The sequence below is a fragment of the Rutidosis leptorrhynchoides genome, chromosome 2, assembly GCF_046630445.1.
Source record: "Rutidosis leptorrhynchoides isolate AG116_Rl617_1_P2 chromosome 2, CSIRO_AGI_Rlap_v1, whole genome shotgun sequence".
Classification (NCBI taxonomy): Eukaryota; Viridiplantae; Streptophyta; class Magnoliopsida; order Asterales; family Asteraceae; genus Rutidosis; species Rutidosis leptorrhynchoides.
Window position 1 is genome coordinate 144,269,275 of NC_092334.1, and position 144,179 is coordinate 144,413,453.

General features: G+C 31.9%; 1 protein-coding gene across 1 annotated transcript; it reads right to left on the bottom strand.

Moving 5' to 3' along the window:
* Positions 1 to 137,644: 137,644 nt before the first annotated feature.
* Positions 137,645 to 140,219, bottom strand: LOC139888325 (uncharacterized). Its single transcript, XM_071871336.1, has 6 exons — positions 139,208 to 140,219; positions 138,465 to 139,101; positions 138,352 to 138,425; positions 138,134 to 138,252; positions 137,994 to 138,039; positions 137,645 to 137,949 (listed from the first exon to the last, which is right to left on the bottom strand). Exons 1-6 carry the CDS (start codon positions 140,217 to 140,219, stop codon positions 137,645 to 137,647), a joined length of 2,193 nt encoding a protein of 730 aa, XP_071727437.1.
* Between the last annotated feature and the right edge of the window lie 3,960 nt (positions 140,220 to 144,179).

Genomic DNA, 144,179 nt, shown 5'->3' on the forward strand with positions numbered 1-144,179 from the left:
GTTTTTCCGGATATTTTCAAATTCCAATAGCACCCGAAGATCAAGAGAAAACCACGTTCACGTGCCCTTATGGTACTTTTGCTTACAAACGCATGCCATTTGGACTTTGCAACGCCCCTGCAACCTTTCAAAGGTGCATGATGGCGATTTTTCACGACATGATTGAAGAATGCATGGAAGTTTTCATGGATGACTTTTCAGTCTTCGGTGATATATTTGAATCATGTCTAGCTAATCCTGAACGAATGCTAATTAGATGCGAACAATCAAATCTAGTACTTAATTGGGAGAAATGCCATTTCATGGTTAAAGAAGGCATCGTTCTTGGTCATAAAATTTCAAAGGAAGGAATTGAAGTGGATAGAGCTAAAGTAGATGTAATTGATAAACTTCCACATCCCACCAATGTTAGAGGAGTTAGGAGTTTTCTAGGGCATGCCGGTTTTTACCGATGTTTCATAAAAAAAATTTCTAAAATTGCCACTCCTATGAATAAACTCCTAGAAAAAGATGCTCCATTCATCTTTTCAGATGAATGCATCAAATCTTTTAATATTCTTAAAGAGAAACTCACTAATGCGTCGATCATGATAACACCAAATTGAAATCTACCGTTTGAACTAATGTGCGATGCAAGTGATTGTGCAATGGGAGCCGTTTTAGGACAAAGGATTGAAAAACGATTTTAACCTATATATTATGCTAGTAAGACGTTACAAGGAGCACAAATGAATTACACAACTACTGAAAAAGAACTCCTTGCTATTGTCTTTGCTTTTGACAAATTTCGTTCATATCTCGTTCTAGCAAAAACGGTGGTCTATACCGACCATTCTGCTCTTAGATACCTATTTTCGAAACAAGATGCCAAACCAAGATTAATCCGTTGGATCTTACTCTTACAAGAGTTCGATATTGAAATTCGAGATAAAAGAGGAGCATAAAATCTCGCCGCTGATCATCTTTCTCGTCTTGAAAATCCCGAATTAGAAGTACTAAATGAATCGGCCATACAAGACAACTTTCCTGATGAATATCTATTGAAGATAGATTATAATAAAATTTCATGGTTTGCGGACTATGCAAACTACTTAGTATGTGGATTCCTTGAAAAAGGATTATCGTACCAAAAACGAAAGAAATTCTTCAGTGATATAAAACACTATTTCTGGGAAGATCCACATTTGTTTAAAAGTTGTCCCGATGGAATAATACGCCGATGTGTATTTGGAGATGAAGCTAGTAAAATTTTAAACCATTGTCACACAGGACCAACAGGAGGGCATTATGGGCCTCAACTAACAGCAAGAAAAGTTTATGATGCTGGATTCTATTGGCCTACAATTTACAAAGACGCACTCCTTCTTTGCAAATCCTGTGATGCTTGTCAAAGGGCCGGAAAAATAAGTTAACGTGATGAAATGCCACAAAATGTCATTCAAGTATGTGAGGTATTTGACATTTGGGGTATTGACTTTATGGGTCCATTTCCAAAATCTCATAATAATCTCTATATTCTCGTATCCATTGATTATGTATCTAAATGGGCGGAAGCACAAGCTCTTCCAACTAACGATGCACGAGTTGTAGTCAACTTTTTAAAACGTCTTTTTGCAAGGTTTGGAACACCGAAAGCTTTAATAAGTGATCGGGGTACTCATTTCTGTAATAATCAACTTGAGAAAGTTCTCAAAAGATATGGAGTGACTCATAAAATCTCCACTGCTTATCATCCACAAACAAGTGGACAAGTTGAAAATACCAACCGAGCTTTAAAATGTATTCTAGAAAAAACCGTAGGATCAAATCCGAAGGAATGGTCCATTAAATTGGAGGATGCACTCTGGGCTTTTAGAACAGCCTACAAAACTCCAATTGGAACCACACCTTTTAAACTCGTCTACGGAAAAGCATGTCATCTTCCAGTAGAAATTGAACACAAAGCATTTTGGGCTTTGAAGACATGTAATCTTGATTTACATGAAGCCGGACGTCTACAATTAAGTCAATTAAATGAATTAGAAGAATTAAGACATGAAGCATACGAAAATTCGTTAATCTATAAAGAAAGAACGAAGAAATGGCATGATAAAAGAATCAGAAGTTCAAAAGAATTTAAAGAAGGAGACAGAGTTCTTCTTTTCAATTCACGATTCAAGCTATTTCCTGGAAAATTGAAATCAAGATGGTCTGGACCATTCATATTCAAAAGAGTTTTCCCATACGGAACGATAGAATTAATAAATTCAAATGGAATTGAATTTAAAGTTAATGGTCACAGAGTTAAACATTACATAGATAATCCGATGGAAGTCGACAACGAAGTTAATCACAATTTCGATACCACAGCTAACTAAGTGTGGGGAGAATCAAGTCTTTTAAGGATTTTATGTATTTCTGTTAGAGTTAGATTGTCTGTTTTCTTGTAGTTCTCGAAAATGGAACCCGAATGGTCTTTCCCTAGCAGACCCTAAAGAACTAGTCTTCTCCCCCCATTCTGAATTTTTATTTTTTTTAGGTTTTTACGAAATGAAGACTTCCTGTGAACTAAACCATGGTCTAATGCTACACGCTTTGATCACTAAACGTAATAATGACACACTTCCGAGTGAAATAGTATTAGTAATCAGAGAAAGATTGGAAGGAGTAAGAAAAGAATCCAGATGCGAAGATAATAAGTTACAATTTGGTAAAGGAAAATCAAAATCTGCAGCGAAAAGAAGAGCACGACACCTAGAAAGATGTCACAAATGCGGAAAATGGTCACATGGAGGTAAATGTTCAAATAATCAAACCTATTCAAATACCGAATTTGTTACTTTATGCAGAGACGGACCGTTCATATGTTTAGAAGAAAAAACACTGAATGCTCGAGGTTACGCCTATATAGCTATGGAAAACCAATTAAACCGACTATCTTATGAATGGGATAGATCATATAACTAAGAATACTATCTCACAGGTAAGTCTGTACAGTTTTTATTTTTTATTTTTATTTTTAACCTTTTGATAATAAACGCTAATTTGTTCGCTATAAAGTATTAAATTGGTATTGAATAAAATTAGGTTTGACGGCCGAAATTATTGATATCATACAAAAATTTATTACATCACTACGAAATTTAACGTTTATTCTTAAGGTATAAATATCTTTAATCAATCAACCCAAAATATTTCAAAAATTCGTCATGAGTTAAATTAGGTCATGGAACCGAAATTACTTTACCGAAAAGAGGGGCGCATATTTTTGATAATATTTGATTGATTAAAGTGAGATAAAAGACCAAAAAGATTTTTAATTTTATTTTTACCATGTTTTTAAAATTAATATATAAATCTTAAATTAATATTGTAAACTTTTTAAATTAATATATTTAAAATTGTAAATATTTGAACAATTGATATTTTTAAGTTTGTATGTATAAAAACAAAAATATAATATAAGTTTGGTGTGAATTTTTAATTTTTAAAAAAATGTGAATTTTTAATTTTATGCATATTTTAAATTTAAGTTGTGTGAATTTAAAAACAAAAATTTACTTTATTTCGTTAAGTTAAAAATTTGATTTTTAAAATTCGTCGTGAGTTGAAGACTAGGTCATTGAACCGAAATTGCTTTACCCGAGGGAGGGACGAGAACTTTTATTATCATTATTTTTAATCTTATTGAACTAAAGTATGCCAAAAACATTAAAAAAGCCCAAAAATCTTTACTTTTAAAACCGCGCTTTGAGTTGACAAATTTTAAAAATTTTGTCGAGGGACGGACTAGGACAACGATCCGAAACGTCCTTATCCTAAAAATAAAAAATTTTTAAAATTTAATTAATTATAAGTTTTATAAAGTATAAGGTTTTATAAAAAAAAATCAGAAATCACTGTAGCCGGGTATCCATGCGATCGCATGGAATTTCCACTATCCCTCCATGCGATCGCATGGAGAGTAAAATCAGGCCTGATACATCAGTCGCCTGTTCTGTTCTTCATCCACAAAACACACAACACATATACGAACCAACCCCAAAATCACCTCTAAAATTCGCAATTTTCCACCGTAATTCGTCATTTTTCTTGCTCTAATCATGCCTAGATTCTCATTCTTCAGCAAAATGGTAAAAATTACACTCCTAAACTCATAAATTTGCTAGTTTTTGTGATAAATTCTAATTTTTTACCTAATGCAATTTTGTTAATTTCTAGTGTAACTAGTGTTAAATTGTTAGTATTTTATGCATGTATAACCTAGATTGATGCTATTTAACATGATTTGAAGCCAAAAACTTCAAAATTTTTAGAAATTTAGGGTTTGTGTTCTTGAGCAATTTGGGACTTTTTGATATAAACAGGTTATGGCCAATTTTTGTCATGAATTATTGCTAAATTGAGTAGTGTAACATGTTTAGATAGTTAAATGATCCAAACATTGATCCTAAACATGATTTTTAGAGATTAAAGTGGACTTTTTAAGTTCAAAATTCATGAACTTGATTAATTTGATATATTTGCCATTTGAGACTTGTTTATTTATTAGTAATGAATATTTTGACATGTTATTTGAGTTAAAAGCTTATGAACTTTGTATACATTTTCATATTTGCTTATTTGAAAAGTGTAGAATTGTGAAAAATTGTGAAAATGTGTATAAGTTTAATTTTGATTTAACATGTTATAGTGATTGTTACTAATAGTATTAAATGAGTATGTTTTTGGTATCTTTGGTTTTGGATGTATGCATGCTTGCTTGGTTGTTTGTACGTATGCACGTAGGTTCTTGTATGTTTGTATGTATGTATGCATGCATGTAGGTTTTGTAATGAAGGTGTGATGCAGTTACACACGTTTTTATATGTGAGTTTGTTTTTTATGTATGTATATTTGTAGGTTGGTATGTATGTATGCTTGTTTTTTACTTGTCTGCAGGTGAGGTATATTCACTCATGTATGTATGTTTTGCTAATAGGTTTATGTAGGACTGGGTGTTTATGCTATGTATGTATGGTTGTATGTGTGGCTTTATGCATGTATGTATGTACGTAGGTATGTTTCATACTTGTACGTAGGTATGTCTCATGTATTTACGTAGGTATGTCTGGTGTGTATGTAGGTTTAGGTATGTGTGTATGTATGTACGTATGTATGCATGTATGTATGATCAAGTGATTCGCATCGCTCGGTGCATCTTGAGACCATTATGGCTGAGGACGACTTCCCTTGCTCTAGAGCTTGGTTGGTTCCTTTTAGTTGGGTGGTTTCGGGGGTGTCTACCGTAAAGGTGCATGAGTGGTTTTTGGTTTGCTAAGGGTGGTTGGCTCTTTGCTTGCGCAACAACTTCCACCCGGCATGCCCTCGAGTTGCTGTCCACAAGGTCTTTTGGCTCTATTTATTAAGGCAACGACAAGCGTCGTTTTAGTGGCGTCTTGACTGCCGCTCAGAGCCTAAATTGATTCTTAGGCATGCTTTAAACCCCATGAAAATCTGATTCTACCATTTTCATGGCGTCCCCCCTATATTTTATTATTATTATTATTATTATTATTATTATTATTATTATTATTATTATTATTATTATTATTATTATTTTTATTATTATTTTTTATTTATCTTTGTATGTTTTAATTTATTTTTTAATTTCTATTTTCTAGTTTAAAAAAAAAAAAAAAAGTCTTTTTTTAGCCGGAGGTCCTCACGGAAGCAATCTCTCTACCCTGGAGTAGAGAGGGGGATGAATTTCCTTTACCGTGGGTGGAGAATTCTCTCGACTCGTGGTAACAGAAACGACTTCTCTTCTAGTTTAGGGTAGAGGAAGGAGAGTCTACACCTTACCTCCCCCATACCTCGCAGGCGCGGGATTGGGTATTGTTGTTGTTGTTGTTGTTGTTGTTGTTGTTGTGAGTGATTGTTTTAAGTTGTTATTTTGCTAACACTAATGCATATTTGGATGCACAAATTTTGTGTTTAATGTGTTTTGCAGAAAGCCGATACTGGAGGTTCAGGAGCATCATCATCTAGACGACCAGCACCAGAACCAGAAATGCAACACGAACAAGAACCACAACAAGAACCACAACAACAGCCTGATCAGCACATACCTTATTATGATCTGGTACAGTTTGTTGATGAATTCATAGTATTCCCAATGAGGCCGCCAGTAGAATTCCCAACGATTCCTGAGCACACTCTGCATCCTAATCTGAGATTTGATAGGAGATGGAGAGATTACGAGACATATCAAAGGAACAAATTCAAATTGGTAACAAAAAATGTAGAGGTGCCAAGGGTAATCGATTGGGCCCCTTTGGAAACGGTCCATCTAGCTGACCGTGTTAGACAGCTTTTAGTTCAAAGGTATGGCAGTTCTTCTTTTACAGATTGGGAACGTCTTTTCACCATTCGTAGACCTGTATATAAGGAATGGTGTGTTGAGTTGATGAGTACTGTATCACTTGATACAAATATAGTTAGAATAGATGATAGAAGATTTCTTAGGTTTATCCTTGGCGGTAGGATGTACAGAATGTCCATGCTGGACATGGCCAGGGCCATACAGATATATACTCCTGGTGAGTTGCTATTACCCGATTGTACAAATTTGATTCATTATGGTGAAAGGGTAGATAGTAACTTTGACGCTGACGCCATTTGGAGGCGTATGTCACATTTTGATGTTTTTACACGAGCAGGAGGACACTCCTATACACATATTGACAGAGCCGAGCTTCGTATTATTCATAGATTTTTGGCTAACTCGATTACACAGAGAGGTCACAATAAAGAAAAAATTACCTTACATGATTTATTCTACCTAAAGTGTATTCGGGATCCTAGAAGCTTTGTCAATATCCCTTACTGTGTTGCTTTTTATTTATCTAAAATGGTAGAAGGAATGCAGGACGGGAGTATAATAGGAGGAGGTATTTTTGTTACTCTCATTGGAGAGTATTTAGGTGTTGATAGGAACCAAGGGGTCCATTACAGCTTTGTAGAGAACAGGTTGAGCCCTTAGGATTGAAAGTTTATGTGGGTGCTAAGGTATTGAAAAGTTGACGTAACCAGGCAGTACCCTATGAGGGATCTCATCCTCAGGTAGAGAGAGGCTCAGATGAGGAAATGGAGGAGGCGGAAGACATTAGGGATGTCTTTCGAGATGCTATTCTTGACGTCCACATTCGTATAGATGAGGAAGCAATGACGAACGCGGCCAGACATAGTATGTACGAGCAGTGGAACTCCGAGCGAGTATACGAGGAATATAGGCGACGCCAACACGATAGCTGGGTAGTTCATTAGCACCAAATCATGAGCCAGCTATCATATCAGGTACCAAATAATTACGTGCCTACTCGACCTGCTCATTTTTCACCACACAGCCCCGATATCCGACCACCCTTTAACCGGTATGACTATAACCAAGCCTATCAAAACACCTATAACCAACAATGGAACCCACCTGATGAGATGAACTGGAACCCCTATCCAGACTAATTTGGTTCCATTTGGTTATTTATATGATTTTTATGTTTTTATCTTTTTACTTACTCATATTTAAACTTATGTTATTGAATATACTTATGTAATCTTTATCATTTTTATTATTATTGTGTACTAATATTTCACATTTAGGATTTGAAAGTGGGATATTAAGTCCCATTTCAAATTGCCATGCATGTTTATATTTGTATGTATGTATATTGTAAATTGTACAAAACAGGGTAAAACAGCGCAGACTGGCATTAAGTTCAGCAAAAGCTACTAATTTTGACGACAAGATGACAAATAAATGTGATGTAACAACAGACGGAATGAACAAATGATATGCACCATTTATCATTCAGCAAACAAACGCCAAAATGTTTGGAAACTTTGGTAAAATTTAATCATTTTTCTACGCTAATCACCCTCAATAATTTAAATTGTTACTGATTTCTTGCAAATGAGGGCATTGCAAGATCTTAAGTGTGGGAAGAGGTTAAATTCTTTCGGATTTTAAAATTTTTACTTTATACACTTGGTTACCATTAGAAATACTAGTAAAGTAGTAGTTGTATTAGAATCTAGTGCTCTCTGATAATAAAGAACAGCCCTAGTCTTATATACTGACTACCCAATTCTAGTAAAATTTTTCAAAATTTTCAATTAAATGAACTCAAAATCATGTTTATACATATTTATGAACGATAAAACTAGGTGTTAACACCGAAATTATTGTTACCTCGGAAAGGACATAAATTGAGAAACAAACCAAAATGTTAGAATTCATTTAAAATGGAATAGAGGACAATAAAAAAGAAAATAAAAGCCAAGTGTGGGAAATTTTCACCGAGTTATTCAAAATATATATCACATATTTTTGTACAAATAATTGAAAATACTTTTGTTTTGGACGATAATTAACTGTTTTACCCGATGAAAGAAAAGAAGAGATGGATCTACACGATGAATCAAACCATTCGTTAAAAGGAAGTAAAGTCTTTCGAAAAAGAAACGCGCTTCTTGATTTAGGTCATGAAGTTGTTGTCCAGACCAGCTGTAGGTTGATGAAAAATCTAGAAAAGTCATCTCTGAAATCAGCAGGAAATCCACGGACCTCAGCATAAAACAGGGTCACCAAGTGGTCAGATTTATCCTAACCATGAGAAGGATTTATCTCGTACAATGGGGGGCACCGTACAAATTAGCTTGATAAGACTAATGAATCAGATCCCCAGAAAGGATAATCTCCTTTAAAGATCAAAAATCAGCTTTTAAGACTGATATTACTCAATCCTAGAGATTGACCTTAAAGATTGAGAATTACAAACTCATGGAATTCAATGATATCTAAACTCGAGCTTGAACGAGAAACTATTTTGATCAAATTATAAACCGATTTGTTTTCTGAAAACCCATTTTCAATGCGTTCATTACCATTGAACGTAAAATCCTAGGAATTCACCTGGAATTCATTAGGTCACCTGAACCAAATCGGGTGTCAACCGTAAGAACGGTGGTTGCATAGCATGGTCGAAGACAGGACCTTGTGCCAGACCGAAAAATCATAAGGGTGAGCTTTACTATTGCTCCTACAAAGGATAGTAATTGCGTTCGACACGTTATAGACCATAATTAAAAGCATGTCAGGGGACATTGCCTTAACAGTTGCTTGTTCAACGCTTTCCTTTACAACCGGACGGTAGTTTACCGAAAGGTAATATACGGAGCAAGTATACTGGACGTGTTGCTTTTCTAATACAAGTTTAGCAAGTGGGTGACACAAAACCACAAGTTTTGAGCTAAAATTTTCAAATCTGAAACCCACCAAACCCACAAAAATATTTTGCAAACACCGGTGAAGGGTTATTCTGGAAAACTTATCTAGGGTAAAAACTAGATTTAATTTTCAAAAGATCAAATGTTTTCATAAAGATCCAATTTCCTTAATGGATCTAAATTTTATAGTCATGTGGGACTGTAAACCACATCGTTACTACCATTGTTTATACCACCGTAAAGAAATCACTTATGTACAAAGTGTGAAGAATAAAGAAGTGATTCTTGTATTTCAAGACTATATTGCTTGAGGACAAGCAACGCTCAAGTGTGGGAATATTTGATAATGCTAAAAACGAACATATATTTCATAGCATTATTCCTCAAGAAAGACAAGCTTTTAGTTTCAACTGTTCTATTTACAAGTGATATTCGTTTAAATAATAAAAGGTGAAGACAAAAGGCAGATTCGACGAATTGAAGACGCAAACGACCAAAAAGCTCAAAAGTACAAAAGACAATCAAAGAGGTTCCAATTATTGATAAGAAACGTCTCAAAATTACAAGAGTACAAGATTCTAAACGAAAATTACAAGATATTAAATTGTACGCAAGGACGTTCAAAAATCCGGAACCGGGACCAGAGTCAACTCTCAACGCTCGACGCAACGGACTAAAAATTACAAGTCAACTATGCATATGAATATAATATAATATATAATTAATTCTTAAAATTAATATATATATATTATATTATATTTAAATAAACGTCGGCAGAAGAAAACAACCAAAAGTGGCTCTCCCCAGCTGGCCATGCGATCGCATGGCCTGGAAGGCATAAATCCATGCGATCGCATGAACCCCTTTTCCAGATCACAGGCCTATAAAAATCGAGCTTTGGTGCATCATTTATCCATCCTTTAATCTCTCTCTCAATATATACGTAAATTATATATATATATATATATATATATATATATATATATATATATATATATATATATATATATATATATATATATATATTTATATTTTAATTTTAATTTTAATTTTAATTTCTAATAATAAGGGTGTGTTAGCGAATGTTGTAAGGGTGTAAGTCGAAATTTTGTCCGTGTAACGCTACGCTATTTTTAATCATTGTAAGTTATGTTCAACCTTTTTAATTTAATGTCTCGTAGCTAAGTTATTATTATGCTTATCTAATCCGAAGTAATCATGATGTTGGGCTAAAAATATTAAAATTGGGTAATTGGGATTTGTACCATAATTGGGGTTTGGACAAAAGAACGACACTTGTGGAAATTAGACTATGGGCTATAATGGGCTTTATATTTGTTTAACTAAATGATAGTTTGTTAATGTTAATATAAAGATTTACAATTGGGCGTCCCTATAAATAACCATTTACACTCGATCGGACACGATGGGCAGGGTATTTATATGTACGAATAATCGTTCATTTAACCGGACACGGGAATGGATTAATAGCCACTAGAATTATTAAAACAGGGGTGAAATTATGTACAAGGACACTTGGCATAATTGATAACAAAGTATTAAAACCTTGGGTTACACTCAGTCGACATCCCGGTGTAATTATTAAACAAAGTATTAAAATCTTGTTACAGTTTAAGTCCCCAATTAGTTGGAATATTTAACTTCGGGTATAAGGATAATTTGACGAGGACAATCGCACTTTATATTTATGACTGATGGACTGTTATGGACAAAAACCAGACGGACATATTAAATAATCCAGGACAAAGGACAATTAACCCAGGGGCATAAAACTAAAATCAACACGTCAAACATCATGATTACGGAAGTTTAAATAAGCATAATTCTTTTATTTCATATTTAATTTCCTTTATTTTATATTTAATTGCACTTCTAAATTATCGCACTTTTATTTTTTGTTATTGTATTTAATTGCACTTTTAATTATCGTACTTTTTAATTATCGCAAGTTTATTTTATCGCACTTTTATTATTCGAAATTTCATTATCGTTATTTACTTTACGCTTTAAATTAAGTCTTTTATTTATTTAATATTTTACATTTTGTTTTAACTGCAACTAAAGTTTTTAAAATCGACAAACCGGTCATTAAACGGTAAAAACTCCCCTTTATAATAATAATATTACTTATATATATTTGTATTTTTATAAATTTAAACTAATATAGCGTTAAGCTTTGTTTAAAGATTTTCCCTGTAGAACGAACCGGACTTACTAAAAACTACACTACTGTACGATTAGGTACACTGCCTATAAGTGTTGTAGCAAGGTTTAAGTATATCCATTCAATAAATAAATAAATATCTTGTGTAAATTTGTATCGTATTTAATAGTATTTCCTGCTAAATTTAATAGTATTTTATACCCCTTAGCTTTGACATCAATTTCTCCAAAATAGCAAAACCCTTGACTGCATTAACGCATAAAGGGAAGAAATTTGAATGGAAGGATGAACAAGAGAAGGCGTTTCAGTTATTGAAGAAAAAGCTAACTACTGCACCTATATTGTCATTGCCTGAAGGGAATGATGATTTTGTGATATATTGTGATGCCTCAAAGCAAGGTCTCGGTTGTGTATTAATGCAACGAACGAAGGTAATTGCTTATGCGTCTAGACAATTGAAGATTCACGAGCAAAATTATACGACGCATGATTTGGAATTAGGCGCGGTTGTTTTTGTATTAAAGACTTGGAGGCACTACTTATATAGGGTCAAAAGTATTATATATACCGACTACAAAAGTCTTCAACACATATTTAATCAGAAACAATTGAACATGAGGCAGCGTAGGTGGATTGAATTGTTGAATGATTACGACTTTGAGATTCGTTACCACCCGGGGAAGGCAAATGTGGTAGCCGACGCCTTGAGTAGAAAGGACAGAGAACCCATTCGAGTAAAATCTATGAATATAATGATTCACAATAACCTTACTACTCAAATAAAGGAGGCGCAACAAGGAGTTTTAAAAGAGGGAAATTTAAAGAATGAAATACCCAAAGGATCGGAGAAGCGTCTTAATATTCGGGAAGATGGAACCCGGTATAGGGCTGAAAGGATTTGGGTACCAAAATTTGGAGATATGAGAGAAATGGTACTTAGAGAAGCTCATAAAACCAGATACTCAATACATCCTGGAATGGGGAAGATGTACAAGGATCTCAAGAAACATTTTTGGTGGCCAGGTATGAAAGCCGATGTTGCTAAATACGTAGGGGAATGTTTGACGTGTTCTAAGGTCAAAGCGGAGCATCAGAAACCATCAGGTCTACTTCAACAACCCGAAATCCCGGAATGGAAAAGGGAAAACATTACCATGGATTTCATCACTAAATTGCCAAGGACTGCAAGTGGTTTTGATACTATTTGGGTAATAGTTGATCGTCTCACCAAATCAGCACACTTCCTGCCAATAATAGAAGATGACAAGATGGAGAAGTTAGTACGACTGTATTTGAAGGAAGTCGTCTCCAGACATGGAATACCAATTTCTGTTATCTCTGATAGGGATGGCAGATTTATTTCAAGATTCTGGCAGACATTACAGCAAGCATTAGGAACTCGTCTAGACATGAGTACTGCCTATCATCCACAAACTGATGGGCAAAGTGAAAGGACGATACAAACGCTTGAAGACATGCTACGAGCATGTGTTATTGATTTCGGAAATAGTTGGGATCGACATCTACCGTTAGCATAATTTTCCTACAACAATAGCTATCATTCAAGCATTGATATGGCTCCGTTTGAAGCACTTTATGGTAGAAAGCGCAGGTCTCCGATTTGTTGGAGTGAAGTGGGGGATAGACAGATTACGGGTCCGGAGATAATACAAGAAACTACTGAGAAGATCATCCAAATTCAACAACGGTTGAAAACCGCCCAAAGTCGACAAAAGAGCTACGCCGACATTAAAAGAAAAGATATAGAATTTGAAATTGGAGAGATGGTCATGCTTAAGGTTGCACCTTGGAAAGGTGTTGTTCGATTTGGTAATCGAGGAAAATTAAATCCAAGGTATATTGGACCATTCAAGATTATTGATAGTGTCGGACCAGTAGCTTACCGACTTGAGTTACCTCAATAACTCGCGGCTATACATAACACTTTCCACGTCTCGAATTTGAAGAAATGTTTTGCTAAAGAAGATCTCACTATTCCGTTGGACGAAATCCAAATCAATGAAAAACTTCAATTCATTGAAGAACCCGTTAAAATAATGGATCGTGAGGTTAAGAGACTTAAACAAAACAAGATACCGATTGTTAAGGTTTGATGGAATGCTCGTAGAGGACCCGAGTTCACCTGGGAATGAGAAGATCAGATGAAGAAGAAGTACCCGCACTTATTTTCAGAAGATGAGCCAACACCTCCAATCGCTTAAAATTTCGGGACAAATTTTATTTAACGGGTAGGTACTGTAGTGACCCGAACTTTTCCGAACCTTTCTATGATTATATGTTTAATGAAAACTATATTTACATGATTAAATGTTTCCAACATGTTAAGCAATCAAATTTGTTAAGACTTGGTTAATTGAAATGGAAATTTTGTAAAAGTCTGATTACCCAGTTTGACCAATGATTCACGAACGCTATAAGTTGTATATGACACGATGATACATAAATGAATAAATATATATGTTTAACATGATATAATGATCATCAAGTATCTCATTAAAAATAGTAACAATAAGTTATATACTTAAAAAGGAGACTATTGACATATGAAACTCGAAACGATACATATAACGATTATCGTTATAACCATGTCTTACTATATATATATGAAGCATATTAATACATTGTTATATTATATATAACATGATAATATGATAATTAAATATATCATTAAGTGTATTAACAATGAACTACATAAGTAAAAACAAGACTACTAACTTAAGGATTTCGAAACGAGACATATATGTAACGATTATCGTTGTAACGACATTTAAATGTATATATCATATTAAGATATATTAATATATAATAATATCATGATAATATAATAATTTATAATCTCATTTGATATTATAAACTTTGGGTTAACAACATTTAACAAGATCGTTAACCTAAAGGTCTCAAAACAACACTTACATGTAACGACTAACGATGACTTAACGACTCAGTTAAAATGTATATACATGTAGTGTTTTAATATGTATTCATACACTTTTGAAAGACTTCAAGACACTTATCAAAATACTTCTACTTAACAAAAATGCTTACAATTACATCCTCGTTCAGTTTCATCAACAATTCTACTCGTATGTACCCGTATTCGTACTCGTACAATACACAGCTTTTAGATGTATTTACTATTGGTATATACACTCCAATGATCAGCTCTTAGCAGCCCATGTGAGTCACCTAACACATGTGGGAACCATCATTTGGCAACTAGCATGAAATATCTCATAAAATTACAAAAATATGAGTAATCATTCATGACTTATTTACATGAAAACAAAATTACATATCCTTTATATCTAATCCATACACCAACGACCAAAAATACCTACAAACACTTTAATTCTTCAATTTTCTTCATCTAATTAATCTCTCTCAAGTTCTATCTTCAAGTTCTAAGTGTTCTTCATAAATTCTACAAGTTCTAGTTTCATAAAATCAAGAATACTTTCAAGTTTGCTAGCTTACTTCCAATCTTGTAGAGTGATCATCCAACCTCAAGAAATCTTTCTTATTTACAGTAAGATATCTTTTTAATACAAGGTAATACTCATATTCAAACTTTGATTCAATTTCTATAACTATAACAATCTTATTTCGAGTGAAAATCTTACTTGAACTGTTTTCGTGTCATGATTCTGCTTCAAGAACTTCGAGCCATCCAAGTATCCGTTGAAGCTAGATCCATTTTTCTATTTTCCAGTAGGTTTATCCAAGGAACTTAAGGTAGTAATGATGTTCATAACATCATTCGATTCATACATAAAAAGCTATCATATTCGAAATGGTAAACTAGTAATCACTAGAACATAGTTTAGTTAATTCTAAACTTGTTCGCAAATAAAGTTAATCCTTCTAACTACACTTTTAAAATCAACTAAACACATGTTCTATATCTATATGATATACTAACTTAATGATTTAAAACCTGGAAACACGAAAAACACCGTAAAACCGGATTTACGCCGTCGTAGTAACACCGCGGGCTGTTTTGGGTTAGTTATTTAAAAACTATGATAAACTTTGATTTAAAAGTTGTTCTTCTGGGAAAATGATTTTTCTTATGAACATGAAACTATATCCAAAAATCATGGTTAAACTCAAAGTGGAAGTATGTTTTCTAAAATGGTCATCTAGACGTCGTTCTTTCAACTGAAATGACTACTTTTACAAAAACGACTTGTAACTTATATTTCCGACTATAAACCTATACTTTTTCTGTTTAGATTCATAAAATAGAGTTCAATATGAAACCATAGCAATTTGATTCACTCAAAACGGATTTAAAATGAAGAAGTTATGGGTAAAACAAGATTGGATAATTTTTCTTGTTGTAGCAACGTGAAAATTGGTAACAAATCTATATTAATCATATCCTAGCTAACTTATATTGTATTATACATGTATTCTAATATATTATATAATCTTGGGATACTATAGACACGTATGCAAATGTTTTGACATATCATATCGACCCATGTGTATATATTATTTGGAACAACCATAGACACTCTATATGCAGTAATGTGGGAGTTAGCTATACAGGGTTGAGGTTGATTCCAAAAATATATATACTTTGAGTTGTGATCTAGCATGAGACGTGTATACACTGGGTCGTGGATTGATTCAAGATAATATATATCAATTTTTTCTGTACATCTAACGTTGGACAACTAGTTGTAGGTTACTAACGAGGACAGCTGACTTAATAAACTTAAAACATCAAAATGTATTAAAAGTGTTGTAAATATATTTTGAATATACTTTGATATATATGTACATATTTGTTATAGGTTCTTGAATCGACCAGTGGTCAAGTCTTACTTCCCGACGAAGTAAAAAATCTGTGAAAGTGAGTTATAGTCCCACTTTTAAAATCTAATATTTTTGGGATGAGAATACATGCAGGTTTTATAAATGATTTACAAAATAGACACAAGTACGTGAAACTACATTCTATGGTTGAATTATTGAAATCGAATATGCCCCTTTTTATTAAGTCTGGTAATCTAAGAATTAGGGAACATACACCCTAATTGACGCGAATCCTAAAGATAGATCTATTGGGCCTAACAAACCCCATCCAAAGTACCGGATGCTTTAGTACTTTGAAATTTATATCATATCCGAAGGGTGCCCCGGAATGATGGGGATATTCTTAAATATGCATCTTGTTAATGTCGGTTACCAGGTGTTCACCATATGAATGATTTTTATCTCTATGTATGGGATGTGTATTGAAATATGAAATCTTGTGGTCTATTATTATGATTTGATAATATATAGGTTAAACCTATAACTCACCAACATTTTTGTTGACATTTTAAGCATGTTTATTCTCAGGTGATTATTAAGAGCTTTCGCTGTCGCATACTTAAATAAGGACGAGATTTGGAGTCCATGCTTGTATGATATTGTGTAAAAACTGCATTCAAGAAACTTATTTCGTTGTAACATATTTGTATTGTAAACCATTATGTAATGGTCGCGTGTAAACAGGATATTTTAGATTATCATTATTTGATAATCTACGTAAAATTTTTAAACCTTTATTGATGAAATAAAGGTTATGGTTTGTTTTAAAATGAATGTAGTCTTTGAAAAACGTCTCATATAGGGGTCAAAATCTCGCAACGAAATCAATTAATATGGAACGTTTTTAATCAATAAGAACGGGACATTTCAATTGACCTGGTGGAACAACTTGGTTAGTAGTTTGGGAAATGATGTGGCTTATGGTTTGACCTGGAATAATTTCAAGGAAAGACTGATCACCCGTTATCGTCCCCGGGGTGAGCTTAAGAAATTAGAGGCTGAACTTAAGAACTTGAAAATGAAAGGCACCAAATTAGATGCTTATGAGCAGAGGTTCTTTGAGTTGACTTTGTTATGTCCTAATGCTTATGCAGATGAGGACCGCAAGATTGAAGCTTATATTGATGGGTTATCCGAGAAAATTGAGCAGGGGGTTGAGTCTAGTGAACCCCAGACTATTGAAGCTGCTATGTCTATGGCCCCTAAACTTAATGATAAGGTTTTGAGGAGAAGTAAGAGTGTTGTGACCGAGGCCAGTGAAGAAGTTGTTAAAAAGGCTGACAATGGGAAAAGGAAGTGCGATAATAACTGCAACCAGAACTAAGGTCAGCAGAAGAAACAAGATACTTCTGGTGCTAATAACGTTAATCAGCGTGTATGTCCTCGTTGTTATAAGGCTCATGAGGGTTATTGTACGGTTACTTGTAAGAGGTGTTCCAAGCAGGGACACATTGCTAAAGATTGTACGGTGCTTCTGTCGGGTTCTGCTACTCCTGCTGCGGGTGGTAATAACAATGCTGGTAACAATGGTGGGAATGGTAATGGTAATGGGAAGCCGAGAAATGGTGGTAATCAAAGAGTGTGTTATGAATACGGTAAGCCAGGGCATTTCCGTGATGCCTGCCATAACAAGAAGACTACTGAGAATGCACGTGGAAGGGCGTTCAACATTAACGCCAGGGATGCTGAGGAAGATCCTAAACTTGTTACGGGTACGTTCTCGGTCAACGATTTATCAGTTTATGTAGTATTTGATTCTGGGGCTGATTTGAGTTTTGTGTCGAGTAAATTAAGTCCAAAAATCAAAACACCGTTAACTCCTTTAGACAATACTTATGTTGTTGAGATAGCTAATGGTAAAGTGCTTACTGCTAAGACTGTGTATCGTAAATGTAACATTAATTTGGCTGGTAGAGATTTTGAGGTAGATTTGATACCGATTGACCTAGGCAGTTTTGACATTGTTATTGGTATGGATTGCTTGTCTGCGAATCGTGCTGAGTTTGTATGTTATGATAAAGCTATTCGTATTACGAATGTGGTTGATGGTTTTTGGAGATAAGAAATGCAGATAGTTAAATCTTATTAGCTGTTTGAAAGTTCATAAACATCTTCGCAAAGGCTGTCATGCTATTCTAGCCCATGTTGTTGATCCCGATAAAGAAACGAAGAGCGTTGGTGATGTTCATATTGTTAGTGATTTTCCCGAGGTCTTTCTCAAAGTTTTACCTGGCCTTCTGCCGCAACGCGCTGTAGAATTTCAAATTGATCTTGTTCCCGGTGCTGCTCTTGTAGCACGTGCTCCTTACCTACTTGTGCCCTCTGAACTTTAAGAATTGTCGAGTCAACTCCGTGAGTTGTTAGACAACGGTTTCATTTGTCCTAGTTCGTCCCCTTGGGGAGCTCCTGTTCTGTTTCTTAAGAAGAAGGATGGTTCTTTTTGTTTGTGCATTGATTATCGTGAGTTGAACAAGCTTACTGTTAAAAACCGTTACCCTCTTCCGAGAATTGATGATCTGTTCGATCAACTTCAGGGTTCATCTGTTTATTCTAAAATCGATCTTCTTTCCGGCTATCATCAGTTATGTGTTAAAGAATCTGATGTTTCGAAAACTGCTTTTCGCACCCGTTACGGTCACTTTGAATTTCTTGTTATGTCGTTCGGATTGACAAATGCACCTGCTGTGTTCATGGACCTCATGAACTATGTGTGTAGACCCTATCTGGACAAATTCGTTATTGTTTTCATTGACTACATCCTTATTTATTCTAAGAGTGATGAAGAGCACGAAGAACATTTGAGGTTAGTGCTTGATCTATTGAGAAAAGAAGAGTTGTACGCTAATTCTCTAAGTGTGCTTTCTGGTTAAGATAAGTTCAATTCCTTGGTCATATTGTTAGTAAACAGGGAATACAAGTTGATCCTGCTAAGATTGATGCGATTGAAAAGTGGGAAATTCCAAAAACTCCTACTCAGATTCGTCAGTTTCTAGGGTTGGCAGGTTACTATAGAAGGTTCATTCAAGATTTCTCTCGTATAGCGAAACCTCTGACTGCTTTAAGTGGAAGGATGAACAAGAGACTGCTTTTCAAAATTTGAAGAAGAAATTGACTACCGCTCCGATATTGTCACTACCGGAGGGTAATGATGACTTTGTTGTTTATTGTGATGCTTCGCGTCAAGGCTTTGGTTGCGTTTTGATTCAATGAAAGAAAGTTATTGCGTACGCGTCACGACAGTTGAAGATTCACGAGCAGAACTATACAACTCATGATTTAGAGTTGGGGGCTGTTGTGTTTGCGCTTAAGATTTGGAGACATTATCTCTATGGGGTTAAAAGTACAGTGTACACAGATCACAAAAGTCTTCAACATATCCTCGATCAGAAACAATTGAACATGAGACAACGAAGATGGATTGAGACGTTGAATGATTATGATTGTGAACTTTTATATCATCCGGGTAAGACCAATGTTGTGGCCGATGCATTAAGTCGTAAAGAAAGGGCTGAACCTCGCAGGTTTTGGGCCTTGAATATGACAATTAGAACAAACCTCACAAGGCAGATTCTTGAGGCACAACAAGAAGCCTTGAAGGAAGAGAATTTTGTGAAAGAGAACGTAAGAGGTATGGCTAAGAAGTTTGAGGTATGAGCAGATGGTACTAGATACTTTGCGAGATGTCTTTGGGTTCCGAAATTTGGTGATCTGCGACAACTTGTTTTAGATGAGGCTCATAAGTCTATGTACTCTATTCATCTTGGTTCAAGAGAGATGTATCATGACCTTAAGGAGCTATATTAGTGGCCTAATTTGAAAACTGACGTGGCTACGTATCTGGCTAAGTGTCTGACATGTGCTAAGGTTAAAGCTGAACATCAAAAACCGTCTGGACTTTTGGTTCAACCTGAGATTCCTGAGTGAAAGTGAGAAGGTATTACGATGGATTTTATTACTAAGTTACCAAGGGTAGCGGGTGGCTATGACACCATTTGGGTGATTGTAGATCAACTCACTAAGTCGGCTCACTTTTTTTCGATTAAGGAAACATTACTCATTTGTATTTGAAGGAGATTGTTTCTAGGTATGGTGTTCCTGTATCTATTATTTCAGACCGAGACAATCGATTTGTATCGAGGTTTTGGCGATCCTTACACGAAGCCTTGAGAACTAAGTTAGATATGAGCACCGCTTATCATCCTCAAACGGATGGTCAGAGTGAAAGGACCATTCAGATGTTGAAAGATATGCTACGAGCGTGTGTTATTGATTTTGGAAATGGGTGGGATAAATATTTGCCGCTAGCTGAGTTTTCTTATAACAACAGTTATCATGCAAGTATTAAAGCCGTACCGTTTGAAGCTCTGTATGGTAGGAAGTGTAGGTCTCCTGTCTGTTGGAATGAGGTTGGGGATGCTCAACTCACAGGTCCAGAAATTATTCATGAGACTACCGAGAAGATCGTACAGATTAAGGAAAGGTTGAGAACCGCTAGAAGTCGGCAAAAGAGTTATGCCGATAAGGGAAGGAAAGATGTAGAATTTCAAGTGGGCGACCGTGTTATGTTAAAGGTTTCACCTTGGAAAGGTGTGATACGTTTTGGTAAAAGAGGAAAGTTGAGTCCTCGTTTTGTTGGACCGTTTGAGATCATTGAGAGAGTTGGACCGGCGGCTTATCGATTGAAGTTGCCACAAGAACTCAGTGATATTCACGATGTCTTTCATGTATCGAATCTGAAGAAGTGTTTGGCCGAGGCCGATAAGACTATTCCGCTGGAGGAACTTCATGTGGATAAGCAACTACATTTTATTGAGGAACCTGTTGAAATTATGGACTGAGAGGTTAAGACTCTTAAGCAGAGCAGAATTCCTATTGTCCGGGTTAGATGGAACGCTAGACGCGGTCCCGAGTTCACTTGGGAGCGTGAAGATCCGATGAAGCAGAAGTACCCGCATTTGTTCCCGGATGCTGAGTCAACCCCTGCACCTGCTTAAATTTCGGGATGAAATTTCCGTAACGGGAAGATACTGTAACGACCATACTTTTTCCGTTATCTTTTCCGTTAATTATTTAACGATTGTTAACTGTTATTTGTACAACGTCATTTCTATGACATATATTATTATTTTAATAATAATATATTAATTATTATGTGTTAAATGAATATTTGTATTCATATTTCAATTTGTACGTTTATACGAATCGCGGATTTCTAACCGGCAAATCTTTTCGGTTTTCAGACCAACGGTCGAGCTTTTGGGATTTTCAAGTCCTATTTATTTTAAATATGATATTTTAATGTAATATATTTGTATATGGTATTTATATCTATTTAACGTCGCGTAGTTAATATCTTTCCGAATAATTAATCACGTAATCGTGTTTTCGCGTTTCGGGTTTCGTTCGAGCGTTCGGGCCACAAGGATTTTACCAACAAGCAAAATTTGGTCTATGGGACCCACCCCACAACCCCATTCGGCCGAAACCAAGGGGAGGGGGTATCCCCCTTTGTTTCCTATTTCATATTTATTTACATTCCATATATATACCACTTTTGATTTCCTAAAAACCTAGTTTCTATTTTTTTTGTTCTCTCCTCCCTGTAGCGACCCCGACAAATCGTCAAGTGACGGCGTCGTCTACGTAGGTCCCATTGCATGGTCATAAGTCTTTAAGACAAAGTTTGACCAAAATATGTCACCTTCATTTCAAAATAAAGATTGTTCCCAAAGTTTACAAGAATTGTTCAACCAAAAGTTAAGTTACAAGGTTATAAGTACAAAGGAAATCTAGGCGACACGGTTTAAAGTAAAGTCATAAGACGCTCCATGAAAAGCATGTATACTCGACATCCAATGCAAGTATCAAATAATGAGCGGAAGCATGTTTCACATATCGTGTAAGACCTGAGAAAAACATAGAAATCTGTCAACGAAAACGTTGGTGAAATCATAGGTTTAAGTAAGTATGTGAGTAAAAGTAAAGTAAGCCGAACCACAAGATTTGTAAAGTTGAAATAATAGTAATACATTCTAAAGTTAATATTCACGAGCACCCAATTATCAAAGCTTAACATTCCGTCCGTTGAATACCCCATAAATTAGTGCTAGAACAACACTGTTCCCGAAAATATATTTCATCCGTAGACGGTAGCGAACCGTCAAAGATGAGGGTTGTCAAACCCATATGGCCATACAACATAAGTTCACGCCTACACTTACACCCTGCAAATGTAACTAATGATAATTGAATTGAGGATTTTGTTCTAAACTCGTATGTAGAATGTTTGTTTTCCCGTTCTTATGTTCACTTAGTTCAAAAGAATCGTTTATGTTTTCTCATCCCAAAAGTAAGTTCAAAAGAGTAAAAAAATGGGACTATGATCTCACCTTGTATGCACGAACAAAAAGTACTTCAACAAGTAATGTGCGCAAAGGACAACGCTAGTCTCGACCTAAACAAATAGGTTGTATCAATAACGATAGTCACGAAGGGTCAAAGTTGTTCAATTAGTCCTATGGCTCGTTACAACTCGATTAATATAGCACGTGGATCAATTTGTCAAGTTTCATGCACGACACAAGTAGTTAAGCATGTTAGAACGATTGTATAATCGTTTGGTTAAGTTTGACTAAAAGTCAAACTTAGTCAAAGTCAACGGGGTCGGGTCGGGTGTCCGACAATTTTCTCATGATGAGAAGTCATATACGAGCATAATAGTCAAGTTTCATGGTAAACGGGGTTATAGTAAAGCGGGAAACATTTTTGTGACATGAAAAACAAAGACAAAATGAGCTGGGCAGTATGCGCGGCGCGCTATGGGTTGCGCGGCGTGCACCCAAGTGTAAATCCTGGTCAGAACTTAACCACGAAGGCAAACATCTGGGATTTCTAATTCTGCGCGGCGCGCGGGTATATGCGCGGCGCGCAATACCTGGGAAACATGCAGTTTGCAGAAAAATGGTCCAAGTCACGAACCAAAATACAATTTAACACATCTCATGCACCAAAAACACTTAAAACGCATATCATACATCGTTGGAAAGGTATTTTGACGAGGAATGCAACTAAACACATATCATTAATCAAACTTGCACTTAAAACAACCAAAAACCGCAATTAATGTTCCATAATCAATGCATACAAGTCAAAATTGCAATTTAATGATTTGGCAACCAAATTACATGAACGATATGCCGTTTCGAAGGTAATTAAGCATACAACACAACCTAACACTTACAAGTAACATTAACAAGCATTTAATGCATTAAAAATTCAATTTACTTCTATCAAACCCTAACCCAAAATCACAAATTCAACAATCTTGCATATGAAACTAATCCATGTCAACCTACATACCAATTTGAAGCTAGTGATGTTAGGAACACAATTAAAACATGAACTTTCATCATTCAACAACATATGAACACCTAAAACTCAAGATTAAGCAAGCATTCTTTCAATATGAACTAGTTACACCAAAATAGCAAGAACAAGCATACAAATCACATAATTATACTAGACTTGAGCCATAGACACTAATTAACAACCTTTTAACTCAAAAATCTCAAGAACACATAAAATTAGTGATTTTAGAAAGTTACCCAAATGAAATGAGATTGGTATGGAATCGAAGAGGAGATCACGAGGAGTTCGAATATGTAATTTGTTTGGCCCGAAGCTTGATCGTTTGAATATGGATGATGAATTGCTTTATGAAGAATTTGAGAAAAATATGAAAGTGTTAGATGAAAAGGAAAATGAAAATGAAGAAATGAGGTGGAAGTGTTGACTAGTCAAGTGGCTAGTCACCACTTTAGTGTTTTGGCAAAACAAGTCCCTCTACTTCCAATCGGGTGCGTTAAATTACCTAAACAAGATAAATCGAAACGCGTATTAACGGGAGATGTTATAAACATATAACGGAGTTTAAAATAGTTAAACGGAAAAGTTGACGGAAAAAGGCGGGATGTTACATTACCTACACCTTAAAAGAAATTTCGTCCCGAAATTTAGGTAGGCGTAGTAGTCGTTGTTTCTTCCTCGGAATCTGACGTTTCCGGAACCGGGAATAGGTGAGGGTGTTTCTTTTGCGTTTGATCTTCTCTTTCCCAAGTAAACTCGGGTCCCCTTTTGGCGTTCCAACGGACCTTAACAATCGGGATTCGGCTTTGTTTTAATTCCTTCTTGACATAGTCCACAATTTCAACCGGTTCCTCCACAAAATGGAGTTTGTCATTAATGGTAAGTTCCTCGAGAGGGACGACGATATCGGGCTCGGCAAGACATTTCTTCAAGTTAGATACATGAAATGTAGGATGGACGGAGCTTAGTTGAGGTGGAAGATCCAAATGATACGCAACGGTTCCAACACGCTCTAAGATTTCGAAAGGACCAACATACCGCGGATTTAGTTTCCCACGTTTCCCAAAACGGATGACACCCTTCCAAGGTGAGACTTTTAACATGACGCGGTCACCGACTTGAAATTCGAGGTCCTTGCGTCTTTTGTCGGTATAACATTTTTGACGACTCCGAGCCGTCCGAAGCTTATCTCGGATTTGAAGAATCTTCTCGGTTGTTTCGTGAATGAGGTCGGGCCCGGAAATTTGCACATCACCCACTTCGGCCCAACAAAGAGGAGAGCGACATTTTCGGCCATATAATGCTTCAAAAGGTGCGGCCTTAATACTCGCGTGATAACTATTGTTATAAGAGAACTCGGCGAGAGGTAAGTGCTTGTGCCAAGCGTTTCTAAAGTCAACAACGCAAGCTCGTAACATATCCTCCAAGGTTTGTATCGTACGTTCACTTTGCCCATCGATTTGAGGATGATATGCGGTACTCATGTCTAAACGCGTTCCCAATGCTTCTTGCAACGTACGCCAAAATCTAGAAACGAAACGGCCATCTCGGTCGGAGATAATCGATAAAGATACGCCATGTCGGGCTACAATCTCCTTAATGTAAAGTCGTGCAAGTTTCTCCATTTTGTCGGTCTCTTTCATGGCGAGAAAGTGTGCGGATTTGGTGAGGCGATCGACAATGACCCAAATAGTATCATAACCGCCCGACGTTTTTGGTAGTTTGGTGATAAAATCCATTGTGATCCTTTCCCACTTCCATTGCGGGATCTCAGGTTGTTGAAGTAACCCGGACGGTCTTTGGTGCTCGGCTTTGACTTTAGCACAAGTCAAACATTTGGCAACGTATCTAGCAACTTCCTTTTTGATGTTCGGCCACCAATATCGTTCTTTAAGGTCGTGGTACATCTTATTGGTGCCGGGGTGAATCGAGTACCGTGATTTGTGGGCTTCGTCTAGGATGAGGTCTCGTAAATCGCCATATCTAGGCACCCAAATTCTTCCGGCGTAATATCGAAGTCCGTTCTCCCTAACTTCGAATCGAGAGACGAGGATGTTTAAAAGTTCACGTCCGATGTGGTTGTCTTTAAGAGCCTCATCTTGAGCTACCCGAATTTGGCTATTAAGGTTGGAGTGGATGGTGATATTTAAAGCTCGGACACGGAGAGGCACCGCTCTTTCCTTTCGGCTTAAGGCATCGGCCACTACATTTGCCTTTCCGGGGTGATAACGAAGCTCGCAATTGTAATCGTTCAAGGTTTCAATCCACCTTCGTTGTCTCATGTTTAGTTGCTTTTGATCGAAGATGTGTTGGAGACTTTTGTGATCGGTAAAGATGGTACTTTTGGTACCAAGAAGATGATGTCTCCATAACTTAAGTGCAAAGATGACGGCACCGAGTTCAAGATCATGTGTCGTGTAGTTTCGTTCGTGAACCTTGAGTTGTCGAGAAGCGTAAGCAATGACTTTCTTTCGTTGCATTAGTACACACCCATAGCCGTTTTTCGAGGCATCGCAATATACAACAAAATCATCATTGCCTTCGGGAAGTGACAAGATAGGAGCGGTGGTTAGCTTAGTCTTCATGATTTGGAATGCGGTTTCTTGTTCGGATGACCAAACGAACTTTCGGTCCTTGTGAGTTAACGCGGTTTAAAAGTCGTGTAACACGAGAAAAGTCAGAAATGAATCTTCGGTAATAACAGATGAGACCTAAGATTTTACGAATACAACTCTGAGTTGGGAGAGTTTCCTGATTACATGTGGCTTGATTTCGAGATTGATTGTAATGCCTCGACCGTTAATATCATGGTTTAGAAAAATTAGACTTCGTTCAACAAAAATTCCCACTCGGAGAATTTGGTATAAAGTTGCTCTTTTCTCAAAAGTTCGAGCGTAAGCTGGTGATGTTGTTCGTTTTCCTTCTTTACTTGAATAAGTTAAGATGTCATCTATAAATACGATAACAGATTTGTCTAGATAAGTTTGCATACGTGGTTTAAGAGGTTTATGGATATGGACGAGCCTTGGATAAATCGAATGGTACTAAGAGAGATTTACAACTAACGTTGCGAGTTCGGAAAAGACTCAGGAGACATCGTCTCCCTTAACCCCCAATTGATGATAACCGGAACGGAGGTCGATTTGGAACATACGGGATTCATGCAAATAATCATGAGGTCATGGATGTGAGGGAGAGGGTATCGGTTTTCAACCAAAAATTTCTTAGTTCACAATAATCTATACAAGATGATGGGGAAACATTTTCTTTTTAACGAATAGGTTCCGAGCTCCCTAGTTCTATAGGTGTCAAGTCAAAAGTCTTAACGTATATCCTCCAATAAAATTTATAGGTACACAATATTTTCCGTTGGTCACTTAAATCGTCTAAGTAGTATCTAGGGGAAAAAGTGGAATGTAAAGAGTACAAGTGAAAGTCTCGGTTGTAAAACGTCTAGCGGTAATTGAATCGAATAAGTATGAAACATACGGTTTGTTGTGAAGAAACGTACCCGTGACTAGTCCATCGTCGTCTCGGGCATCCTAGGCGTTGATGTTGAAAGTTTAACGGCGTGCGTTGGGGTTGATTTTCTTATTTGGGCATGCACTCCTAAAATGACCCGGTTGGCCACATTCAAAGCAAACACCCGTCGTGGGCGCATTGGGCTCCTTTCGAGCGACGGTAGCGGTACTCTTACAGGCATGGGCCACATGGCCACTTCGGTGACACTTGATGCAAAATGGTTTGCCACACTCACCAAAATGATGTTTGCGACACTTGTTACAATAAGGTAGATTTCCGGCGTACCCCTTCTTGCGGCCGAGGGTGAAAGGTTTCTTGGAGATGTTATTATTGTTGTGGTTGCTTGGTTGCGAGGCTTCCCATTTCCTTTTGTTGTTACTCGGGTGGCTCTCGACCATTGGTGTCGGTGCTTTCATTTCATTCGTCGTTCCTAAAGTTTGGCGGGCCGTTGTTAAAGCCTCTTGTAGGTTAGGGGGTTGGGATATTATTACCCCGTGTTGAATGCTCTTAGGGAGGCCATCCATGTAAAGTTCGACCCTTAGGGATTCGGGAGTCGTGAGATTTGGACACATTGAGACTAGTTCGATAAACCGTTGATTATAAGCTTCGAGGTCATTTCCGACCGTTTTTAAATTCCTTAGACCCTGTTCGAGCCTTCGAGTCTCGTCGCGCGGGAAGTATTCGGTGATCATTCTTTCTCTTAATTTGGTCCAAGAGAGTGTGTGGGCTTCATCGCTTCCCACTAATCGTACATACGTGTTCCACCATGAGAGAGCAATACCGGTGAAAGTGAGGGTGGAAAACTTGACCTTATCTTGGTCTTGACAACCGCTTGTGTTAAAAACGGTCTCCATTTGTTCAAACCATCGGGTGAGAGTAACCGGTCCCCCGGTTCCATCGAAAGTGGGAGGATTGTACTTCATGAAGTTCTTGTAGGAGCAACCTTCGATTGAATTACCGGCTCCATGATTGTTGTTGTTAGAAAAGTGATCGGCCACGGCCGTACCCACGGCGGTGGTTATCATTCGTTGAAGAGCTTGTTCTAGGGTTTCGAGAGGAGTATTGTGTTGACCTTGGTGAGCCATTGTTCCTTCATGACACAAGAATATCGTTGGTTAGTATTTTCAACAATACTAACCGGAGTATGGAATAAGGATAGAGAGGAAATTTTTCCTTGACTCGCCTTAAATTCTTTACGTCATAATGTCGGAACGTCCATGTGAATCACCGTAATATAATCCCGGAAATTATATTACCCTGATTTACATGTGCATTTAACATTACTTTATAAAGTCAAGGTGGCGCGTCAACAAAATTTATCAACGTAAGATCAAGATCGAATACGAGTTAGATATGATAGAAGAGTTCGAGTATAAATGCACAAATAGTCAAGTAATTCCTACTTCAGTCTATATGCCGGTTGTAGTCTAGATTCACCTATGTACCCTATGACTCGGGGTGGACACAAATGAACTCTAAATCCCTACAACCAAGGCTCTGATATCACTTGTAGCGACCCCGACAAATCGTCAAGTGACGGCGTCGTCTACGTAGGTCCCATTGCATGTTCATAAGTCTTTAAGACAAAGTTTGACCAAAATATGTCGCCTTCATTTCAAAATAAAGATTGTTCCCAAAGTTTACAAGAATTGTTCAACCAAAAGTTAAGTTACAAGGTTATAAGTACAAAGGAAATCTAGGCGACACGGTTTAAAGTAAAGTCATAAGACGCTCCATGAAAAGCATGTATACTCGACATCCAATGCAAGTATCAAATAATGAGCGGAAGCATGTTTCACATATCGTGTAAGACCTGAGAAAAACATAGAAATCTGTCAACGAAAACGTTGGTGAAATCATAGGTTTAAGTAAGTATGTGAGTAAAAGTAAAGTAAGCCGAACCACAAGATTTGTAAAGTTGAAATAATAGTAATACATTCTAAAGTTAATATTCACGAGCACCCAATTATCAAAGCTTAACATTCCGTCCGTTGAATACCCCATAAATTAGTGCTAGAACAACACTGTTCCCGAAAATATATTTCATCCGTAGACGGTAGCGAACCGTCAAAGATGAGGGTTGTCAAACCCATATGGCCATACAACATAAGTTCACGCCTACACTTACACCCTGCAAATGTAACTAATGATAATTGAATTGAGGATTTTGTTCTAAACTCGTATGTAGAATGTTTGTTTTCCCGTTCTTGTGTTCACTTAGTTCAAAAGAATCGTTTATGTTTTCTCATCCCAAAAGTAAGTTCAAAAGAGTAAAAAAATGGGACTATGATCTCACCTTGTATGCACGAACAAAAAGTACTTCAACAAGTAATGTGCACAAAGGACAACGCTAGTCTCGACCTAAACAAATAGGTTGTATCAATAACGATAGTCACGAAGGGTCAAAGTTGTTCAATTAGTCCTATGGCTCGTTACGACTCGATTAATATAGCACGTGGATCAATTTGTCAAGTTTCATGCACGACACAAGTAGTTAAGCATGTTAGAACGATTGTATAATCGTTTGGTTAAGTTTGACTAAAAGTCAAACTTGGTCAAAGTCAACCGGGTCGGGTCGGGTGTCCGACAATTTTCTCATGATGAGAAGTCATATACGAGCATAATAGTCAAGTTTCATGGTAAACGGGGTTATAGTAAAGCGGGAAACATTTTTGTGACATGAAAAACAAAGACAAAATGAGCTGTGCAGTATGCGCGGCGCGCTATGGGTTGCGCGGCGCGCACCCAAGTGTAAATCCTGGTCAGAACTTAACCACGAAGGCAAACATCTGGGATTTCTAATTCTGCACGGCGCGCGGGTATATGCGCGGCGCGCAATACCTGGGAAACATGCAGTTTGCAGAAAAATGGTCCAAGTCACGAACCAAAATACAATTTAACACATCTCATGCACCAAAAACACTTAAAACGCATATCATACATCGTTAGAAAGGTATTTTGACGAGGAATGCAACTAAACACATATCATCAATCAAACTTGCACTTAAAACAACCAAAAACCGCAATTAATGTTCCATAATCAATGCATACAAGTCAAAATTGCAATTTAATGATTTGGCAACCAAATTACATGAACGATATGCCGTTTCGAAGGTAATTAAGCATACAACACAACCTAACACTTACAAGTAACATTAACAAGCATTTAATGCATCAAAAATTCAATTTACTTCTATCAAACCCTAACTCAAAATCACAAATTCAACAATCTTGCATATGAAACTAATCCATGTCAACCTACATACCAATTTGAAGCTAGTGATGTTAGGAACACAATTAAAACATGAACTTTCATCATTCAACAACATATGAACACCTAAAACTCAAGATTAAGCAAGCATTCTTTCAATATGAACTAGTTACACCAAAATAGCAAGAACAAGCATACAAATCACATAATTATACTAGACTTGAGCCATAGACACTAATTAACAACCTTTTAACTCAAAAATCTCAAGAACACATAAAATTAGTGATTTTAGAAAGTTACCCAAATGAAATGAGATTGGTATGGAATCGAAGAGGAGATCACGAGGAGTTCGAATATGTAATTTGTTTGGCCCGAAGCTTGATCGTTTGAATATGGATGATGAATTGCTTTATGAAGAATTTGAGAAAAATATGAAAGTGTTAGATGAAAAGGAAAATGAAAATGAAGAAATGAGGTGGAAGTGTTGACTAGTCAAGTGGCTAGTCACCACTTTAGTGTTTTGGCAAAACAAGTCCCTCTACTTCCAATCGGGTGCGTTAAATTACCTAAACAAGATAAATCGAAACGCGTATTAACGGGAGATGTTATAAACATATAACGGAGTTTAAAATAGTTAAACGGAAAAGTTGACGGAAAAAGGCGGGATGTTACACTCCCTTCCTTGCTCCTTTAGCCATCGCCAACCATCACACCATCATCATCATCTTCATCAAAAATTAAAGCTTGGATCATTCTATTGTTTGCATAAACGCGTTGCTCTCGTTCTCCTCTACACGTTCATACTCTTTGATTATCGATTAGGGTATAAACCCTAACCCTAGCTTTTCTATTTTTCATTTATTTTACTGATTTTATATGTTATTTTAGTAGTATGATGATTATATGTTATTGTATTGTTGATTATATGCGTAGAATTGCTCGTTAATTCATGTTTTCGGTTTGATTATTTTGGGACAGCGGTTTGTTTGTTATTTTCAGAAAATATAACTGATATAAAAGTGAAATTAAAGTGTTTAGATGAGTTCCTCTCATCAAGACATTAATTTTAGACTCTGGATTCATGTCGTTTCGATTCCCGGAGCCCTAGTTATGATTAAAGTGGTGATTAATTGGAATTAAAATATAAAAACATATTGAACCAGGTATGGTCCGACTTTTTGACCACTTTTAGAGTCTTTAGGGTGTACTAGTGTGTTAGGATTGATGATGGGATGAACATTCATGTTCGGGTCATCGAAATCCGAGCCACGGATCACCCGGTATGACTAAAACACGTTTTTGAGCGGATTAAAGATACAAATTGAGTAAGGGCTGTAAGTCACGACTTGCATGCTGTTCTTGTGGTGTTCTTGAGTACACTAAAGTGTCGGGTGGTTTGATTAGTCGGAGATATATATAAGGCTCGTCGAAAACCGATACCCGGGGCTCAAGATATGACCCGATGAACTTTTGATTAAAACTTGTGGTTAATTATTAAAACTTATGATATAAATAATGATTTTCATTATCATTAAATTACTTATGATATAAAAAGTAATTATTATAATTTAAGACTTATGATATATATTTATTATATCATTTAATTATTACTTATGATTTAATTAACATTTTAATTAAACTTATGATTAATAATACTTTTATTATTAATGCAAAATACTTATGATAAGTATTAAACTTATATTATAAGATTATTATTATAAGACTTATAATAAGGATTAATTAATTATTTAATTATTATAAGGCTTAGTTATTATTTAATTATAATTTAATTATTAAATACAACAACACAACAACAACAACAATACCTAATCCCATATGAGTGGGGTATGGGGGAGGTGGGATGTATACAATCCTTCCTCTATCCTAGAATAAAGAGAAATCATTTCTCCACCCCGAGTTAAACACTCACAAGAGCGGAGAAAGTTCTCCCTCTCTCTATTCGACGGGTAAAGAGATTGCTTTCAAGGGGACCTCCGGCCATAAAGAATAAAAAAAATGAAATAAATAGATATATATATATATATATATATATATATATATATATATATATATATATATATATATATAAATAAGAAAATAAAAAATAAATAAAATAAAATAAACAGATATAATAACAGATATAATTTAATTATTAAATACTTATGATTTAATGATTATAATTAGAAACTTATGATATGATTAATAATTCATTATTAATTAATAATACTTATGAGATGATTTAAAATTTATTATTAATTAATAATACTTATATTATGACTAATATTTAATTAATTAATTAAATACTTATGTTATATTAATTATATCATTTTAACTTATATTAACTTTAATAATTCATTTTAATTTAATTAAACTTATGTTATGACATTATTATACATATTTAACCTTAATTAACATTATAACTTATATTATTATTATAACTTACACTTTTAAAATTAATGTTGACTATGTTTGACCAAGGTTGACTTTTGAGTTGACTTTCGTTTGACTTTGACTTTCAGTTGACTTTTGTTGACTTTCTAATTAAGGAAACTTTCCTAACTTAAAAACTTTCTAAAAATAGAAACTTTCTAAATATGGAAACTTTCCAAAAATAGAAACTTTCCTAAAGTAGAAACATTCCTAAAATAGAAACTTTCTAAAAATGAAACCTGCTAAAAATAGAAACTTTCTAAAAATAGAAAGTGTGTGTCCGTATGCTGTTCCGATCAAACCGATGCATGCTGAGTATTGTTCTATGTCTACTTGCAATATGTACAATAGCTATCATACTAAGACTTGACCTAAGTTAGTTATTTATATCGACCTGCTTTATTTATAGGTCGATGTTGTGATCATTCCTGATCACTATCCTCCATTTGTTGATCGCTTATTTGTGTTGGTTACTATTAAGGTGAGTTATAGTCCCGTTTTTACATACTTTTCAAAGTATATTTTTGGGATGTGATTACATGCATTTTATTTTACGTTTAGACACAAGTGACAATTAAATTTAAATTATTCATTGTGAGTTGGACAAAAATATTCCCTAGTCTGGTAACTTTAATCACTGGTTTCTACTGGTGAACGCGAATCCTACAGATAGATCTATCGAGTTTGACAACCCCATTTCGAGCTAGTCGCGATAGCAATTTGTAATCGGAATGTTTAGTTCTTCATGTTTTGTTGTAGATACACTGTCCGGAGTATATCATTTATTGTGTTTGGCAAGGGTAAATAAAGGGTTAAGTGGTTACCAGGTGGCTCATTGATAATGGAATAATGTTTAATGTTTTCTAACATTTTAAATCTTGTGGTCTAAAGTTATTCAATTATTTAAACCTATAATTCACTCAACCTTTGTGTTGACAGTTTACTCGCATGTTTTCACAGGTACTTGAGTTTATGTGATGCTTCCGCTGTGTTTAGAAGAGTCTGCATGCATTTGGGTAGATTTTACTGAAACAATTATGAAACTTTGAGCTTGCATTCTGTTTTTTGATAATTTAAATTTGTGGGTTTTTTGGCAATGTTTCGTGTCATCTTTGGTTAATTAATATGTTGGGTTACTTTTAAACTACATATTTTGGTATGCTTTCCTTTTTGGGAAGCTTTTGAAATAAAAGAATGCAATGTCGTTTGTTAAATTCATTTAAGTTCGATCAAGCTGTGGGACCAAGTGACGGAGCCGTTAAGTGTTTTGACGGGGCCATCACATTCTTACTACAAAATATCGTATGGTGAGTTCATTTGCTCCCTTTTACTCTTTACATTTTTGGGACTGAGAATACATGCGCTGTTTTTATAACTGCTTTATTAAATGCTTTTGAAATATATTTTGAACTGTGAATACATGAAATGCTTTTATAAATGTTTGACGAGATAGACACAAGCAAAACATTCCTCGAATGAATTATTATACAGACAGAAGTTCTGTGGATTATTATTGAATTATTTGGACATGATAATTGCCACCAATTGATGTGAATATTTTCCCCTGATTATTATTTCTTGGTAACCTAAGAATTAGAATCGGGTATGGCCCTAATTCACACGAATCCTAAAGGTAGCTACCGGGTTTAACACCCCCACCCAAAATATTCACTAGACGGAAGGGCTAGTGGGCGTGGTGTTTAGTACTTCGAAGTTTATATATTATACAGACGAGATGTTCTGTTTTGGGGATATTATTGATGCGCATTATATGTTAAGGTCAGTTACCAAGCCAAGTTATGAATGAAAAGTGAATGTTATGTATCGAGAAAATGATTTTATACACATGTTATGTGTATGTTATTTTTGTGCACGAGATATGTGTACGGTTATTAAAAATCGCGAGGCAACCTACGGGGGAGAAAAGGATACGAACCTACTCTGCTAAGCATTATGAAAAAAATGGTTTTGTACACGAGATAGGTGTACTGTATTTAAATCTTGTGGTCTATCAAAATGATGAATTTTATTGCTTATGATAAACCTATGAACTCACCAACCTTTTGGTTGACACTTGAAAGCATGTTTATTCTCAGGTATGAAAGAAATCTTCCGCTGTGCATTTGCTCATATTAGAGATATTACTTGGAGTCATTAATGACATATTTCAAAAGACGTTGCATTCGAGTCGTCGAGTTCATCAAGATTATTACTAAGTCAACTATAGTTGGATATATTATGAAATGGTATGCATGCCGTCAACTGTTGATGTAATGAAAGTTTGTCTTTTAAAAATGAATGCAATGTTTGTAAAATGTATCATATAGAGGTCAAGTACCTAACGATGTAACCAAATGTAATTTATTCGTCCAGATGGATTAGGACGGATCATTTTAAGTGGTATCAGAGCGGTGGTCTTAGCGAACCAGGTCTTGCATTAGTGTGTCTAACTGATAGTTGTTTAGATGCATTAGTGAGTCTGGACTTCTCTAAGACCAACGCTCGGATACCAACTGAAATGTCCCGTTCTTATTGATTAAAAACGTTCCATATTAATTGATTTCGTTGCGAGGTTTTGACCTCTATATGAGACGTTTTTCAAAGACTGCATTCATTTTTAAAATAAACCATAACCTTTATTTCATAAATAAAGGTTTAAAAAGCTTTACGTAGATTATCAAATAATGATAATCTAAAATATCCTGTTTACACACGACCATTACATAATGGTTTACAATACAAATATGTTACATCGAAATCAGTTTCTTGAATGCAGTTTTTACACAATATCATACAAACATGGACTCCAAATCTTGTCCTTATTTTAGTATGCAACAGTGGAAGCTCTTAGTATTCACCTGAGAATAAACATGCTTTAAACGTCAACAAAAATGTTGGTGAGTTATAGGTTTAAACTATATATATCAAATCGTAACAATAGACCACAAGATTTCATATTTCAATACACATCCCATACATAGAGATAAAAATCATTCATATGGTGAACACCTGGTAACCGACATTAACAAGATGCATGTATAAGAATATCCCCATCATTCCGGGACACCCTTCGGATATGATATAAATTTCGAAGTACTAAAGCATCCGGTACTTTGGATGGGGTTTGTTAGGCCCAATAGATCTATCTTTAGGATTCGCGTCAATTAGGGTGTCTGTTCCCTAATTCTTAGATTACCAGACTTAATAAAAAGGGGCATATTCGATTTCGATAATTCAACCATAGAATGTAGTTTCACGTACTTGTGTCTATTTTGTAAATCATTTATAAAACCTGCATGTATTCTCATCCCAAAAATATTAGATTTTAAAAGTGGGACTATAACTCACTTTCACAGATTTTTACTTCGTCGGGAAGTAAGACTTGGCCACTGGTTGATTCACGAACCTATAACAATATATACATATATATCAAAGTATGTTCAAAATATATTTACAATACTTTTAATACATTTTGATGTTTTAAGTTTATTAAGTCAGCTGTCCTCGTTAGTAACCTACAACTAGTTGTCCACAGTTAGATGTACAGAAATAAATCGATAAATATTATCTTGAATCAATCCACGACCCAGTGTATACGTATCTCAGTATTGATCACAACTCAAACTATATATATATTTTGGAATCAACCTCAACCCTGTATAGCTAACTCCAACATTCACATATAGAGTGTCTATGGTTGTTCCGCAATATATATATATATAGATGGGTCGACATGATAGGTCGAATCATTGTATACGTGTCTATGGTATCTCAAGATTACATAATATACAATATAAGTTGATTAGGTTATGGTTGGAATAGATTTATTACTAACTTTCACGTAGGTAAAATGAGTAGTTTTTATCAATCTTGTTTTACTCGCCATTTCTTCGTTTCTAATCCGTTTTGAGTGATTCCAGTGGCCACGATTTCGTATTGAACTTAAATTTATGAATCTAAAAAGAAAAAGTATAAGTTTATAGTCGGAAATACAAGTTACAAGTCGTTTTTGAAAGAGGTAGTCATTTCCGTCGAAAGAACGACATCTTGATGACCATTTTGAAAAACATACTTTCACTTTGAGTTTAACCATGATTTTTGGATATAGTTTCATGTTCATAAGAAAAATCATTTTTCCAGAAGTATAGCTTTTAAATCAAAGTTCTTCTTAGATTTTAATTATCCCAACCAAAACAGCCCCCGGTTTTACTACAACGGCGTATATCCAGTTTTATGGTGTTTATCGTGTTTCCGGGTTTTAAATCATTAAGTTAGCATATCATATAGATATAGAACATGTGTTTAGTTGATTTTAAACATCTAGTTAGAAGGATTAACTTTATTTGCGAACAAGTTTAGAATTAACTAAACTATGTTCTAGTGATTACAAGTTTATAACGTTGAATAAGACAGCTTTTTATGTATGAATCGAATGATGTTATGAACATCATTACTACCTCAAGTTCTTTGGATAAACCTAATGGAAATGAGAAAAATGGATCTAGCTTCAAAGGATCCTTGGATGGCTTGAAAGTTCTTGAAGCATAATCATGACACGAAAACAATTTCAAGTAAGATTTCCACTCGAAATAAGATTGTTATAGTTATAGAAATTGAATTAAAGTTTGAATATGATTATTACCTTGTATTAGAAAGATAACCTACTGTAAGTAACAAAGGTTTCTTGATCTTGGATGATTACTTGGAATGAATTTAGAAAACTTGGAAGTAAACTTGCAATCTTGGAAGTATTCTTGATTTTATGAAACTAGAACTTTTGGAATTTATGAAGAACACTTAGAACTTGAAGATAGAACTTGAGAGAGATCAATTAGATGAAGAAAATTGAAGAATGAAAGTATTTGTAGGTGTTTTTGGTCGTTGGTGTATGGATTAGATATAAAGGATATGTAATTTTGTTTTCATGTAAATAAGTCATGAATGATTACTCATATTTTTGTAATTTTATGAGATATTTCATGCTAGTTGCCAAATGATGGTTCCCACATGTGTTAGATGACTCACATGGACTGCTAAGAGCTGATCATTGGAGTGTATATACCAATAGTACATACATCTAAAAGCTGTGTATTGTACGAGTACAAATACGGGTGCATACGAGTAGAATTGTTGATGAAACTGAACGAGGATGTAATTGTAAGCATTTTTGTTAAGTAGAAGTATTTTGATAAGTGTCTTGAAGTCTTTCAAAAGTGTATGAATACATATTAAAACACTACATGTATATACATTTTAACTGAGTCGTTAAGTCATCGTTAGTCGTTACATGTAAGTGTTGTTTTGAAACCTTTAGGTTAACGATCTTGTTAAGTGTTGTTAACCTAATGTTTATAATATCAAATGAGATTTTAAATTATTATATTATCATGATATTATGATGTATGAATATCTCTTAATATGATATATATACATTAAATTTCGTTACAACGATAATCGTTACATATATGTCTCGTTCAAAATCATTAAGTTAGTAGTCTTGTTTTTACATATGTAGTTCATTGTTAATATACTTAATGATATGTTTACTTATCATAATATCATGTTAACTATATATATATCCATATATATGTCATCATATAGTTTTTATAAGTTTTAACGTTCGTGAATCACCGGTCAACTTGGGTGGTCAATTGTCTATATGAAACCTATTTCAATTAATCAAGTCTTAACAAGTTTGATTGCTTAACATGTTGGAAACACTTAATCATGTAAATAACAATTTCATTTAATATATATATAAACATGGAAAAGTTCGGGTCACTACAGTACCTACCCGTTAAATAAATTTCGTCCCTAAATTTTAAGCAGTTGGAGGTGTTGACGTATCTTCTGGAAATAAATGCGGGTATTTCTTCTTCATCTAATCTTCTCATTCCCAGGTGAACTCGGGTCCTCTACGAGCATTCCATCGAACCTTAACAATTGGTATCTTGTTTTGCTTAAGTCTTTTAACCTCACGATCCATTATTTCGACGGGTTCTTCGATAAATTGAAGTTTTTCGTTGATTTGGATTTCATCTAACGGAATAGTGAGATCTTCTTTAGCAAAACATTTCTTCAAATTCGAGACTTGGAAAGTGTTATGTACAGCCACGAGTTGTTGAGGTAACTCAAGTCGGTAAGCTACTGGTCCGACACGATCAATAATCTTGAATGGTCCAATATACCTTGGATTTAATTTCCCTCGTTTACCAAATCGAACAACGCCTTTCCAAGGTGCAACTTTAAGCATGACCATCTCTCCAATTTCAAATTCTATATCTTTTCTTTTAATGTCAGCGTAGCTCTTTTGTCGACTTTGGGCGGTTTTCAACCGTTGTTGAATTTGGATGATCTTATCGGTAGTTTCTTGTATTATCTCCGGACCCGTAATCTGTCTATCCCCCACTTCACTCCAACAAATCGGAGACCTGCACTTTCTACCATAAAGTGCTTCAAACGGCGCCATCTCAATGCTTGAATGGTAGCTGTTGTTGTAGGAAAATTCTGCTAACGGTAGATGTCGATCCCAACTGTTTCCGAAATCAATAACACATGCTCGTAGCATGTCTTCAAGCGTTTGTATCATCCTTTAGCTCTGCCCATCAGTTTGTGGATGATAGGAAGTACTCATGTCTAAACGAGTTCCTAATGCTTGCTGTAATGTCTGCCAGAATCTTGAAATAAATCTGCCATCCCTATCAGAGATAATAGAGATTGGTATTCCATGTCTAGAGATGACTTCCTTCAAATACAGTCGTGCTAACTTATCCATCTTGTCATCTTCTCTTATTGGCAGGAAGTGTGCTGATTTGGTGAGACGATCAACTATTACCCAAATAGTATCAAAACCACTTGCAGTCCTTGGCAATTTAGTGATGAAATCCATGGTAATGTTTTCCCATTTCCATTCCGGGATTTCGGGTTATTGAAGTAGACCTGATGGTTTCTAATGCTCAGCTTTGACCTTAGAACACGTCAAACATTCTCCTATGTATTTAGCAACATCGGCTTTCATACCCGGCCACCAAAAATATTTCTTGAGTTCCTTGTACATCTTCCCCGTTCCAGGATGTATTGAGTATCTGGTTTTATGAGCTTCTCTAAGTACCATTTCTCTCATATCTCCAAATTTTGGTACGCAAATCCTTTCAGCCCTATACCGGGTTCCGTCTTCCCGAATATTAAGATGCTTCTCCGATCCTTTGGGTATTTCATCCTTTCAATTTCCCTCTTTTAAAACTCCTTGTTGTGCCTCCTTTATTTGAGTAGTAAGGTTATTGTGAATCATTATATTCATAGATTTTACTCGAATGGGTTCTCTGTCCTTCCTGCTCAAGGTGACGGCTACCACATTTGCCTTCCCCGGGTGGTAACGAATCTCAAAGTCGTAATCATTCAACAATTCAATCCACCTACGCTGCCTCATATTCAGTTGTTTCTGATTAAATATGTGTTGAAGACTTTTGTGGTCGGTATATATAATACTTTTGACCCCATATAAGTAGTGCCTCCAAGTCTTTAATGCAAAAACAACTGCGCCTAATTCCAAATCATGCGTCGTATAATTTTGTTCATGAATCTTCAATTGTCTAGACGCATAAGCAATCACCTTTGTTCGTTGCATTAATACACAACCGAGACCTTGCTTTGATGCATCACAATAAATCACAAAATCATCATTCCCTTCAGGCAATGACAATATAGGTGCCGTGGTTAGCTTTTTCTTCAATAACTGGAACGCTTTCTCTTGTTCATCCTTCCATTCAAATTTCTTCCCTTTATGCGTTAATGCAGTCAAGGGTTTTGCTATTCTGGAAAAGTCTTAGATGAACCTTCTGTAGTAACCAGCTAGTCCTAAAAACTGGCGTATGTGTTTCAGAGTTTTCGGGGTTTCCCACTTTTCAACAGTTTCTATCTTTGCCGGATCCACCTTAATACCTTCTTTGTTCACTATGTGACCGAGGAATTGAACTTCTTCCAACCAAAATGCACACTTTGAAAACTTAGCGTACAATTCTTCCTTCCTCAATACTTCTAACACCTTTCTCAAATGTTCACCGTGTTCTTGGTCATTCTTTGAGTAAATAAGTATGTCATCAATGAAAACAATGACAAACTTGTCAAGGTATGGTCCACACACTCAGTTCATAAGGTCTATGAACACAGCTGGTGCATTAGTTAAACCAAACGGCATGACCATAAACTCATAATGACCGTAACGTGTTCTGAAAGCAGTCTTTGGAATATCATCTTCTTTCACCCGCATTTGATGATACCTGGAACGTAAGTCAATCTTTGAATAAACAGACGAGCCTTGTAGTTGATCAAATAAGTCGTCGATTCTCGGTAGTGGGTAGCGGTTCTTGATGGTAAGTTTGTTCAACTCTTGACAGTCGATACACAACCTGAATGTACCATCTTTCTTCTTGACAAACAAAACAGGAGCTCCCCACGGTGATGTGCTTGGTCGAATGAAACCATGCTCTAAAAGTTCTTGTAATTGGCTTTGCAGTTCTTTCATCTCGCTGGGTGCGAGTCTGTAAGGAGCACGAGCTATTGGTGCAGCTCCTGGTACAAGATCTATTTGAAATTCAACGGATCGATGTGGGGGTAATCTCGGTAATTCTTTTGGAAATACATCGGGAAATTCTTTTACGACGGGAACATCATTGATGCTCTTTTCTTCAGTTTGTACTTTCTTGACGTGTGCTAGAACAGCATAGCAACCTTTTCTTATTAGTTTTTGTGCCTTCAAATTACTAATAAGATGTAGCTTCGTGTTGCCCTTTTCTCCGTACACCATTAAGGGTTTTCCTTTTTCTCGTATAATGCGAATTGTATTTTTGTAACAAACGATCTCTGCTTTCACTTCTCTCAACCAGTCCATACCGATTATCACATCAAAACTCCCTAACTCTACTGGTATCAAGTCAATCTTAAATGTTTCGCTAACCAGTTTAATTTCTCGATTCCGACATATATTATCTGCTGAAATTAATTTACCATTTGCTAATTCGAGTAAAAATTTACTATCCAAAGGCGTCAATGGGCATCTTAATTTAGCACAAAAATCTCTACTCATATAGCTTCTATCCGCACCCGAATCAAATAAAATGTAAGCAGATTTATTGTCAATAAGAAACGTACCCGTAACAAGCTCCGGGTCTTCCTGTGCCTCTGTCGCATTAATATTAAAAACTCTTCCGCGGCCTTGTCCATTCGTGTTCTCCTGGTTTGGGTAATTTCTAATAATGTGGCCCGGTTTTCCACATTTATAACAAACTACATTGGCATAACTTGCTCTGACACTACTTGCTCCGCCATTACTCGTTCCGACACCATTTGTTCCTTTCGTTCTGTTAACTCCTGGTCTGTAGACCTCACACTTCGCCGCGCTATGACCATTTCTTTTACACTTGTTGCAAAATTTGGTGCAGAACCTCGAGTGATACTTTTCACACCTTTGGCATAGCTGCTTCTAATTTTTGTTGTTGTTGCGGTTATTATTGTTGTTGGGATGATTGTTGTAGTTACTGCTGTTGTTGTTGTTGTTGTTGTTATTGTTGTTGTTGTTGGGCCGTTTGTTGTAGTTGCGATTGATGTTGCGATTGTTGGGATAGTTGTTGATATTATTGTTGTAATTGCTGTTGTTGTTGTATTGGTGATTCTTATCACTGTTTTCCTCCCACTTTCTTTTGACTTGCTTCACATTGGCCTCTTCAGCAGTCTGTTCTTTAATTCTTTCTTCAATCTGGTTCACTAGTTTGTGAGTCATTCTACATGCCTGTTGTATGGAGGCGGGCTCGTGTGAACTTATATCTTCTTGGATTCTTTCCGGTAATCCTTTCACAAACGCGTCGATCTTCTCTTCCTCATCTTCGAATGCTCCCGGACACAATAGAAATAATTCTGTGAATCGTCTTTCGTACGTGGTAATATCAAATCCTTGGGTTCGTAACCCTCTAAGTTCTGTCTTGAGCTTATTGACCTCGGTTCTGGGACGGTACTTCTCGTTCATCAAGTGCTTGAATGCTGACCACGGTAGTGCGTAAGCATCATCTTGTCCCACTTGCTCTAGATAGGTATTCCACCATGTTAACGCAGAACCTGTGAAGGTATGCGTAGCGTACTTCACTTTGTCCTCTTCAGTACACTTGCTTATGGCAAACACCGATTCAACCTTCTCGGTCCACCGTTTCAATCCGATCGGTCCTTCTGTTCCATCAAATTCCAAAGGTTTGCAGGCAGTGAATTCTTTGTAGGTGCATCCTACACGATTTCCTGTACTACTAGATCCAAGGTTATTGTTGGTATGTAGCGCGGCCTGTACTGCGGCTATGTTTGAAGCAAGAAAGGCACGAAATTCCTCTTCACTCATATTCAAGGTGTGTCGAGTAGTCGGTGCCATTTCCTTCAAAATAGTCAAATGAAACGAGTTAATCATATAGAATATCAAGAGTAGTCAATAGTATTTCGTAGCGTAATACGAACTTATTTATAAAAGCTCTTTCTTCATATTAGCGTTTTATACTCTTTAATTCGGGTAGTACCTACCCGTTAAGTTCATACTTAGTAGCTAACATACCATTTCAACTACTCCAATTCTATATGAAAAACTAATCACAAAAAAAATATATCATATTCAAACCTTTATACAATAACTTGCAAACTTACAATACTGCTATTTTACATATAGCATGAAATATAGCACATAAAACTTTGATACAAAGTGGTTGCGAAGATAATTCTAGTTAATAAATAAGGCGTTCAGCAAAGGCAACAAAGACACGTAATTCATACATCCAGAAACAAGTCATGCATTCTGGTTTTACTAATACTACTTCCCATCCTTGGTCTTGTGGAACGTAACCATTGTGACCGATAGTATGACAACGTGTTGTAACGTCATCAAAAGGATGAAGGTTATGTAATGTCCAACAGTCCCGTAACAATCTAAAAACCTCATTTCTTACCCCAATTACCGGCTCCGTCACTTGTGGGAACGTTTTGTTTAATAGTTGTAGCCCGATGTTCTTGTTCTCACTTTGGTGAGAAACGAATATTACTAACCCGTAAGCATGACATGCTTCTTTATGTTGCATGTTAGCCGCTTTTTCTAAATCATGAAGTCCTATATTCGGATATATTGAGTCAAAATAATTTCTTAACCCGTTGCGTAAAATAGCATTTGGGTTCCCCGCAATATATGCGTCAAAGTAAACACATCGTAACTTATGGATTTCCCAATGTGATATCCCCCATCTTTCGAACGCAAGCCTTTTATAAACCAAGGCATTCTTGGAACGTTCTTCGAATGTCTTACAAACTGATCTTGCCTTAAATAGTTGTGCCGAGGAATTCTGACCGACTCTAGACAAGATTTCATCAATCATGTCTCCGGGTAGGTCTCTTAAAATATTGGGTTGTCTATCCATTTTGTGTTTTTAAACTGTAAAATAGACAAGAGTTAGATTCATAAAAAAAATACTTATTAATACAAGCAATTTTTACATATATCATAAAGCATCAGCACACTATATTACATATATTACACCACACGAATACAACTATCTTATTCCGACTCGCTCGTTTCTTCTTCTTCTTCGGTTTTGGTTCGTTTTGCCAAGTTTCTAGAGATATATGATGTTCCCCTAATACTAGCTGTCGTTTTCCACAAAAGTTTAGAAAAACCTGGTGGTTTAGAGGTTCCCGGGTCATTGTTACAACTTAAGGACTTCGGGGGTTGACGATACATATAAAGTTCATCGGGGTTGGAATTAGATTTCTCTATTTTTATGCCCTTTCCCTTATTATTTTCTTTTGCCTTTTTAAATTTAATTGGGGTAATTTCTATGACATCATCGGAATTCTCGTCGGAATTCGATTCATCGGAGAATTGTTAATCCTCCCAATATGTTGCTTCCTTGGCGGAAACACCATTGACCATAATTAACCTTGGTCAGTTGGTTGAGGATTTTCTTTTACTTAACCATTTTATTATTTCCCCCACCGGTTCTATTTCCTCCTCCGGTTCCTCCTCTTCCGGTTCTGATTCTTCATCCGGTTCTGATTCTTCTTCCGGTTCCTCTTCGGGAACTTGTGAATCAGTCCAATATATATTCGACTCTTCGTTATTATTAGGTGAGTCAATGGGATTTGTGCTAGAGGTAGACATCTATCACACAATATCAAACATGTTAAGAGATTAATATATCACATAATATATACATGTTAATAATATATAGTTTCCAACAAAAATGTTAAGCAATCATTTTAAAAGAAAACACGATCGAAGTCCAGACTCACTAATGCATCCTAACAAACTCGATAAGACACACTAATGCAAATTTTCTGGTTCTCTAAGACCAACGCTCGGATACCAACTGAAATTTCCCGTTCTTATTGATTAAAAACGTTCCATATTAATTGATTTCGTTGCGAGGTTTTGACCTCTATATGAGACGTTTTTCAAAGACTGCATTCATTTTTAAAATAAACCATAACCTTTATTTCATAAATAAAGGTTTAAAAATCTTTACGTAGATTATAAAATAATGATAATCTAAAATATCCTGTTTACACACGACCATTACATAATGGTTTACAATACAAATATGTTACATCGAAATCAGTTTCTTGAATGCAGTTTTTACACAATATCATACAAACATGGACTCTAAATCTTGTCCTTATTTTAGTATGCAATAGTGGAAGCTCTTAGTATTCACCTGAGAATAAACATGCTTTAAACGTCAACAAAAATGTTGGTGAGTTATAGGTTTAACCTATATATATATCAAATCGTAACAATAGACCACAAGATTTCATATTTCAATACACATCCCATACATAGAGATAAAAATCATTCATATGGTGAACACCTGGTAACCGACATTAACAAGATGCATGTATAAGAATATCCCCATCATTCCGGGACACCCTTCGGATATGATATAAATTTCAAAGTACTAAAGCATCCGGTACTTTGGATGGGGTTTGTTAGGCCTAATAGATCTATCTTTAGGATTCGCGTCAATTAGGGTGTCTGTTCCCTAATTCTTAGATTACCAGACTTAATAAAAAGGGGCATATTCGATTTCGATAATTCAACCATAGAATGTAGTTTCACGTACTTGTGTCTATTTTGTAAATCATTTATAAAACCTGCATGTATTCTCATCCCAAAAATATTAGATTTTAAAAGTGGGACTATAACTCACTTTCACAGATTTTTACTTCATCAGGAAGTAAGACTTGGCCACTGGTTGATTCACGAACCTATAACAATATATACATATATATCAAAGTATGTTCAAAATATATTTACAATACTTTTAATACATTTTGATGTTTTAAGTTTATTAAGTCAGCTGTCCTCGTTAGTAACCTACAACTAGTTGTCCACAGTTAGATGTACAGAAATAAATCGATAAATATTATATTGAATCAATCCACGACCCAGTGTATACGTATCTCAGTATTGATCACAACTCAAACTATATATATATTTTGGAATCAACCTCAACCCTGTATAGCTAACTCCAACATTCACATATAAAGTGTCTTTGGTTGTTCCGCAAAATATATATATAGATGGGTCGACATGATAGGTCGAAACATTGTATACATGTCTATGGTATCTCAAGATTACATAATATACAATATAAGTTGATTAGGTTATGGTTGGAATAGATTTATTACTAACTTTCACGTAGGTAAAATAAGTAGTTTTTATCAATCTTGTTTTACTCGCCATTTCTTCGTTTCTAATCCGTTTTGAGTGATTCCAGTGGCCACGGTTTCGTATTGAACTTAACTTTATGAATCTAAACAGAAAAAGTATAAGTTTATAGTCAGAAATACAAGTTACAAGTCATTTTTGAAAGAGGTAGTCATTTCCGTCGAAAGAACGACATCTTGATGACCATTTTGAAAAACATACTTTCACTTTGAGTTTAACCATGATTTTTGGATATAGTTTCATGTTCATAAGAAAAATCATTTTTCCAGAAGTATAGCTTTTAAATCAAAGTTCTTCTTAGCTTTTAATTATCCCAACCAAAACAGCCCCCGGTTTTACTACGACGGCGTATATCCAGTTTTATGGTGTTTATCGTGTTTCCGGGTTTTAAATCATTAAGTTAGCATATCATATAGATATAGAACATGTGTTTAGTTGATTTTAAAAGTCTAGTTAGAAGGATTAACTTTATTTGCGAACAAGTTTAGAATTAACTAAACTATGTTCTAGTGATTACAAGTTTATAACGTTGAATAAGACAGCTTTTTATGTATGAATCGAATGATGTTATGAACATCATTACTACCTCAAGTTCCTTGGATAAACCTACTGGAAATGAGAAAAATGGATCTAACTTCAAAGGATCCTTGGATGGCTTGAAAGTTCTTGAAGCAGAATCATGACACGAAAACAATTTCAAGTAAGATTTCCACTCGAAATAAGATTGTTATAGTTATAGAAATTGAATTAAAGTTTGAATATGATTATTACCTTGTATTAGAAATATAACCTACTATAAGTAACAAAGGTTTCTTGATCTTGGATGATTACTTGGAATAGATTTAGAAAACTTGGAAGTAAACTTGCAATCTTAGAAGTATTCTTGATTTTATGAAACTAGAACTTTTGGAATTTATGAAGAACACTTAGAACTTGAAGATAGAACTTGAGAAAGATCAATTAGATGAAGAAAATTGAAGAATGAAAGTGTTTGTAGGTGTTTTTGGTCGTTGGTGTATGGATTAGATATAAAGGATATGTAATTTTGTTTTCATGTAAATAAGTAATGAATGATTACTCATATTTTTGTAATTTTATGAGATATTTCATGCTAGTTGCCAAATGATGGTTCCCACATGTGTTAGATGACTCACACTGATCATTGGAGTGTATATACCAATAGTACATACATCTAAAAGCTGTGTATTGTACGAGTACAAATACGGGTGCATACGAGTAGAATTGTTGATGAAACTGAACGAGGATGTAATTGTAAGCATTTTTGTTAAGTAGAATTATTTTGATAAGTGTCTTGAAGTCTTTCAAAAGTGTATGAATACATATTAAAACACTACATGTATATACATTTTAACTGAGTCGTTAAGTCATCGTTAGTCGTTACATGTAAGTGTTGTTTTGAAACCTTTAGGTTAACGATCTTGTTAAGTGTTGTTAACCCAATGTTTATAATATCAAATGAGATTTTAAATTATTATATTATCATGATATTATAATGTATGAATATCTCTTAATATGATATATATATACATTAAATGTCGTTACAACGATAATCGTTACATATATGTCTCGTTTCAAAATCATTAAGTTAGTAGTCTTGTTTTTACATATGTAGTTCATTGTTAATATACTTAATAATATGTTTACTTATCATAATATCATGTTAACTATATATATCCATATATATGTCATCATATAGTTTTTACAAGTTATAACGTTCGTGAATCACCGGTCAACTTGGGTGGTCAATTGTCTATATGAAACCTATTTCAATTAATCAAGTCTTAACAAGTTTGATTGCTTAACATGTTGGAAACACTTAATCATGTAAATAACAATTTCATTTAATATATATATAAACATGGAAAAGTTCGGGTCACTACATATTCCGAAATGGAATCCCACTCAAGCTCCGAAAGCAGCGTCACCGGAATGAATCAGTCAATCAGCCATCCCCAATTCATCTGACGGGTTCGTAGCCTCCTCAGTCATTGGAGACAAAAAGAAGGCGATCCTTTCCATCCACCACATTGTCCTTTCAACGATGAACCTGAAGCACTTACCAGCGAACCTATCCGAAACACCATTTTCAGCCTCATTTCCAGGGTATCTCGACACGATTATATTCTATCCACAATTCTAAACCTTATTCATCCACTTGTTCTGACCGAAAATCATCCCGGAGTAATATCAGAAGTCAACGAGCTTCGCGCCCGAGTTGTAGCCTTGGAAAATATGGTGCAAAACGTACCAGCTTCAGCAACATCACCGGCACCAACAGTACCACCAACAACCCAAGTTTCAACATCACATGCCTCAACATCTCATTCTATACCTCGAGTATAATCATCGTTCTACATGACGTTCTACATCATTTATCTTCGTTCGACATGGAGATTATGTAATCTCTAATGTTTTAGAGATTATATATTCTTGTTCTAACAGTAAATTAGATGAGTTAATATCATATTAACTCATTAAATCCATGATTACATCTGAGGAAAATATATATGTAAGTATATTTTCATAAAGGTTGTAATTAAAAATTCTTTTGTACAAACTGTTAATGGTGAAAATATTTTAATGGGTAGGTAATACCCTAGAAATATTTAGATTTCACATTAATAAGTTACACTGTACATTCTTTGAATCTGATTCAATAGTCATTTACTATCCTACTTACAACTGCAGAAGTACGAATCCGTTCGTCACAGAATAACCATTTTTATTCAATTCCATATTTAGATTTTAACCTATCAGAATCCAACAAGTGGCATAATGAAGAAAACATTGGACAAAATAAAATTTGTTAGAAACAAACAAATTAACTATGAGAAAAATTTTGTTAAGAATCCACGCTAACTGTTCCTAGCTAACTGTTCCTAGCTAACTGATTACATTTTATTTATCGCAATTTATTTATTGCAATTTATATTCTCGCTATTTTATTTATCGTCATTTAATTTCTGTTATTTATTTTACGCACTTTAAATATCGGGACACGTATACAAGGTTTTGACATATCATATCGACGCATCTATATATATTATTTGGAATAACCATAGACACTCTATATGCAGTAATGTTTGAGTTAGCTATACAGGGTTGATGTTGATTCTATAATAATATATATACTTTGAGTTGTGATCGAGTCTGAAACATGTATACAACGGGTCACGATACGTATTAATTAATTTGAATATTATATATTAAACTATATATGAATTATTGGACTGTTAACTGTGGACTATCGACTGTGGCCTAATAACATTGGACAATTAAAATGAATTAAAATATTGATTATAACATATGAAACTAAACAATTCTTCAAGTTTGCCACTTGATTTCATCTTAAACCTCATTTGTATCTTGACGATTATAATATGCGTTCAAACCTTTCATGATTCTTGAAAGCACCTCAATCGAGAGGATGAACCAACCACACTTCATCTATGTAAGAAGAGATTAATGCATATAGTTATGCACTTGAAAACACTCGGAACATGAGTAAACGTTTAACACATATCTTTCTTAGCTCCTTTGGAGTTGTTATTACCGAAAATCACTTTGCAATTCCTTTCCAAAGTAGCTAATTTTGTCACAGCTCCAGCAAATCAACTTCGACTTGTTGTTCGAAACAACCTTATTATAACTTTGATATATATATGCGTGCTCTTTATTGTTACCGGGGAACCTTTTATATTCCACCATATTACCATCAGCGTTTAATCATCTAAAAACACGATACTCTTGAAACCACCTCGGATTGATAACTGACGATTCAGATAAGGCTGCATTAAATGCAGAGGAAACAGTAAAATTGTAGATGGCCTAAATGGCCAAGAGTTTGATGATAAAGAATAGAGTGTTGGGAATGCTCGATAGAAAATTTGGATACTGAAAAAATGAATTGAGCAAACCATGAAGGAGACTCTGAACAAATCACGATGGACTAAAACTTGTACATAAAGAATCTTGATGATTCTGTATCTGATGAAATCTTTAACGAACACCTTACTTCTGAATCTAAACCCTTACGGATAAATCTTCTTCATCATCCTTCGATATTAGAAATTCCAAGATATCATCGTATATTTCATTATATATATCCTCAATATTTCTGAAGATATCTTCATTATTCTTGTCTGATATTAATTATCTCTCCGCGTTATCTGTATTACATCATAAAGGAAATAGTTTAGTTACTAAATTCTGAAACCTTCGAGTTTAAAGTATGAATGATTTTGAAGTAGTGTGGGAAATTGATGCATGAGTTAGTATAATATAATAACACTTGATCAATGTGATTATATTACAGTAAGTCATGATGAGTTTCTAATGAAACTTGATGATTCACAGACCATAACGTCATCATGTGCCATGTTACACGACTCTTACATTCTATCTAATCTATAAACAAACCATGAACATATTTTCTTGATAGTTCTATCTTTTCCATGATTCCAGCAGTTGCTAATTTCATCGTACTATTACAAATCATTTCTGCTAAGAATATTATTAGGTTCATTCGAAACTTCATACTTATGAATTCTGGACCATTATTCGCTTGGCTTAAAATCGAGAAGAGAAAACAAAAGTATGAATTGGGAAAGAAAGAATAGAAGATGTGAGCTGTGGAAATAAGGGGGTGAATTTATAGTGAAATATCCGACAGAACAATCGAAACAGATTATCGTATTTAATCAAAGAGGATCCTAATTTCCTTAATTATCGGAGAAACAAATCTTATTACAAAGATTTCCTCTAAATCTTTTGAATTCCAGAATTCAACCATGACTAGTGAAAAGTTATGATGAAACTTGTCTATCTCATTTCACTATTTAGTGATAGCTTCATTCGTACGCTTCAAGTAATCAAATCGTTTTATCTATATCATTCAATAGTGATAAAACTCTATTTATCAACACATTCGTCATGAAAACATATTTATTGTCAGCCATGATGATCCAAATCAAATTTTGGGACGAAATTTCTTTAACGGGTAGGTACTGTGACGACCCGGAAATTTTTGACCAAATTTAAACTTGATCTTTATAAGATTCTTACACGATAAGCAAAGTCTATTAAACCGAGTTCCAAAATGTTTGAACTATTATTCATGAATGCATTGACCTTTGACCATTTCCGACGATTCACGAACACATGGGTGTATATAAATATGTAAACATATATGTATAAATATATATATAGGACAATCACATTTTCATATTTAATATGCATACACATATTATATAAAGTATTTATAATAAATATACAACACATATTATCAAATAATATATAGTGTATAATTTTAATACATAATTTTAACAGGTTAAGTGTAATTACAAATTAAAAATATAATACTAATATTATTAGTACTTTCATTAATATTATTAATGTTAATATTAACATTAAAAATCAGTATTAGTTATATTATTGAAAGATAATACATATAAGTTGTTTATATTATTATGAATCATGAATAAAATTAATTTCATTATTACTAGTATTGTAATTATAGATATTATTGTTATTATCAATAATAATAGCATTTTTATCATTAGTATTATTGTTATTAATAATAATATTGTTATACATTTTATGGTGACCATTATAATCATCATTAGTAATTATATTATTATTACTAATATTAAAAACTTGTATTATTATTAAGTGTATTAGTATTATTATTATATTATTAATAAAGTTAAATATAATCTAATAATATAAATAAGTATATAATAACAGATTTATGAAATTATATATAAATTATAATTAAATACTTATACATATACCAAATACATATATATATATATATATATATATATATATATATATATATATATATATATATATATATATATACGATTACATAAATACAGATATATAAACTCATATATATACAGTTACATTTACAGATTATAAATATATATAAGAATATATGATTAAATATACAAACAAATACAAAGATTTCGTATTCTGTTTCATCTCACCATCACACTTTTTCTAATTTGATTCTTGTCTCCAATTTCTGTACAAAGATTGGAAATCAAACAGATGTAGCCAAAATCAGTTAGCAGCTTCTTTCTCCTTTATTCATTTTTCTGTTCTTAATTGGTACCTTCTGTCGACCATCTTCATTATAACAAGCAATTATATCAATAGACGGAAATCATTCAATCCTTCTCCTTCTACTACGAAAACCCGTCAGTTATAATCATCACTTCATCACCTTCTATTACCATGTAAACCGTCACCAACACCAAACACCGCCACATTAAACCGCCACCACAAACCTTCATGAATACACCCACAACTATTTTTCTCTCTTCCTTCCTTCTCTTCTATTTTTGATCAAAGAACTACCTTCACCACGACATTATATATTCTTTTTTCTTTTCATTTTGTTGTAGCATCACCACCTCACCACCACCGTTAACCCTGATTGTACACCAATGCTATTATTACTCGATCACTCCTATTGCAGCTACAACTACAATATCTTCCTTTTGTTTCCTTGTCCAACACAAGCTGCACCTCCATATTTAATGCATATATAAACTGAATCATCCATTGCTTTAAATGATAGCGTAGTGAATTATATAAGACATTTTTAAAATATTGGTGAGACAATGAAAGAAGCCTATGATCGACATATTGTGGTGGGTATTACAAAAAAATTCAAAAGATAATAAAGTGAAGAATCCACTTTTGAATAAAAAAAATGACGAAGGGGACTAGCAGACAAGCGGCAAGGTAACTGATTACTCCAGCTCATACGAATTCCACTTCAATTTAACGGGCCATGTAAGCATAATTGGGTTTTGCAAGTGGGCACATTCCCTTCTATTTAATATTGGCCGACACCCTTTCTATTAAATTAAGCCACTTGATTGTTTAAAAGAAATAGGGATGATTTGTAGAAGAAAGTTTGGGCCACATATTTTTGGCCGAAGCACTTGGAGGTATGTTTAGGCAGATATTGCATGTTCTTCCTTCACTTTTTTTTGGCCGACAACTACCTAGTAGGAGTACCCCAAATACTATTTTTTTTTGCTAGTGGAGAAGTATATTTATGCAATAATCAAATGAGCCCCACATTTACTAAAACCCACCGAACACATATTTTTTTTTACTTACCCTAAAGAAACATGAAGGAAAGAAATAAAGTATGGTTGATTAGAGTGCTTTTTAAAAGAAGTGGGGAGATATACTAAATAAGTGTACTGCGAATTTTAATCCAACAAACCATTTAATCGGTTCCTGGTTTCAAGATACAAATCGTGGGTGTTGGATCAGGCCGTAGCCTTGGACTTCTCAATTTTAAATGGACTAACATCTTGGGCTAGATGCTTTTGGACGGGGTATATAGTTAGGATAGGAGTTAAAACATAAAAATGGTTATGGGGTATTGGTTAGAGAATGATTTTGGTGATCGAGAGGTCTCGGGTTCGAGCCTGAGTTATAACATTTTTTTTATGGAAAAAGAAGAAGAAGGAATAATTAATAGGTTAAACAAAATGAAGTATAGTCATTATCAGAAAATAAGGAATAGAGGAGTGGTTTGTAGTGTTATTGGGTTAGCGGGACGTCTGGGTTCAAATCCAGACTTGGGCATTTTTTTTTAAAGAGCTACTCCTTTGAGGTAGTATTATTATTATTATTATTATTATTATTATTATTATTATTATTATTATTATTATTATTATTATTATTATTATTATCATATCATTTTTAGGAATATAAGTATTATTATCAACATTATTGTTTTCATTATAAAAATGAAAATAACTTATTATTATTATTATTATTATTATTATTATTATTATTATTATTATTATTAAAGATTAACATTATCATTTTTATTATTAGTATTATCATTATTAATAAAGTTATTATTATTATTATTATTAAATCATTATTAACAAAACTATCATTTTAATGAATAACTATATATAACATGTAATTTAAGATATAATATAAATATACGTTTTTAAAAGGAATTTATTATAAATTCCATATAACCACAAATATATAAATAACATATTTTAATAAATGAAATTATGTGATCTCCATTGTATGTTTTAATAGATATACAATTGATACAGGTTCGTGAATTCCGAGGCCAACCCTGCATTGTTTAGTTCCGTCGTAGGCATATTCTTACTACAAAATATTGTATGGTGAGTTCATTTGCTCCCTTTTACTCTTTACATTTTTGGGACTGAGAATACATGCGCTATTTTTATAACTGCTTTATTAAATGCTTTTGAAATATATTTTGAACTGTGAATACATGAAATGCTTTTATAAATGTTTGACGAGATAGACACAAGCAAAACATTCCTCGAATGAATTATTATACAGACAGAAGTTCTGTGGATTATTATTGAATTATTTGGACATGATAATTGCCACCAATTGATGTGAATATTTTCCCCTGATTATTATTTCTTGGTAACCTAAGAATTAGAATCGGGTATGGCCCTAATTCACACGAATCCTAAAGGTAGCTACCGGGTTTAACACCCCCACCCAAAATATTCACTAGACGGAAGGGCTAGTGGGCGTGGTGTTTAGTACTTCGAAGTTTATATATTATACAGACGAGATGTTCTGTTTTGGGGATATTATTGATGCGCATTATATGTTAAGGTCAGTTACCAAGCCAAGTTATGAATGAAAAGTGAATGTTATGTATCGAGAAAATGATTTTATACACATGTTATGTGTATGTTATTTTTGTGCACGAGATATGTGTACGGTTATTAAAAATCGCGAGGCAACCTACGGGGGAGAAAAGGATACGAACCTACTCTGCTAAGCATTATGAAAAAAAATGGTTTTGTACACGAGATAGGTGTACTGTATTTAAATCTTGTGGTCTATCAAAATGATGAATTTTATTGCTTATGATAAACCTATGAACTCACCAACCTTTTGGTTGACACTTGAAAGCATGTTTATTCTCAAGTATGAAAGAAATCTTCCGCTGTGCATTTGCTCATATTAGAGATATTACTTGGAGTCATTCATGACATATTTCAGAAGACGTTACATTCGAGTCGTCGAGTTCATCAAGATTATTACTAAGTCAACTATAGTTGGATATATTATGAAATGGTATGCATGTCGTCAACGGTCGATGTAATGAAAGTTTGTCTTTTAAAAACGAATGCAATGTTTGTAAAATGTATCATATAGAGGTCAAGTACCTCGCGATGTAACCAAATGTAATATATTAGTCCAGATGGATTAGGACGGGTAATTTCATATGTATATATGTTTTCATAAAGATTGTAATTAAAAATTCTTTTGTACAAACTGTTAATGGTGAAAATATTTTAACGGGTAGGTAATACCCGTGGAATATTTAGATTTCACATTAATAAGTTACACTGTACATTCTTCGAATCTAATTCAATGGTCATTTACTATCTTACTTACATCCACGGATATACGAATCCGTTCATCACGGAATAACCATTTTCATTAATTTCATATTTGGATTTTGACCTATCAGAATCCAACAAGTAGCATAATGAAGAAAACATTGGACAAAATAAAATTTGTTAGAAACAAATAAATTAACTATGAGAAAAATTTTGTTAGGAATCCACTCTAACTGTTCCTAGCTAACTGATTACATTTTATTTATCGCAATTTATTTATCACAATTTATATTCTATTAATTTTATTTATCGCCATTTAATTTCTGTTATTTATTTTACGCACTTTAAATATCGGGACACGTATACAAGATTTTGACATATCATATCGACGCATCTATGTATATTATTTGGAATAACCATAGACACTCTATATGCAGTAATGATCGAGTTCTTTATACAGGGTTGAGTTTAATTCTACAATAATATATATACTTTGAGTTGTGATCGAGTCTGAGATATGTACATGGGTCACGACACGTATTAATTAATTCGAATATAATATATTAAACTATATATGAATTATTGAACTGCTAACTGTGGACTATCAACTGAGGACTACCAACATTGTACAATTAAAATAAATTAAAATTTTGATTATAACATATGAAACTAAACAATTCTTCAAGTTTGCCACTTGATTTCATCTTAAACCTCATTTGTATCTTGACAATTACAATCTGCGTTCAAACCTTTCATGATTCTTGAAAACACCTCGATCAAGGGGATGAACCAACCGCACTTCATCTACAGAAGAAAAGATTGATACATATAGATATGCACCTGAAAACACTCGGAACCTGAGTAAACGTTTAACACGTATCTTTGCTAGCTTCTTTAGCGTTGTTATTACCGAAAATAGCTTTGCAATCCCTGTTCAAATTAGTAAATTTTGTCACAGTTTCAGCAAATCAATTTTGACTTTTCATTCGAATAAACTCTATTATAACTTTGATATATAAGTTCGTCTTTCGTCATCGTTACCGGGGTTTATATCCCACCACATCAGCAGTAAACTTATCAACAACTTTGTCGATCTTTGACTTTCTGAAAAGTCATTATATTCATTGAAACCCTATCATATACTCATCCGCATCTTATAAAGAGAATTTCCATACAAATTACTGAGAATCAGCAATCAGTATTTCAAATCTCGTAGCGTTTCTACATCAATAGTTATATGTATACATATAACATTTATCTCTTAGAATTATGATCTTTCATTCTGAAATTCTGAAAAGCACCTAGTCTACAAATCAATACTTCAAATTCTGAAAAAGCTTAATACAGCAGCAAAAACTGTACACGACCTTAACAGTCGAAGGTATAAAGATAAGGAATAGTATGTTGGCAAAGCTTAGAAAAGTTGGAACTGGAAAACGAATTGAGCAAACCATGAAGGAGACTCTGAACAAATCACAAGGACTAAACTTGTACATAAAGAATCTAGATGATTCTGTTCTGATGAAATCTTTAGCGAATACCTTGTTCCGTAATTGTTCTAAATCATTGTGAATGAATTTCTTCATCATAATTTGATTGTAGAATTATAAGATATTATTGTACCTTTCATTATAAATATCCTCAATATTTCTGAAGATATCTTCATAAATATTCTCGTTCGATATTAATTATCTCTCCGCACTATCAGTGTTACATCATATAAGAAACTGTTAGTTTCTATATTCTGTAAATCTTCGAATTTAAAATATGAATGTTTTGAAGTAGTGTTGGGAACTGAAGCATGAGTTAGTATAATATAATGACACTTGATCAATGTGATTTTATTACAGTAAGTCATGCTGAGTTTCTAATGGAACGTGGTGATTTACAGACACTAACGTCATCATGTTCCATGTCACACAACTCTTACATCCTACCTAATCTCTAAACATATCAAGAACATATTTCTTGATAGTTCTATCTTTTTTCGTAACTTCTGGTAGTTAACAAATCAAGATCGTACTATTAAAATCTCTCCCGTAGAACGTTAGTCATGAAAACATTTTTATTGTTAGCCACGACCACCTCATTCAAATTTCGGGATGAAATTTCTTTAACGGGTAGGTACTGTGACGACCCGGAAATTTCCGACCAAATTTAAACTTAATCTTATTATGATCTCTACACGATAAGCAAAGTCTGTAATATTGAGTCTTAAAAATCTTGAACTTTTTACGTGCATTCATTTGACCTTTGACTATGCCCGATGATTCACGAACCATTGTTGTATATATATATATATATATATATATATATATATATATATATATATATATATATATATATATATATATATATATATATATTAATAAATATTACATAGTTAATAAATTATAATATTAACATATTTGATTTCAAATTACAATATAGTCGTTATGTTCATGTTAATTTTACTTTCAAAATAAATATTAATATTAATATCAGTATTTTAAATATATAGATGTAAAATTTAATACATGTAACATGTTATATCTTTATTATTACAAGTATTATTATTATTATTATTAAATATTATTACTACTATCAATGTTAGCATTTTTATTATTATTATTATTAATATTACCATTAGCATTAGAAATCATTATTATTATTATTAATATTAATTAGATTATTATTATTAATATATTATTAATGATAAAAATAATATAATCCTATGTATATAATTGAAGGTTGTTAAGCATCACTATCCAAATTTTATTACTGTCTGATCTTGTTACAAATAAATCTCAATTTGGTACAAAAATTAGTTAGACATCGCAATTGTTGAATCATTCAATCTGTTTCTAGTCACCATCGTTTTATTTGTTTTCTCTGCTTTTCTGTTCTTCTTTTTCCTGCTCAATATTGTGTCGACCACTACACACTACAAAACAATCTGAGATTAATAATACATACTACTTTAATCCTTCAATTACTCATACGATATCTCTGCTTCCTGCATTTTCAAAATTAAAGACAGAAATTAAAGAAAACCACCTATCTCCCTTCCTCTTTCTTGCTTTTCCTTTCGTGGACTATCACCAACAACCACACCCAATAAACACCAACCATTACCACCACAACCAGACTGATAACGCCTTTATTTTCTTGATAAAACAACCCCAACACCACATACTACTAATGCTATGATGCTCCTGTTCGCTGCTATACTTTTATCTTTCCTGTTCAGCTACAAAACTGCCACCACTTCATCCTTTTCAACCAACGAAACCCACTGCTACAGTGAAACCTGCAACTTAATTGTTACACTGATCTTTTACTACTAACTATTTAGTTTCCTTCTCGATCATCATCACGAAACCACATACACATCTGCATCTACGACCAATCTCTTCTGTTTCTGGCTGAACACAACACCATACACACCCTCGAATTGCTTGTTGTTTGTTTCGGTTATTAATCAGATGAACCCATCACACACATATATATGACACCCTTCTATTTTGATCTTGTTTTCTGCTTCGATTCCTCCTGTTTTCGTTTGACTTACAACTCAAAATACCAAACAGCACCATGGTTGTTTGTTTCTAAGTTGTAGTGATTCATTTGACCCAAACACTATCGATCACCATATCAATCACCAATGCACACCTCAATCACCTGCTACTGTTACCACCCCAAACCGCCACCCATTGAAACCCAACAAAAACATCAATAATTGATTCGTCTTTCTGTTGTTAGATGAACGATGATGATGATGATTTAATGATGAATTGATGATGACGATGATCTAATAATAATAATAACGATTAACAATGATAAGAATTGATTATAATTAATGTCTGATGATGGTGGAAGATGAAACGATAGATGATGATAATTGATAGAGAATTTGGATCGAGCTGCTCCTTTATTTTTCTGTCAAACCCTACCAACCCCACTTGCTATGATTCGTTTCATTCTTTTTTTTATTTAAACCATAAATTCCTTAGGTTATAAAAAAAGCTGGGTCATTAAACTATGAAGTGGGCCGAAATAGTATTGGATTCGGGGGATATGTTGTTGGGCCGAAATAAAGATGAAGAACAGAAAATTTATACGGGTTAAATTATTATGATGTGGGTAAAATTTAAGAAAAACAGAAGTAGAGCAATGGTTAAGAGGTGTTTTGTGTTGGCGAGAGGTCTTGGGTTCGAGTCCCGCAACATTTCTTTTTCCTCAAAGATTATAAAGGGTATAATTTGTTATTTTTCTATTTTTATTATTATTGTTATTATTATTAATGTTATTATTAATTATTGGTATTAATACTTGTATCATAAGTATATTTATTATTATTAAGTATTGGTATTGTTATTATTAGTTATTATTAATATTACAAGCATTATAATTATTATTATTATTAGTAACGCTAAAAATAAGTGTTAGTTATTATTATTATGACTACAATCCCAATTATAAATAATATTAATATTATTACCATTTTGTTACCAAGTAACATCACTAAATATTATTAGGGTTATTATTATTAGTATTAGTAATATTGATATAAGTATTATTATGGTTAGGATATTATTAGTAGTATTATTATGATGAAAATCAATATTGTTTTTATTAATATGAACATTATTATTGCTAAAATTATTATGAAAGGTATCATTTTAAGTAAAAGTACTATATTTATTAAGATCATTAATATTATTATTACAAATAACATTTTTATAAAAATTATCATTTCAATTAATATTAAGATTATTATTATTATTAGTATTAATTTTTTTGAGACATTATTGCTATTTTTATCACTATTATTATTACTACTATAATTATTATTATTATCAGTATTATTATTATTATTGATATTATCATTATAATCAAACACAACTTTTATTACTATTGATGTAAAAATATATTTATAAGTTACATTACATATGAATTAATTATATTAACAATCTTCATATAAATAATCATATATATAATCAATTAGGTATTTTTAATATATATAGATATAAAACTATACAAATAATAATCATTTATATATATATATATATATATATATATATATATATATATATATATATACAAATTAAATATAATATATAAAGTTATAAATATGAAATTGTTCGATACGTGTATGTGTTCTAATATATATATGAACAATATAGGTTCGTGAATCCGAGGCCAACCCTGCATTGTTTAGTTTCGTCATATGTATTTTTACTATAAAATACAGTATGGTGAGTTTAATTTGCTCCCTTTTTAAATGCTTTTGCAATATATATTTTTGAGACTGAGAATACATGCGCTGCTTTTATAAATGTTTTACGAAATAGACACAAGTAATCGAAACTACATTCTATGGTTGGATTATCGAATCGAATATCACCCCTTTTAGCTTGGCAGCCTAAGAATTAGGGAACAGACACCTTAATTGACGCGAATCCTAAAGGTAGATCTACGGCCACTAACTCCCCCCACACAGGAAAATGGTATGCTTTAGTACTTTGAGTTTATATTATACAGAATGATTTCTGTTTTGGAGATATTCTATATGCATGATGTTAATGTCGGTTACCAGGTGTTCAATCCATATGAATGATTTTTAAACACTTGCGAGTGTATGATTATTGATTAAAGGAAATCTTGTGGTCTATTATATTATTGGAAATGATTGTTTATGATAAACTAATGAACTCACCAACCTTTTGGTTGACACTTTAAAGCATGTTTATTCTTAGGTACGAAAGAAATCTTTCGCTGTGCATTTGCTCATTTTAGAGATATTACTTGGAGTCATTCATGACATATTTCAAAAGACGTTGCATTCGAGTCATTGAGTTCATCAAGAATATTATTAAGTCATTATAGTTTGGATATATCATGAAATGGTATGCATGTCTGTCAACTTTCGATGTAATGAAAGTTTATCTTTTAAAAATGAATGCAATGTTTGTAAAATGTATCATATAGAGATCAAGTACCTCGCGATGTAACCAAATGTAATGTATTTGTCCGGATGGATTAGGACGGGGCATTAGATCAGACAGAGAGTGCGAATGTGGTGACAGCTTTTTATTCATCATTGAATAAGGCAGGAAGAGTATTTGTGCATGCTCACTCATGTTATGTGTGTCAAATTGAACCTAAAGATGCCTATGAGGCACTGAAGTATGATGAGTGGGTAAGTGCAATGCAGGAGGAGCTGTTACAGTTTAAACATCTAAAGGTTTGGAAGCTAGTCAATCCACCACATGGTTGTGTGCCCTATGGTCTTCGATGGGTTTTGAAGAATAAGAAAGATGAACGGGGTATTGTTATCAGAAATAAAGCTAGATTGGTGGTGAAGGGATATCAACAGATCCCTGAAATTGACTATGATGAGGTATTTGCTCCGGTCGCGTGACTGGAGGCTATTAGGATTTTCTTATCTTTCGCATCCTTCATGGGTTTCAAAGTTTATCAGATGGATGTGAAAAGCGCGTTTTTGTATGGAGAGATCAATGAAAGAGTATTTGTTGAACAACCGCCTGGTTTCAAAGATCCTCATTTCCCAGAAAAGGTTTATCGACTAGAAAAAGCACTTTATGGTCTTCACCAAGCTCCTAGAGCGTGGTATGCAACGTTGTCTAACTATATGCTTGAAAATGGTTTTAGGAAAGGTGTCATTGATCAGACACTTTTCATCAAAAAGAAGGGATATCACCTAATGTTAGTGCAGGTTTATGTTGATGACATCATCTTTGGGTCAACGGATCAGGGACTGGTTGATGAATTTGAGAAGGTCATGCAACAGAAGTTTAAAATGAGTTCCATGGGAACTATAAAGTTTTTCTTAGGTTTGCAGGTAGTTCAGACGGATAAAGGCATTTTCTTGCATCAGACTAAGTATGTTGCTGATATCCTGAAGCGCTTTCAAATGGAGATAGAAAGACTCGCAAAGACTCTGTTGTCAGTTAATCATGGGATTTCACCTGAGTGTGAGGGTGCTAAAGTGGATCCCATGTTATACAGGGCGATCATAGGTTCTCTAATGTATCTTACAGCTTCTAAACCAGATATTATGTTTGCGGTTTGCCTGTGTGCTCGTTATCAGGCAAATCCTAATGTCCATCATATATTCGTGGTTAAGAAGATTCTGAGGTATCTGAAAGATACACCAAGCTTAGGGTTATGGTATCCGTGTGAGGATGGTTTTGATCTCACAGCTTATAGTGATTCTGACTATGGAGGTTGCAAGAAATATTTTAAGTCAACATCAGGAGGTTGTCAATTTCTTGGTAGCAAACTAGTTACTTGTGTAGTGACCCGTCCTAATCCATCTGGACGAAGTCTTCAACAGTTGGTCCCATTACGAGGTTCTGACCTCTATATGCCATGAACGACTCCATGTAATATGAGCAAATGCACAGCGGAAGATTTCTTTCATACCTGAGAATAAACATGCTTTAAAGTGTCAACCAAAAGGTTGGTAAGTTCATAGGTTTATCATAAAACAATAAAATTCATCATTTTGATAGACCACAAGATTTAAATGTTGCATGGTATAAATGGGCCCGAATCCTATACCCACATGTAATGTACATGCGATATCTTTTAAATATAGTACACCTTTCTAGTGTACGAAATCATCTTTCATAAATCTTAGTAACCGTACACATATCTCGTGCACAAAAATAACATACACATAAAATGTGTATTAAATCATTCTCTCGATATATAGCATTCATATCAATTGGTGGCAATTATCATGTCCACATAATTCAATGGTGGCAATTATCATGTCCACATAATTCAATGGTGGCAATTATCATGTCCACATAATTCAATAATAATCCGCAGAACTTCTGTCCGCATAATAATTCATTCGAGGAATATTTTGCTTGTGTCTATCTTCTCAAACATTTATAAATGCATTTCATGTAATCGCATTTTAAAATGTATTTTAAAAGCATTTAATAAAGCAGTTGTAAAAGCAGCGCATGTATTCTCAGTCCTAAAAATGTAAAGAGTAAAAGGGAATCAAATGAACTCACCATACAGTATTTTGTAGTAAAAATACATATGACGACATTTAACAAGTGTAGGGTTGGCCTCGGATTCACGAACCTATATCATTTGTATATATATATATATATATATATATATATATATATATATATATATATATATATATATATATATATATATATATATATATATATATATATATATATATATTAAAATATATAATCGTACTGAACAAAATTTATTATATCCTAATTTATATATTATATATATGTTTAATTTATGTATATATTCAAAATGATTAATATTTATATAGATATTTTAATATATCCATATTTATATATATAATTGTTTAGTGTTATATGTAAAAATCAATAGTTTGTTATATATAAGTATTTATATAAATAATATTAATATGTTTGATACGTAGGTATATAAACTATTAATATAATTACAATATATGTATTAAGTATATTTTAGGTACCAAAATATTTATCTATAACAAAAATGATAGTTTCGATAGATAATAATAACAATATCAATAACTATAATAATAATAATAATAATAATAATAATAATAATAATAATAATAATAATAATAATAATAATAATAATAATAATAATAATAATAATAATAATAATAATAATAATAATAATAATAATAATAATAATAATAATAATAATAATAATAATAATAATAATTGTAATAATAACAATTACTAATGATAAACCTAGCAATAATAATCATAATAAATATAAAAATGATAATATTAATAATAATAATAAGGAGGAGGCTACCTTAAATGTTCTCCAAAAAGAATAGCAACAACCGGACTCGAACCCATGACCTCTCGCTTAACCCAATACACATCAAACCAGTCTTCTGCTTCTTATAATCTGAATTAAATTACGAATTAAATTCTTTTAACCCCTTTCTAGTCTGTCATTCTCTTCTTCTAATCACTCACCATTATCATCTATCCTTAATATCATCTTAATCGTATCTCCATGATACTCCCGTACATAATCATATTCATAACATGATCATATCCTAATAATTCATCTTATTATTAATATGATGTATTACTATCATCATCAACTTATTTCATTTTCAATATTTAACCCGTCATAATGTAATCTTTATCATCGTCTTACTATCCTCATCATAACATGACCATGTATCATCTATTATTATCAACACTAATCAATATTTTAAACCTCACTAATTAAAAAAAATATATATATGAAGATATGGTAGGGTGTCGGTTTCTATTGGTAGTGATTTACGAAGAGAGAGAGAAGAGAGAGAAGAATATGGTAGTGTAGGGTGGTTTACGGCCTAAGGTAATGGTAGGTGATCATGGGTTGTGATAGTAGCCGTTGGTTGTGGGTATGGGTGGTTTAGTAAATTCGATGGTTTTTCTTTGTAGTTTACGACTGAACAGGAACATAGGGCAACAAACTAAAGTATATCAGACTATGATGGGTTCTTGATATCGCTCGAACAGAGAAGGAGATGAGTAGAAGGTGGTGTTTGAGCTGCAGTCACAGAAGACGAGCAGCAGTAGCTGGTCTCTCGGTTGTACAGTAGACCCGAAAGATGGTTATGGTTGTGTTTGAGAAGTCGAATGGTAGTAGCAACTCTAGAACATAAAGTGTAGCAATATGATGGTGATCTTGGTCCTTAAAGATGATGATGGTGATCGAATTTAACATGAAGATATGAGGGTGGTAAACTAAGAAAGCATGAGTATAAATAAAGGGATAGTACTTCTCTTATTGCAAAAACAACCACTTGTTATTATTATATGAATATATGAAATAGAAATATCCAAGTTTTTGTTTCAATCAAGCCTAACAACTTTGGCTAATAATTCCTCAAGTGTACGTGACAAGTTGGTAATTGAAAAAAGGCGATGTTGAAAAAAAATTAATTATATTATAATAATAATAATAATAAATGTGCTTAAATATTTACAGCCATAATTTATCATCTGTCGACATGATATATGAATACCGGTATTATTCTGTGTTCCTTTGTTAAATCAGTGGCGGATAAAAAGTCTTTCAGAAAAAAAATCCCAAATTTTTATTTTAATTAAATTTATTCATTTTAGTCATTAATTTATTAAATAAAAATTACGTCCACTGTCCCTCTCAATTCTGGGTAAAATATAAAAAGTGTTAAAATTTAATAACTAGATCCTAAATACATTTTTAGTAAGTCTAAAATTTATAGAATTCATTTTCGAATCACCGTTTATTTTAAAATCACATAAGTTCGTTTTAACTTGTTTACTATCAATTGAATGACAAATGAGTGTTACTATCGTTTACTAAATAAATTCGAAATCAAATATATATATTCAAAGTACTTTATTTATATTATAAAGTTATAATTAATATCATACATTACTTTATTTAACATAATTAATTCTAATAATTAAATAATATAATATTTCAAATTATATTTCGAATTAGTATATATATTTATATTTTTAAATATATATGTATCTATGTACAAATAGTTGTTCGTGAATCGTCAAAAGTGGTCGAGGTTAAATGCATTCATGAAAACAGTTTCAAAACCTTGAGACTCAATATTACAGATTTTGCTTATCGTTTCGAAATCATATAAAGATTAAGTTTAAATTTAGTCGAAAATTCTCGGGTCATCACAGTACCTACCTGTTAAAGAAATTTCGTCCCGAAATTTGAGTGAGGTGGTCATGGCTAACAATAAAAATATTTTTATGACCAATATGGGTTGATATATAGAGTTTCATCATTATTGATTAATATGGATAAAACGATTTGATTATGTGAAGCGTACGAGTGAATCTATCACAAAATAGTGAAATAAAGAAATAGAGATTCATCTTAGCTTTTGACGTAGCCAGGGTTGAATTTAGGAAAATAAGGTTCGTCTTAACTTTTGACGTTGTCTCGATTGAATTTCGAAATTCAAGGGATTTAAAAGAAAATCTTCGAAGTCTATAAGATTTGATTATTCGGGATTTAAGGAAATTAGGATCTCTATAATTAAATGTGATGATCTGCCTCGATTGCTCTTTCTGGTATTCCCACTATAAATAAACTTCTTCTGTTCCATTATTTTCATCATCCCTATACTTTCTTTCTTAGTTCATACATCCAAAAGATTATGAAAATGCTTAATCCAGTTCTAATCCTTGATATTTTCCTAATTATCATTTCTGTCATCCTTCTTTTCAATCTTCCACCAGAAAAGTCTGTTTACTCCTACTATTACCTTGGGGTGATATTATTCTTAATTCTACCGTGTCTTTATATTGATATTCATATTAATATCAACGGTTTGTAATCTCCGTGTTGTTATTGGATTTTATATTTTCTCTTATATTTTGGAGCTCTTTGCCTTTTTATTCTCTTCTCAACCACTAGTAAAGCGAGTAATGATCCAGAATTCGTAAGTATGGAGTTTCAAATGAACTTAATGTTCTAAACAAGAAGGAACGTAATGGCACGATTTGATTTGTCAAATTACCAGAATCACTGAGAATAGAACTATCAAGAATATATATTCTTGATATGTTCAGAAGTTAATCAGAATGAAAGAGTTATGTAACATGACACATGATGACGTTTTAATCTGTGAATCATCATGTTCCATTTAGAAACTCAGCATGACTTACTGTAATATAATCACGTTGATCAAGTGTCATTATATTATACTAACTCATGCTTCAGTTCCCAACATTACTTCAATAACATTCATATTTTAAGCTCGAAATTTTACAGAATATAGAAACTAACAGTTTCTATATAATGTAACACTGATAGCACTAATAGATTAATGATTTCAGATAAGAATAGTTATGAAAATATCTTCAAAAATATGGAGGATATTTATAATGAAAGATACGATGATATCTTGGAATTTCTAATATCGAAAGATGGTGAAGAAAATTTTTTCATAAGAGTTTGGAGTCAGAAGCAAGGTATTCGCTAAAGATTTCATCAGAAACAGAATCATCAGGATTCTTAATGTACAAGTTTAGTCCTTGTGATTTGTTCAGAGGCTCCTTCGTAGTTTGTTCAATCCGTTTTCCAGTTCCAACTTTTCTGAGCTTTGCCAACATACTATTCTTTATCAGTAAACTTCTAATGAATGGAGTTGTTTACAGTTGTTTACAGTTTCTGCTGCTTCATTCAGCTATTTCCAAAATTTGGAGTATCGATTCGTAGACCGGGTGCTTTTCAGAATTTCAGAATGAAAAAATCATAATTCTAAGAGAAAAATGTTATATGTAGACATATAGCTGTTGTTGTAGACATGCTGCGAGATTTCAAAATACTGCTTGTTGATTCTCGGTATTTGGTACGACAATTCTCCTTATCAGATGCAGAAGAGTGGATGATAGGGTTTCAATGAATATAATAACTTTTCATAAAGTCAAAGATCAATGAAGTTGCTGATAAGTTTACTGCTAATGTGGTGGAATATAAACGGTTCTCCGATAACGATGATGAAAGCAAAGTTATATATCAAGGTTATGAAAAGTCGAAATTGATTTGTTGAAGCTGTGACAAAGTTGTCTACTTTGAAAGGGATTACTAAGTTTTTTTTCGGTAATAACCACGACAAAGGAGCTAGCACAGATACGTGTTAAATGTTTTCTCAAGTTTCGAATGTTTTTAGGTGCATAACTATATGCATCAATCTTCTCTTCCATAGATAACGTGTGGTTGGTGCATCCTCTCGATTGAGGTGTTTTCAAGAATCATGAAAGGTTTGAACGCAGATTGTAATCGTCAAGATACAAACGAGGTTTAAGATTAAATCAAGTGGCAAACTTGAAGAAATGTTTAGTTTCATATGTTATAATTAATATTTTAATTCATTTTAATTGTTCAAGGTTATTAGTCCACAGTCGGTAGTCCACAGTTAATAGTCCAATAATTCATATATAGTTTAATATATAATATTTGAATTAATTAATACGTATCGTGACCCGTGTACATGTCTCAGACTTGATCACAACTTAAACTATATATATTATTGTAGAATCAACCTCAACCCTGTATAGCTAACTCCAGCATTACTGCATATAGAGTGTCTATGGTTATTCCAAATAATATATATAGATGCGTCGATATGATATGTCAAAACCTTGTATACGTGTCCCGATATTTAAAGTGCGTAAAATAAATAATAGAAATTAAATGACGATAAATAAAATTGCGAGAATTAAAATTGCGATAAATAAAATGCGATAAATAAATTGCGATAAATAAATTGCGATAAATAAAAGGTAATACGGAATTAACAGTTAGCTAGGAACAGTTAGCGTGGATTCTTAACGAATTTTCTCATAGTTAATTTGTTTGTTTCTAACAAATTTTATTTTGTCAAATGTTTTCTTCATTATGCCACTTGTTGGATTCTGATAGGTCAAAATTCAAATATGAAATTGAATGAAAATGAATATTCTGCGGTGAACGAATACGTATATCGGTGGTTGTAAGTAGGATGGTAAATGACTGTTGAATCAGATTCGAAGAATGTACAATGTAACATATTAATGTGAAATCTAAATATTCCTCGGGTATTACCTACCCGTTAAAATATTTTCACCATTAACAGTTTGTACAAAAGAATTTTTAATTACAATCTTTATGAAAATATACTTACATATATATTTTCCTCAGATGTAATCATGAATTTAATGAGTTAATATGATATTAAACTCATTTGATTTACCATTCGAACAATAATATATAATCTCTAAGACATTAGAGATTACATAATTGCCATGTAGAACGAAGATAAAATAGATAGAACGATACGTAGAACGATGATTATGCTCGAGGCACAGAATGAGATACTGAGGCATGTAATGTTGAAACTTGGGTTTTTGGTGGTACTGTTGGTGTCGGTGATGTTGCTGAAGCTGGTAAGTTTTGCACCATATTCTCCAAATTGATTACTCGAGCGCGAAGCTCGTTGACTTCTTCCATTATTTCGGGATGATTGTCGGTCGGAACGAGCGGATGAATAAGGTTTAGAATTGTGGATAGAATATAATCGTGTCGAGCTATTCTGGAAATGAGGCTAAAAATGGTGTTCTGGATAGGTTCGTCGGTAAGTGCTTCAGGTTCTTCGCCAAGAGGTGAATTCGGCTGGTGGAAGGGATCGCCTTCTTCGCGTCTTCATTGATTAAGTTGACTACGAACCCATCAGATGAATTGGGGATGGATGATTGGTTGATTCATTCTGGTGATGCTGCTTCCGGAGCTTAGGTGAAACTCCATATCGGAATAGCTGTCGGAATTCGAGGAATTCGAACTGGTTGAGGGATTCATCTCGTACGATCAGATGAAGGATTTTCGATAAGAAATAGATTATAGGATGTAGATTAGTACCCTGCAATACATAATTTGCATATGCATATATAATACTAAAATCCCATAAGTTACGGATGAATCTACGGGAGCTGTTAGGTAAAGTCTATAGTAACAGATACGCTAAGATATGAATTTTATCTATACACTATCGATGCACTAACTGCAGTAAGACGTGTCTAGATTAAAAATGATAAGTAGGTAATTTTCTAAGGATGATAAGTAGATGATTTTCGACTAGAAATGATAAGCAAAACTTTTGACATGCAGACACGGTCGAAGTCCAGACTCACTAATGCATCTAAACAACTATCAGTTAGACACACTAATACATGACCTGGTTCGCTAAGACCACCGCTCTGATACCACCTGTAGTGACCCGTCCTAATCCATCTTGACGAAGTCTTCAACAGTTGGTCCCATTACGAGGTTCTGACCTCTATATGCCATGAACGACTCCATGTAATATGAGCAAATGCACATCGAAAGATTTCTTTCATACTTGAGAATAAACATGCTTTAAAGTGTCAACCAAAAGGTTGGTAAGTTCATAGGTTTATCATAAAACAATAAAATTCATCATTTTGATAGACCACAAGATTTAAATGCTGCATGGTACAAATGGGCCCGAATCCTATACCCACCTGTAATGTACATGCGATATCTTTTAAATATAGTACACCTTTCTCGTGTACGAAATCATCTTTCATAAATCTTAGTAACCGTACACATATCTCGTGCACAAAAATAACATACACATAACATGTGTATAAAATCATTCTCTCGATATATAGCATTCATATCAATTGGTGGCAATTATCATGTCCACATAATTCAATGGTGGCAATTATCATGTCTACATAATTCAATTGTGGCAATTATCATGTCCACATAATTCAATAATAATCCGCAGAACTTCTGTCCGTATAATAATTCATTCGAGGAATATTTTGCTTGTGTCTATCTTGTCAAACATTTATAAATGCATTTCATGTAATCGCATTTCAAAATGTATTTTAAAAGCATTTAATAAAGCAGTTGTAAAAGCAGCGCATGTATTCTCAGTCCCAAAAATGTAAAGAGTAAAAGGGAATCAAATGAACTCACCATACAGTATTTTGTAGTAAAAATACATATGACAACATTTAACAAGTGTAGGGTTGGCCTCGGATTCACGAACCTATATCATTTGTATATATATATATATATATATATATATATATATATATATATATATATATATATATATATTAAAACATATAATCGTACTGAACAAAATTTATTATATCCTAATTTATATATTATATATATGTTTAATTTGTGTATATATTCAAAATGATTAATATTTATATAGATATTTTAATATATCCATATTTATATATATAATTGTTTAGTGTTATATGTAAAAATCAATAGTTTGTTATATATAAGTATTTATATAAATAATATTAATATGTTTGATACGTAGGTATATAAACTATTAATATAATTACAATATATGTATTAAGTATATTTTAGGTACCAAAATATATATATATATATATATATATATATATATATATATATATATATATATATATATATATATATATATATATATATATATATATTTATCTATAACAAAAATGATAGTTTCGATAGATAATAATAACAATATCAATAACTTTAGTAATAATAATAATAATAATAATAATAATAATAATAATAATAATAATAATAATAATAATAATAATAATAATAATAATAATAATAATTGTAATAATAACAATTACTAATGATAAACCTAGCAATAATAATCATAATAAATATAAAAATGATAATATTAATAATAATAATAAGGAGGAGGCTACCTTAAATGTTCTCCAAAACGAATAGCAACAACCGGACTCGAACCCATGACCTCTCGCTTAACCCAATACACATCAAACCACTCTTCTGCTTCTTATAATCTGAATTAAATTACGAATTAAATTCTTTTAACCCCTTTCTAGTCTGTCATTCTCTTCTTCTAATCACTCGCCAATATCATCTATCCTTAATATCATCTTAATTGTATCTCCATGATACTCCCGTACATAATCATATTCATAACATGATCATATCCTAATAATTCATCTTATTATTACTATGATGTATTACTATCATCATCAACTTATTTCATTTTCAATATTTAACCCGTCATAATGTAATCTTTATCATCGTCTTGCTATCCTCATCATAACATGACCATGTATCATCTATTATTATCAACACTAATCAATATTTTAAACCTCACTAATTAAAAAAAAAATAGAACAGCAGCAGAGTTAGGCATCGATCAATACTTCAAATAAATTGCTGCAGTCCATTAATTTAGTTCGGCCCACATATACATCAGCCCAACAATACTTTACAATACAGCCCAATAGTAGAAAACGTCCCATAGCAACAATTGAAACAAAGTCCACGCGTTTAACTTAGGATTCGAAACAGACAGCCTTCATTATCTGATTACACCCGTCCCCATTTATGACTCCTCTTCATTATTATTTTAATTATCATCACCATTTATATATCTTCATCAATCATCCATGGTTTTGGTAGCAGAAAAGATTCGAACGATAGTAGAAGTAGAAACAATACGCCGGCAGTCATCATCACTGATTCATCATAATCGTCTAGATCAAAAAGAAAAGCGAAGTAGCTGCAGTAGTAATTTCACGACTATAATGACCATAAAACGAGCGGTTTGAATAAGAAAGGAAGAAGAGAAATTAACAGAAGGTTGCAGCGGTAGTGATGTCGTCATGATGGTGGTTTCACGAAGGTGAAGTGGGTTTAGGGTGTCGGTTTCTATTGGTAGTGATTTATGAAGAGAGAGAGAAGAGAGAGAAGAATATGGTAGTGTAGGGTGGTTTACGGCCTAAGGTAATGGTAGGTGATCATGGGTTGTGATAGTAGCCGTTGGTTGTGGGTATGGGTGGTTTAGTAAATTCGATGGTTTTTCTTTGTGGTTTACGACTGAACAGGAACATAGGGCAACAAACTAAAGTATATCAGACTATGATGGGTTCTTGATATCGCTCGAACAGAGAAGGAGATGAGTAGAAGGTGGTGTTTGAGCTGCAGTCACAGAAGACGAGCAGCAGTAGCTGGTCTCTCGGTTGTACAGTAGACCCGAAAGATGGTCATGGTTGTGTTTGAGAAGTCGAATGGTAGTAGCAACTCTAGAACATAAAGTGTAGCAATATGATGGTGATCTTGGTCCTTAAAGATGATGATGGTGATCGAATTTAACATGAAGATATGAGGGTGGTAAACTAAGAAAGCAAGAGTATAAATAAAGGGGTAGTACTTCTCTTATTGCAAAAACAACCACTTGTTATTATTATATGAATATATGAAATAGAAATATCCAAGTTTTTGTTTCAATCAAGCCTAACAACTTTGGCTAATAATTCCTCAAGTGTACGTGACAAGTTGGTAATTGAAAAAAGGCGATGTTGAAAAAAAATTAATTATATTATAATAATAATAATAATAAACGTGCTTAAATATTTACAGCTGTAATTTATCATCTGTCGACATGATATATGAATACCGGTATTATTCTGTGTTCCTTTGTTAAATCAGTGGCGGATAAAAAGTCTTTCAGAAAAAAAATCCCAAATTTTTATTTTAATTAAATTTATTCATTTTAGTCATTAATTTATTAAATAAAAATTACGTCCACTGTCCCTCTCAATTCTGGGTAAAATATAAAAAGTGTTAAAATTTAATAACTAGATCCTAAATACATTTTTAGTAAGTCTAAAATTTATAGAACTCATTTTCGAATCACCGTTTGTTTTAAAATCACATAAGTTCGTTTTAACTTGTTTACTATCAATTGAATGACAAATGAGTGTTACTATCGTTTACTAAATAAATTCGAAATCAAATATATATATTCAAAGTACTTTATTTATATTATAAAGTTATAATTAATATCATACATTACTTTATTTAACATAATTAATTCTAATAATTAAATAATATAATATTTCAAATTATATTTCGAATTAGTATATATATTTATATTTTTAAATATATATGTATCTATGTACAAATAGTTGTTCGTGAATCGTCAAAAGTGGTCGAGGTTAAATGCATTCATGAAAACAGTTTCAAAACCTTGAGACTCAATATTACAGATTTTGCTTATTGTTTCGAAATCATATAAAGATTAAGTTTAAATTTAGTCGAAAATTCCCGGGTCATCACAACTTGGCAGTGTAAGAAGCAGACAGTAGTGGCTCAGTCCACTTATGAAGCAGAATATATCTGGATTCAACAGCAACTACGTGACTACGGTTTGCAAATTTCTAACACTCCTATTTATGTTGATAATACTGCTGCTATAGCTGTCACTAAAAATCCCGTAAATCATTCTAAAACAAAATATATAGGGATTAAATACCATTTCATTAGAGATTGCTATGAGAAAAAGTTGATAGATATAGTGCAGATAGACACTACAACCCAAAGGGCTGATCTCTTCACTAAAGCTTTTGATAAACCACGCTTTGATTTTTTGTTAAAAGAAATAGGTATTAAATTACTTAATGACGTGGTTCATGAAACTGAGGTTACTAACACAGAGGAACCTAACCAAGAGACTGAGTTGTAAATGGCATGAAACTACTTATATAGTTTGTTTAGTTCTGCATGGTGGTTTGTAGATCATTTGCATGTGTTCTTTCCATTTGCATGATAGATTAGTATTTTATGCTATCTCTGCATGTTTGCTCATGTTTTAGATAGTTTTATGCTTTTGTACAGAGAAAAACGAAAAGCCATAAAAAATCGGAAAATTCAGAAAAACAAATAAAAATTGAAAAATTGAAAATTCATAAAAAATTGAAAAACCTGAAAATGATTTGCTTATTCTATGTTGTGGGGAAGTGATTGCAATACTGAACTGATATGTAAGGTGTGGAAAACAAGCAACATAGAATGATTGATAATGTGTTAGTAGACTTTTATTAGCCTAATTCTAGATAGAGATGATCATACTAACAAAGCGTAAATATCATGATGAGGAAATCATGGAAAGATTTACAGCGGTTGAGGGTAGTCACCTACTTATCACTGAATATGTACTGAGAAATGATTATTCAGAAACTCAACAGACGGTTGAGGTCTCCCCTACTACGATTTATACTTGGTAGCAAAGGATAATTTTGTGAGTCCCCAAGGTGAGCATACTTTATCTAGGATGCATACTTGTTTCTATTTACCTTTATTACTTGGACTGAAAATTAACAACATACATATCGGGTACCCAAAGGGAGGTGTTTCCTCTTGAATGGTTGAGAAGTACAGTCTTGTATCACAGACACAGAATGATTTGGATAATGCAATGTTATCGGGTTCTAGATTTCAACATCAGAAGATTGTTTTTCCATGTAGTTACAACATAAGTCAAAGACAGTGGTGCATCATCATGTATAGTTGTATTTGTTTATTTATTTTTGTTTATTTTATGCTTTGTAATATAGCATGGAGAAAAGGCAACATCAGAAAATCAAAAAAAAAATAATAATAAAATAAAAAAATAAAAAATAAAAAAAAATTATGTTATGTTTCTGTTTATTTACTCAATATTGTAAATAACATGATGCACCACATTATTGCAAGAGAATCATGGATCAAGAATTGAACAAGGCTACAGAGATTCTTATGTTATCTAAGTCTGAGACAACTGATATTAAAATCGGAAAATTGCTTGGAAGATTTAGTTATCAACATCCGAGGGGGAGAAATTTATCAGATCATCAGATATAGAAAACTAAAATCATTCAATCCACATCTCTATTTTGGTGGACTTTACATCTTTTGTCTGTGGTATGGGATTGTACCTATTGACCTAGATAGAGGGAATATCTTCTGGAAGGTATCTTAGCATTCCATCACTCAAATATATCCATCCAACATCATACATCATATGATTTCTATTTAAGTATGGGGTTTATAGCGGCCGGTATGTGTATTGACAAAGTATGCAATAAATTTGAGACAAACAATGTTATCTGAAACGAAAAGTGTAAGTTTAAGGTAGAAGCTCATGGCTGACAGGGTTGCTAGAAACATCGTGAGATGGTTCTATTCAATCAAATTGAAAGTACATTGATGTGATAAGAGGACAGCGTCAACATGTTGTGCTCAATTGTTCTACCTGAAAGATCGTGCGATCTCAAATGAGGACTGACTTTGTGATCAAAATCTGGCATTGAAAAATATTAAAGTAATTAATATAACGTGATCATCGAAGTCTATGGTGAAAGTTGGTAAATGTTTACTGATATATTTGACAGTTGTTCTGTATATGCTTTATCAAGTAAGTTAATGAATGAACTATGGAATAACATGTCAATATAGTTCAGTTCTGATCCCCGAATCAAGAGATTTAATCAATTTGATATGTCAACTCACAAAAGGATGTGTTATGCTCTTTATAATGTATTTCATGATAAGCAGTATCACCTGTTCTTATGCTGATAGCATCATATATCTGTTTATGCTATTGTTTAATGAAACTGATGTTAGAAGTTGAATTATTGCAGACATAAAGGGTTAAAAGTTATTGAATATGTCTGTTATAATATTGCTGATCATGACAGGCTGAATCTTGTACAGTTATTTGCTTTGTGTATTTACAAGTGCATTTTTATTTGCATTCATAAGTTAGTTGCATGTGCATCTCTCTTTTGTATATTAAGCTTAGTAACTCAGTTCTCGAAAAGGTTTATTGTGAAAGGAATCCTATGTTTTACGTTAAACTTGAGTTTAAGTCGTTTAAGAGCTTAAAGGAACAAAGCGTGTTTGTTTTTATACTGTGAAGATCAGTCCCAGGGGGAGTGGTTGTGAAAAAGAAGGTAAAGTTTGAATATGAAATGTTTTAAGTTTTAAAATTTTCAAAGCAAAGACCACTGGTCGACAGTATTTACCCTCGGCCGAAGGTCTCTGACACTCGACCGATTGTCTTGACCAACGGGCCAAAGGACAAGACCATCGGCCGATGGTCACTGAGAGGATATAAAAGGACCCAAAGTCGATCGGGTCAGTCACTTTGTGCAATTTGGTGAGATTTTTACCTTCGATTATCAAGTGTAAGAGACAGGAGTTTTCTTCCGATAGATTTGTGCATCTTTTCCTTGTGATTCCAGCGCCACTAACGAGGTATTCTAACTCGTTTTCATTTGGTTTAAATCGATAATTTTATGTTCGAGGTATAAAACTTTAATTGAGTGACTTTTGGACATAAACTGTTACAATTGATGATATATTTGTGTTAACCGGCCGCTTTAGATGCTATTGTGACCAGGAATCGAACCAAGAACAACAGATTGATCGATTTGAAAAATTGGGTGAACCCAAATCTGATGAACTACCCTCGGTCGAAGGTCTCTGACCCTCGACCGATGGGGTTTTACACTCGGCCGTAAGACTTCACCTTCGGTCGTGGGTCCCTAAACTGAACCGATGCTAAAATTTTGTGTTATGGTTAGACCTGCTGCCGTAGGTCTAGACCATCAGACCGATGGTCTAGTCCATCGACCGATGGTCACTTAATTGGACCGATGGTGCAGTTTTATGCTGAATTTGAATGAATTTTAGGTCTCTGGTATTTTTATTATGCCTATCTAATGCTAGTGCTTGTAGTTTGTATAAGAATGTCAGGTGGTTCTTTTGTTGGACAATGGATGTTTAACATCGACTGTAGGAGAATTCTAGCTAGTGGACGACCCATTATAGTGGAACAAAAGGTCATTGGGACTCGACAGACCTATAGCCGTTGGGAACAAATTGGGTGTCAAGCATTCTTGTACATCGAGGATTACTATTGTCCTGAATTGTTGTGGGAATTTTATGCCAATGTGGCCTTAGAAGATAGTAAGAAGAGATTTGTGCACTCAGGCTTATTTCACCAACAGTATAAGTGGACCATGGAGGAATTCTCAAATCTGTTAGATGTTCCTCACTCTGGTATCCAAATATTGTATCCTAGCAAAAATTTAAGAAAGATTCCCAACAAATTCAAACTGTCTGACATAATCGCAAGAATATGCAAGCCAGGGAGAGAAGTTAATGCTGGTAGAGTTGAGATTAGCAATGACGATGTGTCACATCAACATGAGATACACTTGAGAATAATCAAAAATAATGTGACCTTTAGGAGAGAAGAAGATAATCTGTTGTCTGGTACTGAAGCTCTGCTTTTGTATTGCCTACTTGAGGGTATTCAAGTGAATATGGGTCACTTTCTAATTCATGTGATGAAAGATCTTCTAGAGATGGAAGAACCATTTCCTTATGCAGCCTTATTGCATAATTTGTTTGAGAAACTTTGTGTGGTTCAATACGTCAAGAAGCTTGTGCCAGAGAATCCCATTGTGGGATAATTAATTTTAAGTTTATGTTTACATGTTTGCTTATGTTATTATTTTTGTATTTTCAACCTGGTATGTAATTTGATGATGCTAGCCTGTTAGCGTCGATACACTGCTCTGTGTCTGTAATAATCTTACTTCGGACATGTAATCGTGATCTTGGTCTAATGTAATATATTCTGTGATGATCACACTGTGTTATCTAACGGGTCATGAACATCCTATACTGATTTGAATTGTGTTTGCAGTTATTTTCATAATGTCAGGTGTTCAAGCTAATCCAGAAAATGTTGCACACGGATCCGATATCCGATACTGAGTCATCAGGGGGTCCTGGTTCTGCTGATCTTCCAGGGTTAAAAGCATGTAGTGGATCAAACTTGATGGCATGTCTGAATGATAAAGGGCCGAATGCTGGTAAATACAAAGATGTGATCGAGTTTCTAAAATGTTCAAGAGTGTTTGCAGCTATTTCTATGTCGTGTACAACATATTACTCACATCAGAGAGAGTTCTGGGAACATGCAAGGATTGAGACAGTAGATGACCGAAAGGTGATTGTGAGTTTTGTTTGTGGTAAAGAGATTAAGATATCTGAATATACGATTCACAATACATTCTTGTTTGAAGATAATGAGAATATGCCGAAGAAGTTGTCAAATACAAAGATTACTGGATGTGTGTTAAGATGCAAGTATACTGGTAACATTACTAGAGCTACAATTAAGAGAAGTGGATTCACTCCACCATACAGATACTTGTCATTGGTTGTGGTTAAATGCTTAAGTCCGTTACAAGGCAGGTTTGATGAACTGAGCGAGATCTGTCAAGGAATGTTTGTTGCGTTGGTTTTGAAGGCTGATTTCAATTTCTCGGGGGTTATCTTTGATTTGATGGTGGAGAATGTGACGAGTCAATTGTACTTGATTTATCCAAGGTTTCTACAAATTATGATCAACCGTCAAATAGTGGATTTGCCCAGATCGAAGAAATATATTATTGAGTTGAAGCATATGACTGATCTTACTTTCAATCGACTTAACCAGAAGAAGAGTGCTGATGATGGCAAGCTTGTGTGTCATCTTGCGAAGGAAAACTATCAGTGTCCTCTAGGGAAGAAGTGGAGAAATGAGACTAGTGTTTCTGATAGAGAGCCTGATTTTGAGGTGGCTAATAGTTTCAAAGAAGTGGAACAGCTAATTAATACCCAAGCTGCTAGTGGGTCAGGTACTAGTGGATTAGTTGATGAAGCATGGGCTGTTAATCCTAATGCTAGTGTTGAGGATACTTCGAGAGGTGTGCGAAGGAGATTAGTTGAAGATGAGGGTTCTCAAGTTTCAACTAAGCTTAAACCGAAGAAGAGGTTTAGGTTCGTTTATAAAGAAACTGGTGGATCGGCTGCTGGTGCTTCTTCGAGAACTCCACCTTCACAAGCTCAAGGACAACAACAACCAAAACAATGAACGCAATCAACTCATCAGTCTCCGCCTGTGACTCAACAAGTATCTCAGGAGACTGTTTCTACTCCTACTCCTGATGCTCCTCCTCATGCTGGGGCACAAGGAGGTGTTGGTTCCTCGACTCTTCGTAATTTGAACGATCTATATGTTCAAGCTATTGCAGATAATTTGAGAATGAAAAAGGAAATGGATGAGCAGTTTGAAAAGCTGAAAGAGAAGAATCGTGTTAAGTCTGAGGATGTTACACGGTTGACAATGCAAGTTGATATGTTGCAGAAGAAAGTAGGTGATCAGTCGTTGCTACTGACTGATGCAAAGAGAGAGGCTGCACAGGCTAGAGAATTGGCAGTGTCAGCTATTGCAAAGGTGACTGCTTGGGAAGAAAAGTTTGATTTGATTGAGATTACTGAGGATGAGCCGGATAACAGAATGATGGAGGCTCCTGGTTCTTCACATGCTACTGCACAGTCAGTAATTCCTCTTAAAATTGATTATAGTTTTAGTGATTTCTTTTCTAAACAGGATGAGCTCAAGCATTCTGTTGTTTATGATGATTTAGAAGAGGGAGAGATCCCTCACAACTTCACTAGAGCTGAGCTGGACGAACTGGTGCATCTAGAGCAAGAAGAAGCTAAAGCAGCTGACGCACGGTCCGATGATCCTCCATCTGAGGATGATTCTTTTGGCCTTAAGATTACAGAGGGGTTTAGCGATAGAGATGTAGATGATGTAGTTGAAGATGTTACTCGTGAAGATATTCCTACATATCGAAATGATAAGAATGAAGATCTTCCTGGTTTTGATGAATTGTTTAAGACTGATGATGAGATTTTGAACAGAAGGTGTAAAGAATGAGAGAACTAAAGTGTTGCCTGAAGGTTTCTTGCATGTTAGGTATAATGATGAATCAGTTGAGAAGTTGGAAGCTGATTGGAGAGATATATTGAGAATTAGGAAGTATTGTGAGAAACCAAAGCTTGAGCCGAAGTATTTGAAGATGATTAATCTGAGAAAGAGTGCGAAAGGAAGAATTCTAGCCTGGGCTTATATTTAAGAATTCAACATGTTTGTAGTTAAACGAGAGTTTGGTGTTGATTATTTAAAACATGGACACGAATATAAGTCACTACCGTACTTTGAGCTAATGCAGATAGCCAGGTTAAGGATGTTGTATTGTGGAATGAACGATCTGTCTTCGTTACTGGTGAAGAAGATTCGAATTGCATTTAATTCAAAGAAATGGGAAGGTTTTAGGCCACAGTTTCCTAGGATTAGTTATAAACTTAATCCTCGAACTAGTGAATCTCGAAGAATTGTAAAGTACAAGCGGGCAAAGACTATGAAGAAGGTACCGTTGAGGAAGTTACCGTAAAATTGGAGTCAGAGATTCAGATGGTGGTTTTAAGATGATCGTTCAGAAGAAGCTGTGATTGTGCTTGATAGGTAAATGAGAATGATATTGAATGCATTCATGTATTGGATCCGATTTGGCTGCCAAACTGTACCAAGGCTGAAATTTTCACGTTATATTATAATCGTATGCTTTATCGACACGAGAATAAGGTGCAGGCTGAACAGTATGTGAAAGTAGCTAAGCTGTGCTACTTGAACAACATGGTAATCAATCTATACGAATGAACTGGTTGACGACTGGCGATTTTTGATATAGAACTAGGTCTTAGGGGGAGTTTGTTGGTGCATAATCCCAAGTTCTATCATTGTAATATGTTCTATTCGTATTGTGTTTGATAATTCAGTCGTATAAGGATATTGTCATTAATACATTGTGTTTGGTTTGATTAAATGTAATGACATAATATGGTTCGAGCTGTTTGGTTGGTAGCTCAGACCATCGACCGATGGTAGAGACCATCGGTCGAGGGACTAACACCATCGGTTGTAGGTCAGAGACCACCGGCCGATGGTCACTGTAATGATATATAAATTTGGGTGTCGGGTTACATTGTTAGCTTACACACCCTACACCCTCTTGCCGTCGTATTTCGCTGTTACTATTGTCCCAAACCATACCCCAACCGAATACAATCATTAAGGTGTCAATTATATCAACATATTGTTGGTTAGATTGATCCCAAATTGAATTACGTATTCGATTCATCCTAGTTTAGTGTTTTCCACCTCTAATCTAGTTATAACGTTTGATCTAAGGTCCAAGATCGTCTACAAAATGTATTTGTTATCTTATTAAATCTGATTAACTTGGTAAATAGGAAATTTGTGCATGATCTTGGCCCACAATGAAAGGACCCATTCATATACATTATAAACGATTCACAATAGTTGATTTCATCGCGAGGTATTTGACCTCTATATGATACATTTTACAAACATTGCATTCATTTTTAAAAGACAAACTTTCTTTACATCGAAAATTGACAGGCATGCATACCATTTCATAATATCCACTATCCAGCTATAAATTGACTTAATAATAATCTTTGATGAACTCAATGACTCGAATGGAACGTTCTTTGAAATATGCCATAAAAGACTTCAAGTAATATCTTTAAAATGAGCAAATGCACAGCGGAAGATTTCTTTAATACCTGAGAATAAACATGCTTTAAAGTGTCAACCAAAAGGTTGGTGAGTTCATTAGTTTATCATAATCATTCATTTTTATCATTTTAATAGACCACAAGAATTTCATTTCCAGTTCTCATAAATATACGTCCCATGCATAGAGACAAAAATCATTCATATGGTGAACACCTGGTAACCGACATTAACAAGATGCATATAAGAATATCCCCTATCATTCTGGGAAATTCTTCGGACATGATAAAAACGAATTCGAAGTACTAAAGCATCCGGTACTTTGGATGGGGTTCGTTAGGCCCAATAGATCTATCTTTAGGATTCGCGTCAATTAGTAGATCGGTTTACTAATTCTTAGGTTACCAAGCAAAAGGGGCATATTCGGCTTCGATCATTCACCCATATAATGTAGTTTCAATTACGTGTGTCTATTTCGTAAAACATTTATAAAAATTGCGCATGTATTCTCAGCCCAAAAATATAAAGGGTAAAAAGGAAAATGAAACTCACCATACTGTATTTCGTAGTAAAAATACATATAACGTCATTGAACAAGTGCAAGGTTGGCCTCGGATTAACGAACATATATTAATTATATATATACATATATATGTTTGTCAATATTTGTCTAACAATTTAGGTTAGGTCATAGTGTATCTCAATCCTAATGCTCGAGACTAATATGCAAAAGTCAACAAAAGTCAATTTGACTCAAAATGATTTCCAAAATTTATACATGATTATAATATATTTTAAATATCGTCGTTTTATATTTTTAAATATTTTTAAAAGATTTATTAGAGTAAATAATATAATTCATTTATTAATAAATAAAATTTTATATTAAAATTTATATAATAAAATATATTTTATATATATTAAGTAATAAAATTTATAGAGTTCATTTAATATCATAAAGATAGTATGATAGGTATTATTAAAGTAATTTATTACACTTAGTAAAATATGTTTGTATCACATATTTATTTGATAACATAATATCTATAATAATAGTAAGTAAAAGTTGTATTATTTTGTAATAATAATTATTATTATAAAAATATCAATATTTACAATTACAAAGATGACATTATGATAAAACGATAATTCTAATTATGATAACTTTAATATTTACGATACTTTTTAATATTATTTTTAAAATAATAATTCTATTTAAAATGATGATAATAATAATGATATTTTATAGTAACAATGACATTTCTATTAAAATGATAATTTTTGTTAAAATGATATTTTTAATACTAACGATACTTTTAATAATAATAGTAATAATAAAAATAATAAGAACGATAATTTTATCTAAATAAATATCTTATAATATTTTAATTTCATCATGATACTCTTACTCATTATTTCCTAATCGTTTCGTTTAATAGTTTTTAATCGTCTTTTATATCGTGTTCATAATAATGATAATAATAGTAATCAAAATAATTAGGTGTTACTAATATTAGTTTTAATTACAATAATACTAATAATGATAATTACTGTGACATTATTAACGATAATACTAATAATTATTTTAATGATAATATAATAATAATAATAACAATAACAATAACCATTTTTAAATAATGATATATATATGATAATAATAATAATGATAACAATAATAATAATAATAAAAATTAGATAATAATAATAATACTAATTATAACTTTAACGATAATAACGATAGTAATAATAATAAAAATAACAATTTTTAATGATAAATCCTTTTATTGATAAAGATAATAATAATAATAATAATAATAATAATAATAATAATAATAATAATAATAATAATAATAATAATAATAATAATAATAATAATAATAATAATAATAATAATAATAATAATACGATAAAACTAGAACGACGATAATAACGACGATAATAATAATCATTTTTAATAATAATACAAAAATTCGATTGACTATAACTTCAAATCCGTTCATCGAAACCATTCGATATCTAAAGGAAAAGTTCTTAATTTTTCGCTAGCTTTCCAATGACATGCATATCTTATACCTTATCTCAATTGCATATATAACTAATTCAGGATTCAACATAACCTAACTAAAGACAATATCAAAAGTACAAACATGCATAATTCTATATACTCGAGCACTAGTCAGGGATACACTATTAGTATGTAAAAGTTAAATTATGAGTACTCACGTATCAATATTGAGATTCAATATTGCAGGAAAGGTACGTAAACGCAACGGAGACGATAAATACTAGGTTGACCTCATGGGCATACTCTCGACCCATACCCATAACCTCCATAGCTATAGCCCATAATTTCCTTAGCTTTATCCCGCTCATAAAAATTCGTTTTGAAAATAATGCACTCATGACCTCGTCGTAATATTTTATGTATAATACTAATTATAATAATACTAGTACTACTAATAATAAGTTTAATGATAATAATCTTTATAATATTAATAATAATAATAAATATATATATATATATAACGAGAGAGATAGAAGATAGATTGAAGAATGATGAGCTCGAGTTTTTATAGTCCCAAATCTGGCCCCACCTCCGCAATCTCGGAGGATTGCTGAATCAAAAGTCCTTCAATTACGGAATTAATCATTAACGTATTACATGTTTCTTATGTTATTAATTATTATTATATATATATTTAATTTATATAATTACTTATATATTATATTATATTTACGTTCATGGTAAAAATGTAATTTTTACTCAAATGACTTGGACGTTGTCACTCGACTCATGTACCACTTTCGATTTTTCGAGCGCACTTTCGTACGTTTAGAAAAGTAGCCTTTTACGTTACGCGACATGTACACTTATTAATACTTTGACTTTACTCATCAAAAATTTACCTTATAATAAATGTAACCTATAAAATTGAGCGTTGTGGTCATTTGCTTCTATAAATCAGAGTCTCGTAGTTTATCAAAATGTATCATTTTAAATCATCTGTTAAAATATTATATTTTGTCACTTGTATAATATATATATATATATATATATATATATATATATATATATATATATATATATATATATATATATATATATATATATATCCTTATTTAAAATATATATTTGTTCATATTAAAATATGTAATAATACAATATTTAGTTTTTCAAAACTAATTATATTTTTAAAGTTTATTTTGGAATCGTTTAGATAGTAGAAAAATATTATATCAATCACGTTTACATTTTTGAAACGCTTTATCTACTTGTAATTTATAATATAAACTTTATTTAAATTCTTCAAAAGTCATATACAAATTATCTTATAAAATGTCCTAATTAATAAAGTTCTTTTTAAATTGAAACGTTTTTATACATTTAAATCAAATATGATAACTTTGTTTCTCTAAAACTAAATATATAAAATAATCATTTTATTAAAAGGTTAAAATAGAAGAAGCTGTTATATCGTAAAAATATTTTAGAAAATTAAGATTAAACATACTTTTAATAGATTTCAAGTTTTTAACATTTGTTGGTGCAACGTGATATAACGTCTAAAGGTTAGATAAACATATAAAAAATCATTTTAATGTAAAATGTTAATTTACTTAACTTGTCGATATCCATCTTCTAAGTTATCTATATTCTACAATTTTACTTCCACGTTAATTAATATACAAGTTTAATAGTTTATCTTATCAAAAGTCACGAGATAATTATTGTAAAGCATAAATTGAAAAATCAAATGGGAATCTCCACTAACACTTGTCTAGTTCCCGTTAATTGACACTTTTGTTCCTTCTAATAAATCATTTTACCAATTATTCCGAATACTGTAAAAAAGAATAGATTTCTCAAATCATAGTGGACCTCTTAACAGAGACTCGTAATTATAATTCAATGTATTTAATAATTCAATCATTTGTTATCATCTTTTAATTCCATTGATAACTATTAGAATATATTTTGAAACAAATACATTTATATAAAGTATTATACGTCTAATACTTTGTTAATGTTTTCAAGTTATAATATATACACATATACATATATAATCATGTTCGTTCATATAATGGTTCGTGAGTCATTGGAATTTGGTCGAGGTTAAATGAGTGTATAAACACAGTTTAAAATTCTTGAGATTCAACTTACAAACTTTGCTTATCGTGTCGGGAATATATAAAGATTAAAGTTTAAATTTGGTCAGAAATTTCTGGGTTGTCACAGTACCTACCCGTTAAAGAAATTTCGTCCCGAAATTTGATTGGGATGGTCATGGCTGACAATAAGTATGTTTTCATGACGCATATAAGCTGAAGATTAGGGTTTTATCATCATTGAGTAATATGGATAAAACCATTTGATTTTGTGAAGAGTACGAGTGAAGCTATCACCAAAAGAGTGAAATGAGTAGGTATAGATTCGTCATATCTTTTGACGTAGATAGGATTGATTTCCAAGTTCAAGAGATTTGGAGAAAATCTTCGTAATAGGATTTGATTCTTCGATAATCAAGGGAATTAGGATCTGCTTTTTATGCGATCATCTGTTTTGATTTCTCTGTCGGATATTTTACTATAAATCCACCTCCTTCGTTTCCTTTTAACTCACACCTTCCATTATTTCTAACTCATACTTTAAAGCATTCATCAATATGCTCCATCCAGTTCTGCTTCTTGATATATTCCTAACCTTCATATCGGTCATTCTTCTTTTTCATCTACTGCCAGAAGAATCTATTTACTTCTACTATACACTTGGTTTTATAGTGTTTTTAGTTCTCCCGTGCCTTTATATTGCTATATGTATTGATATATACGGTTTATAATTTCTGGGTGGTTGTTGGGTTTTATATCTTCTCTTATATTTCGGTGTTCCTGCTTCTGTCTTCCATAATCATTGCCATCTCCAGTTAATGCTTTCTTTTGTTTGCTGCGATTTATACCTCAATTTCTATTTCAGAGTTTTGTCCTTTCGTTTCTTCTTCTTGCGATTAAGCACCGCTTGTAATGGTCCAGAATTTGCAGATATGAATTTCGGAATGAACATTGTTAATGTTCTAGGAAAGAAATTGTAATGGCACACTCTTGATTTGTCAAATTACCAGAATATCCTGGAAAGGCCGAATCATCAAGGAAATATTTTCTTGATATTTTAGAGGTTAAATATAATAACAGAGTCGTGTAACATGGCACATGATGATGTTACGATCTGTGAATCATCACGTTCCATTTAGAAACTCAGCATGACTTACTGTAATATAATCACGTTGATCAAGTGTCATTATATTATACTAACTCATGCTTCAGCTCCCAACACTACTTCAAAAATGTTCCTATTTTAAACTAGAATGTTTCAGAATTTAGAAACTAAAATAGTTTCTTTTACGATGTAATACAGATAGCGAGAAGAGATAAATGATTTCAGATAAGAATACTTATGAAAATATCTTCAGAAATATGGAGGATGTTTATAATGAAAGATATGATGATATCTTAGAATTTCTAATATCAGAGGATGATGAAGGATATTGTCCGCAGGGGTTTAGAGTCAGGAGCAAGGTATTTGTTAATGACTTCAGCAGATACTGAATCATTTGGATTCTTTGAATGCAGGTTCAGTCTTTGTGATTTGTCCACAGCCTCCTTCATACTTTGCTCAATCCGTTTTCCAGTTCCAAAACTTCTCTTTTTCTGCGCTTTGCCAGCACACTATTCATTATCATCAAACTTTTTACTGTTAAGGTCGTTTTATAGTTTTTGCTGCTTCATCAACATTTCGAGAACTATTACGCAGTTCATGGTATTTTTCAGAAACTTCACATTCAATTATGTAGTCCAGGAGATAGACGTTATATGTACACATATAACTGTTGGCGTAGATATGCTGCGAGATTTCAAAATATTGATTGCTAATTCTCGATGATTCGTATAGCAATTTACAAGATGCGAATGAGTAAATGATGAGATTTCGATATATATATTGATTCTTCGGAATGCCCAAGATCAGTGAAGTTGTTGGTAAGTTTATTGCTAATGTGGTGGAATATGAAAAGTTATCCGGTAACAAAAGGGTAAGCATATATATCAAGAATATGATAAGGCTACTCCGAATGAAAAATCGAAGTTGTCTTGCTGGAGCTGTGATATAATTTGCTACTTTACAAAAGAATTGCAAAGTTATTTTTGCTAATAAATGCCAAAGGATCTGACATAGATCTGTGTTGAATTATGACTTTGGTTTCGAGAGCTTTTTAAGTACATAACTGTGGGTAATATGTGGTTGAATCATCATATCGATTGCTCATTATTTGAAGTGTCTTCAGAAATTTTCAAAGGGTTTGAACACAGATTGTAATCATTAATATACATTTGATGTTCTAACACAGTTTTGAAGTCAAAGTATAGCTTTGAAAGATGTAAGAATCTAAAAGTGATGGTACCGGTTATATTTCATATTGAATTCTGAGGTTTTAAAATCAGAATATGTAATTGGGTTTGAATGAGTATTGTTGTTTTGATTGCTATGAAAGAATGTATATTATTGAGAAAGTAGGAAGTATAGTTGATAATTTGCTTAATCAGATTCGAAGAATGTAACATATTAATTGTGAATATATATATATATATATATATATATATATATATATATATATATATATATATATATATATATATATATCTCTCGGGTATTACCTACCCGTTAAAAAAATTTCCAATTAATATTTTGTACAAAAGAATTTTATTACAGTCTTTATGAAAATATATATGCATATATTCTCTTCAGATGTAACATATATTTCAATGAGTCAATACTAAATTAAACTCATTCGATTTATGGTTGAAACCAGAATTGAATAATCCCTTGAAGGCTTTAGAGATTACATAAGTATTTCTTCAATAATATTGAAATTATGAATCAATACTTCGTTATTTGTTGAGATGTGATGTTGGTTTTCGTTAAATTCTTGTGAACTTCGCAAAGTACGAATGATGTTATCTGAAAAGTTTCGGTTACATCGATGATGAAAGTGTAAAATCAAATATATACTTGATTTATTATGAATTGGAATTTGTTGAATTGCGACAGAGATTGTAGTTAACACTGGTTAAGTTGCGGCCGAAGGACGTACATTATTGCATATTTGTAATATGAATTAACCGAGTAGTTAAGATTCACACACAATAACTTAGCACGGAAAGATTTATTTCAAAATATATATATATATATATATATATATATATATATATATATATATATATATATATATACATATAATTTCTTCAGAGGGAATGAGTTAATTCTTCATAACTCGTTGATACAATATACGCGTTATTGATTCGTAATGATGTCCACAGTGATTCTTGAACTGACGGGGTTTGTGATGTTATAGGTGTTGTTGATTCTGATGTTGACTGTACTGACGATGCTGGTGACACTGACGGTACTGTTGATGCTGTTGGTAAAGCAAGTTTAGCTTATTAATCATACACCATTTTTATCAGGGTTTCTACTCTTCCTTCTATCATTTTGGTTCTCTTAACTGATTTATGGTTAGGGCTAGATTAGATAATCTCTAAGACTTTAGAGATTACATAATCGCCGCGGAATGTTTCTCCAATGAAGTTATGAAATAATACTTCGTCAGTTATTATTGTTGGTACTCCTTGGTATCTATGGTGCGTATGACGTTGATGCTCGTGGGACAGATTGTGAAGTTGAGGTTTACGACGTGGTTGTGGTTGGAGGTGGTAATGGTACTGTTGGCGTTGATGATGGTGGTACTGGTTATGCTGCTGGTGCTGCTGCTGGTGTTTGTAATCTTTGCACCATATCCTCCAAAGCCACTACCCGAGCGCGAAGCTTGTTGACTTCTTCTATTAGACCGGGGTGATTGTCGGTTTGGACGAGTGGATAAATAAAATCTAAAATTTGATGTAATATATAATCGTGACGAGATACTCTGGAAATGAGAGAGAAAATGGTGTTTCAGACAGGTTCGCCGGTAAGTGCTTCAGGTTCTTCGTCAAGAGGGCAATGTGGTGGATGGAAAAGATCGCCTTCTTCTTGTCTCCAATGATTGAGGAGGCTACGAACCCATCCCCAATTCATCCAGAATAGATGATGGCTGATTGGTTATTCCATTCCGGTCACACTACTTTTGGAGCTTGAGTGGGATTCCATTTCTGAATCCGAGTGACTTGAACTAATGACGAATTCCATTTCGTACGATTGAATAAAGGATTTTTCGATATGAAATGATTTTTCCAGCTATCGTGTGGTATTCTAATTACATAGAATATCTATACATATATAGAGCAAAGATTTCATAGATTACGGAGGAATTTACGGGATATGTCAGGCAAAGTTCACAGTAATAGATACGATAAGATATGATTTAGCAGAGACGCCAAGATATGAATTTTTGTCTATACACTATTCATGCAATCAATGCAGCAAGACGTGTCTTAGACTAAAAATGATAAGCAGGTAATTTCCTGAGGATGATAAGTAGTTAATTTTCGACACAAAATGATAAGCAAAACTTTTGACATGCAGACACGGTCGAAGTCCAGACTCACTAATGCATCCTATCGACTTATCAGTTAGACACACTAATGCAGACCTGGTTCGCTAAGACCACCGCTCTGATACCAACTGAAAGGACCCGTTCATATACATTATAAACGATTCACAATAGTTGATTTCATCGCGAGGTATTTGACCTCTATATGATACACTTTACAAACATTGCATTCGTTTTTAAAAGACAAACTTTCTTTACATCGAAAATTGACAGGCATGCATACCATTTCATAATATCCACTATCCAGCTATAAATTGACTTAATAATAATCTTTGATAAACTCAATGACTCGAATGCAACGTTCTTCGAAATATTCCATGAAAGACTTCAAGTAATATCTTTAAAATGAGCAAATGCACAGCGGAAGATTTCTTTAATACCTGAGAATAAACATGCTTTAAAGTGTCAACCAAAAGGTTGGTGAGTTCATTAGTTTATCATAATCATTCATTTTTATCATTTTAATAGACCACAAGAATTTCATTTCCAGTTCTCATAAATATACGTCTCATGCATAGAGACAAAAATCATTCATATGGTGAACACCTGGTAACCGACATTAACAAGATGCATATAAGAATATCCCCTATCATTCCGGGAAATCCTTCGGACATGATAAAAACGAATTCGAAGTACTAAAGCATCCGGTACTTTGGATGGGGTTCGTTAGGCCCAATAGATCTATCTTTAGGATTCGCGTCAATTAGTAGATCGGTTTACTAATTCTTAGGTTACCAAGCAAAAGGGGCATATTCTGCTTCGATCATTCACCCATATAATGTAGTTTCAATTACTTGTGTCTATTTCGTAAAACATTTATAAATATTGTGCATGTATTCTCGGCCCAAAAATATAAAGGGTAAAAAGGCAAATGAAACTCACCATACTGTATTTCGTAGTAAAAATATATATAACGTCATTGAACAAGTGCAAGGTTAGCCTCGGATTCATGAACCTATATTAATTATATATATACATATATATGTTGGTCAATATTTGTCTAACAATTTAGGTTAGGTCATAGTGTATCTCAATCCTAATGCTCGAGACTAATATGCAAAAGTCAACAAAAGTCAATTTGACTCAAAATGATTTCCAAAATTTATACATGATTATAATATATTTTATATATCGTCATTTTATATTTTTAAATATTTTTAAAAGATTTATTAGAGTAAATAATATAATTCATTTATTAATAAATAAAATTTTATATTAAAATTTATATAATAAAATATACTTTTATATATATTAAGTAATAAAATTTATAGAGTTCATTTAATATCATAAAGATAGTATGATAGGTATTATTAAAGTAATTTATTACACGTAGTAAAATATGTTTGTATCACATATTTATTTGATAACATAATATCTATAATAATAGTAAGTAAAAGTTGTATTATTTTGTAATAAAAATTATTATTATAAAAATATTAATATTTATAATTACTAAGATGACATTATGATAAAATGATAATTCTAATTATGATAACTTTAATATTTACGATAATTTTTAATATTATTTTTAAAATAATAATTCTATTTAAAATGATAATAATAATGATATTTTATAGTAACAATGACATTTCTATTAAAATGATAATTTTTGTTAAAATGATATCTTTAATACTAACGATACTTTTAATAATAATAGTAATAATATAAATAATAAGAATGATAATTTTATCTAAATCAATATCTTATAATATTTTAATTTCATCAAGATACTCGTACTCATTGTTTCTTAATCGTTTCGTTTAATAGTTTTTAATCGTCTTTTATATCGTATTCATAATAATGATAATAATAGTAATCAAAATAATTAGGTGTTACTAATATTAGTTTAAATTACAATAATACTAATAATGATAATTACTATGACATTATTAACGATAATACTAATAATTATTTTAATGATAATATAATAATAATAATAACAATAACAATAACCATTTTTAAATAATGATATATATATATATATATATATATATATATATATATATATATATATATATATATATATATATATATATATATATATGATAATAATAATAATGATAATAATAATAATAATAATAATAATAATAATAATAATTAGATAATATTAATAATAATAATTATAACTTTAACGATAATAACGATAGTAATAATAATAAAAATAACAATTTTTAATGATAAATCCTTTTATTGATAAAGATGATAATAATAATAATAATAATAATAATAATAATAATAATAATAATAATAATAATAATAATAATAATAATAATAATAATAATAATAATAATAAGATAGAACTAGAACGACGATAATAACGACGATAATAATAATCATTTTTAATAATAATACAAAAATTTGAGTGACTATAACTTCAAATCCGTTCATCAAAACCATTCGATATCTAAAGGAAAAGTTCTTAATTTTTCGCTAGCTTTCCAATGACATGCATATCTTATACCTTATCTCAACTGTATATATAACTAATTCAGGATTCAACATAACCTAACTAAAGACAATATCAAAAGTACAAACATGCATAATTCTATATACTCGAGCACTAGTCAGGGATACACTATTAGTATGTAAAAGTTAAATTATGAGTACTCACGTATCAATATTGAGATTCAATATTGTAGGGAAGGTACATAAACGCAACGGAGACGATAAATACTAGGTTGACCTCATGGGCATACTCTCGACCCATACCATAACCTCCATAGCTATAGCCCATAATTTCCTTAGCTTTATCCCGCTCATAAAAATTCGTTTTGAAAATAATGCACTCATGACCTCGTCGTAATATTTTATGTATAATACTAATTATAATAGTACTAGTACTACTAATAATAAGTTTAATGATAATAATCTTTATAATATTAATAATAATAATAAATATATATATAACGAGAGAGATAGAAGATAGATTGAAGAATGATGAGCTCAAGTTTTTATAGTCCCAAATCTGGCCCCACCTCCGCAATCTCGGAGGATTGCTGAATCAAAAGTCCTTCAATTATGGAATTAATCATTAACGTATTACATGTTTCTTATGTTATTAATTATTATTATATATATAATATATTTAGTTTATATAATTACTTATATATTATATTATATTTACGCTCATGGTAAAAATGTAATTTTTACTCAAATGACTTGGACGTTGTCACTCGACTCATGTACCACTTTCGATTTTTTGAGCGCACTTTCGTACGATTAGAAAACTAGTCTTTTACGTTACGCGACATGTACACTTATTAATACTTTGACTTTACTCATCAAAAATTTACCTTATAATAAAAGTAACCTATAAAATTGGGCGTTGTGGTCATTTGCTTCTATAAATCAGAGTCTCGTAGTTTATCAAAATGTATCATTTTAAATCATCTGTTAAAATATTATATTTTGTCACTTGTATAATATATATATATATATATATATATATATATATATATATATATATATATATATATATATATATCCTTATTTAAAATATATATTTGTTCATATTGAAATATGTAATAATACAATATTTAGTTTTTCAAAACTAATTATATTTTTAAAGTTTATTTTGGAATCGTTTAAATAGAAGAAAAATATTATATCAATCACGTTTACATTTTTGAAACGCTTTATCTACTTGTAATTTATAATATAAACTTTATTTAAATTCTTCAAAAACATATACAAATTATCTTATAAAATGTACTAATTAATAAAGTTCTTTTTAAATTGAAACGTTTTTATACATTTAAATCAAATATGATAACTTTTTTTTCTAAAACTAAATATATAAAATAATCATTTTATTAAAAGGTTAAAATAGAAGAAGCTGTTATATCGTAAAAATATTTTAGAAAAGTAAGATTAAACATACTTTTAATAGATTTCAAGTTTTTAACGTTTGTTGGTGCAACGTGATATAACGTCTAAAGGTTAGATAAACATATAAAAAAATCATTTTAATGTAAAACGTTAATTTACTTAACTTGTCGATATCCATCTTCTAAGTTATCTATATTCTACAATTTTACTTCCACGTTAATTAATATACAAGTTTAATAGTTTATCTTATCAAAAGTCACGAGACAATTATTGTAAAGCATAAATTGAAAAATCAAACGGGAATCTCCACTAACCCTTGTCTAGTTCCCATTAATTGACACTTTTGTTCCTTCTAATAAATCACTTTACCAATTATTCCGAATACCGTTAAAAAGAATAGATTTCTCAAATCATAGTGGACCTCTTAACAGAGACTCGTAATTATAATTTAATGTATTTAATAATTCAATCATTTGATATCATCTTTTAATTCCATTGATAACTATTAGAATATATTTTGAAACAAATACGTTTATATAAAGTATTATACGTCTAATACTTTGTTAATGTTTTCAAGTTATAATATATACACATATACATATATAATCATGTTCGTTCATATAATGGTTCGTGAGTCATTGGAATTTGGTCGAGGTTAAATGAGTGTATGAACACAGTTTAAAATTCTTGAGATTCAACTTACAAACTTTGCTTATCGTGTCAGAAATATATAAAGATTAAAGTTTAAATTTGGTCAGAAATTTACGGGTTGTCACACACAAGATTAAAAGATAATGGCAAAATTCTAGGTAGCCCACAGCCCCACAATAACAACCTGATCAAAGCAGATATGATGGCCAAGCAACTCAGGTTAGCGACCCTAATCACGTTTCTCGCGGTAGCGAGAGTAGGCTCGTGACCATCACTGATGTTGTCGCGGTCGCAAAATGTTGATGTTGTTACGGTCGTGAAATGTTATGTTGACTTGCAGATAGTGGCGGAACTAGGATTTTATTTACCGGGGGAAAAATTTAAAATCGTAGCAATTTTTTTGAGCAAAATATGGAGGTTTTGGGGCAAAAAATTGAGGTTTTTGGGCAAAATTTGAAGGTTTTAGGGCAAAAGTTGAAGAATTTTGGGCAAAATTTGAAGGTTTTGGGGCAAAAAAAAAATTCACCGGGGACAAAGTCGAAAAACTCAAAAATTTTACACTGAAAATTGTAAATCCACTGGGGGCAGCCGCCCCACCCTACTTCCAAATAGTTTCGCCCCTGCTTGCAGACCAGGTTGAACGATTTGTTTCCTTATTTCGGTTTGCAGTATAAAGAGACAGGGTCATCTAGTCAACTTTATGGACCATAATCAATAACTAAAAGTGGGACTTTTATATACGAAAGTTTATCATATTATATTATAAGTTCAATAATACTAGAAAAACGTCATGGGTACTAAATATATCACGTATTTTTTTTTAAATAAAAAAAAATCTAGATATGTAATGTTGAGTTATATTTTTGGACACTTCTAATATTGAGCCATGTACGATGACACATCTTGCATGCTCCAATATCCGGCCTTGCAAAAGGCTAATGACACATGATAAATCTCTAATTAATAAGGTGTTGGTTGTAGTCCGTAGGTGAATGTTTATAAAGTTTGTGAACAAAAATCTTGTAGAGGGCTTGAGTGTTTCTTTTAAATAAAAAAATAAAAAAATTGGCGTTAGTACAATATTTTTTTTCTATATGGGTGGAAAAAAGCTTCTGTCGTGTCACCAGTAGACTCGTCAAATGTTACAAAAAAAAAGAAAAAGAAAAAAGAAAAAAAAAAAGATGCCATCCTATTAGGGGACAAAGAAAATAATGACACTCGGTTCAACGTCTAATTTCAGCATCTAGGTAGACATTGAAAGCAAAAATAAAGAAATTAATCGGTGTCTAATTTTAGTGTCAAGTTAAGTAGGGAGTGATTAAGTGAATCAAACATTGCACCCAAAAACTTTAAAGCCAGACGGTAAATAGCAACGGCGGTTTAACGCCGGAAGGGAGTCGTCACCGGTTTCTCGACGTCAAATTTAGGAAAGGAGGAAAAATACCTATCCACTCAATGTGCTGTTATCAACCTTAAATTGCCTATCACAAGCCTATCACAACCTTCCATGTACTCACGTACCACGACCCTGTATTCAGATGGCGTGTTTGGATGAAACTAGCTTATAGCTTGAGCTTATTTTTTAAGTTAGAAGCTGGAGCTTATGTTTTATAAGTGTTTGGTAATTAGGTGAAGCTTATGTATGTAAAATGACAAAAAAATGACCAAAATAAATGATAAATAATAATTTAGGGACTAATAATGTAATTTTTTTACTTTCACAAGTTTCCTAACTTATTTTCATAAGCTACTTCAACTATCTTATTTTTCCAGAGCTTATTTTTTTTCATAAGTTCTGAAATATTTGTCTGCCAAACAAGGCTAGAAGCTGGAGCTTATGAAAAAGATAAGTTTAAACTCCCATAAGCTCCTATAAGCTTGTGTGCCAAACACACCCTTAATATGAAGTAAAGAAATCTAAAAAAAAACATTTAAAAGAAGAAAATAAATACAGAGTAAGAGTTAATAAAGTATAGATAGAATTTTGGATGTCCTACAAGGGTGTGTGTGATAACCCGGAAATTTCTGACCAAATTTAAACTTAATCTATAACGTTTCTGACACGATAAGCAAAGTGTTTAATGTTGAGTCACGAAAGTTTTGGAATTATATTCATGTAATCAAGTATTCTTTGACTGTTCTCGAAGGTTCACGAACGATATATATATATATATATATAACTTAATGTGCATATATATATATATATATATATATATATATATATATATATATATATATATATATATATATATATATATATATATATATATATATATATATGATTTCAAGTTGTTTAGTAAATGATAGTAATATTCGATTATTGATTCTATTGATATTTAGATGAACCAGTAAAACACTAATTTGCTACAGTATTTTTGAATTGCTATAGTACCCGAAAAGCTATAGTGTTTTCGAAAATCACTATTTGCTACAGTAAACACTATTTCAAAATGAAAATATATATATGTATATGTATATACTATGAGATGATGATTTATAGAAGCAAATAACCAAAATACTTAATTGATTAAAGCTACACTTCGAGTGACATAGTTTATCAATGATTAAGTTTAATTATTGACAAAGGTACGTGTCACGAAACGTAAAGAGCGAATTTTCTCAGCGTACGAAGGGACATTCGAAAAACCGGAACCGGGACATAAGTCGAGTGACGACGTACGACTTATCGGAACAAAAATTACAAATCAACTATACACGGGAATAAAATATAATATATAATTAATTAATTTAAATTATATATTATATATATATTATAAAAATATGTCGACGAGCTAGTTGCCAAAATTATGTGAGCTGGAAAAATGGGCCATGCGATCGTATGGCCAATGGCCTTCAGAACAATGCGATCGCATGGGGTCTGGGGACTGGCCACACCTATAAAAGCTCGAGCATTTCTGCTTCTGTTTTGATTCAATTACTCCGTAGTATTTATTTATTTTATTATTATTATTATTATTATTATTATTATTATTATTATTATTATTATTATTATTATTATTATTATTATTATTATTATTATTATTATTATTATTATTATTATTATTAAGATTAATATTATTATTAATCTTATTATTATTAGTAGTATTAATATTATACATAAAATACTACAACGAGGTCTTGAGCGTGTCACTTTCAAAATGGGTTTTCAAGCGGGATAGAGCTAAGGAAATTATGGGTAATGTTCGGGGGTATATTTATGAATCAAACCTAGTGTTTATCATCTCCGTTACATCTACGTACTTTCCTACAATATTGAATCTCAATATTGATACGTAAGCACTCATATTTTATCTTTTATATAATTGTGTATCCATGTCTAGTGCTCGAGTATATATATTTATACATGCTTGTATGCTAAATTTCGTCGTTAAATAATTTATAATAGATCACGAATTAAATACATATATTACTGGTAAAAGGTATATGATATACATGTTTTTGGAAAGCTGGCGAAAAATCAATAACTTTTCATTTAGATATCGAATAGTTTCGATGAACGGATTAAAAGATATGATCAACTGAATTATAATTGATGTTAATTGGAATTGCTTTTGAATCTGCAATTTATATTTAAACAACTTGTTTGTAAGATTGATAAATTGGATTTTTGAATATTAGCAACCGAGTAAATGAATCCTTATATAAGGTACGTCTCGTTTTGTTGAACAATTGTCAAAATTGACTGTTTTATCATGTTTTAAAGCCATATAAAAACTATAGTCTAATTTGACAAGAATTGGGAAACTATGTGAAATGTTAAAATGTTTCAATTGCCATGATCATTCAACTATAGTATTAAATCAAATTGACTTTATGAAATAACTTTTGATAAACTTTTGTATGTCGATCTCGAGCATTAGGATTATGATACACTATGACCTAACCTAGCTTGATAGACATTTAGTGACCAACATATGTTCTCTAGGTTGAGATCTACGATTGTAGTGACCCGTCCTAATCCATCTGGACGAAGTCTTCAACAGCTGGTCCCATTGCGAGGTTCTGACCTCTATATGCCCTGAATGACTCCATGTAATATGAGCAAATGCACAGCGGAAGATTTCTTTAATACCTGAGAATAAACATGCATTAAAGTGTCAACCAAAAGGTTGGTGAGTGCATAAGTTTATCATAAAACAATAAAATTCATCATTTTGATAGACCACAAGATTTAAATCCTGCATGGTACAAATGGGCCCGAATCCTATACCCACCTGTAATGTACATGTGATATCTTTTAAATACAGTACACCTTTCTTGTGTACGAAATCATCTTTCATAAATCTTAGTAACCGTACACATATCTCGTGCACAAAAATTACACATAACCTGTGTATAAAATCATTCTCTCGATACATAACATTCATATCAATTGGTGGCAATTATCATGTCCACATAATTCAACGGTGGAAATTATCATGTCCACATAATTCAACGGTGGCAATTATCATGTCCACATAATTCAATAATAATCCGCAGAACTTCTGTCTGCATAATAATTCATTCGAGGAATGTTTTGCTTGTGTCTATCCTGTCAAACATTTATAAAAGCATTTCATGTATTCGTAGTTCAAAATATATTTCTAAAGCATTTAATAAAGCAGTTGTAAAAACCTCGCATGTATTCTCAGTTCCAAAAATGTAAAGAGTAAAAGGGAATCAATTGAACTCACGCATATAAATATTGTAAAACAGTTAATAAAGCATTTGCATGTATTCTCAGCCCAAAAACGTAAAGAGTAAAAGGGAGTAAATGAACTCACCTAATGTATCTTGTAGTAAAAATACATATGACTATATTGAACAAGTGAACAATGAAGGGTTGGCCTCGGATTCACGAACCTATATCAATTATATATATTAAAACATATAATAACATTTAAACAAGTCTTTATATATATATTATTATTTATTAATAAATAATTTAATTATATCTATTTATATATTTTAAATAAATACTTAATATTTATAAATATTAGATTTTTATTAAAGTGTTTAATATAATGTATGTCATTTATGATAATTATTATATATAAATGATCAATAATATCATATAATGTTTTAAAATTAATATATATATATATATATATATATATATATATATATATATATATATATATATATATATATATATATATATATATATATATATATATATATATATATATATATATATATATATATATATATATATATATATATATATATATGATTATATTACAATATAGGTTATATATAACTTAATCATTATTATATAACAATAATCTTTTATTTAAAGATAGTATGTAATATTATTATAGATATGTTGTATGTAATTAATATATTTATTTTTAAAAAATATTATTTATTTGTTATTATGATAATAATGTAGTAATGATAATAATAATATTTGTAATTCATTAAATTGTAACTTAATTGTTAATTTAATCATTGTTATGATAATAGTTGTATCAAAATCTATATATTTATGTATTCATGCTAGTAATATAAAAAAAATAATATTAATTGTTCTAATAATAATAATTTTACTAAAGATAGTAATAATAATAATAATAATAATAATAATGATAATAATAATAATAATAATAATAATAATAATAATAATAATAATAATAATAATAAGTATAATTAATAATAATAATAATAATAATAATAATAATAATAATTATAATAATAATAATAATAATAATAATAATAATAATAATAATAATAATAAGAATAAAAATAATAATACTGATTTATACCAAATTAAAGGGGATCGATGGTATTGTTGGCATCCATAAACAGATCGAGAAGGCAGAGCACAACCCAAAGACATATCAAAATTCGTAAAACCCTCGATTCATTAATCGATCAATCCGTCCACAGCAATTCGAGATATACTCGTCATTTATTCATCATCATCATCTGTCTTCATCATCGAATCATCATCGATCATCATCTATCATCATCCATCATCGTCCATTAATCAACGAAGAACAGGAGCAGGAGCAGATCGATTAGAGTAGCAACACAATCAATCAATTTAGCAGCAGGTATTCGATTCATCACTTGATTAAATAGGGTATTGGTTCTTTGCTATTCTCTTACTTTCTTCATCCGTATATTTATGTTCTGTATTTTAAATGATTTGAACATGAGTTGTGATAATTGATATTCTTAAAGGCTTGGTTATAATCGGTTATAATTAATGGCTTGTGTGTGGTTTTGTTTATTAATTTCAACAATATCGAACGATTTAGAATATCAACAGCAAGAGTTATTTGATCGAAATAGAAATTAAGAGGTAATAATATATGGTCCGTTAATTAGTTGTTGATATTGGTGTTCAACCCAGAATCTGAAATAAAATAGTGGTATCTGTAAGTATATGGCTTTAGGTATCGAATAGTAGAAATAGAAGTGGTTGGTTGGGTTCTTGGGTGTTAGCTAGACATACACAACTGCAGCAGTCGGCAGCAGTTTGTTCGAGACAGAAATAAACAGAAAATCAATAGTTACTTACAGTGGGGTTGTAGTGGCTGTCATGTATATTCAAACATGTATTGTATATATATAGAGAGAATAGATGATTGGTTTGTTTGATTCAAAACAACAAGTATAAACTGCAGTACAAGTTTCATAAGAATGAGTGGTGTTTTGAAGGTGATGGCGGTTGGTTTGGGTTTGTTTGATAGCTATAAACAGACGTAGCAGTTCATAGTTATTGTTACAGACTAGATAATCGTGAACAAGTGATTGTTTGTGTGATGTTTTGCAGGTGAAAGGAAAAGAAACAGAAAGAATGAAAGTGAAGGTACTGGTGATGATTTGCAGCTGGAACAGAAAACCGAGGTGGATTGTTTGTAATGCTTTTGATTATGGCAGTGAAAGTGATCAAAGATGAGGATTTGTTTGGTGAGTGTCAAATAATATGGTTGCAGTAATGTTAAACCTTAACAAATAGTAGTAAGAGTCATTTTATTTATGTGGCTTGATCATTGTAGGTGTAGCAGCTTCAATGGGTTAGATTCTAAACAGGAAGACAGAGAGAACATGTAGCAGACGGTTCAAGTGTTGATGGTGTGAGACTTGTTTCCAGAAACAGGAGAGAGGAAGAAGGAAAATAATAGGATGATAATCCTTTAAATTAGTGTAAGTCTTTCTATATGAGTATATGTATATGTATATATTATATAAAGAGAATGAGTGATTATTTTGGTGTCGATGTTGAAATGTAACAGAAAGTAGGAAGAGATATAATGGTGATTGGTTGTCAAGAAAACAACAAGACAATATGGGTGATGGATTTTCAATGTATGAATGCATCTATATCTATATGTCCATATTACTATATTACATGTTAGAAAATAAAAGGATAATAGTGTAGTCATGATTTCTTTCTTTTATGATTGAAATATTGAACATAAAGTGTTTTGGTGATGTAGGTGCTTTTGGTTGCTTGTGGAAAAAATGAGATGCAATTAAAGAATTTGATAGATGGGTAGTGGGTTTGGTTTAGATTGGTATCTTCATATTTGTATGTATGTATCTAGTCAATTGAAACAAGTGTATATATTAAAGATGAGTTGGTGATGTTTGGAATGGCAAAAGAGAACAGAAAAAGACAACATCGAATAATTTAGTGAGTGTGCAAGTGTATATGTCTATATGTCCACTATGTTTTAAGAATACATATATATATATATATATATATATATATATATATATATATATATATATATATATATATATATATATATATATATATATATATATATATATAATAGAGAGTAGATAGGTAATCAATCAAACAGAAACAGTGATATAAGTATAATAATATAATTATTAATTGAATCAAATGAAATCATACAGTAATTTAATCCTTCAATCAAGAACAGTAGACGCTTTTTCAATCACGGATGAAATGGATTTTGATGATTGAGTCAATAGTACATAAATAATATATATATTATGTTTTAAATAATAATAACTATAATATCCTATTTTTTTATTTTACATAATTAAATTTTAATAACAATAACATATACTACTTCAAATTATATTTCCAATTACCATTTATATATATATATATATATATATATATATACACACACACACACACACACACACATATCTATTTACAATTAATTGTTCGTGAATCGTCGAAACTGGTCGAGGTTAACTGAATTCATATAAACAATTTAAAATTTATAAGACTCAACATTACAGACTTTGCTTATCGTGTCGAATTCGTATAAGAATAAAGTTTAAATTTGGTCAGAAATTCCCGGGTCGTCACAGTACCTACCCGTTAAAGAAATTTCGTCCCGAAATTTGAGTGAGGTGGTCATGGTTAACAATAAAAATGTTTTCATGACGAATGTGAGTTGATAAATAAATTTTTATCATCATTGAGTAATGTGGATAAAACTATTCGATTATTCGAAGAGTACGAATGAAGCTATCACAAAATAGTGAAATGAAAGGATAAAGATTCGTCTTAACTTTTGACAGAGTCGGGGTTGAATTTAGAAAATAAGGTGTGTCTTAACTTCTGACATTGTCTTGATTGAATTCCGGAATTCAAGGGATTTAAAGAACATCTTCGAAATCTAAAAGATTTGATTCTTCGGCTAATAAGGAAATTAAAATTTCTATAATTAAATACGGTGATCTGCCTTGATTACTCTGTCTGATATTTTCATTATAAATTAAACTTTTTCCGTTCCATTATTTTCACCATTCCTATACTTTCTTTCTTAGTTCATACATCCAAAAGATTGTGAAAATGCTTAGTCCAGTTCTAATCCCTAATATTTTCCTAATTATTATTTCTGTCGTCCTTCTTTTCAATCTTCCACCAGAAAGATCTATTTACTTTTAATATAACCTTGGGGCGATACTATTCTTAATTATACTGTGTCTTTATATTGCTATTCCTATTAATATCCACGGGTTGTAATTTATACGTTGTTATCGGGCTTTGTACCTCCCCTTATTTTTCAATGTCTCTATTTCTGTTTCCTATAATCATTGTCATCCACAGTTAATACTCCCTCCTATTTGCTGCGATTTATACCCAATTTCTATTTCGGAGCTTTGTCCCTTCGTTTCTTCTTCTTGCGGTTAGGCATCTCTTGTAATGGTCCAGAATTCGCAGATATACGTTTCAAAATGAACATTGTTAATGTTCTAAGAAGGGAATGGTAATGGCACGATCTTGATTGGTTAAATTACCAGAATATCCGGGAAAGATAGAACTATCAAGAAAATATGTTCTTGATATGTTTATATATCAGATAAAATGTAAAAGTCGATTAACATGGCACATGATGACGTTATGATCTGTGAATCATCACGTTCCATTAGAACTCAGCATGACTTAATGTAATATAATCACGTTGATCAAGTGTCATTATATTATACTAACTCATGCATCAGTTCCCAACATTACTTCAATAACATTCATATTTTAAGCTCGAAAGTTTACAGAATATAGAAACTAACAGTTTCTATATGATGTAATACTGATAGCACAAATAGATTAATGATTTCAGATAAGATTAGTTATGAAAATATATTCAGAAATATCGAGGATATATATATATATAGAAAGATACGATAATATCTCGAAATATCTAAGATCAGAGGATGATAGAAACTATTGTCCGCAAGGGTTTAGAGTAAAGAGAAAGATATTCGCTAAAGACTTTAGCAAGCTTTGAATCATTTGGATTCTTTGAAGTCAAACTTATTCTTTGTGATTTGTCCACGGCTTCCTTCATAGTTTCACATAATCCATTTTTCGGTACTAAATTTTCTATTGAATGTTTCCAATATTCCATTCTTTATCATCGAACTTTCGACGGTTAAAGTCGTGTACAGTTTTTGCCGCTGTATTCAGCTTTTTCAGAATTTGTGGTATTGATTTGTAGACTGGGTGCTTTTCAGAATTTCAGAATGGAAGGTCATAATTCTAAGAGATAAATGTTATATGTTTACATATAACTGTTGATGTAGACATGCTGTGAGATTTCAAAATATTGATTGCTGATTCTCGGTGTTTGGTACGGCAATTCTCGTTATCAGATGCAGATGAGTAGATGATAGGATTTCAATGAATATAATAACTTTTCATAAAGTCAAAGATCAATGATGTTGCTGGTAAGTTTACTGCAAATGTAGTGAGATATAAACGGTTTTCCGGTATCGATGACGAAAGGCAACTTATATATCGGGGTTATAATAAGCTAATCCGAGTGAAAAGTCGAAGTTGACTTGTTGGAGCTGTGACAAAATTCACTACTTTGAAAAGGGGTTATCAAGTTATTTTGGGTAATAATAACACTAAGGAATTAGCATAACTATGTGTTAAACGTTTACTCAGGTTCCGAGAGTTTTCAGGTGCATATCTATTTGCATAAATCTTTCCTTCCGTGGATGAAGTGCGGTTGGTTCATCCTCTCGATTGAGGTGTTTTCAAGAACCATGAAAGCTTTGAACGCAGATTGTAATCGTCAAGATACAAATAAGGTTTAAGATGAAATCAAGTGGCAAACTTGAAGAAATGTTTAGTTTCATATGTTATAATCAATATTTTAATTCATTTTAATTGTCCAATGTTATTAGTTCACAGTCGATAGTCCACAGTTAACAGTCCAATAATTCATATATAGTTTAATTTATAATATTTAAATTAATTAATACGTATCGTGACCCGTGTACATGTCTCAGACTCGATCACAACTCAAGGTATATATATTATTTGAGAATCAACCTCAATCTTGTATAGAGAACTTGATCATTACTGCATATAGAGTGTCTATGGTGATTCCAAATAATATATATAGATGCGTCGATATGATATGTCAAAACCTTGTATACGTGTCCCGATATTTAAAGTGCGTAAAATAAATAACAGAAATTAAATGACGATAAATAAAATTGCGAGAATTAAAATTGCGATAAATACAAGGTATTACGAAATTAACAGTTAGCTAGGAACAGTTAGCTAGGAACAGTTAGCGTGAATTCTTAACAAAATTTCTCATAGTTAATTTGTTTGTTTCTAACAAATTTTATTTTGTCCAATGTTTTCTTCATTATGCCACTTGTTGGATTCTGGTAAATCAAAATCTAAATATGAAATTGGATGAAAATGGTCATTCTGCGGTGAACGGATACGTATATCGGTGGTTGTAAGTAGGATAGTGAATGACTGTTGAATTAGATTCGAAGAATGTACAGTTTAACTTATTAATGTGAAATTTAAATATTCCTCGGGTATTACCTACCCGTTAAAATATTTTCACCATTAACAGTTTGTACGAAGGAATTTTTAATTACAATCTTTATGAAAATATACTTACATATATATTTTCTTCATATGTAATCATAGATTTAATGAGTTAATATAATATTAATCTCATTTGATTTACCGTTATAACAAGAATACATAATCTCTAAAATATTAGAGATTACATAGTCGCCATGAAGAACGAATATAATTGATGTAGAACGATAAGTAGAACGATGATTGTACTCGAGGTACTGAATGGGATGTTGAGGCATGGATTGTTGATGGTACAGGTGATGTTACTGATGGTACTGTTGGTGCCGGTGATGTTGCTGAAGCTGGTATGTTTTGCACTATATTTTCTAAGGCTACAACTCGGTCGCGAAGCTCGTTGACTTCTTCTATTATACCGGGATGATTGTCGGTTCGGATGAGCGGATGAATGAGGTTTAGAATCTGAGATAGTATATGATCGTGACGAGATACTCTATAAATGAGAGAGAAAATGGTGTCTCGAACAGGTTCGCCGGTAAACGCTTCAGGTTCATTGTCAAGAGGTGAATTCAGTTGGTGGAAGGGATCGCCTTCTTCGCATCTCTATTGATTAAGTTGACTATGAACCCATCAGATGAATTGGGGATGGATGATTTGTTGATTCATTCTGGTGACACTGCTTTCGGAGCTTAGGTGAAACTCCATATCGGAATAGCTGTCGGAATCCGAGAAATTCGAACTGGTTGAGGGATTCATCTCGTACGATCAGATGAAGGACTTTTCGATAAGAAATAGATTATAGGATATAGATTAGTACCCTACAATACATAATTTACATATGCATATATAATACTAAAATCCCATAAGTTACAGAGGAATCTACGGAATCCGTCAGGCAAAGGTAACAATAACAGATACGCTAAGATATGAATTTTGTCTATACACTATTCATGCAATCAATGCAGTAAAATGTGGCTAAATTAAGAATAATGAGCAGGTAATTTCCTAAGGATGATAAGCAGATGTTTTCCGACAAAAATGATAAGAAAAACTTTTGACATGCAGACACGGACGAAGTCCAGACTCACTAATGTATCCTAAGGACTATCAATTAGACACACTAATGCAAGACCTGGTTCGCTAAGACCACCGCTCTGATACCACCTGTAGTGACCCGTCCTAATCCATCTAGACGAAGTCTTCAACAGCTGGTCCCATTGCGAGGTTCTGACCTCTATATGCCCTGAATGACTCCATGTAATATGAGCAAATGCACAGCGGAAGATTTCTTTAATACCTGAGAATAAACATGCTTTAAAGTGTCAACTAAAAGGTTGGTGAGTTCATAAGTTTATCATAAAACAATAAAATTCATCATTTTGATAGACCACAAGATTTAAATCCTGCATGGTACAAATGGGCCCAAATCCTATACCCACCTGTAATGTACATGCGATATCTTTTAAATACAGTACACCTTTCTCGTGTACGAAATCATCTTTCATAAATCTTAGTAACCGTACACATATCTCGTGCACAAAAATAACATACACATAACCTGTGTATAAAATCATTCTCTCGATACATAACATTCATATCAATTAGTGGCAATTATCATGTCCACATAATTCAACGGTGGCAATTATCATGTCCACATAATTCAACGGTGGCAATTATCATGTCCACATAATTCAACAATAATCCGCAGAATTTCTGTCTGCATAATAATTCACTCGATGAATGTTTTGCTTGTGTCTATCCCGTCAAACATTTATAAAAGCATTTCATGTATTCGCAGTTCAAAATATATTTCTAAAGCATTTAATAAAGCAGTTGTAAAAACAGCGCATGTATTCTCAATCCCAAAAATGTAAAGAGTAAAAGGGAATCAAATGAACTCACGCATATAAATATTGTAAAACAGTTAATAAAGCATTTGCATGTATTCTCAGCCCAAAAACGTAAAGAGTAAAAGGGAGTAAATGAACTCACCTAATGTATCTTGTAGTAAAAATACATATGACTATATTGAACAAGTGAACAATGCAGGGTTAGCCTCGGATTCACGAACCTATATCAATTATATATATTAAAACATATAATAACATTTAAACATGTTTATATATATATATTATTATTTATTAATAAATAATTTAATTATATCTATTTATATATTTTAAATAAATACTTAATATTTATAAATATTAGATTTTTATTAAAGTGTTTAATATAATGTATGTCATTTATATATAACTTAATCATTATTATATAACAATGATCTTTTATTTAAAGATAGTATTTAATATTATTATAGATATGTTGTATGTAATTAATATATTTATTTTAAAAAAAATATTATTTATTTGTTATTATGATAATAATGTAGTAATGATAATAATAATATGTGTAATTCATTAAATTGTAACTTAATTGTTAATTTAATCATTGTTATGATAATAGTTGTATCAAAATCTATATATTTATGTATTCATGCTAGTAATATAAAAAAAATAATATTAATTGTTCTAATAATAATAATTTTACTAAAAATAGTAATAATAATAATAATAATAATGATAATAATAATAATAATAATAATAATAATAATAATTATAATTAATAATAATAATAATAATAAGAATAAAAATAATAATACTGATTTATACCAAATTAAAGGGGATCGATGGTATTGTTGGCATCCATAAACAGATCGAGAAGGCAGAGCACAACCCAGAGACATATCAAAATTCGTAAAACCCTCGATTCATTAATCGATCAATCTATCCACAGCAATTCGAGATATACTCGCCATCTATTCATCATCATCATCTGTCTTCATCATCGAATCATCATCGATCATCATCTATCATCATCTATCATCATCCATCATCGTCCATTAATCAACGAAGAACAGGAGCAGGAGCAGATCGATTAGAGTAGCAACACAATCAATCGATTTAGCAGCAGGTATTCGGTTCATCACTTGATTAAATAGGGTATTGGTTCTTTGCTATTCTCTTACTTTCTTCATCCGTATATATATGTTCTGTATTTTAAATGATTTGAACATGAGTTGTGATAATTGATATTCTTAAAGGCTTGGTTATAATCGGTTATAATTAATGGCTTGTGTGTGGTTTTGTTTATTAATTTCAACAATATCGAACGATTTAGAATATCAACAGCAAGAGTTATTTGATCGAAATAGAAATTAAGAGGTAATAATATATGGTCCGTTAATTAGTTGTTGATATTGGTGTTCAACCCAGAATCTGAAATAAAATAGTGGTATCTGTAAGTATATGGCTTTAGGTATCGAATAGTAGAAATAGAAGTGGTTGGTTGGGTTCTTGGGTGTTAGCTAGACATACACAACTGCAGCAGTCTGCAGCAGTTTGTTCGAGACAGAAATAAACAGAAAATCAATAGTTACTTACAGTGGGGTTGTAGTGGCTGTCATGTATATTCAAACATGCATTGTATATATATAGAGAGAATAGATGATTGGTTTGTTTGATTCAAAACAATAAGTATAAACTGCAGTACGAGTTTCATAAGAATGAGTGGTGTTTTGAAGGTGATGGCGGTTGGTTTGGGTTTGTTTGATAGCCATAAACAGACGTAGCAGTTCATAGTTATTGTTACAGACTAGATAATCGTGAATAAGTGATTGTTTGTGTGATGTTTTGCAGGTGAAAGGAAAAGAAACAGAAAGAATGAAAATGAAGGTACTGGTGATGATTTGCAGCTGGAACAGAAAACCGAGGTGGATTATTTGTAATGCTTTTGATTATGGCAGTGAAAGTGATCAAAGATGAGGATTTGTTTGGTGAGTGTCAAATAATATGGTTGCAGTAATGTTAAACCTTAACAAGTAGTAAGAGTCATTGTATTTATGTGGCTTGATCATTGCAGGTGTAGCAGCTTCAATGGGTAAGATTCTAAACAGGAAGACAGAGAGAACATGTAGCAGACGGTTCAAGTGTTGGTGGTGTGAGACTTGTTTCTAGAAACAGGAGAGAGGAAGAAGGAAAATAATAGGATGATAATCCTTTCAATTAGTGTAAGTCTTTCTATATGAGTATATGTATATGTATATATTATATAAAGAGAATGAGTGATTGTTTTGGTGTCGATGTTGAAAAGTAACAGAAAGTAGGAAGAGATATAATGGTGATTGGTTGTCAAGAAAACAACAAGACAATATGGGTGATGGATTTTCAATGTATGAATGCATCTATATCTATATGTCCATATTACTATATTACATGTTAGAAAATAAAAGGATAATAGTGTAGTCATGATTTCTTTCTTTTATGATTGAAATATTGAACATAAAGTGTTTTGGTGATGTAGGTGCTTTTGGTTGCTTGTGGAAAAAATGAGATGCAATTAAAGAATTTGATAGATGGGTAGTGGGTTTGGTTTAGATTGGTATCTTCATATTTGTATGTATGTATCTAGTCAATTGAAACAAGTGTATATATTAAAGATGAGTTGGTGATGTTTGGAATGGCAAAAGAGAACAGAAAAAGACACCATCGAATAATTTAGTGAGTGTGAAAGTGTATATGTCTATATGTCCACTATGTTTTAAGAATATATATATATATATATATATATATATATATATATATATATATATATATATATATATATATATATATATATATATATATATATATATATATATATATATATATATATATAATAGAGAGTAGATAGGTAATCAATCAAACAGAAACAGTGATATAAGTATAATAATATAATTATTAATTGAATCAAATGAAATAATACAGTAATTTAATCCTTCAATCAAGAACAGTAGACGCTTTTTCAATCACGGATGAAATGGATTTTGATGATTGAGTCAATAGTACATAAATAATATATATATTATGTTTTAAATAATAATAACTATAATATCCTATTTTTTTATTTTACATAATTAAATTTTAATAACAATAACATATACTACTTCAAATTATATTTCCAATTACCATTTATATATATATATATATATATATATATATATACAATTAATTGTTCGTGAATCATCGAAACTGGTCGAGGTTAACTGAATTCATATAAACAATTTAAAATTTATAAGACTCAACATTACAGACTTTGCTTATCGTGTCGAATTCATATAAGAATAAAGTTTAAATTTGGTCGGAAATTCCTGGGTCGTCACAACGGTTATTTGGTAATCCGAGTTTCGGTCACATTTTGGTGAACGATTTTATATGATGCTAAGGTGAGTTTCATTTGCTCCCCTTTTAATTGCTTTTGTAATCTATATTTTTGGGCTGAGAATACATGCACTTTATTTTAAACGCAATGGATACAAGTACATACTAAATTCTACACTGAGTTTGAACCGAAAATCCCTTAGCTTTGGTAACTAGTAACTGCCGGTTATAAGAACTGGTGGGCGCGAGTAGTTATATATGGATCCATAGGGCTTGACATCCCCGTCTGTTCCAGGTATAGAAACCCTAGCCTGAACTATAAAACAGACGTATGCTATTTGAGGTTAGTACACGTTGGTTTGCGTGTATTGTACATGTTGGTTGCATGTATGTTAAAACAGGGGTATTTATTATATAGACGTTAAAGTTTAGTTACCAGGGTGCTCAATCTTGTAGAATATTTTGATAAACGTTTCTGGATGAAACAACTGAAATCTTGTGATCCACCTTTATATACAGATTATGCGCAACATTAAAATTATGAACTCACCAATCTTTGTGTTGACACTTGTTAGCATGTTTATTCTCAGGTTCCCTAGAAGTCTTCCGTTGTTTGCTTATATGTTAGACAAGCTATGTGCATGGAGTCATACATGCTTTATTCAAGAAAATGTTGCATTCACCAAATCATCACCATGTATCTTATTTTGACTGCATTGTCAACAGAAGTACTATTGTAAACTATTATATTACGGTGATTGTCTATATGTAGAAATCATCAAATGTCGAAAACCTTTGATTTAAATATTCATTTATGGTGTGCCTTTTCAAAAGAATGCAATATTTACAAAACGTATCATATAGAGGTCAAATACCTCGCAATGAAATCGATGAATGACGTGTTCGTCCATATGGATTTGGAGCGATCGTCACAGTGTGTTTGGATGAAACTAGCTGGAGCTGGAGCTTGTGGTTGGAGCTGGAGCTTGAGCTTATAGACTAGGTGTGTTTGGCGCGTAGCTTATTGGAGCTTATGGAAGCTTATGGGAGCTTGAGCTTATGATTTTAATAAGCTCCAAATCATAAGCTTCGTTTGGTAGACAAAAAAAGTAGAGCTTATGAAAATCATAAGCTCTGAAAAAATAAGCTACTTGTAGTAGCTTATGAAAAAAAGTAGAGCTTATGAACTAAAAAATAAGCTCCAGCTAGTTTACCAAATATTTATAAAAAATAATAAGCTCCAACTATCAGCTTCAAAAATAAGCTCCAGTTCCAGCTCCTACTCATAAGCTCCAGCTCCAGCTACTTTCGTCCAAACACACCCTAGAGCTGGAGCTTATTTTTGAAGCTGGTAGCTGGAGCTTAATATTTTTTATAAGTGTTTGGTAAACTAGCTGGAGCTTATTTTCTAATTCATAAGCTCTACTTTTTTTCATAAGCTACTAGAAGTTATTTTTCTAAAGCTTATGATTTTCATAAGCTCTACTTTTTATATCTACCAAACAAAGCTTATTAATTAGAGCTTATTAAAATCATAAGCTCAAGCTCCTATAAGCTCTCATAAACTCCCATAAACTCTTGCGCCAAATACACCCCAAGATTGATGGAATAGTGAATTATATCAGAAAACAAAAGTATTAATCCCAAGTCCAAACAATGATTATATGGAAAATAATCTTTTCTCTTCTAATCATACTCTTCATAAAAGTTATTGTCATATTGTTCACCGAACCATCTATCTCTTTGCTTTCGTCCATAGTTGCCTTTGACTCCACTATGCCAATGACGAATGTTGGTCTATTTGGTGTGGGTAGCGAGACGGTGTCATTGAGAAGCATAGAGATCATATTCGATGTTGTCGGTCTATCCGTTGCACTTGCTTGGATACACAAAAGAGGGATATGAACAATTCGCAACAACTGTTGTACAACAAATGTATCTTCGAGTGTTGGATCTTTCAACTTCCAATGTATCTCCTTGTTGCCATAGCTCCCATGCCCAAATCATCAAAAATAACAACTTTTGATTCAATAATATTTGCATAGCATAAGCTGTTTGTACTTGCTGAAAGTAAGATACTTCGAGTCTATTGTATGACATTTATATTATATCTATACTATATATTTATAATTTATAATATTATTATTATTAATTAATTAATTAATTAATTAATTTCACTACTAATATTATTATTATTATTATTATTATTATTATTAATTAATTAATTATTAATTAATTAATTTCACTACTAATTGTGATGAGCCTAAACACTGTTCACGGGAGCCTTTCGGTCATATCACAATATTACTTTCCTTTCCCATTTTCTTTTACACCCACATTACCCTCAACAACCACCATGACCACCACCCTAAACCATCACCGCCAACTACCACCATTAACAACAACCCTGACCTACCATCGTCAACCACCAACATAAGACGCCACTTTCTTACTCCTTACACAAGTGTCAGCCACCACCGTGAGACACCAACGTTACCAACTTACCCACCAACGTAACCAACCACCTTGAACCACCACCATGAACCATCACTTTCAACCAGTTTTAAAATGAAAAGAGGCAGTAAAAGGAGCGGTATTGCCGGAAAAGGAAATTGAGGTGGTGTGGGAAGAGAGAGACGGTCCATATGAGGCAGATTCGCAGGCGTCAACAGATTTAGGGGCAATTACGCGCAGAGCCACCAAAGTCCAGGAGGGGTAAGCCGCCCCATGTGCCTAATTTTTCTGATGTGTATATAAATATGCGAGTCAGGTGTGAAACTTAACCGGAAAACAAACAGGAAGCAAGGATAATGGATTCTGAGATGAGCGAACAAGATGAAGCACAAGATGTCAATGGTGATGTCTCTGAAAAAGATATCAATAGTTTGGAGTAGATGACATTTGAAATTTATAATTTATTTTTTATTTTTTTTTATTTTTTTTAACCTGAGTATCCAACATTTTCTAACTAATCCCAAGGCGACTACCCGTTTTGCGAGCAGGCAGACCTCTGTAGTCATGAAAGAGAATAACTTTGTGGGTGCAAGAAATTTATAACGACAATGAAGATGATAAAAGATGAGATAGCAGTGGCGTAGTAAACAATGAGATTAGATGAGATTTCAAATAGAGTAATTTACTGAAATAGACACTTTTGACCCTCTCTCTCATATACAAGCATTGTCAGACCAACTTTTATGCATATAATCATGAATTTCGCCTAATGTTTAGGCGAATTAGGCGAAACACCTTCCATCCAATAAAAACGTTCCACATTATCAAAAAACTTTCGGCAAGTTTTTTTTCAATTTTTAAAAAAATTTCGCCTGACCTACCTTTTTTAGGAGAATTAGGCGAAATATTCTAAAAAATAGCCTTCTTCTTCCTTTTTAGTTCCGGTCACAATTTTTGGCAAAATATAATCTCAGAAAGTGAACAAATTTTATGACAAAAATTATGTAATAACCACAAGTACGTTGAGAAAAGAATATTAACAACCGGGTAGCACAAATTCATATAATGGTAATGCTACATCACGTACATCACAAGTGACTCTCTATATGATAATGAACATCTTGAAATTCGTTTATAAATGTCATTTTTAAAATAAAAGAGAGTTCATATCAACCTATTTTATATGTCATGCCAAACTAAAATTACTTAGATCATCTTCCACAAAATCATTCCTACTTATTGTCATAAAGATACTTAACTGCATAAAACTAAAACTAAAAACCAAAAGGAAGTTTTTTATAGTGCATATATGCCTTTTTAAAGTGCATATATAGATCCATAATTGAATGTATGACATTATAACTAAAAAATGCAACTGAAACAGAGGGAAGAAGAAGGCTTATTTTTTAGAACATTTCGCCTAATTCGCTTAAAAAATGTAGGTAAGGCGAAAACTTATAACACACGTGGCGGATTTTTATTGGTTATATGGTTACGCCTAACTCGCCTAAAATAATTTCGCTTAATTCGCCTAAAAGGGTAGGTTAGGAGAAAAGGTTTAACAAAATTGACAAAGAAATACAAGACGGAAGTTTCTTGTACATGTGGCGAGTTTTGGTTGGTTAATAAAGATTTCGTCTAATACGCCTAGACATTAGGCAAAATATATATCTATTGTTGAAAGAAGGATTCTGACAATGTTTATATATGAGAGAGGGGTAAAAAGTGCCTAGTAAATTTCTCTTTCAAATATTTTTGAACTCTTTTTAGAAGCCACCAAAATTAAAGGGAAACGTGCTAAATGAATTTTACTTGATTTTTAATCCTTGAAGTATTACTACGCATACTAATTTTGATATAAAGTTTAATTTTGATTTGATATAAAGTTTAATTTAATTTAATTTAATTACATTGATATCTACAAGGTAGTTAGCTTTTTAAGCTATAAAACGGGTCTTGCATATTTGTATAGATCGGAAACTCATTTTTTTAAAGAAAAAATTACGCCGTTGGTACCTGTGGTTTGTTCAGATTTGTATCATAACATCTAAACTTATTTTTTTGCGTAGTTGGTACCTCAATTTTGTTTAACTATCGTAGTTGGCACCTCAACCTAACTGCCGTTAAAATTTAATGGTTAACCCTCACATTATACAATCATAAAAGTACACTAATAGTCCTTATGCTTTTATGACCGTATAATGTGAGAGGTTAACTATTAAACTTTGATGGCAGTTAGATTGGGGTGCCAACCACGATAGTTAAGCAAAACTGAGGTACCAACTATGTAAAAATAAAAGCTTAGGTGTTATGATGCAAATGTGAACAAAGCACAGGTACCAACAGTGTAATTCTTTCTTTTTTAAATGTAAATAATAATAATACGGAGTAATAATAAATAAATAATATGAGAGAAGTTTTTATAATCTACTAGTGAAATGACCCGTGAAATCACGGGTTTGTTTAAACGAAACAGTTTAATGATATATTTTAGGTATTAAGTGAATGTAAATGCTAAAGTCATTTAGTTTAATAACCCGTGGAACCATAGATTCCAACTAAGAAACTTGGTAAGTATAATTGAATTACATTTATTCTCCCACCACCTTCTTCCAATTTTCATCACAATTATTATTTTTTTGTCATAAAAGCTACATTACAACATTTTATTGGGACATGTATTTCGCATACATATGTAACGTAATTAATCTCGTAAAGATGACCCAGTTTTGAATAATAATAATAATAATATAATAATAATAAAGTTTGCTCTAAAATTGAGTATTTATATTTATAATAATAATTATTAATAATAACAAATATCTCTTTAATTTTATTTTTCAAAAAACTAAAATACAATTATTATATGAAGGTTGTACAATATGTATATATATATATATATATATATATATATATATATATATATATATATATATATATATATATGTTTCAAATATTGTACATATGATCATGGTAGTGTTTTACCATAAGGTTGTACATATTGCTTCAAATATTGTACATATGATAATGAGGGTATTTTATTATAAAGCTATACATAATGCTTTATATATTATACAATTAACATGTTAATAATTTTATTTAAAGTAATTAATTATTTTAATGACATCATCAAATTAGTTACTATAAATACAATTTTTTTTAATTTTAAAATATTTAGGATTAATGACATAATTTAAGTGACCTAGATTTTTTCTTTTTCTTTTTAATTTTTTCTTAACAAATGAGTTAGTTTAATAATGACATCATCGTTTTAGTATTTTAATAGAAACTATAGATAGATTAAGTAAATAAATTGATACACGTTGAACTTTTCTGTAGCATTTTACCGATGTTTTAAACGATCGTTCATCAAGATCTTTTTATGATTTTTTTTACTCTAGTTGTAAAGAATATCTCAATGCACCTCTTAGAGGCATTCAGCGTATAGCTTAAATTAACCTAAGCAACATGTAACTCTACTTACAAACGTATTTAAGCAGCAACCAGCGGAGCAATCCACTTAACTAGCATCGTGTATCAAAACTTTTAATCCACATGTAACTAATCAGCTTCATATATAACCGGAAAGATGATCGGAAAAGGTTGAAACTCCGATTTTTGAAAAGGTTAAAACTCGTCTTGGCAAGTGGAAAATTAAGCTTCTTTCTTATGGAGGCCGTCTTACTTTAGTCAAGTCGTTACTTGGAGCTCTAGGTACATACTTTTTTTCGTTGTTTAAAGGGCCTAAAGGGGTTCTTAAAGCTCTTGAATCCATCAGGGGTAACTTCCTTTGGGGTGGCTCGCAAGATGATCGGAAAATTCATTGGGTCAAGTGGGATGTCATATGCAAATCTAAAGAGAAAGGTGGTCTTGGTGTGGTTCGGCTCGAGTCCCTTAATAATGCCCTTTTATACAAATGGAGGTGGCGATATGTTTCTTGCAAAGAATGGCCATGGGTCTAGACTCTTCAAGCAATTCATGGTGAACAACCAGACGGTATCAATCCCGTAATTCAGGCTTCAGTTTCAAGTACATGGGCTAATATTAATCGTTTCATAGCTAAGCTTCATATGGTAAACCCTTCTGTTTATTCTTCCTGCGCCATTAAGGTTGGAAATGGGTCTAGCACTCCTTTTTGGACTTCTTGTTGGTTGAATGGTACCATTTTACGGGACCGTTTTCCACGGTTATATGCACTCGAATCTGTTAAGCATTGTCTGATTTCGGAAAGGTTGTTTAATGGCATTTTGGCTTCGGATTGGCGTCGCCCCATTCGATCAGGGGCTGAATTTCAGCAACTCACGGATCTCCAAGCTTTAATCGGGCAGTTTCATCTTTCTGAGATTCCGGACACTTGGACTTGTTCGTTGTCTTCGAATGGCACCTTTTCTGTCTCGTTGTTTCGCAAATTGTTAGACACGGATAGCATGGGGGCTTGGCCTACTCATTGGTGCAAGGTGGTTCCGCCTAAAGTCAATTTCTTTCTTTGGCGCCTCGTCTTGATCGTCTCCCGGATATGTGTAATCTCCTTGATCGTGGCATCGTTACATCGAGTCTTCTTTGTTCTTCATGCAGAATTCAAGTCTAGGACATCAATCATGTCTTTTTCGGTTGTGATATAGCTGAACAAGTTTGGACAATTATCGCTAGATGGCTTGATTTAACTCTTCCAAAATGGCAATGTTTTGAAGATATGTGGCAATGGATAATGTTGTCGTCTCAGAATGTGGCCAACGTTATCGTTACAGAAGTGGTGTGTTATGCAACTCTTTGGACTTTATGGCATTTCCGGAATGGGCTCATTTTCAATCCCGACAGTTTTAAGAAATGTCATGTTATTGATACGATTGTATTATCCTCTTTCAATTGGCTTTCATCTCGTTATAAGAAAGCCAATCTAAATTGGAATGTTTGGTTACAATTTCCGTTATTGTATTTGTAATTGTCTAGCGTCTCGCTAGTTTTTCTATAAAATTTTTGGCCGTTCAAAAAAAAAAAATAACCGTAAAGATCAACTAAAGAAAATAACCCCGCAACAAAATTGTAGTGACCCGAACTTTTTCATGCTCATATATTAAATGAATTTGATATTTATATGATTAAATGTTTCCAACATGTTAAGCAATCAAACTTGTTAAGACTTGATTAAATGAAATAAGTTTCATGTAGACAATTGACCACCCAAGTAGACCGTCGATTCACGAACATTTAAAACTTGTAACAACTACATGATATTATATATATATATATATATATATAGTTAACATGGGATTATGATAAGTAAGAATCTCACTAAATATATTAACAATAAGTTATATATATATATATATATATATATATATATATATATATATATATATATATATATATATATATATATATATATATATATATATATATATATATATATATATATATAGTTATATAGTTAACATGGGATTATGATAAGTAAGAATCTCACTAAATATATTAACAATGAGTTATATACATAAAAATGAGACTGTTGAATTAAGAAACTCGAAACGATATATATAACGATTATCGTTATAACAACGTCTTACTAAATACATATGAATCATATTAAGATATTGATACACTATGTTTAACATGACAAAATGATAATTAAATATATCATTAAGTGTGTTAACAATGAACTACATATGTAAAACAAGACCACTAACTTAAGAGTTTCGAAACGAGTTATATATGTAACAATTATCGTTGTAACGACATTTTAATATATATATATATATATATATATATATATATATATATATATATATATATATATATATATATATATATATATATATTGTATTAAGATATATTCATACACCATGTTATCATGATAATATGATAATTTAACATCTCATTAGATATAATAAACAATGGGTTAACTACATTAAATGAGATCGTTAACTTAAAAGTTTCAAGACAACACTTACATGTAACGACTAACGATGACTTAACGACTCAGTTAAAATGTATATACATGTAGTGTATTAAGATATATTAATACACTTTTGAAAGACTTCAAGACATATATCAAAACACTCATACTTAACAAAAATGGTTACAATTACATTCCCATTCATTTTCATCAACAATTCTACTCGTATTCATTCAGTCTTCGTACGCGTATTATACCCAGCTGCTAGACGTATTTACTATAGGTATATACCAATAGGAACTAGCATGGGATTCCACTCTTGATTATGTCATGCATTGTGACGACCCAGAAATTTTCGATCAAATTTAAACTTAAATCTTATATGATTTCGACAAGATAAGCAAAGTCTGTAATATTGAGTTACAAAATTTTGAAACTGTTTACATGAATTCATTTAACCTTTGACTATTCCCGACGACTCACGATACGATTGCTTGTAAATGGATATATATATATATATATATATATATATATATATATATATATATATATATATATATATATATATATATATATATATATATATATATATATATATATATATATATAATAATAATAATATGAAATGGTATATATAGTAATTGTTATAATTAATTTTGTAAAAAATAATAATAATATATAAAAAGTATCTATATATAAATAAAGTATATTAAAAATAAATATTAAATGATTTTAATACTCGTTTGATGTTTCGATTGATATTAAGCAAGTTAAATTCAAACTTATGTAATTTTAAAATAAACGGTGTTACGAAAATGAGTTCTATAAATTTTAGGCTTATTAAAAATGTATTTAGGAACTATTTGTTAAGTTTTAACACTTTTTATATTTCACCCATAAATAAGAGGGACAGTTGATGTAATTTTTATTTAATAAATTAATGATCGAATTCTATACCAAAATAAATAAATATAGTTAAATTAAAAATATGGGATTTTTCTGAACACTTTTATTCACCACTGAGTAAACAACGGAGTACGAAACAATAGTCCGTGAAAACTGTCGGTAGAAAATGTTAAAGACTTAATGTACGTTCTGTTTCATGTCCATTTCATACTTTATCATTTACTGTACTTAATTGAAATCTAATAGATTACTATGCATATAATTAGTTGGTCACTTTGTTTGTATGCATGCTCTCAACAAACGAATCATCCATCTGCCTTGTTTTATCTCATTACCACTTATGTAATATATATACGCATGTCTTAAAGAATTATTATTATATTATATATTATTATTCGATTACTGTTTTTCCTTGTTTTATTCTTCCACTAACTGCTTCTTCTAATTATATATGGATACAATTGTTTTATGGACGTAGACAACAAACAACATGATACTTCATAATTAACGATTACTACTTGAAGCACATGAACAACCCATTGTGAATTTCTACTTCCGGTGCTTCTGTTTTTTTTTCTTCTTATTTCTTATTATTCGATCAACTCAAAAACTCAAACCAAAGCCTTCCATCTTTGCTAGTTCTTTCTATTTTACGACCACTACATCATCATGGTTCGCCCCCATTATCTTCCATCACCTACGACACCCAAAACAACAACCAAAGCACTACCATCATCGCCACCTTTGTTCTATCACACAACCACAAAACACCTTAGTCACCATTAAATCTTTTGATAAACTAATGGTACAATGTTTTTCACTTACTAATCAAACCAAACCGCCACCCTCCATTAGTCCACCTTAAACCACCACTGAAAGGACCCGTCCTAATCCATCCGGACGAAGTCCGTATCGATTATAAACGATTCACAATAGTTGATTACATCGCGAGGTACTTGACCTCTATATGATGCATTTTACAAACATTGCATTCATTTTTGAAAAGACAATATTTCATTACACCGAAAGTTGACGGCATGCATACCATTTCATAATATATCTAACTATAATTGACTTAATAATAATCTTGATGAACTCAATGACTCGAATGCAACGTCTTTTGAAATATATCATGAATGACTTCAAGTAATATCTCTAAAATGAGCAAATGCACAGCGGAAGATTTCTTTCGTACCTGAGAATAAACATGCTTTCAAGTGTCAACCAAAAGGTTGGTGAGTTCATTAGTTTATCATAAATAATCATTTCATAATTTTAATAGACCACAAGATTTCATATTTCCATTTCTCATAATCATACGTCCCATACATAGAGACAAAAATATCATTCATATGGATTGAACACCTGGTAACCGACATTCACAATATGCATATAAGAATATCCCCTATCATTCCGGGATCCTCCTTCGGACATGATATAAATTTCGAAGTACTAAAGCATCCGGTACTTTGGATGGGGCTTGTTGGGCCCGATAGATCTATCTTTAGAGTTCGCGTCAATTAGGGTGTCTGTTCCCTAATTCTTAGATTACCAGACTTAATAAAAAGGGGCATATTCGATTTTTATAATTCAACCATATAATGTAGTTTCAATTACTTGTGTCTATTTCGTAAAACAGTTATAAAAACAGCGCATGTATTCTCAGTCCCAAAAATATATATTGCGAAAGCATTTAAAAAGGGAATAATGAAACTCACCATACTGTATTTTGTAGTAAAAATACATATGACATCATTGAACAATTATAGGGTTGGCCTCGGATTCACAAACCTATATCATTTATATATATTAACACATATGATTTTAATCGAACAAATTTATATTATTAGTGATATACTTGTTATTTTAAATAACTTATAGGTTATATGTTTTAAATACAGTGTTATGTACTAATTTGTTATTTGGTAAAATAATACTATAACTAGTAATTAAAAGTTGCAATCTCTTTATAATGTTAAAAATAATGATATCAATAATGTCAAAATAATATTAAAATTGATAATTTTTATAAAAATATAGTTTTAGTAAAGATAATAATTTTAACAATAATGATAACAGAATAACAAGTTGTATTATTTTTACAATAAAAATTATAATTTTGATAATAACTCTCATTACTAGTAATACTTGATAGTAACTAATGTTAATAATAAAAATAATATTAATGATAATAATAGTTATAATATTGATAATAATAATAATAACAATAATAATAATAATAATGATAATGAGTGATAAGTAAACTACCTCATAGCTTTTCTAACAAAAAGGAAAATGCCACAGGCCGGGCTTGAACCCATAACCTCTCGTTCCAACCAAACACACATAACCATCCCTCTAATCGTTTTATCTGTTTAAATTCCCAGATTAATCTATATAATCCTTATCCCCTCTACTTGGCCTAATTTTCTTTCGGCCCAACAGTTATACGGCCCAACAATAGCAGTAGCCTGGTTAACTTATGGGAGTCCAATAGCAGCTGTTGTTTAAATAAAAAAAATATACAGCAGGCTAGGATTGAACTCAGGACCTCCTGTTTAGGAAACATCCACCATACCAACGAGCTGTTCTATACTTCCTGAATTAATTAACTCATTAAATTTCTTTATCTCATATCAGTATGCTGTCTTCTTCATCAAACAATACTCATTTAACATCATCATCTAATATCGATATCATCTTCATGATTATAGCATCTCAGCTCATCATAATCATCCTCATCATCTTATCAACATCTTTCTTTCATCACTATTCATCATTATCAAAACTAAATTACTTCCTCATTATCATCGTGGATCGACATCATCTGCACCTTCATTATTCGGTTATCATCCTTGTAATCATCATTATCGTTCCTCGCCATTTTCACTACTATCATCGTAACCAACAGAAAAATTTATCATCTTCATTTCACTGTTGTAAAACGTTATCATCATAATCATATATCATCATCAACATATAGTTTTCATTAACTATAATCCATCTCGCCATCTTCGTTAATCATAATATAATTCTTATGATTTCATCATCATCATTATCTTATGATATCATCAATCTTCTTGTTATCATCTTCATTCTTCATGTTATCGTCACCATCACCAATCAACCAACACTGTTCATCATCTTATCCTTTATTTCCTTCGTTCTTGGGTCAGAAAAACAGAAACAGAAACTAAAGGTTGTTTGTTCGAATTTGATTTACGAAGAAGGCAAGAAGAACCAGGAAAAGAACGCAGCAACATAATCATAATATCTTTGAAGTGGGCGATAAAAGGAAAACGTTTGCAGGCCTATGGTTCATTTTATTATTTTGTTACAGTCCCAAATAAGTTTAAGTCCAATAAGAATAGTTTAAAGAGAAAAACCTCAAGTTATACGTTTAAATGACCCAAATTAGAAACTGGAGTCCATCAATCCAACGGCCAATAAACCGTCGGTCATCTTCTTCCAGCTGGAAAGGAGAAAGAATGCAACGTCTTTATCAAATTATTACTAACATCTTTTTGTAAATACGTATCATAAATCCATGCCACCATCGACCCAATTATAAACTGCGACCCCACTGTCCTTTATGCACGACTCAAAAGATAAAGCAATGGCCACAACTTGTATTCTTATTTTTTTGATTGATTTCCCATTTGCATGAATTAATATAGTTTGGACATTGATTAGTGGGTGGGGTTCGAGTAAAGAAAGAAATAGAAAGACAAATATATATATGCAACATTCATTGATCCCATTTCCATCTTATTCCTAATAGAACTCAAAACAAAAATACGGTTGTAGTCACTTTTGTTTGATGTTCATGGGCGTTAAAAAAAAAATATTTAGATAGAGTGTATAGAGAGAGAGAGATTCAAGGTGGTTAGTGGTAATCGATGAGGATGAGTCTTGGGTGGTAACCGATGGTTTTGGGTGTTGGTTGTGGTTTTTAATTGGAGCAAAACATAAGTATACAGCAGTAGCTGTAGCGATGAAGCAGGTGGGTTTATGGTTGATGTCGATGGTTATCATAGTGGTGGAAGGTGATCGAAAGAAGAACAAGTGGATGATGGTTTCAGAGGGATTTGGTCGAATAGAAGAACAAGGATGGCGGTTCGATGATGTTTATTTGATCTTGCTTCATCATCAATCAACGAACAGAAAAACATAGGGGTCTTCGGACAGCATAGTAGCAACATATCGAGCAGGTTGCAGTTGCAGCTTTCGATACTTAGTTGGAAGTCGAAAGTGAGGTTTTGGTGATGGTTTGATTTAACTCAAATTACCCTAAAGGTGGTTATAAGGGTTGATCGTTGATGATCAAAATAGGACTAGAAATAACTAGTAGGAATGGTTTTTTTTTTTTTAGTTCTTGGGTTGATATGTTGAAAGATGGTAATGGTGGTCGATGATTTTGAGTTAGTGTAAGTGTGTTTAAGTTATTCAATGGTATGGTATATAAGAAAAGATTACTGTGGTTGATTGATAGAATTAATAAAGTATCAACAGAATATAAAAATATCTCGTGACACTTCTTTGTTTGATAACACAAACGACAAGAGATAGAATTATGAGTAGGTGTCTGCTCCTATAATTATATATAATATTGATATGTATGTATGTATGTTAATTGGTCCGAATATATATATATATATATATATATATATATATATATATATATATATATATATATATATATATATATATATATATATATATATATATATATATATATATGCTAATATGATCTACTAGAAATCAAGAAAATCAAGAAAAGGAAAAGAACAGTGACCAGGAAAATAACTAATTTGGTTTATTGATTGTGTTTGTTATAAGTATCTTTCACATATATATAAAGGTGAAGATAGTTGTCTGTGTTTTAGATCCCATGCGCAAGTGTAAGTATATTATATACATATATGTAATTATATTTAGATTTAAGTGGTGAGTGAATGAAAACAAGACAATGACAGGGAATAAGTAAATCAACTAAAAGAATAGTGTAACAGCCAAGTAATTGGCTTTATTTCTATGGACAGTTTTCACGGAGTGCTATATCGTTTACTAAATAAATTTGAAATCATATAAATATACATTCAATATACCTTACATACATACATATATATATATATATATATAGATTTATTGTAATAATAATATCACATATTATTTTATTTACATAATTAATTAACTCATATAATATTTTAATTTATAATAATTTATATATATATATATATATATATATATATATATATATATATATATATATATATATATATATATATATATATATATATATATGTATCTATTTACAAATAGTGGTTCGTGAATCGTCGGGAATAGTCAAAGGATAATTGATAATATGAACACAGTTCAAAATTGTTAAGACTTCAACATAATAGACTTTGCTTATCGTGTCGAATCATAATAAGATTAAGTTTAAATTTGGTCAGAAATTTCCGGGTCGTCACAGTACCTACCCGTTAAAGAATTTTCGTCCCGAAATTTGAGAGAGGTGGTCATGGCTAACAATAAAAATGTTTTCATGACGAATATGAGTTGATAAATAGAGTTTTATCATCATTGAGTAATATGGATATAATGATTCGATTAATCGAAGCGTATGAATGAAGCTATCACAAAAGATCGAGATGAAGAAATGGAGATTTTTTTTTTCCATAACTTTTGACGTAGTCGCGATTGAATTCCGAAATTCAAGGGATTTAAAGAAAATCTTTGAAATCTAAAAGATTTGATTCTTCGGCGAGTAAGGAAATTAAGATCTCTATAATTAAATACGGTGATCTGCCTCGATTACTCTGTCTGATATTTCCATTATAAATTAAAATTTTCTGTTCCATTATTCTCACCATTCCTATACTTTCTTTCTTAGTTCATACATCTAAAAGATTGTGAAAATGCTTAATCCCGTTCTAATCCTTAATATTTTCTTAATTATCATTTCTATCATCCTTCTTTTCAATCTTCCACCAGAAGAATCTGTTTACTTCTACTATTACTTTGGGGTGATACTATTCTTAATTCTACCTTGTTTTTATATTGCTATTCGTATTAATATCCCGGGTCTGTAACCTCCGTGTTGTTATTGGGCTTTATATTTTCTCTTATATTTTGGAGTTCTTTGCCTTTTTATTCTCCTCTCGACCTCTAGTAAAGCGAGTAACGGTCCAGAATTCGTAAGTATGAATTTCTAAATGAACATAGTTAATGTTCTAAGAAGGAAATTGTAATGGCATGATCTTGATTGGTTAAATTGCCAGAATTTAAGAGAAAAGATTGAACTATCAAGAAAATTTGTTCTTGATATGTTTATAGATTAGATAGAATATAAGAGTCGTGTAACATGGCACATGATGACGTTATGGTCTGTGAATCATCACGTTTCATTAGAAACTCAGCATGACTTACTGTAATATAATGATGTTGATCAAGTGTCATTATATTATACTAACTCATGCATCAGTTCCCAACATTACTTCAATAACATTCATATTTTTGAGCTCAAAAGTTTACAGAATATAGAAACTAACAGTTTCTATATGATGTAACACTGATAGCACGAAGAGATTAATGATTTCAGATAAGAATAGTTATGAAAATATCTTCAGAAATATGGAGGATATTTATAATGAAATATACGATGATATCTTGGAATTTCTAATATCGAAGGATGGTGAAGAAAATTTATCCGCAAGAGTTTGGAGTCAGAAGCAAGGTATTCACCAAAGATTTCATCAGAAACAGAATCATCAAGATTCTTAATGTACAAGTTTAGTCCTTGTGATTCGTTCAGATACTCCTTCGTGGTTTGCTCAATCTATTTTTCAGTACCAAATTTTCTATCGAGTGTTCCTAACACTCCCTTCTTTGTCATCAACTTTTTGCCGTTTAGACCATCTATAATTTTTCTGTTTCCTCTGCATTTAATGCTACCATATCTGAGTCATCGATTATCAATCCGAGGTGGTTTCAATAGAATTGTGTTTTTAGATGATTAAACGCTGATGGTAATATGGTGGAATATAAAAGGTTCCCCGATAACAATAAAAGAGCACACATATATCTCAAGGTGTTGGGTTATTTCAAACGAAAAGTCGAAGTTGACTTGCTGGAGCTGTGACAAAATTTGCTACTTTGAAAGGAATTACCAAGTTATTTTGGGTAATAATAACACTAAAGGAATTAGCACAGATACGTGTTAAACGTTTACTCAGTTTCCGAGAGTTTTTCAGGTGCATAACTATATGCATCAATCTCTTCTTCCGTAGATGGAGTGCGGTTGATTCATCCTATCGATTGAAGTGTTTTCAAGAATTATGAAAGGTTTGAACACAGATTAGAATTGTCAAGATTCAAATGGCGTTTAAGATGAAATCAAGTGTCAAACTTGAAGAATCGTTTAGTTTCATATGTTATAATCAATATTTTAATTCATTTTAATTGTCCAATGTTGGTAGTCCACAGTTACTAGTCTACAGTTAGCAATTCAATATTTCATATATAATATTCGAATTAATTAATACATATCGTGACCCATGTACATGTCTCAGACTCGATCACAACTCAAAGTATATATATTATTTAAGAATCAACCTCAACCCAGCATAGTGAACTCGATCTTTACAGCATATAGAGTGTCTATGGTTATTCCAAATAATATATATAGATGCGTCGATATGATATGTCAAAACCTTGTATACGTGTCCCAATATTTAAAGTGCGTAAAATAAATAACAGAAATTAAATGATGATAAATTAAATGCGTAAAGTAAATAACATAAATTAAATGACGATAAATAAAATTACGAGAATATAAATTGCGATAAATAAATTGCGATAATTAAATTGCGATAAATAAATTGCGATAAATAAATGTAATACGGAATTAACAGTTAGCTAGGAACAGTTAGTCAGAATTTTGTTAGCGTGGATTCTTAACAAAATTTCATATTGTTAATTAGTCTGTTTCTAATCAATTTTTATTGTGTCCATTATTTCTTCATTATGCCACTTGTTGGATTCTGATAGGTCAAAATCCAAATATGAAATTGAATTTAAATGAAAATAGTTATTCTTCGGTGAACGGATACGTATATCGGTGGTTGTAAGTAGGATAGTAAATGACTGTTGTATCAGATTTAAAAGAATGTACAGTGTACTTATTAATGTGAAATCTAAATATTCCTCGGGTATTACCTACCCGTTAAAATATTTTCACCATTAACAGTTTGTACGAAAGAATTTTAAATTACAATCTTTATGAAAGAATATATATACATATATATTTTCTTCAGATGTAATCATGGATTTAATGAGTCAATGTGATATTAAACTCATCAGATTTATGGCTAGAACTAGAGTACATAATCTCTAAAACTTTAGAGATTACATAATTTCCATGAAGAACGAAGATAATTGATGTAGAACGATACGTAGAACGATGATTATACTCGAGGTACAGAATGAGATGTTGAGACATGGATTGTTGATGGTACTGGTGCTGTTACTGATGGTACTGTTGGTGTTGGTGATGTTGCTGAAGCTGGTACATTTTGCACCATATTCTCCGAATTGATTTTTCGATCGCGAAGTTCGTTGACTTATTACTCCAGGATGATTGTCGGTCGGAACGAGTGGATGAATAAGGTTCAGAATTGTGGATAGAATATAATCTTGTCGAGTTACCCTGGAAATGAGACTGAAAATGGTGTCTCGAACAGGTTCCCCGGTAAACGCTTCAGGTTCATTGTCAAGAGGTGAATTTGGTTGGTGGAAGGGATCGCCTTCTTCACGTCTCCATTATTTAAGTCGACTACAAACTCATCAAATGAATTGGGGATGACTGATTGGTTGATTCGTTCTGGTGACGCTGATAGGTGAAACTCCATATCGGAATAGCTGTCGGAATCCGAGGAATTCGAACTGGTTGAGGGATTCATCTCGTACGATCAGATGAAGGACTTTTCGATAAGAAACAGATTATAGGATGTAGATTAGTACCATGCAATACATAATTTACATATGCATATATAATACTAAAATCCCATAAATTACGGAGGAATCTACGGAAGTTGTCAGGCAAGGTCTATAGTAACAGATATACTAAGATATGAATTGGCAGATACGTTAAGATACGAATTTTGTCTATACACTATTCATGCAATCATTGCAGTAAGATGTGTCTAGACTAAGAATGATAAGCAGGTAATTTCCTAAGAATGATAAACAGATGATTCCCGACAAAATGATAAGCAAAACTTTTGACATGCGGACACGGTCGAAGTCCAGACTTACTAATGCATCCTAACGACTATTAGGTAGACACACTAATGCAAGACCTGGTTCACTAAGACCACCGCTCTGATACCAACTGAAAGGACCCGTCCTAATCCATCCGGACGAAGTCCGTATCGATTATAAATGATTCACAATAGTTGATTACATCGTGAGGTACTTGACCTCTATATGATGCATTTTACAAACATTGCATTCGTTTTTGAAAAGACAATATTTCATTACACCGAAAGTTGACGGCATGCATACCATTTCATAATATATCTAACTATAATTGACTTAATAATAATATTGATGAACTCAATGACTCGAATGCAACGTCTTTTGAAATATATCATGAATGACTTCAAGTAATATCTCTAAAATGAGCAAATGCACATCGGAAGATTTCTTTCGTACCTGAGAATAAACATGCTTTCAAGTGTCAACCAAAAGGTTGGTGAGTTCATTAGTTTATCATAAATAATCATTTCATAATTTTAATAGACCACAAGATTTCATATTTCCATTTCTCATAATCATACGTCCCATACATAGAGACAAAAATATCATTCATATGGATTGAATACCTGGTAACCGACATTCACAATATGCATATAAGAATATCCCCTATCATTCCGGGATCCTCCTTCGGACATGATATAAATTTCGAAGTACTAAAGCATCCGGTACTTTGGATGGGGCTTGTTGGGCCCGATAGATCTATCTTTAGAGTTCGCGTCACTGTCTGTTCCCTAATTCTTAGATTACCAGACTTAATAAAAAGGGGCATATTCGATTTCGATAATTCAACCATATAATGTAGTTTCAATTACTTGTGTCTATTTCGTAAAACAGTTATAAAAACAGCACATGTATTCTCAGTCCCAAAAATATATATTGCGAAAGCATTTAAAAAGGGAATAATGAAACTCACCATACTGTATTTTGTAGTAAAAATACATATGACTTCATTGAAAAATTATAGGGTTGGCCTCGGATTCACAAACCTATATCATTTATATATATTAACACATATGATTTTAATCGAACAAATTTATATTATTAGTGATATACTTGTTATTTTAAATAACTTATAGGTTATATGTTTTAAATACAATGTTATGTACTAATTTTTTATTTGGTAAAATAATACTATAACTAGTAATTAAAAGTTGCAATCTCTTTATAATGTTAAAAATAATGATATCAATAATGTCAAAATAATATTAAAATTGATAATTTTTATAAAAATATAGTTTTAGTAAAGATAATAATTTTAACAATAATGATAACAGAATAACAAGTTGTATTATTTTTACAATAAAAATTATAATTTTGATAATAACTCTCATTACTAGTAATACTTGATAGTAACTAATGTTAATAATAAAAATAATATTAATGATAATAATAGTTATAATATTGATAATAATAATAATAACAATAATAATAATAATAATGATAATGAGTGATAAGTAAACTACCTCATAGCTTTTCTAACAAAAAGGAAAATGCCACAGGCCGGGCTTGAACCCATAACCTCTCGTTCCAACCAAACACACATAACCATCCCTCTAATCGTTTTATCTGCTTAAATTCCCAGATTAATCTATATAATCCTTATCCCCTCTACTTGGCCTAATTTTCTTTCGGCCCAACAATAGCAGTAGCCTGGTTAACTTATGGGAGTCCAATAGCAGCTGTTGTTTAAATAAAAAAAATATGCAGCAGGCTAGGATTGAACTCAGGACCTCCTGTTTAGGAAACATCCACCATACCAACGAGCTGTTCTATACTTCCTGAATTAATTAACTCATTAAATTTCTTTATCTCATATCAGTATGCTGTCTTCTTCATCAAACAATACCCATTTAACATCATCATCTAATATCGATATCATCTTCATGATTATAGCATCTCAGCTCATCATAATCATCCTCATCATCTTATCAACATCTTTCTTTCATCACTATTCATCATTATCAAAACTAAATTACTTCCTCATTATCATCGTGGATCGACATCATCTGCACCTTCATTATTCGGTTATCATCCTTGTAATCATCATTATCGTTCCTCGCCATTTTCACTACTATCATCGTAACCAACAGAAAAATTTATCATCTTCATTTCACTGTTGTAAAACGTTATCATCATAATCATATATCATCATCAACATATAGTTTTCATTAACTATAATCTATCTCGCCATCTTCCTTAATCATAATATAATTCTTATGATTTCATCATCATCATTATCTTATGATATCATCAATCTTCTTGTTATCATCTTCATTCTTCATGTTATCGTCACCATCACCAATCAACCAACACTGTTCATCATCTTATCCTTTATTTCCTTCGTTCTTGGGTCAGAAAAACAGAAACAGAAACTACAGGTTGTTTGTTCGAATTTGATTTACGAAGAAGGCAAGAAGAACCAGGAAAAGAACGCAGCAACATAATCATAATATCTTTGAAGTGGGCGATAAAAGGAAAACGTTTGCAGGCCTATGGTTCATTTTATTATTTTGTTACAGTCCCAAATAAGTTTAAGTCCAATAAGAATAGTTTAAAGAGAAAAACCTCAAGTTATACGTTTAAATGACCCAAATTAGAAACTGGAGTCCATCAATCCAACGGCCAATAAATCGTCGGTCATCTTCTTCCAGCTGGAAAGGAGAAAGAATGCAACGTCTTTATCAAATTATTACTAACATCTTTTTGTAAATACGTATCATAAATCCATGCCACCATCGACCCAATTATAAACTGCGACCCCACTGTCCTTTATGCATGACTCAAAAGATAAAGCAATGGCCACAACTTGTATTCTTATTTTTTTGATTGATTTCCCATTTGCATGAATTAATATAGTTTGGACATTGATTAGTGGGTGGGGTTCGAGTAAAGAAAGAAATAGAAAGACAAATATATATATGCAACATTCATTGATCCCATTTCCATCTTATTCCTAATAGAACTCAAAACAAAAATACGGTTGTAGTCACTTTTGTTTGATGTTCATGGGCGTTAAAAAAAAATATTTAGATAGAGTGTATAGAGAGAGAGAGATTCAAGGTGGTTAGTGGTAATCGATGAGGATGAGTCTTGGGTGGTAACCGATGGTCTTGGGTGTTGGTTGTGGTTTTTAATTGGAGCAAAACATAAGTATACAGCAGTAGCTATAGCGATGAAGCAGGTGGGTTTATGGTTGATGTCGATGGTTATCATAGTGGTGGAAGGTGATCGAAAGAAGAACAAGTGGATGATGGTTTCAGAGGGATTTGGTCGAATAGAAGAACAAGGATGGCGGTTCGATGATGTTTATTTGATCTTGCTTCATCATCAATCAACGAACAGAAAAACATAGGGGTCTTTGGACAGCATAGTAGAAACATATCGAGCAGGTTGCAGTTGCAGCTTTCGATACTTAGTTGGAAGTCGAAAGTGAAGTTTTGGTGATGGTTTGATTTAACTCAAATTACCCTAAAGGTGGTTATAAGGGTTGATCGTTGATGATCAAAATAGGACTAGAAATAACTAGTAGGAATGTTTTTTTTTTTTTTTTTTTAGTTCTTGGGTTGATATGTTGAAAGATGGTAATGGTGGTCGATGATTTTGAGTTAGTGTAAGTGTGTTTAAGTTATTCAATGGTATGGTATATAAGAAAAGATTACTGTGGTTGATTAAAAGAATTAATAAAGTATCAACAGATTATAAAAATATCTCGTGACACTTCTTTGTTTGATAACACAAACGACAAGAGATAGAATTATGAGTAGGTGTCTGCTCCTATAATTATATATAATATTGATATGTATGTATGTTAATTGGTCCGAATATATATATATATATATATATATATATATATATATATATATATATGATCTACTAGAAATCAAGAAAATCAAGAAAAGGAAAAGAACAGTGACCAGGAAAATAACTAATTTGGTTTATTGATTGTGTTTGTTATAAGTATCTTTCACATATATATAAAGGTGAAGATAGTTGTCTGTGTTTTAGATCCCATGCGCAAGTGTAAGTATATTATATACATATATGTAATTATATTTAGATTTAAGTGGTGAGTGAATGAAAACAAGACAATGACAGGGAATAAGTAAATCAACTAAAAGAATAGTGTAACAGCCAAGTAATTGGCTTTATTTCTATTGACAGTTTTCACGGAGTGCTATATCGTTTACTAAATAAATTTGAAATCATATAAATATACATTCAATATACCTTACATATATATATATATATAGATTTATTGTAATAATAATATCACATATTATTTTATTTACATAATTAATTAACTCATATAATATTTTAATTTATAATAATTTATATATATATATATATATATATATATATATATATATATATATATATATATATATATATATATATATATATGTATATATATATGTATGTATATATGTATGTATCTATTTACAAATAGTGGTTTCGTGAATCGTCGAGAATAGTCAAAGGATAATTGATAATATGAACACAGTTCAAAATTGTTAAGACTTCAACATAATAGACTTTGTTTATCGTGTCGAATCATAATAAGATTAAGTTTAAATTTGGTCAGAAATTTCCGGGTCGTCACAACCACAACAACCATCATTTACGGCAACTATCATAAAAATCATAACTTGATCAACATAGTTGTTATTGTATTACTTACTGCTGCTATTCGTTTGATCTCGCCAAAAAAAACCATCACACCCCACTATTATCTCCTGCTGCAGCTATTTCTGTTTCAACCCATCGAGAAAACACCATCACAAACCCAAACCGAAACCTCCATCTCTCTTCTCTCTCTCTATTATTCTTCTTTGTGAAACCCATAAAACTTCTCCTGCTGCAGCGTTTATATTATTTTTGTTATTTCGAACGGTCCCAAACACAGACCCGCTTGTTGTTGGTTACTGCTATATGGTTTATCTCGACTACTGTTACTGACCAGAACCTGAACACTATCATTCATCACCAACGAAACCCATCATTAATCATTCGCAGCTATTGTACAATCTTTTGTTGTGATTCGATCAACTCAAGAACAATCACTATTGTTTTCGCTGCTACTATTTCCCTTCAGTTTCATTATTTATATTCGACATGATACCATCGAAATAAAACCCACCATCCATCTGCAACCGTAAACAAAGATAATGGATAATGATGAAAAAGATAAACAGTGAAGAGATGATGAGGCATGAAGAAGAAAATAACGATGAAGGAGATGATGCTCGAAAACGGAGATGATGATGATGAGATGTCCGATGATGATGAGGAACGAAACCCCACTTGATTTATTTTGGAGAGCTGTTTTAATTTTTGGGATTTCCTTTTTATTCGTGTAAACAAAACGGAAAGAAAAGAAAATGGAATCCTATGGTTACAGTAAAACTTTGATAAATATATTGGGTCGTTTTTTTTCTTCTCTTTTTGGACGTCTATTTTAGGCTTCATATTAATTATGGACGCTAAATGGGCTTGTTAAATCCGGGTTATTAAATTACTGTTGGGCCAGAAGGAGATTGGGCCTTATACTTTCGTTTTTATTGATGGGCCGAAAAACAAAAAGGGTTAAATAAATTCGGGTATGTTATAGTTCAGAAAAAGAGAAAAAGATTGTTGGTTAAGGGTGTTGATGTGTAACTGGGAGGTCTTGGGATCGAGCCCGGGCAGCGGCGTTTTTATTTTTAAAAGCCTATTCTCTTGAGGTAGTATTATTATTATCATTATTATCCTTATTATTATTATTATTATTATTATTATTATTATTATTATTATTATTATTATTATTATTATTATTATTATTATTATTATTATTATTTATATTTATTATTACTAATAAGTAATATTGTGTTTATGATAAAAAATAAAATAAAATAAAAAAGACACAATTTATATTAAGAAATATTAAGATAAAAATGATTATGGTTATGATCATAGTTAAGGTAATTACAATCGAAAAGATTAATTATATGCACGATTATGAATAAGATAATATATAGATATAGTTATGAATATAATTATAATTAAGTCATGATTAAATAAGTTATTATTATTATTAAAAGTATCATTATCATTATTATTTTTATTATTATTATTAACAAAAGTATTATTATTAAGATTACCACTAGTAATAAGATTGTTATTATTATTATTATTATTATTATTATTATTATTATTATTATTATTATTATTATTATTATTATTATTATTATTATTATTATTATTATTATTATTATTATTATTATTATTAAGTATTAGGTATAATTATCAAAATTATTATTTTCATTACCATTACTATTAAATTACTCATTTTATTAAAAAAATTACTAATATTATCATTATTATGAGATTTATTATAAAAACCAAGGTTGTAAAACTCGCGACTCGGGGAGTACTCGGCCGGAGGTTTTTGAGGAGTAATCGGCGACTCGGGGAGTACTCGGAGGAGTACTCGGATGTTGACTTTTGTTAACTTTTTAGTATATATATATATATATATATATATATATATATATATATATATATATGATGTTGTAATATATGTTCCAAAAGTGTATATATGTTGCTTATATGCTTGATTCAATACAAATTGACTTTGTATGAAACTTAAATAAGCATCATTAGCAATTTTAAACATCAAAAAACATCAAAAAAACATCAAATAGCATCAATGTTAACATCATATAGCAAATACAAAATACATGATACAAAGTTTGAAAGTTACAAACAACGGGTCATAATAGAGCATGTCATTCTTGAATCTTGATCAATCTTCATCAATATCGAATTCCTTATCATGTTCATAATGTTGTTCACGAATTTCAACTCCATCCGACTCATACTCAATCTCTTCATCTACTTCGAGTTCCTCCTCACTCGCCGAGTCGAATTCTTCGAAAAGTTCTCGCAGCCGTCTACTACTTCTTCGAGGTTCGTTAGCTCCCTTCAAACCTGTAGCCTCACTAATCAACTCATAAGTCAATCCTTCATCAATAATCCAATCTTGCGCCTCAGTTGCAACATCATCATGCGATACAAGTACATCACGCCCTGCTCGTTCCTTTCTTCTTTCTTTTTTTTCATTAAATTAGCATTGAATTGAACATAGACAAGACTGTTCACTTTTTCTGCCTCGAGCCTATTTCTCTTTTTCGTATGGATCTACAAAGGTAAAATAACTAATAAGCCAACAAATAGTTTAAGTAAAAATATAACTTAAAAATAAATAGATTACTAAACACTAAAAGTCACTAACCGCTTCGAATGTGCTCCAGTTTCTTTCACAACCCGATGAGGCGGTGGTTAAATAAAGTATCCTAATTGCAACTTTTCTCAAATTAGGAGTTGAGGCACCATAGCTTGCCCACCAACTCGCTACAATTAAAGATACATTAAATTGGCACTAGCAAACAGTAGCAAACATACACACTTATTAAATCTACAATTCAAGAAAATAAACAAATAACGCATTACCTGGATTAAATTTAGAATTGCTCACCTCACATCCTTTAATTGCAACTGTCCGACCAAACTTCCCTTCTTTACTCCTGTAAATTGGCAACTCCAAATTACATATTGTATCTTACATCTCATGATCTTCAGGATACATTTGCTCAACAACTTCAACAACCGCATCATTCGCACGTTCATCAAGTAGGATACTTACATCGTTATAAAGATAAAACGGGTTCAAAAAATAAGCCGCCAAGTGTAGGCATGTATCAAGTCTACCTTCCATCTTAGTTGATATGACTTCCATGATGGCCTTATATTTTTCGTAATTATTGTTGAAAACTTCTCTAATTTGTTGTTGTGCCTTCTTAAGCTCACCATGTAAGAAACCCATGGAAGGCTTCCAATCGGCATCTACCATCCTTAAGACTTTGACTAAAGGTTCAAAAACACTTAAGCATTTTGCCACACCGACCCAAGTTTTGTCGTCCATCACCAAAGATTTAATGTCCATCCCTTTCTTTGTCTTTGCTAAGCTACACTTTTCCCATTTCTCACTCAAAAACATGTGTCTTAGTTGTGTCTTCTTTTCAAGTAGACTTTGCAAAGTAAGAAATGAGGAAGCAAATCTTGTAACTCCCGGTCTTACAATATTCCTCTTTTTGGTGTATTTCCGCATTAAAGCCAATGACATATGATGGGAATAGATGAACACCGTTATTTTTCTTGCTTCTTCTAGTGTCTTTTTGAAGCCTTTTTTCCCCCCAATACCTTCAAGAATAGAAACTTTTAGCTTTAAATTGTTTTATACACATATAAACATATGCACATATATAATATATATACTTTAATACTTTAATAATTATAAACTTATTACCTTCAAGCATAAGGTTAATTGTGTGCGCCGAACAACATGTCCAAAATATTGTTGGTCGTTTCACCTTCAACAACTTTGCCGCTCCCATATTATTAGCGGCATTGTCGGTCACAACTTGAACCACATTTTCGGGACCAAGTTTTTCGATGCACATCTCAATATATTTGTATATGTAATCGCTTGTGTGAGCTTCATCCGAACACTCTTTTGAAGTCAAGAACACGGTACCCAAACTCGAATTAGCACATAAGTTCATGATGCTCCTTCTGTTTCTATCGGACCATGCATCCGTCATAATGGAGCATCCACTTATTTTCCAATCATCTTCATACCTTTTCATGCGGGTTTTTGTTCTATCAACCTCTTTCTTTAATAGAGGTTCTCCTAAGTGGTATCTTGATGGAGGTTTACCATTAGGTCCATGATGACCGGCCGCCTCTAATATACATACGAATTCATCATTATCAACCGCATTAAACGGAACCGCATGCTGATAAGCCCACCTAGCAATATAAGCATCTAAACGATCCGCACTTTCTTTTCTCATAACACTATCAAGATTGGTTTGTTTACTCTTTCCTTTATCAAAAGTTGTAAACCTATCAATGGGACCGTAAGAACATTGTGGCTTCGATCCTTCAAATTCTTCACTCTCATCAAGGTCAATGGGGCTTGTCATATCATTCCTTACCTCCATTCTCACAGATACATCATGATCTTTTTTAACTTTCTTTTTAGCACCAATATCATTAATAGCTTTTTGACATTTTGCTATATCCTCTTGGGTGGCTTTAGAGCATGATGCGACATTTCCTGTTACCTGAGCAACATGCTGTTTCAATCTATGAATACCACCCGACATAACCTTGCCGCAAAGCGTGCATTTCACTTTTTGTAAATTATTCTTGTCAGTCAAAATTGCGTAATCCCAACCAACATTACCTGATTTCCTCTTGAGTTCATTCATAGCAGCAGTAGAATTCGTTGATTGATCCGTAGACGCTCCTGCCATTGAAAAGTGAATATACCAAACCTAAACAAAAAACATACCACTTAGCTTGTTAGCTCAGTTAAACAAAATACAACAATACATAAATTGTAATATAACAGTTGTAAACAAAAGACAAATTGATATACAAAAATTGTTAGCTCAGTTAAACACTTAAACAAAATACAACAATACACAATTTGTAATATAACAGTTGTAAACAAGTGAAAAATTGATATACAAAGCTTGTTAGCTCAGTTAAACAAAATACAACAATACACAAATTGATATACAAACTGATAATTATATACAAAAACCGAGTACACTGAGTCAAATATAAACAGATATAAAAAAGAGACAAATATAAATTGATTAACTAATTGATTAACAGATATAAATTGATTAACTAATTGATTAGTAACATTAGTACACTGAGTCAAAATCAAGAGACAAATATTTACAAAAAAAAAAAAAAGATGATTAGATTAAAATTTATAAACAAACCTGAATCTGTTGAGAACTTGAGATAGAAGAGGAAGAAGAGTAGTCGACCTTGTTAATTGTTGAGTGACATGTCCAATTGAAGAAGAGGAAGACGAATTTTCGAAGAAACCCAAGAAATAGCAGCGACAGAGAAGAAAGAGGAAGAAACGTAGGCGGTATAGAAGAAAAAGAAGTGTCGCTGTGAAGGAAACCCTAATTATTGAACGTATTTCAATTTTTTTAGAAGAGTTGACTTTTATTGACCGAGTTTTGGCCGATTCTTGTACCGAGTTCTTGTTTTCTCCCTTCAGCCGAGTACTCGCCGATTACTCGGCCGAGTTGGCTGAGTTTTGCAACCTTGATAAAAACTATCGTTAATATTATCATTTATAGAATTATTTATATTATTATCATTATTATTAATATTAGTACTATCATTATTATTATTGTTATCACTTAAAATATTATCTTAGTATTAATAAACAAACGATATTTATATATACATATATTAATACATATAACATAACCGAATTTAATATTTTTATGTACAAAATGAATATACGAAACATATATATATTAATAATATAAAAAGGATATAACTAATAAATTTATATATATATTTATTCGATTACAACTATGTATATTAATAAATATACAAATGATATAGGTTTTTGAATCTGAGGCTGTGACAACCCAGAAATTTCTGACCAAATTTAAACTTTAATCTTTATATATTCCCGACACGATAAGCAAAATTGTAAGTTGAATCTCAAAGATTTTTAAACCGTGTTCATACATTCATTTAAACCTCGACCAAGTTTCTATGATTTACGAATCATTATATGAACGAACATGATTATATATGTGTATGTGTATATATTATAACTTGAAAACATTAACAAAGTATTAGACGTATAATACTTTATATAAACGTATTTGTTTCAAAATATATTCTAATAGTTATCAATGAAATTAAAAGATGATATCAAATGATTGAATTATTAGATACATTGAATTACGATTACGAGTCTCTGTAAGGAGGTCCACTTTGATTTGGAAAACATTTCTTTTTAATGGTATTCGGAATAATTAGTAAAGTGATTTATTAGTAAGAACAAATGTGTCAATTAACGAGAACTAGACAAGGGTTAGTGGAGTTTACTGTTCAATTTCCTATATAGGTGTTAACTAGTTAACTTTCATATTATTTAGGGTGAAAGTGAAATTTGGGAATATAGATAACTTTGGAAATAGATATCGAAAAGTTAAGTAACTCGACATTTTTCATTAAGATGATTTCATACGTTTATTTAACCTTTGGACTTTATCTCATGCTTTACCAACAGACTGTAATTTAAAGACTTGAAACCTATTATAAATATATATGATTCTACTTTTTCTAAAACGTTTTATGATATAACGATTTTCATTATTTTAACCTTTAAACAAAATAATTCTTAAATATATTTAGTTTTGGAAAACAAAATTATCATATTTATTTGATTTAGTTTCAAACGTACAAAAACATTTTCAGTTTAAAAAGAACTTTATTATTAAAACGTATAAAACTTTTATAAATATCTAGAACCACTTTTGACAACTCATTACTTAACCAGTATGATAAAGATATCGATATTTATATTTTATTTTATTAAATATATATAACGATTTAAATTAATATTATATATATTTATACGCATATTATACGTACATAGTTTTATACTTTTACTATACTTAAACTTTACCTTTACTTTATTTTTACTTTACTTTAACTTTAATAATTCACTTTAATAATTCATACTTTAATAATTCACTTTAATAATTCATACTTTAATAATTCACTTTAATAATTCATACTTTAATAATTCACTTTAATAATTCATACTTTAATAATTCACTTTAATAATTCAAAAATCTATTATAAATAGAATTCAATAGGTTTCATTATTTCATAGAAACTTGAAAATATTTTCTCTAAACTCTCTCAATTGATTTACATATATATATTTACTCCGTATTATTTCAAGATATTATTAGTATACATAAAATATTATGACGGAGTGTTGTCTGAGTGATTTCAAAATTGTTTTTCGAGCGGGATAAAGCTAAGGAAATTATGGTTTATAGCTATGGAGGTTATGGGTATGGTTCGGGAGTATTGCTCGTAAGTCAAACTAGTGTTTATCATCTCCGTTGCGTCTACGTACTTTTCCTGCAATATTGAATCTCAATATTGATACGTGAGTACTCATAACTTAATTTTTATATATTAATAGTGTATCCCTGACTAGTGCTCGGGAATATAGGATTATGCATGCTTGTATTTTTGATATTGCCATTAGATAGGATATGTTGAATCCTGAATTAGTTACGTATGCGGTTGAGATAAGGTATAAGATATGCATGTCGTTGGAAAGCTAGCGAAAAATTAAGAACTTTTCATTTAGATATCGAATGGTTTCGATGAACGGATTAGAAGTTATAATCAATTGAATTTTTGTATTATTATTAAAAATGATTATTATTATCGTCGTTACTATCATCGTCCTAATTTTTATTCAATTATTATTATTATTATTATTATTATTATTATTATTATTATTATTATTATTATTATTATTATCATTATCATTATCTATAAAAAGTATTATCATTAAAAATTGTTATTTTTATTATTATTACTATCGTTATTATCATTAAAGTTATAATTAGTATTATCATTAATATATTCATAATATTTATTATCATTAGTATTATTATGATTAAAACTTATATTAGTAACACTTAATTATTATGATTACTATTATTATCATTAACATGAAAATGATATAAAAGACGATTAAAAGCTATTAAACGAATCAATTAAGAAATAATGAGTATGAGTATCATGATGAAAATTAAATATTGTAAGATAATGATTTAGATAAAATTATCGTTCTTATTATTTTTTTATCATTACTATTATTATTAAAAGTATCTTTATATTAAAACTACCATTTTAACAAAAATTACCATTTTAATAGAAATGTCATTGTTACTATAAAATATCATTATTATTATCATTTTAAATAGAATTATTATTTTAAAAGATAATATTAAAAAGTATCATAAATATTTATGTTATCATAATTAGAATTATCATTTTATTTTAGTAATTATGAATATTGATATTTTAATTAATAGAATAATAATAATTATTATTACAAAATAATGCAACTTTTACTTACTATTATTATAGATATTATTTTATCAAATACATATGAGATACAAACATATTTTTACTACGTGTAATAAAATTTCTTTAATAATACCTATCATATTATCTTTATGATATTAAATGAACTTTATAAATTTTATTACTTAAGATATATAAAAGTATATTTTTTTAAAAATTTTTATTTATTAATAAATGAATTATATTATTTACTCTAATAAATCTTATAAAGATATTTATAAATATAAAATGACGATATTTAAACTATATATTAATCATGTATAGAT

What these genes read in the sequence shown, in the direction of transcription:
- LOC139888325 (XM_071871336.1), bottom strand. Translation starts at nt 140,219, where the DNA reads ATGGCAGGAGCGTCTACGGATCAATCAACGAATTCTACTGCTGCTATG. An exon ending in AATTAACCTTATGCTTGAAG is followed by an intron (nt 139,102 to 139,207) that starts GTAATAAGTTTA and finishes CTATTCTTGAAG; the next exon opens with GTATTGGGGGGAAAAAAGGC. An exon ending in CAATTCTAAATTTAATCCAG is followed by an intron (nt 138,253 to 138,351) that starts GTAATGCGTTAT and finishes CTTTAATTGTAG; the next exon opens with CGAGTTGGTGGGCAAGCTAT.